Source organism: Triticum aestivum, chromosome 3A (assembly GCF_018294505.1).
Source record: "Triticum aestivum cultivar Chinese Spring chromosome 3A, IWGSC CS RefSeq v2.1, whole genome shotgun sequence".
Lineage (NCBI taxonomy): Eukaryota > Viridiplantae > Streptophyta > Magnoliopsida > Poales > Poaceae > Triticum > Triticum aestivum.
The window spans coordinates 382,944,863-383,089,041 of NC_057800.1; positions in this window are offsets into that span (position 1 = coordinate 382,944,863).

Genomic DNA, 144,179 nt, shown 5'->3' on the forward strand with positions numbered 1-144,179 from the left:
CGTCATCCGCCTCGTGAGGCTTGGCCCCTCGCGAGGGTCTTGGGTGTTTGCTGATGAAGATGGGCCGTACGGGGCCGCTGGAGGAGCCACGTTGCGGGCCGCAGGCAAGCAAGTCTGGGGACCCCCGTTCCCAGAACACCGACATTGTCAAGGAAGGCTTCTTCCAAGTCCTCCCAGCTGCCAATAGAATTTTCAGGCAGGCTGTTCTGCTAGTGTCGGGCTGGCCCCTTGAGCTTTAGGGGGAGGTATTTGATGGCATGAAGATCATCGCCGCGGGCCACATGAATATGGAGAATAAAGTCTTCAACCCATACCGCATGATCAGTGGTTCTATCATATGATTCGATATTCACGGGTTTGAACCCTTCTAGGAATTCATGTTCCATTACTTCATGAGTGAAGCAGAGGGGGTGTGCGTCTCCTCTATGTCGGGCCAGGTCGCGACGCAGTTCGGATGGAGTCCGTCTGCGGTTTTCGGCTCAGACATAATTGTGCTTGCCGTGTTCGGCTTGGTAGCCGTCGTCGCGCATCGAGGCACGCCCTTGTGATCCGTAGATCAATGTTGCCGGGCCTGCTTTATTCTTCAGGCCCTGCCGGAGATCATACGTGTATCCCTGAGTAGTTTTGTCTCTGCCTTGACGGCGAGGTACTATGGGCTGGTGTTCGGCTTGGGTTGCCGCTCTGTCCCGACCACGTGGTGGTCGGTTAGCCGCATTGTGCGCTGACGACACAGGCTCTCACGCCTCATCATCAAATTGAGCTAGTAATTTGCGCTTAGGGTAACTTTTGAGTGGTCATTTGAGGCCGTATTCCTCGGCTTCCAAGACGTTAGTCCATCTATCATTGAGCATACCTTGATCAGCTTGAAGGTGTTGCTGCTTCTTTTTCAGGCTCCTTGCAGTGGCTTTCAGCCGGCGCTGGAAGCGCTCCTGCTCGAGAGGCTCCTCGGGGATGATGAAATCCTCAGTGCCGAGGCTCGCGTCATCCTCTGAGAGTGGAAGGTAATTACTATCCTCCGAGTCTTCGTGCACGTCCTATTCATCAGGGCTGACTCGCCCATCTTCCCATTCGGCCTGTTCGGAAGCTGGCTCAACGGGGTCTTCATTGTCTCCTGCATCGTCTAGAGTATTGTTTTCTCCTGTGCCGGTATTGCTGTCTTTTTCACGGGGTGACTTAGAGCAGCGCTACTGTCATCGACGCTTTGGCTGTATCACAGGGGTTTTATCTTCCACTGGGTCTTCTTTGTCATCGTGATACGTCTCCAACGTATCTATAATTTTTGATTGTTCCATGCTATTATATTATCTGTTTTGGATGTTTAATGGGCTTTACTAAGCACTTTTATATTATTTTTGGGACTAACCTACTAACCCAAGGCCCAGTGCAAATTGCTGTTTTTTTGCCTATTTCAATGTTTCGCAGAAAAGGAATATCAAACGGAATCCAAACGGAATGAAACCTTCGGGAGAGTTACTTTTGGAACAAACGTGATCTGGATGACTTTGAGTGGACATCAAGAAATCAACGAGGAGGCCACGAGGCAGGGAGGCGCGCCCCACCCTCGTGGGCTCCTCGTGGCTCCACCGACCTACTTCTTCCTCCTATATATATCGATATACCCCAAAAACATTGAGGAGCACCATGAAACCCTATTTCCACCGCCGCAACCTTCTGTACCCAAGAGATCCCATCTTGGGGCCTTTTCCGGTGCTCCGCCAGAGGGGGAATCAATCACGGAGGGCTTCTACATCAACACCATAGCCTCTCCGATGATGTGTGAGTAGTTTATCTCAGACCTTCGGGTCCATAGTTATTAGCTAGATGGCTTCTTCTCTCTCTTTGGATCTCAATACAATGTTCTCCTCGATTTTCTTGGAGATCTATTCGATGTAACTCTTTTTGCGGTGTGTTTGTCGAGATCCGATGAATTGTGGGTTTATGATCAAGATTATCTATGAACAATATTTGGTTCTTCTCTGGATTCTTATATGTATGATTTAATTATCTTCGCAAGTCTCTTTGAATTATCAGTTTCGTTTGGCCTACTAGATTGATCTTTCTTGCAATGGGAGAAGTGCTTAGCTTTGGGTTCAATCTTGCGGCGTCCTTTCCTAGTGAAAGCAGGGGCAGTAAGGCACATATTGTATTGTTACCATCGAGGATAAAAAGATGGGGTTTATATCTTATTGCTTGAGTTTATCCCTCTACATCATGCCATCTTGCTTAATGCGTTACTCTGTTCTTATCAACTTAATACTCTAGATGCATGCTGGATAGCGGTCAATGTGTGGAGTAATAGTAGTAGATGCAGAATCGTTTCGGTCTACTTGTCATGGACGTGATGCCTATATACATGATCATGACTATATATTCTCATAATTATGCACTTTTCTATCAATTGCTCCACAGTAATTTGTTCACCCACCGTAATACTTATGCTATCTTGAGAGAAGCCACTAGTGAAACCTATGGCCCCCCCAGGTCTATCTTTTATCATATAAGTTTCCAATCTATTTTATTTCGCAATCTTTACTTTCAATCTTTATCATAAAAATACCAAAAATATTTATCTTATTATTATTATCTCCATCGGATCTCACTCTCGTAAGTGACCGTGAAGGGATTGACAACCCCTTTATCACGTTGGTTGCGAGGTTCTTATTTGTTTGTGCAGGTACGAGGGACTTTCATGTAGTCTCCTACTGGATTGATACCTTGGTTCTCATAAACTGAGGGAAATACTTACGCTACTTTGCTGCATCACCCTTTCCTCTTCAAGGGAAAACCAATGCAGTGCTCAAGAGGTAGCACATCGCCGTTTACTTCTTTGGGTGTATCCACCATGTACACGTCGTAGGAGGCAGTGGCCGTCCAGCGCCCGGTAAATGGCGGGTTTTGGGACTACTCCTCTTCGGCATCGTCGTCCATACCGTCGATGTCTCCGAAGTCGTAGTCGAGCATGTCGATTAGATCTTCGACAATGGCTATTAAGTGGGAGGTGGATGGGAAGCAAAATTCCCCGTCATCAGCCCCCAGTTCAAACCGGATACAATTCGGTTGTGAGTCCCCCTCTAAAGAGAGGGTTTTTAGTGAGTTTAGCATGTCGCCTAGAGGTGAGTGCCAGGAGATGTCTGCAGAGCTGAATTCGATGATCGGCGTTGGGTAAGGCTCGGCAGACGCGGATGCACACAGTTTGGGGCCAGTGACCGGAGATGGATCCGGGGGTCCGGTGATGCAGATCCCGCTCGAGGTGGGGTCTGTTTGTGGCTCCAACGCCGCTGAGTCTGCGGCTTCCGTGGCGGGGTCAAGCCTACCGTCTTCGAATGGCGCAAGCTGCTCCGGATCTAGGGCCAGATTGCTTACAGGCACAATCTCCTGGGTATATTCCGATGACAGATCTAGGTCATGTTCATCGCGATGGCAGGGAGCGGCTGCCATGGGCTCAAATCAATCGAAGATCAAGTCTCTGCGGATATCAGCGACATAGTTCAAGCTTCCGAACCTGACCTGACGGCCAGGGGCGTAGCTGTCGATCTTCTCTAGGTGGCCAAGCGAGTTGGTGCGCAGTGCGAAACTGCCGAATAGGAAGATCTGGCCAGGGAGAAAGACATCCCCCCGGGCAGTGTTGTTGTAGATGATGGATGGAGCCATCGAACATTTTAATGACGGCACCGCGGAACTCTCAATGAAAGCACCAATGTCGGTGTCAAAACCGGTGGATCTCGGGTAGGGGGTCCCGAACTGTGCATCTGCGGTTGATAGTAACAGGAGACAGGGGACACAATGTTTACCCAGGTTCGGGCCCTCTTGATGGAGGTAAAACCCAACGTCCTGCTTGATTAATATTGATGAGTATTGGGGGTTACAAGTGTTGATCTACCACGAGATCGTAATGGCTAAAACCCTAGAAGTCTAGCCTATGTGATTAGGATTGTCCCTATGAACTAAACCCTCCAGTTTATATAGACACCAGAGGGGACTAGGGTTGTACAAGGTTGGTTACATAGAAAGGAAATAGTACATCCGGCCGCCTAGCTTGCCATCCACTCAAAGGAGAGTCCTATCCGGACACAGGAGAAAGTCTTCTATCTTGTATCTTCATGTCCCAAGAGTCTGGCCCATGTCCAACAGGCCGGACGCCGGAGGACCCCTTAGTTTAGGACTCCCTCACCCACTATTTGGGAGAAGCAAAGTTACTCTACTATCCCCGACCCTCAGTACATAGACCCAAGACGAGAAGCCTAAAGGCAGGGGTAGAACTGTAACTCCTCCCCCCACATTTCAGACAAATGTGTCTGTAAGACATGATTCTACTCCCCTCCCAATTCCCCATTCATACCTCGTGCGCACCAAATCACCTTCTCCCCGGAAGCTCCCTTCTCCTGAGCCGCGAAACCTCAGCTCCTCCTCCATGGTGCCCCAGTGCACCAAATTCACATCTGCCCTCCTCCCTAATGCTGGTGACACTGTCCATTTGCCATCATGCACTGGGCCGTATGCCTCTTACTCTGTGTTACTAGAGCTGCCTCGACGACGGCCGCGTGAACCGCACCGGAGCCGATTCACCCCCGCCATTGTTCATGGCGCCGGAGCGGCTCCAACTTCGAATCCGTCCAAATCCTCGGCGCTGCTTCCTCATAGCCATCGACCATCACGACATATATGCTTCCCTGCCGCCGGTAGCCACCGCAACCGCGCCGGCCTCACCAACTCGGCAGCTGGAGCTGCCTACTTCACTGGGCCGCCAGATAGGTCTCACCCTCATCCCAAATCACTTTATTTAGGCGTTAGTTATCTTAATTTTATTCTGGGCCAATTGATTCCCAATGGGAAGCAGCACCCCTCGAGGCGGCGGAGCTCCTAGGTTGCCGGTTGGCTGGTGTCTAACGTAAGGGTGCGGAGGTGCAAGTTTGCCGCAGAAGCAGTGCTTAGATGTCTATCTTAGAGTTGTGTGGGTTGAAGGTACTATCTCTACCGGATCTGGATGACAGCGAGTCTTTGTGGATTGGCCCGGGGGCAGCACAACCGCGGAAGTGCGGTGGGGCGGGGAGCGGGGTTTTGGTCAGGGCCACAGACGGCGGAGGCAGGCTGCTCTGCTAGTGGTCGATGGCTCTTCAGGGAAGATTCCGAACAGTGTCAGCCGGGAGGCACAAGATGGCCATCAAGCCATCCATCGTAGATAGGACAATACCAAAATAAAATAAAATTGTGTGACACCAATTTATTCTTTAGTCAACAGACATATGACCATTCTCGTACCTTGCTATTGATCTCTTAGGGTATTTCTTCAGATCAGAGAGATGTGTCGTTCTTAACATTATGCGTTTTCTGCATCTTCAGCCACACCGTCTTCCGACTCACTGCAACTGCTCCAACAAGGGAAGCATACACCGGAAGGGAGCTATAGTCCCCACTCAATAGTTCCCTGCATCGAATGCACGTGCCCGACATGGGCAGCCACAACAACTGCAGGGCCATCGACAAGTCAGCACATGATGCTCACTCCTATGGATGGTGGCCAGATAGGTTGTGCCCTCATCTTACTTGTGTGCAACATTATGGCTTTGTTATTCATCTAAGCATGGAAAATAGATTATCACATTTCACTGTATATTCATGCTCATCTCTTACATATCTTGTTCAAGAGTTAACGTTGTTCCATAGTTATCCTCCATCAGCCAATGCTATCCCACAGGCTGGTGATTATAGTAGTATACCACTTCTAGTATTGCCTATGTTGTTCTTTAATACTTTTGTGTGCCATCTAGTTAATCTCGAGTACAAACAATACATATTCTGTAGCTTTCATCTGTGTTCTCCCTTTAGTTTTTGAGACCTATTTCTGCTAGTTAACCCCAGTCCTACTATTTATGTCGTCTACTACAGGCACTCATTACATAAATCTAACTACTATTTGTCTTCCTTGCATGTCAAATATAATTGCACACACTGATTTATCCAGAAAAATCTCACTAAGCAATGTAATGGCCAACAAACTTGACATCAATGATACCCAATATGATGGAACATGTAAAGGCAGTTCTTCACAAGATTTCAAAAAATATGATGAATCCTATTCACCCCACAAGGTCCTTGCTCTAACTTGGCCCTTGATATGGGTACAACATGCATATAATGTCCTGGAGTGCATCTACTCTATTGTAATGCCTTGTGCTTAGCCTGCTGATCATGCATGTAAATATGGCATGCCTTCCTATTTTTCAATACCTATTCCATTCATGATAACATGTTTTCAAATTCAAGTGCTGTCATTCTACTCTATCGCAATGCCATCTGCTTAGTTTGGACATCATGCTTCTGAATATCTTATGCATTGTTATTCATCAGTATGTACTTCATCTGTCTACCATACCATGTTCTTTTTTTACATTGAAGTGTTGTTCTAGTGGTCTCTTGCAATGCCATCTTAGTTTCGCAATCATACACACATATATTGCCTTAGTGTTTTTTTGTATGTATTCCGCTAGCATACAATTTGACATTCAAGTAGTGTTTTTTACACTATTGTTCTGTCGTATCCCTAACTATTACATCATACTCCCTCCGTTCAGATTACATGTCGCAGAAATGGATAAAACTGGATGTATCTAGAACTGAAATACGCCTAGACCCATCCATTTATTTCCGGATGGATGGAATACATGTCAATATGTCATGCCTTTCTATTCTTCAGTACCTATTCCATCTCTGATGTAGCATGTTTTATAATTGAAGCACCATTCTTCTATATAAGGCATGCAAGGGGAAGACAACTATGTTAGAATCTGAAGGGTTACAAACTAGGTCTTTGCAAAAGATCCAAACGCCCGAAGATAATAAACCAACTCCAGTTTTCATAGATACTGCTGCAGCACAGAGAAACTCAACTCCCACTGATAATAAGCAGATTCCAGTGGCCAAAGAACTAGTCCGCTCCAGTCCAGCAAAAATATGTCAACTCCATTCTAAGAAGCGTGTGCATATCCTCGCATCATGAAATTTTATAGCATTCTGATCATATTTTCTACATGTTTCTTACCATATCTCTTTTAGAAAATAAGGATAAACGATAGAAGACTTCCTCCATTGGGATCATCTTCGAGGAAAGTATCTTGCGAGAATCCTGTGTGCTCCAATGCTGATGTAAGTACCTGTTGTATATCACTATATATTTACATCAGCATGTATTTTGTTAATCGGCGTGAATCCAACCTTTATCTGATCTGAAATTAGTTGTAGCAGAATGTTAAAGGCGACAATGTTGATTTTTGTAAGGAAAACTGCATGGTAGTTTTGCATACTGAGCTACATGAGTGTACTATCTCATATCATGCACATTACTGAATTGTAGTGCTGCTCTGGTTACCCATTCATTCATTCATTCATTCATTGTGTCAATGTTGCTTTCGTATTACCTTACCTGGCTGATGGTAGCTCTGCCATATTGTGCAAATTTGGTGTAGGCTGGTGTGGTCTGGTTGCCCAAACGTTCATTGTGTCAATGTTGCTTTCCTATTATCTGACCTGGCCAATGATAGCAATGCTAGTGTGTTAATTTGGTGCAGGCTGCTAAAGATAAGAAGACAAACTCTGAAAACGGCAAGGCAACCCTATTGTTTCTTTCCAATAAATTTAGGACATGTAATATGGCAATAACTCTTGATTAATCTGTTCGGTTGGTTCCCCTCCTAATTTATGTTATGATGCAGTGGTCGAGACACTCTCCACTATCAATAATACAAGCTTGCCAAAATCGCCATCTGAATCTGCTCAGTTTCCTCTGTCTCGAATGCATCAGAAAAAGTGTATGTTTTGAACCAATTAATGGCTAAAGGAATGATGGAAATGGTGGAGGAATCAGAGGTGCACATTCGTGCGCAACAACAACTGATCAATGTTTTCTGAGACAGTGTAGCAAAGCAGCAATAACTTGCCCACATGCTTATCAGCGTCATCCGCGCTGAGGTTGCAGATTGTGATGTTGTAGATTGTTAGGTTCTATTCATTTATTTGCACTGGCATCAATCTTTGATTGCCTAGTGGATGTAATTTCTTGTAATATATGCTGGATGTGCAACATTTTTCCATGTATGTTGTACCTTTGCTTGATCGGTTTTGGTCCTGTGCATAACTGCTCATCATAATGGGCTCAAATTATCTAATTGGGTCTAAAGACATGTACGAACTTTAGTGGGCCCATTAAGTTAATGGGCCGTTACCAGGCTGAAAGTTAATGGTTGGCCCTCTTACCTCCAGGTCATTAACAGGCCGACATCGAACCAGGCAACAGGTGGGCCCATTTGATTTCACGGGCCGTTACCTGGCCGATACTAAGGTCAGGCTACATATGACCAAACTATACTATGGGCCTTTAGCAGTCCGAAAGAGACAACGGGCTCGTATTGGACCATGAAGAGCATGGGCTGCTAAGAGGCTGAAAGTCAGCTCGTACTGTAAATGGCCCATTTATGTTGTGGGCCTCTAGCAGGCCAAAAGAGAAACCGGGCTGGTATTGGACCATGAAGAGCATGGGCCGTTAAAAGGCCAAAACTCATGTCCGCCTGCAAATGGCCCAACTCACTTATGGGCCGTCAACAGGCTGAAAGACACACCAGGTCGGAAATTGGCCCAATACTTAAATGGGTCACTAAAAGGCCGAAAGATGTACATCCTGAAAATTGGCCCATCCTTGAATGGGCCTTTAACAGGCCGAAACCACATCAGGACGACATTGGGCCCAAATATATAGCGGGCTGTTAACGGGGTCGAACTGACGATGGGCTGCAATGGTGTCAAATCGTTAACGGGCCGTTGACGGGCCGAACTGGCACATCTCGTATGGGCCGTGGGCTTAAATGGACCTCACACAAGTAGGCCTTATATGGGCCGGCCTGCTAATTCTTACTGGGCTGGCCTTTTTCATCGGAATGGGCCATTGTTGGGTCGTGCCACGTGTCGATCTATCATAGGCGCCTCATGTACAATGAGTGGATGACATCTTTCCCAACGGTGAGCCGACACATGGTTCCTCCAGCCAATGAGAATTTTACACGTGGAAAATCCCCATTGGTCCAGGCTGCTAACGAGTTATCGGATCCAGAGCAAAACCTGATAGCTCAACGGCGACTCATTACGGTGGATGCCACGTGTCAGTCACCCTTGATGAAAGCACTTCTACGACGCGTGATTTACTGTCATGGAAGTGGACACTTCCATGATGATTATTTTGGTAATGTCATGGAACACTTCTACGACAGCACATGTTTGACTATCTTGATTCTGTCATAAAATCGTCATGGATGTACTTGCATGACAGAAAACGTGACCTAAAGTGACAAACACGTATCATCATGGAAGTGTATTTTTTGTAGTGTTGTCACTTCACTGTGAGGAGTAATTTGACCAACTAGTAGTATAGCACCACCATCTGGATTTAGTAGTACAACCACGTCCGGCTGGATTTAGTATTTGACTAGCAATATCTAGTAATGCATGTCACAAAACAATATACTACTCCCTCTGTAAATAAATACATGGAGTATTGTTTTATTCGGGTTTGAACATAGTTCTCGATGATATTATACACTCTCCCTTCCGGTAGATGGCTCAAATCTGAAGTCTCATCAATCAGACTACTATTGTACTCACCGAGCGCTTAGCTTGGTAAGCTACCAATGAAAAATTGCAATCAAAGACTACTATTGTACTCCCTCCGTATTGGTGCATTAGTCACGTTACGAAAACCAAATAATCCCAAAACTTTTAGGTGCAGTGTATTAACTACTCACCTCGTTCCCTATTTTTTGCCATGAAAAAGAAATCACCCAATAGGAGACATGGGGTGCGTATGCATTCAATGACTTGAGACTATAGCACAACATTTTTGGTTACATGCATTAACATTTTATTAGTTAAATCAAAGGTTAAGACTTGGCGCAAAATGCAAAGGGGACCAATAAACCAGTAAACATCAAAGTTATCTCGTTTTGCCCCAACTTGGTCTCGGTGAGATGACTATACTACACCGGCACAGAGGGAGGGCCGAGGAGTATATGGCCAACACACACGTGAATGCAAGTATGCAACACAGTCTGCACTTCTCATATAAAGGCTCCCCGCCAGTCCAATCTATATGAAATCCTATGCACCTACGCACCCTAACCAAGGCCAAGAGTGATCACTCCAATCACAAGATCAGTTGACTAGAAGCTAGACACATGGAGGCGATGAGCGCGAGCATCAGCCGGCTGTGCCAGATGGTCCACGACGCCGGCCTGCGGCCCGGCACTGAGGAACATCTCCATGTCGTGCTTGAGCCCGCTAGGGTAAGAGGCCTCTTGGACGACAACTTTGTCTCCTTGTTTGACGAGGTCCTCGTCGACTTCCTTCACAAGTTCACCGTCGTCAAGAAGCTCGTGCACGACCTTGACGTACGCCTCCAGCCCACGCGCCCAGGCTCTGCGATGCTCACCACCCTCAACGGCCTCTATGGTGACAACCTGTTCGATGCACTGGTGGCCCTGCGATTGCCCGCCGTCACGCCGGAGAATGTCCACCTCGAGGCCGCACTCGCTGCGCAGCGCCTAGCGCAGTAGGACACCATCGACATAATCACCCACGTCTACGCGCAAATCTTCCACAAGGACTACTATGTGCAAGAGGAGGACGATAGGACGCTGTCCTTCTTGGACTGCATGGCAACCTTGGACGACATTGTTCAGAAGCACGTTGAGCTCGCCGCCAACGTCGATGCTCCTCACACGTCGGTTGGTGACCCGACGCACTAGGGCGTGAGGATGTCATTGATGGATCCGTATGTATCTTTATCTTTCCATCAAATCCATGTAGTAGTATATTGTACTACTAGTAATTATCTAACCTCTCGCATCAACTTTATAATTTTCTTACGTACTCCATGCATGAACCGCGCCAGAACCAAACTTCACATTACTCTAGGGAAAATGGTTATTTCTATCTATCGATAGCGCCATGGAGCAGAACCAAATTTTACAAGTTACAAGCTCAAAAGGAAAAGCCTGCCGTGTTCGCGTTGCACCCCCACACTGTTGGTCCGGCACGTCGCTCAAGGGGGAATGCGTGCTGTGTTTCAATTTCACTTACAACTGGGACCGCAGTTGCGCAAACCGACTATCGGCAAACCCCCACCCCACCCACAGTGCGATGGCTCAGAAAATAGGAGGGAGAAGAGATGGTTGTAGCACGGATTCCAAGAAAATTGGTGTCAGATGGGACTCGTGTGGGTGGTGTGTGCCATACTGCTAGATGTGAATGCTTGTTATGGCCCATGCCACCATAGTATATCAAGGTGCTGGTTACGTAGAGCGAACACATTGTCTCTCCAGGAGTACAGTACACCACTAGTACTACTCACATTGTCGCGAAATTTCTTGGAGTCTGTGCTTAGTCCTCCTCCTCTCTCTCTCTCTCTCTCTCTCTCTCTTCCCAGCCAGCCAGCAGACGCGCGGAGCCCATCGACTGTTTGCTCACATGCGGTCGTACATGTCAGTGTAAAGCAAGACGACCCACCGAACCTACACATCTTTCACCTCGACGTGCTGGTGATGAAAAACAAATCCAATAAAGATCTTCGATGGCCACTTTTGGAGTTACTCAAGAGTAAGATTCTATTTACAATTTAACCCAAGATGCACATCACGTGGCTTTAACTAGCACTCCATTTTCTTGCATGACACAACTTGGATGTTGGATGTCCCACTTGTCGGCAAAAGGAGGAAGAACTCGACCAAATCTTCTCCACATTTAGACCGGAGGAGTAGGAAACACGGCAAGCCCTGTGCCTACATCATACTACGTACAAGCCCACCTCACGCAGTCACGCTATCACCCTATCAGCCTCCGTGCAACACCTAGCTATAGTTTATCTAAGTAGAATAACTATTATGCTAGCATACTCCGTGCCACACCGCTAGGGAAACGAGTGTTGTCTTGCATCTTCACTTAGGCCAACTCCAACGCGTGCAGCTCGGATGCGCGCTCGTCTAGCCCCCTTTCCCTTGACGCCCTCGAGCTACCCAACCACGACTACCTGTTTTGCACACCCGACAGCTGGATTTGGAGTAGATCCGGCCGGGCTTGAGCTCGCCCGGCTAAGGGAGGCCGCGCCACGCCATGGACTGGTCGGGCACCAGTCCGGAAGGCCCCGGCAAGGCTGCAAGGCCACATGCAGGTACTGACTCCTCTAGCCGCTCGGATCTACACCATCGGCGGTCCGATGGCAAATACATCAATGGCGGTCAGCCGGGCTCGATGCTGGCCCAAAAGCTCGTCGGCGCATTGTTTCCACTCATTATGTGCGACGACTACCCAAAGAAGGTCTTGCGCTGCGTGTCTACAATGCCGGAACATTCTGGATGGGTGTTCATCAAGTGCTCAACCGATGGGGTATGTGCTACTTTAGCTTCGGTTATGCTCTCGGATTTGACTAGTTGTGCTAACTTAAAATTTTATTGTGTAGACTGGATGCAAGTTTTGGTATTGGGAAGAAGAGTACATCGATATATTGATAGAGTGCAATTTAGTAGATGTTCGTTCACTTTTAGCTAGCATAGAGGCTAGAGATGAGACTTGTGCACTTGTTGATAGAATAGAGGCAAGACATGAGACTAGATGCGAGGAAGCAACGTCTTCTTCTTTACACTCGAAGAAGATAGAAGCACGCAAGATCGATCCTCCACAAATCAACAATGAATGCATCAAGAAGGCACTAATCCAACTTACAGGAGCAGTTATGGAAGTTGGATATCTTCTAAAATGTATTCTTGTGGTTCTTGTTTTCTTTGGTCTTGCTTTTCTTGTCAAAATTTGGTGATGTATTTCCATGTACCAAAAATCTATGGTGAAAAAAAGATATGTGTTTGCAAAGAAAAATGTACGCGGATAGGATACAACCAGGATGCGTCCACGCATTGGGTGCACGGCCACTGCATCCGAGAAATGGCCCGGACATGACCCCATTGCCCTACCCAAACGGACAGAATCTGGGCATGGACGTCCATTTGGGGTCATGTGCTGGAGTTGGCCTTACAAGTGGGACCATAGTTGAGGAAACTGACTATCAGCCAACCCCCACTTCGCCCGCCGTGCGATGGCTGAGTAAGAGAAACGAGGAGGTTGAAAAGATAGCTGTAGAAAAAACTCCAAGAAATATGGTGTCAGATGGAAGTCGTGCTGGAGGCGTGTGTCGTACTCCTGGATGTGAATGCTTGTTCTGGCCCATGCCACCCTTCTATATATCGAGGATTCGAGGTGTTGGTTATGTACATAGAACACATTAACATATGGCCCAACTCACACTGTGGCCAAATTTCCCGGAGTCTGTGCTACGTTAAAAAGTGTTCTTTGTGAGGGTGGATGTATGGTCTCAAGTTTGAAACTTGTTGTATTACGTATACGTAGACGTAGAGATAGTGTAGTAGTTTTGAAAGTTTGAACCCAAACATCAGAATGCAATTTCTACAGTTGATTGGACTCATCCAAGGACCTACATGATGGGATTCACAGCTACAGTAAAAACACCCGCCCGACGTGCGAAGCCTGTGAAGCTAGTAGTACAAATAGCAGTAGTACTATTGTTGATTGGACTCATTCAATAATCTATTGCAATGCACATAGAATTATGTATTCGGGATTTTTCCCTCGTCGCAACACCCACTCTGAGAAGAGACTCGAAAGCCATTCATAAATTTAGTAAGTTTATCACAGGCATATCATTTAGCATTACATACAACAGCTCATCAACCAACAACGACAATGAGGATACATTATAAATACTAAAGTTTTCCTCACACAACAAATAACAAAGCGATGAAATGAACTTCAGCTCAACCAATCCTTGGCGTTGGAAATGCTTGCTTTGAACCAGAAGTGATCCTCTGGGAAGGGCCACCTATTGTCAATCTCGAGACCAACCCAGGAGTGATCATCCAAGCTGAAGCGGCCTATATCAGGACGCATACTTTGATAGCCACGGTAGAGAACCATAGCAATGTCCAAGGTATAGATATAGTTGCTTCTCATAAATGGTAGTAATGTTGTGTCAACAGGAGCTGGATCACCTTTCACCATCATTGGATAGTTTTGTCCAAGGAAGAGCAAGTTTTCTCCAAGACTATCAATACTGAACCAGGGAGAAGGTGTTGGCGCTAGCACACTAGTATCCATCCCGAATACCCTGCAACGGATGTTGGAATAGGTCCGGAGAGTGCGAACATGGGAGACAACACCTGCTTCCTTGGTAACATCAGTAGTGCCCTGTATACAGACAAGATTAGGTGATCCATCGGAATAAGTTGCCAGGCGTCACTGAGTTATAGGTCCTGCTCGTCCTCATGCTCGTCATCATCACCATCGTCATCTCCCCCTTGGTTATAAATTTTTTCAAGTATAGGTGGTGGAATGTTCATAGGACCTTGGAAACACAAGAAGGTTAATTAGTAAAGGGAAACTAGCTAGCTAACCCGCATGCATGTGGGTGAAACAATTATAATTATGGTGGAAGACAAACGTACCGAAAGCATCAGGATTCCATGCAAAAACAATTCCATGAGCGGTGGCACCAAACACAAGACCCTCGTATTGAATTGCATCACAATACACATCCGTGTATAGAAACTAATTTTAAGCAATATCCATCGAGTTGAAGTATGAAGGACGGCAACAAGCTTGTTGAAGATAGCACCAACTTGATAGTTCATGTAATCCCAAGAGCGGTTGGGAACTCGACAAATTGCTTTCTTCCGTAGACGACAGTCATGATGATTGTATTTTAACGTACGTAGAATACCGGTGTGCTCAACTTCAGGAAAGTCTGAGATTTTTGGAAGTGGAACCCGATGACGAGTGTACACATTCACAAGTTCCCACTCGCAGTTGTACCCAATATAAATAACCCAATGTCCATTTGCGCTTGCCCAAGCCTTACGCTCAAGCGATGGCATCTTAACATCACGCGTATCATTATCAAGCGGCATCAACTTGCACAAGGCGAGGCTTCCGTCGCCCGTGCGCCAACAAGCAGGGTCATGGTGAAGAAGATAGGGGAGATCAAACCGCTCCTAGACCCTTGGGTTCTTTGTAATGATGTTATTAGTTGAGTCGAGAATGGTCTTGAATGAACCTGCCATGCTAGCCGAGGTGATGACGTCACACCGATCAACGAGTTCCTCCACCATGTCATCTTTCAGATCGGGGCAAGAATAACAAGGTAATTTCTGACCTGTTCCCTCCATGGAGAAGATGATCAAACAATGGTAGAAGGAAAGGGTGAAGGCAAATGGAGCAAGGAAGAGCATGCGACATGAGTTCCAAATCAAGAGGGAAAGGCGAAGAGGTGGTGGACAGTTTCCATGGTCCAAGAAGAGGCTAGTGGGGAGCGAACGGTTGCCACAAAGGTCACACACTGACGACAAGGCCGAGTGAACTGCATGTCGTATATCGCACACACCTTGATCTGGCTGATCATTTCTTTTATGTTGCCTAATCACAAACAGTTCATCCGAGTGAACTGTATGCTGTATATTGCACACACCTTCATGTGGCTGCCCGTTTCTTTTGTGTTGCCTCATTGCAAGCAGTTAATTGAACTGAACCGTATGCCTTACATCGCACATGCAACTAAAATCTGAACCGTGTTTGATGCATTCTTCATCGCAAATGTTTTGCACCTTTTTGACGGTTTTTTACACCATCGTTTGCGATTATTGCATCGCACGCAGTTTCGTTGAAGGGTCTCTGATCGTACTGTCACGTTAGCAGCATCTTGCAGTAGTGTATGGGTATCTGTGGGGGAGGCCCGTCGAGAAGGGGCATGGAGCGCCTGTAGTTTATGCAGCGGGGAAGGAAGATCCACCGAATTCTTATCGGTTCTTCGCCGCCTACTTCATCTGCGGCCTCTGTAACCCTTCTCCGAGTTCTTCGAGGCGATCATGAACATCTACGGGTTCCACCTCCTTGACTTCACGCCAAATGCAATGGCGACTGAGGGAGTCCTGGATTAGGGGGTCTTCGGACAGCCGGATTATATCCTTTGGCCGGACTGTTGGACTATGAAGATACAAGATTGAAGACTTTGTCTCGTGTTCGGATGGGACTCTACTTGGCGTGGAAGGCAAGCTTAGGCAATATGGATATGTATATCTCCTCCTTTGTAACCGACCTTGTGTAACCCTATCCCTTTCCGGTGTCTATATAAACCGGAGGGTTTTAGTCCGTAGGACAACATACAATCATACCATAGGCTAGCTTCTAGGGTTTAGCCTCTTCGATCTCGTGCTAGATCAACTCTTGTCATACTCGTATCATCAAGAATAAATCAAGCAGGACATAGGGTTTTACCTCCATCAAGAGGGCCCGAACCTGGGTAAAACATCGTGTTCCCTGCCTCCTGTTACCATCCGCCTTAGACGCACAGTTCGGGACCCCCTACCCAAGATCCGCTGATTTGACACCGACATTGGTGCTTTCATTGAGAGTTCCTCTGTGCCGTCGCCAGAAGGAAGGATGTCTCCCCTCGTCTTTAAAGACGGTACTACTCTTGGGGGAGCTTTGGCTGTCGGCCAAACTCTCCGGCTAGGCAGTTTCATCATGACCGCCTGTTCGGCCGCCGCGCCGATGATGACTTCTCGGGTCATCGAAAACAACCTCCACGTCAAATCGGCACTCGCCGAACAGATGGATCCAATGGAGCTCACCTCCTTAAACGAGCTCTTGGATCGCATCACCGCCTTGGGAGTCGCTATGGAGTATGATCGGATTAGGCTTAAACCCGATCAAAGGGAGATTAACTCTCCACCGGTCACCCATCATATTGCAGTGGTGGAGGAACAATGCGGCAACCTTTCCCCTATCTTGAGTACCAACTATGTTCGGACTCCCGAGCTCTCCGAGCCGGACGCCCGTTCGTGGGAGGACAACATCCAATCCCTGAACTTAGAGTTAGGCAGCGGGCCAGGATTATCGGGTAACACCCCAGAACCGGAACTTCCAAAATTTGAAACTCCTCGGCCCCTGGATCCCAGATCAGGTAAGGGTTCGGATTCAATTCCACCCACCCACCCAAACATAAGCGATCTTTCCCACATCAGGCAAGAGCCACAGGAAACAGTACATCACTATTGGGCCAGATTCCTCCTTGCGATGAACAAGGTTAAGGACTGTCGCAAGGAAGGCGCAATTCTATTTTTCTGCAATAATTGCACGGACAAGGGAATCCTTAACGCCATAAATCGCTGTGAGATAACACGCTTCGCTGACTTGGCGTCCATAGTACGAAAGTACTGTGCGATGGAAAGTGCCTGGAAAACCGATACAAACTTCTGGGATAATCCGTCCCTGAATACAAACCTAGTCTGAAATAAAAGGGTGCATTATTACAATACACCCGGGTCAACTACGAAAAAGCAAAAACCCTCTACAGGGCATGGAACCATACTAGAGGGATGGCTCAACGGACCCTGCAAAATTCATAGTACAGCGGATACAATACCAACGCATAGCCTTAGAGTATGTTGGATACTCCGGCAGGTGGCCAAAAGTGGTGAGGATATTCTTCTCCCAAATACCACAGAGCACCATCATGTGGATAACAATACGGTGTTAACAGTCTTTGAGACCTTCGCGTCAAATAATAGGCACAAGCGAACACTCCGTAGCATGGCCAAAATCTGCCACGTAGTAGCAATAAATCCATGGAGTGACACGGCTATTACCTTCAATGCCAGTGACGAACCTAAACTCCGAACAGCCCGAGCACCAGCCACACTGGTCCTTAGTCCAATCATGGACAGCTTTCGACTCACCAAAGTACTCATGGATAGCGGCGGCGGATTAAACCTCATCTATGAGGAAACTCTTCAAAAGATGGAAATAGACTGGAACCGCATTGAGCAAAGTAGCACAACCTTTAGAGGAATCATCCCCAGTCAGGAAGCACGTTGTGCCGGATAATTACAGGTCCGAAGAAATTACATTCCAAGTGGCCCCGTTTAGCAGTGGTTATCACGCTATTTTAGGACGGGAGGCGTTCACAATCTTCCAAGCCGTACCCCATTACGGGTACATGAAGCTCAAAATGCCCGGGCCCAACGGAATCATCACTCTCGCCAGCGATCCGGACATAGCACTCCGCGCCGAAAACAAAATAGCTGCATTGGCCCTCGAGGCATTATCCGAAGCCCTCTCGGCCGAGGAATTAATCACGCTACGCTCCAAAGTGGATAGGGACGATGTGATACTCGACAAGAGATCCAAGTCCACCTCTTTTAAACCAGCGGATGAAATAGTAAAATTCCAAGTCCACCCAACGGACCCTACAAAAAACAGCCTCCATCGGGGCATAGTTAAACCCTACTGTGGACGCCGCACTACGAGAGTTCTTGCGCGAGAAATGGGACACATTCACGTGGCATCCCTCAGACATGCCAGGAATCCCATGCAGGCTGGCCGAGCATAGCCTCAATATCCTAAAGGGATTCAAGCCGGTCAAGCAAGCTCTTTGGCGTTTCTCCAAACCTAAGAGACAGGCCATGGGAGAGGAACTAGCCAAGTTATTGGAGGCCGGATTCATCAGAGAAATAAAACACCCGGATTGGGTAGCAAACTTGGTGATGGTACCAAAGAAGGACAAATCCTGGCTCATTTGTGTCGATTTCAAAGACCTCAATAAAGCTTGCCCAAAGGATCCCTTCCCCCTCCCACGCATCGATCAAATCATTGATGCTACCGCAGGACACGAGTCATTGTGTTTCCTCGACGCATACTCCGGTTACCACCAAATCAAGATGGCGGAGTCCGACCAAGCCGCAACGGCATTCATCACACCATACGGTCCCTTATGTTTTAGCACAATGCCTTTTGGGCTCAAAAATGCCGGCGGAACATATCAGCGCATGATTCAGACATGTCTGGAGAAACAAATCGGCAAAACAGTGGAGGCATACGTAGACGATGTGGTTGTCAAAACCAAACACGTCGACTCTTTGATAGACGACTTGAGGCTCACATTCGACAACCTCCGAACGTACGACATCAAGCTCAATCCAGAAAAATGCGTTTTCGGCGTACCAGCCGGAAAGCTCCTGGGTTTCATTGTCTCTAGTAGAGGTATTGAAGCTAATCCGGCCAAAATCCAAGCTTTGTCACAGTTGGCTACCCCAACAGACCTCAAACAAATCCAGAAGTTAACTGGATGTGTGGCGGCTCTGAGCCGCTTTATCTCCCGTTTAGGAGAAAAAGGCTTTACCCCTTTATCGCCTCCTTCGGTGCACCGAACACTTTGAGTGGACGGACGCGACCACAGCCGGATTGGAAGAAATAAAGGCCATCTTGGCAACCAACCCAATCCTGGTCATGCCAAACATCAGCGAACCAATGCTGTTGTACATTGCGGCAACTCATCAAGTTGTAAGCGCGGTGCTCGTTGTCGAACGGGAAGCAGACGAACATAAATTCCCTCTTCAAAAGCTAGTATACTATGTATCCACTGTCCTCACTCCATGCAAATCACGGTACCCGCATTACCAAAAGATAGCCTATGCGGTATTCATGGCATCCCGGAAGCTACGACACTACTTTCAAGAGTGTTCGATTATAGTAGCCTCGGAAGTGCCACTTAATGATATTATAAACAACCGCAATGCTACGGTCCGGAGTGCCAAATGGGCCATTAAACTCCTCCTGTTCGACATAACATACAAACCTCGACGAGCCATTAAGTCGCAAGTATTGGCCGACTTCGTCGCTGAATGGACGGCGGCCGAACTCCCTAAAGAGTACGGCGCATACTCCAATTGGATCATGCACTTCGACGGTTCTAAAATGCTGGCTGGTCTAGGGGCTGGCGTCGTCCTGACGTCCCCAACCGGAGATATTGTTCAGTACATATTGCAAATATTGTATACAGACTCCAACAATGCAGCCGAATACGAAGCTCTGTAGCATGGAATTCGGATGGCAGTCTCCATGGGCATTCAACGCCTGGAGTTGCGTGGGGATTCAAACCTCGCAATACCCCAAATAAATGGAGACTGACGCCAAGGATCCGAAAATGGCGGCCTATCGAAACACCGTCCTAAAAATGTCAGCTCGGTTTGAGGGGCTCGAATTTCACCATGTGGCTCAGGAAAACAACCAGGCGGCGGATATCCTCGCCCGCATCAGCGCAAAACATGATGCGGTCCCCCCCAACATATTTTTGGAAAGGCTGTTCAAGCCATCCGTAGTATGGGAAGGGGACACCGGTAACAACAGTCCAGACCCGGCCAACATACCCGATACCGAACTCTCTAACACAATCGGAGGCTCCACCACCGAAATAACACCTTCAGCCCATGAAATAATGGCCATTATTACCCTGTGGACAGAACCATTCCTGGCCTACCTAACTAGACAGGAACTTCCGGAGGACCAAAATGAGACACACTGAATAGTACGGCGATCCAAGGCCTACAGGGTCCATGAGGGAGAATTGTACAAAAAAGCACTACCGGAGTCCTTCAAAGGTGCATCTCCGAAGAGGAAGGGCGGAATCATCAGGCAAAATATCACGCCAGACTCGGCGGTCATCACGCTGCAGCCTGGGCTCTTGTAAGCAAGGCCTTCCGTACAGGATTCTATTGGCCAACGGCCCGGGCAGATGCAGAGGACTTGGTCCAACGTTGTGCCGGTTGCCAGCTCTTTGCAAATCAAAGCCACATGCCACCCACCACCCTCCAAACAATCCCCATTACATGCCCCTTTGCAGTCTGGGGCTTGACATGGTTGGACCCCTTAAAGGGGGAACCCACAAGAAAAAATACTTATTGGTCATGGTGGATAAATTCACCAAATGGATAGAGGCCAAACTTGTTAAAATAGCCGAATCCGGACCGGTGATAGACTTCATATCCGGGGTTGTACACCGTTATGGCGTCCCCCACAACATCATCACTGATAATGGAACGAACTTCACGGCCGATGAGGTAAAACTCTGGTGCAGCAAAATGGGCATCAAGCTCGATTATGCTTCAGTCTATCACCCACAAACCAACAGTCAAGTCGAGCGAGCAAACTGTCCTATAATGAGCGGCATTAAACCCAGATTAGTGCGCTCCTTAACGGAGTCTAACACGCACTGGGTAGAGGATCTTGACTCCGTACTCTGGGGGCTGCGGACCACGGCGAATCGTAGTACCGGATACACACCCTTCTTTATGGTGTACGGCACAGAGGCAGTCTTGCCCTGTGACATAATTCATGACTCACCTCGAGTGCGCATGTACGAACAAAGAGAAGCCGAGCTCGATCGGCAGGACTGTCTGGACACCCTGGAGGAGGAGCGCGACGTAGCCAAAGCCCATTCGCATTTTATCAGCAACAGGCTCGCAGATACCAAAGCAGAGAAGTACGAGCCCAAACTTATAACGTTGGTGAACTACTTCTACGCCTGCCGGATAAGAAAAAGAACAAGCTCGAGCCCAAATGGGAACATCCGTTCATTATTGACAAAGTTCTGACCGGTGGAGCGTACCGACTGCGGGATGCATTGACTAGTCGGCTCGAGCCGAACCCATGGAACGCGGCTAGGCTCCGAAGATTCTACGCCTAGCACCGGACTCCATGTTAGTCCCCTCCCTTTTTCCATTTTTTGCATATACATTATATGTCTTGTTTCTCTTTCTTTCTTTCTTTTATTATTTCTCTAGGCCTTCAAGGGTCACCTTGTGCCTCGCTGGCACATTACAGATGCGCTAGCCGCACTCTTCATACCTGGGGGATTCTTTCGCAGTAGCTTAAATTATTTATCTGGGCCTCATGCCCAACACATGTGTTATACTTCCGCATGTACCTTTTTTCACCATTATATGCATCGATATGACTTCAGTTTTGGCCAAGCTGGGTTGCCTGGCTCTTGTATTTATGCCCTACGTTCCCGTTAATTCGGCTAGCTCATAAGGGGAGCACCTCTGCGATTGTTACTGCCGGGTCAGCCGGATGTGTACCTCAGACTGGGTGAAGCCGAAAGCTAGCATTCTTAAGGGAATATTCGGTCGGTGAACAAAAGATGAGTTTTATTTATTGTCCATATCTGTCGCAGATGTTTTTCCTGCGTTTCCTCTCGCAGTCCGGACATGCACTTTAGGGCATGCTTACCCAGGGAAAGGAACCCTTAACGGAACTATTTTCCCTGGAAGATGTTTCTTACTACCCATGTAATATAACATAACTAGTTGGGCACTTGTCTGATAAAGCACTAATGACCCCTACGCCTGGTCTCCACGCATACCCTGGTTCTTATATAACTGAGCGGGTATTCGGATACACTCCGGACTATTGGGCCCGGAGGTTGAAGCGAAAATGTTCGCAACGACAAATGATCTACAATCCGGCTAGAAGGCATTATACATGTCACTTTAATTACATAGTCATGCAGACTGACTAAATTCCTCTTCTATACCATCCAACAGGCGGTCTAGCTTACAATCCTGTTGAGAATACTTTGCGGCTAATTCTACTTGCCCATAAACTAAGCTAACGGGGATCTCTTTCCCGTCGGGCCCCATTGGTCCGACCTCGGCCATGTGATTTGGGTCTGCCTTGGTATACCGCGTCTTCACCATGGCCCAGGCTTCTCTGGCACCCTGTCGGCAGGCTGATATCTTCCATAATCGGAAGCGCCGCCGTGCTCCCTTGAGCTTCTCCGCAAGCTCGGCAACGCCCTCTGGCAGGGAGACGGATGGCCACAAGGCTTGGGCAACACCCTGCATCACCAGCCAAACTTGTTCGTGCAGATGTGACAGCTCGGACAGAAGATCACCCGTAGACCCGGGCATTTCCTCCACGGGACGACCCGTCAGCATACCTACAGACATAACGCTGTTAGTCGGCTTCTTCGCCGAACTCCTTTAAAAGGATTCGTTCAAGCACTTACTGAAAATGCCGCGCCGAAGCCGCTTATTCTGCTTCTCGGAGTCTGCAAGCTGGCCCCGAACGTCTTGTAGTTCCACGTTCAGCTTAATATTGGCATCTTGGAGATTGTTTTTCTCCCACCTAACCTCAGTTAGCACGCGTTTGCCAGCCTCTAGCTGTCGCATAACATGCTGGTCCTCCGGATTCTCTCCAGATTCATCTGCAACATCTGTTGTTAGATCTGCAGCCATGCCGCACGTTATATGGTAACCATAATTCTTTAAAATAAATGTTACCAGCAGGTGACTTTTTCGGTTCCTGCAAGGCGGCCACAGCAGCCCGTAGTTGGGTCTTGCATTCTTCTAGCTCCTGTGACAGCCTAGTATTCTTCTCTGTAAGAACCTGCACAATAAAGATGATCCTTAAATCAGTTCTGCTAACTGTTTCAAGTCTCAAGGGCTACTGATACATATAAATCGTCAGATTTACTCACCCGTACATCCTTTACATACTGATCCGTGGCTCTGGCTAGACCATCTTGAGCAGCACGGAGGTACGCCTCTCCAGAATTGAAGGCGTCAAACGCCTCTGGTGAGAAACAAGCGTCACGGAGTATGGCCCGGCGGCGCCTATGATTCATGGTGCTTTCCACTTCTGAGTTTGTAGCGGATAATCTATCCACATCCTCTGTAGGAGGATTATCCGGCACCTGCCCCATATCGGCTTCTGCCTCCATGTCCGGTCCTGGCGCCCGACTGGTGGAAGCGTGATTGGCAACATCGCCGGACATATTCCGGCGAGCGTTTTTTCTGTTAAAGAAACGCGGGCGTCATTACATTTTGAGAAAGACGACAACCACGGAGCGGGGTTTTTCTTATACCTTTGCGCCGGCGTCTCCGTCCTGACCGCCTTCCTTTTTGGCCTACCCAGCCTCGGTGCCTCTTGTTGGCGAGTTGCTGCGGGTTCGGCAGGGCGTCCCGAATGCCTTCCCTGTAAAAGATGCCATGTGTATATGGTGGGTGAAGTGCCTAAAATGGGATCCTAGTTTTGGAGTTGGGATTTTTGGTTTTTCTTACTTGCGATGCAGGGAGCAGTCCGGGATAGTCGGCCGTAATGGCCACCATGGCATCGTCGCAGCTTAACTGATAGAACTGCCGGTCTATCAGCTCCACAAATATAACCGAATCTTCTTCAAGTCCGGAGTCGAGGGCCCGGTCAGGGTCCTCTGGTTGTGGAGAAGGGCTGCTGACCTCCTTTATGGCTTTTCGCAGTTCCTGCCGCAAAGTGGCAAGGTGAATACTTACGACAAAGAATGCGGGAAAAATGGGAGCAGGGAGATATAACTTACCCATCTTGGAGGATTGTACATGGAGAATCCATCCCGTGGCTTGATGCGGGTGAACTCCTCTTCCTCACCCTTGAACAATTCAGACAGAATTTTCGCTAAAGCGGAAGCATTGTCCGGACCCTTACGCCCGCAGCGGGTGGCGTCATCCGCCTCGTTATAACACCACCAGGGGTGCCCACGATATTGAAGTGGTTGCACTCCCTGCATTATGCAAATCGACATAACTTCCATTATTGTCAATCCTGATTGAGCCAATGCTTTGATCCGGTTCATCAGATAGAGGACTTCTCTGTTGCCTTCCGCCTGGAGGCTCCGTGGGTTCCAACCTCGGCGCTTCTTCAGAGGAGCATTGTTGAACTCAGGAAGACCCCGCCGAACAGGCTCTGGAAGGGGAACGTCCTCCATATAAAACCATTTTGAAGGCCAGTCTTCGGATGACTTCTTCGGGGTACCGGACAGGTATCCGGTATCGGCGATGCGCCATATTTCGGCTCCGCCCACTTGATAAAGTGATCTCCTCTGTATGCGAGGGACGAGGCAAAATAGCCTTTTCCACAGCTCGAAGTGAGCCTCGCAGCCCAGGAACAACTCGCAGAGAGCAACATAGTCGACGATATGTAGAATGGAGGCAGGGGTGAGATTGTGTAATTGGAGGCCGTAGAACTCCAGGAGCCCGCGGAGGAATGGATGAATTGGAAATCCGAGTCCCCTTAGTAAATAAGGAACAAGGCAGACCCGTTCCCCCATGGAGGGACAGGGAAAGCTCTCTGCTTGCTCCCCGCCATTGTAGGTGTCAAGCCCGGCTCGAACGGGCACCATATACGCCGGAGGGAGAAATCCCTTAGTCTGAAGTTCGACTAATCGACTGTGCGGGACTGAACACCTCTCCCAATCACCGAGCTTAGGGCTACGGGGGCGGGAGGAGGAGCTGCGGAGGTCGGCCATGCTGGAATGGATCTTTCCGAAACGCGCTCTGATGGATTCTCGCTGGGGGATGACGGTATGGATGGGATCTAAGAATCCCCATCCCTTTAATAGACAATTTATTTATCTGGCTAGGGGGGCGAATGTAAAAATGCCCTAGCGCCTCGTATTCATTCGACGCGTGGGAGAAAGCCCTTATTGGGCACAGAAGCCAAGAGGTTCAACATTTATGGAGCCGGACACTGCTTACGAACACTTGAAAATTGGAGAAGAATCCGCCTTGCAATGCCAAAGACAACACTGCGCGCCGGACTCATCGTCATTGAAGCCTGGTTCGGGGGCTACTGAGGGAGTCCTGGATTAGGGGGTCTCCGGACTGCCGGATTATATCCTTTGGCCGGACTGTTGGACTATGAAGATACAAGGTTGAAGACTTCGTCTCGTGTCCGGATGGGACTATACTTGGCGTGGAAGGCAAGCTTAGGCAATACGGATATGTATATCTCCTCCTTTGTAACCGACCTTGTGTAATCCTAGCCCTTTCCGGTGTCTATATAAACCGGAGGGTTTTAGTCCGTAGGACAACATACAATCATACCATAGTCTAGCTTCTAGGGTTTAGCCTCTTCGATCTCGTGGTAGATCAACTCTTGTGATACTTGTATCATTAAGAATAAATCAAGCAGGATGTAGGGTTTTACCTCCATCAAGAGGGCCCGAACCTGGGTAAAACATCGTGTTCCCTGCCTCCTGTTACCATCCACCTTAGACACATAGTTCGGGACCCCCTACCCGAGATCCGCCGGTTTTGACGCCGACAGCGACCATGGTCATTTTCACACATTTGTGCGATAATTTTGCCGGAGTGAAACCCAATGTGGATCTGTTCTGGCATTACTTCGTCCCGCGGGTGGAGAGCATAGTCAACCGCTCTGGAATCATCTGCCCAATGTGAAGGCAAATGGAGGAGGGAGGAAGAGCGTGCGACAGTAGTTCCAAATCGACAGGGAAAGGCGAAGAGGCGGTGGACAGTTGCCACGGTACATGAAGAGGCGCCCCGGCCTACATAGACGTTCATTCGGAAATTGTACAAAAGGACTCGCCGTCGTCTCACTGACATGTTGGAACGGGACCACATGTCAATGAAACATGGTGTGTCATTTCTCGTGCAAAATGTCATCTGGCCTGGTTGGCCCAAGGTGCCGCATTATTTCTCGACTATATTTTTTTAATGGTGTGTCATTCAGTTTTGAAGCACGACTAACTGGTACTGTATGTAGAGAAAATATAAACTACTCAACCACTACTCCACCTCTAGTACTATTATCAAAAAAGATATATATGCTGGAGCTTCATCACTTGCTTGCTAAGCTCTGACCACTTGCTTCTCACACTATCACCCCCTCTCTAGATCTAAAAAAGACGACCTCTCTCTCCCTCCTCACTGGTGGTCACAGATCCGTCGGGGAAGAAAAGGATGTGCATCGTTGACGCACTCTTCGTCGGTGAGCGGGGTCACACACTGATGACAAGGCCGTCCTCTCAGACCTAGCCCCCGCGTGGGATGTCCTCCGTCCCCAAGCTCGTTGTCGTAGTGTGTGCGGAGGACGACAACCATGAGCGAAGCCACTTCCTGCCGACTCTCAGGTATGCTACCTCTTTTCGAACCATACCCTTGTTTTATTGCCCCATCTACCATGTCGCTGAATGTGGATCTTTTTCCACTCTACTGTCTTCCCAATTTGCTATCCTATGCTCTGCTAGTCACGCAGATGAAAATCTTAATTTGTACTATTAAAGGAAACCCTACTTCATGCAAACTAATCCATGTCCGGGTTGAATAAGGAAAGGAAGGGAGAAAGTATTGTCCAAGAGACTAGGCATCGAATTTGCATGTAGGTTGAACCGGAGAAAATCAGTAGCTAAGGAACGAGTTTCGTGTCTCTTAGTTGAAAAAGGGTTAAAAGGGTAGAAAGGCATGACAACGCAATAGAGAATGACCAGGTCGATTGGTTTGTTGTCCTCACATAGGAAAAAGGTAGCTAAAGAGAACAAAAATGTGATGTAATCCACATATGCTGCATGGATATTTGTTGCTCTGGGAAGCATACCTCCGTCACCACTCTATGCGTCCGTGGAGGTACATCATACCGGTGCGCCCCCTGTCCGAATGGGCCTCCCATGCTCTTATTGCCACTTTTTTGCCATTAGTATAATGCCAGCGGTAAAGTCAAGCAATGCTTCTGCTAAATTGATGCCACATTTAACTAATGCGGCACTTAGTCTAATGCCACCGATAAATTTAAGCAATGCCATTTAATGTCACTGGATTATTTCAGGGTTAGCTATTGATTGTGGATGTATTAAATATTTTTCAGCTTAGGCATTCTAATGTTGTTGCACAACCAGTATACCAACGATGAAGCTTGTTACTACCTTCAGATTTTTGCACTTTTAATGCTTATAGATTACATACCTCACTTTCATGAGATAAGTCAATTTTTTTGTACAGTGTCACGAAAATGCCAAGGCGCTGATGTCATTTTATTTTGGTTTAACCGCACAAAAAATTATGAAGACAAGAGGAAAGGTCAAGAGTGGGCCTCCTCCGGCTGTTCTCTTGATTCGTTCAACCAATTTTATGTTTGATCGATTATCAAGATTGGGAAAGCAATTTTGATATCCCCTCGAGTTCCAAATGATATTTACCTTGAGGGTACATGGTTTGCAATTTTTTATACTGTCATTAGTTAATAATGCTAGTTACCTTCTGTCGCGGGAAACCACGGCCACCTATGGGACCAGGAGGTCCCTTGCTGGTTCGGCAGGGGGGCGACGCATTGCACATAGAGTAGACCAGCATGGGGCAGCACGACAGATATCACACATGCAATTTACCCAGGGTCAGGCCGCCGTGAGGCATAAAACCCTACTCCTACTTTGGTGGATTGATGGTGGAAAAGAAGGTGGTGGTGCCCAGTACACTTGCCCGGCAGGGGTTGCCTCAGGAAGCAGCGACTACGCGCGTATGGGGGTGTGAGTTATACAATCTTCTAACCCTTTCTACGGTTGCCATGGGCCTCCTTTTTGTAGATCAAGGGGTAACCACAGTGGCAAAGTAGTCATTATGCACTAATAAGATAGCAAACAGTGCTATCATACCTAACTCTACGGGCTGATAGGGCGCATTAAATGCATCGCTTACCGTCACATCGTTGGTAGCCCGGCAAGGCTTGCCGGGTTATCTTGCCAGCTCCGCGCCTGCTCGCTTGACACATCGCAGGATGGGTGTCATCTGTGGGTTTCTCCTGTAGGAAATGGCTACCATGTGGCGAATGGCTGCCACTTAATCACCTTGCGGCTTAACACCGCACTGATTGACGACGTGGGTCATGTTGGAGCAGTTGGTGAGGTAGTTTTGCCTCCGTGTGCCCCGGCAGGCCCTGCCAGGGTGCCTTGGTTGTCTGATTTTGGGGGTGGCATCGCCCCTTGCAGGGCTCACCTGCCCGGCAAGGGAGGATTTTCTCTTGCCGATATCCTGCTTCCTTGGCTCATTCTCGGTCCTTCCGATTTGCATGTTGGTCCTTCGAATCTTTTGGGTTCTTTGTACATCTTGGATCGACCTCGGCTTGTCCGTGCATGAGTCAGGGGAAAACATGTACCCCTGTTTGCTTTCCCCGACATAAGCCCCCGGGCCTGAGGCACGCGTGTCGCGGGACACATTGGGTTAGGCCCGAAATGTCCACGGACACGTGGCAGGGGATCGTTGTGCATGCCGGTTTTGTTATGGCGACTAGTCAATCCAATGTCCACTTCGCGTAAATACCGCGCGTCATGGGGTCGCGGGACAGTTGCAGTTAAGGTAAAACGGTAACTTTCCGAAGCGTCGCACCCCCGTTCTGCTTTTCCACGTTAAGAGCGGGGGGGGGGGGGGGAATAGAGCGGCACGATTCACCTGTCTCCCGCTCCGCTCCCCTACCTTCTTCCTCCGCAAGCCAGGCGGCAGTTCCTCCCCTCATTCCTCCTCCTGCCGCCGTCCTCCCCATGGAATCCTTCTCCCTTCCATATTGCCGCAAGAATGGGGAAGAAACCCGCAGAGAAGAAGAAGCCGACAATCGCGGCGAAGGAGGCCGCCGCCGAGGGAAGTAAGAGGTCGGCGGAGCTGAACAAGAAACAGAGCGAAGACGTCGTGTATGTCCCATCTACTTTGAATGACCCTATTCTTCAGGTGAAGTATCACTTGTAAGCGTCGGTGCTATACAAATGGTTTTTAACCCCTTTCTGCGATGACATTTGGAACCGTCGTGTAGTGAGTGACAGCGATAGGGGGTCCTTCCCACACGACCCAGAAACCGTCGGAGACATTCCCTCCTGGCACACACGCTCAGCAAAATGAGGTCGTCTGCGACCGGCGAGCGCTCAAATATGGAAATATGTACAATAGAGCTAAAAAATACAATTATACAGGCGAAATTGTTTCCGATCGCAAGTACATCCCACACAGTCAGTCCCCGCTAAACATTTCCGTTCGTATGTACATCCCACATGGTAGCTCCAAGGAAAACATTTCCGTTCACTGGTACATCACACACAATTTTCCACGTTAAATCATTTGTGATAGCGTTGCCATTGCACACGATATTAACAATTTTATCGTTTGCGTTATTGAATGCATCACACATGGTGCGTAGAAGAAACTGTGTGGAAAAGGATGTCCATCGCACACAGTTTTTATGTGAAACATTTGCGCAAGGTAGCCTAACGCAAACAATTTTCAAGATAAGGTTGTGTGTGATTTTTCCTTGATCCAACATGGTTTATTCCTAGAAACTATGTGCGTTGCCCGATGTCATCGCCCATGGTATTTTCTGAATAACTGTTTGCAATAGCAAAACCCAATTAGCAGGCCAATTGCCCTATTATCAATAATACATTTATTAATCTAATTGATATTCATATTAAGCACATAATATATTTCATTACCATATTAAGGATGCAGGATTTCATAATTGAAATACATCAGAGTACAACATGATATAGCTTCAGCACTCAGCTACCCCATTACACAACTGCACCAGCACCAAGTTTCACATGCAACATGTAGAACCTTTCAAAATTAGCATCATAGACAGTATATAGACACATTCATCTCATCTGGAAATCTATTGAAGCGGAAGGCGAATATTGATCCTTCATTCATGTTGAAGGTCTTTGCAACTTTAGGCCAGTGCCTGTGGATGATTGACCGTCCGTCCTTCGTCCTATTCAGAAACACTTCAATATTGAACCGTGGGTGTTGTATGAAAACCTTCCTCGCCTCCTGACCAAAAGGTGCTTTGAGAGGTAATCATCAGTGAACTTCTTTGGAAAGGCCTGAAAACAAGGATGTGCATAAATATCTTCTCTATGTTGGAAATGGGGCAAAAGAATTATTCAGGGTTCGCTTGGAAATTTTACACATTAAATTGGTTTTCTAGCCATTTCAGGTGCACAATTCAAAATTAAAGCACATGCACATGCCACGGTGCACCAACATGGGTTGTAAAATCATACATGTGTCCATGGGTTTATGCTTATGTCCCATGCATGAAATAGGGATGAATTTCGAACACCACGGCACCGTGGCTCTCCGGTAAATGTTGAGGTACTTGCTTTTGTAATTCTAGTAAATCCAAAACCTGTCTGAAATTCATGAACCTTGGCATGTTATCATGGAATGGCATCAACATGCTGGGGTAAAAAATATTGTCCCATTTGGGGCACGTTGTGGTTTAAGCTTCTCACAAGAAAGCCTCATGGTTCCATTAGGGAAATGTGTCACCTTTGTGGACAAAACGATATTCGTCGCCTCTTCTTCCTTTCAATTTTTTCCCTGGTGTCAACATAGAACAACAGGAGTGTCGTGTTAAATTTTGGATTTTTTCGGGGATCGTTTGGACATTTTTATACGTTAATTAAGTTTTCTAGGCATTTATGTGCATAATTCCAAATTGAACTACATGCACATGCTCCGTCCATAAAAACGGGCTGCAAAATCAAATGTTTGTCCTTGGTTGCAAGATTAGGTCACATGCAAAAAGTGAGAACGAATGTCAAACACCTTGACCCTATCGCTTGGCAGCTAACACTGAGTCACATGGTTTTAAAATTCTAGTAAATCGAAAACTCGTCTGAAATTCATGAAACTTGACATGATATGATGGAATGGCAGCGACATGCCGTGGTAAAAATATCATCTCATTTGGGGCAGGTGTGGGTATAAGCTTCTCGCAAACCAGAGCTTCTCTCACAAGAAGCTTCATGGTTTCGGTAGGGTATGTGCCATCTTGGGGGAGGAAACGATATCTGTTGCCTCTTCTTACTTTCAAAATGTTTCTCGTGTCAACATATAACAACACGAGTGTTGTGTCGGTTTTTGGGATTTTCAGGGTTCACTTGGACATTTTTATGCATTAACTGAGTTTTCTATGCATTCATGTGCGTAATTCAAATTTGAACTATAGGCACATGCTCTAATGCATAATTAGTTGAAAATTCAAACTTGTGCCCTTGGTTGCATGCTTAGGTCCCATGCAAGAAATGGGAATGAATGTCAAACACCCTTCCACCGTCACTCGGCCGCAAACATTAAGATACATGGTTTTTAAATTCTAGTAAATCCAAGGCTCGTTTGAAATTTATGAAACTTGGAATGCTATCATGGAGCGGCATCAACATGCCGTGGTAAATTTTTTGTCCCATTTGGGGCAGGTTTGGGGATATGCTTCTCACAAACGAGAGCTTCTCACAAGAAGCCTAATGGTTTCGGTAGGGAACGTTCCACCTTTGGGGACGAAATGATATCCATTGCCTCTTATTGCTTTCAAAATTTTCTCATGTCAACATAGAACAATAGGAGTGTTGTGTCAATTTTTGGGATTTTTCGGGGTTCATTTGGACATTTTATGCATTAATTGAGTTTTCAATGCATTTATGTGCATAATTCAAATTTGAACTACATGCACATGCTCTAATGCATATAAATTGGTTCAAAATTCAAATTTGTTCCCTTGGTTGCATGCTTGGTCCCATGCAAGAAATGGGAATGAATGTCAAACACCCTGCCACCGCTACTCGGCCACAAACATTGAGATACCTGGTTTTTAAATTCTAGTAAATCCAAAGGTCGTCGGAAATTCATGAAATTTGGCTTGCTATCATAGAGCGACATCAACATGCCGAGGTAATTTTTTCCCTATTTGGGGCAGGTTTGGGGATATGCTTCTCACAAACTAGAGCTTCTCACAACAAGCTTGATGGTTTCGGGAGGGAACGTCCCACCTCTGGGGATGAAATGTATCCATTGCCTCTTATTGCTTTAAAAAAATTCTCGTGTCAACATAGAACAACAGAAGTGTTGTGTCATTTTTTGGGATTTTCGGGGTTCATTTGGACATTTTATGCATTAATTGAGTTCTCAATGCATTTATGTGCATAATTCAAATTTGAACTACATGCACATGCTCTAATGCATATAAATTTGTTGAAAAATCAAATATGTGTCCTTGGTTGCATGCTTAGGTCCTGTGCAAGAAACGGGAATGAGTGTCAAACAAGCTGCCACGGTCACTCGGTTGCAAACATTGAGATACCTGGTTTTTAAATTCTAGTAAATCCAAAACTCGTCTGAAATTCATGAAACTTGCTATTCTATCATGGAGGGGCATCAACATGCCGTGGTAAATTTTTTGTCCAAGTTGGGGCAGGTTTGCGTATAAGTTTCACACAAACCAGAGCTTCTCACAACAAGCCTGATGGTTTCGGTAGGGAACGTCCCACCTTTGGGGACAAAACGATATCCGCTGCCTCTTATTGCTTTCAAAATTTTTCTAGTGTCAACGTAGAACAACACTTAAATTTGGAATTTTTTGGGGTTCGTTTGGACATTTTTATACATTTACTGGGTTTTCTAGGCATTTTATGTGCATAATTCAAATTTGAACTACATGCAGATGCTCCAGTGCATATAAATAGGTCGAAAATGAAATCTGTGTCCTTAGGTGCATGCTTAGGTCCCATGCTAGAAATGGGAATGAATTTCAAACACTAGGGCACCGTTGATTGCCGGTAAAACGTTGAGATACTTTGTTTTTAAATTCTACTAGATCCAAAACTTGTGTGAAATTCATGAAACTTGGCATGCATCATGGTATGGCACCCGACATGCTGTGGTATTTTCCGTGTCCATTTTGAGAGAAGGCGCACTCGAATAACAGCCAACAAAGGAATTTTGAAAAAATAGTTGCCACTTTAGTATCTCAAACGTTTGTATAATTCAAATCATGTTAACCATTCACGTGACACCATCTGTCTTCATTTTAATGGCTATAGGAGGTGCCTGTGGACAACTGCTTGACTGAACGGGAGGCGTGCGAGCAGAGTCCGGTGCGGAGGCTGGCCGAGAGGCGTGCAAGCTGTCCTCCAATGCGTAGGCTCACCAGGAAGCGTGTGAGTTGTCCGCTACGCAAGCTCACCGGGAAGCGAGCCCTTTGACTTCCATGGCCGCCCGCCTTCCTCTCCATTAATGGCGCCCGAGCCGCTGTTTAATATGGGCGGCCTTACTGTTCGCCTCCCATTCCCCTCCCTCCCGCAGACCTCCACCAACGCCATGGTGCAGACCTCCACCAAGTTTAGTGAAGTTGACTCCGAGCCAGAGGAGATAGAAAATAAGGAGGAATGGGGCCTCATGGACATGGCCCTGAACGAGGTGGCCGCAGCGGTTGGTGCCCCCACTTTCGTCCCAGCTCCCATCCCCGCGCCCGTGCCAGCGACCATCCCCATAGCATTGACGGGCTGGTCGCCGAGCACTATCGCAGAGCTGGAAGCCACAGGCGTCAGTGAGGTCTCCGCAGACCAGAGCAAGTTCGTGTACATGCCAGCGCCAGCGCCCGTGCCCATGTGCGCCCCTCCACCCACCGTGGTGCCGACCCCTGTGCCTTTGGCTGCACCCGTCGCGCCCATGCCTGTGCGCGCCCCTCCACCCACCGCGACACCAGTCCCCATGCGTTTGGCTGCACCCGCCGCGCCCGTGCCTGTGCGCGCACCCCCCTAAGCGGCATGGGCGCCAGTTGTCGTCCTCCTGCGCCCTACCCGTCGATCCCGCGACGACATGATGTTTGATTTACATGTGAAGAACATTTTGTGCTGCCTTGAAGACTTCAACAACGGCGTCTCGGAGGACAACAACGAGAACAACGGCGCGGCACGCCGCCTCCGGCGCCGCCGAAAATAGTGTTTTGGGGGTTTAATACTGTATCTCGAATTCTCGATCATATGAATATAAATTCGTAGTGTAACTGAATGAAAGGCATGGTTTGAACGAACTTGCATTTTTCTCTCTTAATGTACAAACTTATCCAACGATTTTATTTTGAAAATAACGTCAATGGTTTTTAAATATAAAACACTCATCGCAAACATTTTAGTTAGAACACCCGTATGCAAACCGACAGCTTCCCCAGGAAGCCAAGGGAAAATGTGGCGAGTAGGATTTGTTTAGCTGTTGATCGCAAACGTTTTAGATAGAACACCCGTATGCAAAGTGAGAGCTATGGCCTTCCCCCTTAGGTCAAGGGAAAATTCGCAGTGCAGATTTGTGCATCCCTTCAACGCAAACGGTTGTTTTGGATGACCCGTGTGCAACCACGTAGAAACAATTAGGTAAGATTTGCATTTGTCATATTGGGTATGTTGCCATTTGTCAAAATGGAAAGATTGACATTTGTTTATCTAGTAACATTGCCATTTGTCAATCTCGTAACACTGCGATTTGTCAAAATATGTAGCTAAAAAAACTAGCACTATCTAATTTTTGCATCTAAAATCACTAGCACTGTTCATATGGACACCACTAGCGGGCATGAGTTGATGGACGCATATGCAAATGTACCATTACTTACATACAACAAGTCATCAACCCACAACGACAACAAGGATACATGTTGGATTATAGATCATTTCTAACAAAACATTCTAGTAAAGTAAAGTTTTTCTGACACAACAAATAAGAAAGCGATGAAATGAACTTCAGCTCAACACTCGTCGGCATTGGAAACGCTTGCTTTGAACCAGAAGTGATTCTCTGGGAAGGGCCAGCTACTGTCAATCTCGAGACCAATGCAGGACTGATTATCCAGGCTGAAGCGGCCTATTTCAATACCCATATTGTGATAACCACTGTAGGTAAGCATAGCAATGTCCGAGGTGTAGATACAGTTGCTTCTCATAAATGGTAGTAACGTTGTGTTAACTGCAGCTGGATCACCTTTCACCATCATTGGATAGTTTTGTCCAAGGAAGAGCGAATTTTCTCCAAGACTATCAATACTGAACCAAGGAGAAGGTGTTGGCGCTAGCACACTAGTATACATCCCGAATACCCTACAACGGATGTTGGAATAGGTCTGCAGAGTGCGACCATGCGAGACAAGACCTGCTTCCTTAGTAACATCAGTAGTGCCCTATATACAGACAAGAAGAGGTGATCCATCGGAATAAGTTGCCAGGCGCCACTGAGTACATGGGTCCTGCTCGTCCTCATCCTCATGATCATCACCATCATCATCTCCCTCTTGGTTATAAAGAATTTCAAGTATAGGTGGTGGAATGTTTACAGGATCTTGGAAACACAAGAAGGTTAATTAGTAAAGGGAAACTAGCTACCTAACCCGCATGCATGTGGATGAAACAATTATAATTACGCTGGAGGACAAACATACTGAAACCGTAAGGATTCGATGCAAAATAGTGCCACGAGTGGTGCCAGCAAACACAAGACCCTCGTATTGAATTGCATCACAATACTCATCCATGTACAAAAAATGTTTTTTATGCAATATCCATCGAGTCGTGGAATCAAGGATGGCAACAAGCTTGTCGAGGATACAACAACATCATAGTTCGTGTAATCCCAAGAGCTGTTGGGAACTCGACAAATTGCTATCTTCCGTAGACGACAATCACCATGATCGTATTTGAATGTATGTAGAATACCGATGTGCTGAACTTCAGGGCAGTCTGAGATTTTTGGAAGTGGAACCTAGTGACGAGTGTACACATTCACAAGTTCTCACTCGCAGTTGTACCCAATATAAACAACCCAATCTCCATTTGCGCCTGCCCAAGCCTTACGCTCAAGCGACGGCATCTTAACATCACACGTATCATTTTCAAGTGGCATCAACTTGCACAAGGCGAGGCTTCCGTCGTCCCCGCGCCAGTGATCAGGGTCACCGCGAATAAGATAAGGGAGATCAAACCGCTCCTGGACCCTTGGGTTTCTTGTAATGATGTTATTAGTTGAGTCGAGAATGGTCTTGAATGAACTTGCCATGCTAGCCGAGGTGATGATGTCGCACCGGTCAATGAGTTCCTCTACCACGTCATCTTTCAGATCGGGGCAAGAATAATGGGGTCATTTCCAGCCTGTTCCCTCCATGGAGAAGACGACCGAACAATGACTGAAGGAAATGGCGAAGGCAAATGGAGGGAGGAAGAGCATGCGTCAGGAGTTCCAAACCAAGAGGGAAAGGCGAAGAGGCGGTGGATAGTTGCCACGGTACAAGAAGAGGCTAGTGGGGAGCGAACGGTTGCCACAGAGGTCACACACTGACGACAAGGCCGAGTGAACTGCATGTCATATATCTAGCTGACCATTTCTGTTGTGTTGCCTAATCACAAACAGTTCATCTGAGTGAACCGTATGCTACATATCGCACACACCTTCATCTGGCTACCCATTTATTTTGTGTTGCCTCATCGCAAATAGTTAATTGAACTGAACCGTGTGCCCTGCATCTCACATGCAACTAAAATCTGAACCGTGTTTGATGCATCTGTCATCGCAAACGTTTTGCACCTTTGTTGACGGTTTTTTTACACCACCGTTTGTGATTATTGCATCGCAGACTATTTCGTCGAAGGGTCTCTGATCGTAGTGTCGCGTTAGCAGCATCCTACAATAGTGTATGGGTATCGGTGGGGGAGGCCCGTCGAGAAGGGGCATGGAGCGCCCGTAGTTTATGCAGCGAGGAAGGAAGATCCACCGGATTCTTATCGGTTCTTAATCGCCTACTTCATTTGCGGCCTCTGTCCCCCCATCTTCGAGTTCTTCGAGGCGATCATGAACATCTACGGGTTCCACCTCCTCGACTTCACGCCAAATGCATTGGCGACCATGGCCATTTTTGTGCATTTGTGCGAGAATTTTGTCGGAGTGAAGGCCAATGCAGATCTGTTCCGGCATTACTTCATCCCGCGGGTGGAGAGGAGAGTCAACTTCTCTGGAATCATCATCTGGATGCCATGCGTGGCAAGGAGGATCTGCGATTACCTCCCTGGGAACCAGCGCGAAAGGTGGGGCGAATGGAGAGGGGACTGATGCTGGATCCAGGACAAAGAAGCCCCCGAGTTCTGCGAAGCACGAAGGAGTGCGTTGAGCGCGGTAAGGATTGGAGCGCCAAGGGCCTTACCGAGGATAGGTTGCGCCCGGCAATCAACTGGATTACCCGTTTGGCGATTGTCGGGTTAACCATTGAGCATGTGGGGGCAGATTTTCTTCTTTGCCGCATCTCACTGCTGCAGGAAAGGGTCAGACCTACGTGGTTGTATGGCAATGCTGCAGATAGGATGGGGTTGCTCCAAGGGTTAGCAAATAACTTGTTAGTTTATCGCCATGGCTGGTTGTGCAATCAACTGTTTGGTCGCTTCGAATTGTTCAAGCTCCCGACAACTGTCATCCCTTTGAATGTCAATTCTGCCCGAGACTAGATATTGAAATGGATGCCATACTGCAATGCTCAAGGGTTGTCGGGCTCTTGGAAGCTCCCCACTCTAGATGAAGAGCTCCAGTGGTAAGCACCCTGGTGGAGAGGGCCACCAGGGCTGAAGATGGGATGTATAAACACACCTCCACTGTGGAGGTGGCATATATTATGAAGAGGGTCAGGGAAGACTAGGCGGCCCGCCGCGCAGAGATGGAGAAGGCCGCAAAGGCCGGGAAGGGCAAAGGGACGGCTTGAGACGGAAGTTCTTCCCAGGGCGGCAGTGAGGCGCAAGCCACAGAAGATGCTGCCGGGGAAGAGCTTGCCGGGGATGACTCTGCCGGGCTAGACGCCTTAGCCACGGCAGCAATAGAGCCCTAGGAGGGAGAGGAGGAGTGGAGGGAGGAGGACGTGGCATCAGCCCCCGAAGATGAGTGGCTTGCGGCTGGACAGCAAGCCCCTGCTCCGGACCCAGATCAGCGCACCCGCAGGTGCACCGCAGCCCGAGGGGCGGCAACCTTCAACCCTGCGCCAGCCACCAAGAGGGTGAAGAAGACCTCCACCGAATCTACCAAGGCCGAGGTGGCATGCCGCCAATCCCCTCGTCTGGCTCAGAGCAAGGCCTCCTGCGCCAAGAGGGCGGCGGCCGCGGAGGCAGAGTCCAGCCCCCGCTCCGGCTCGAGTTCCTCGCAGAGCTCGTCTTCCCCGGAGCTCCTGGTGCCACGACAAGCACCGAAGATGCTGGGGAGTTTCGCCCCCCCCCCCATCTTTGAAGAGAGGACGAGAGTCTCCTCCTCCCACGGAGTTCAACTTGAACTCCATGCTCATTGTGGAAGAGTAAGGAAGATTTCCCTTCGTGATAGGTATCTCTTAGGCCGGCTTGAATGCTTTTGCTGACTAACCTTGTGTTTTTTTGTTGCCGACAGGAAGTGGAGGAGAACATGGAGACCCTCGTCCATCACTCTCGGAAGAGACTCCGGCACTTCGGCCCGCTGGAGGGCGTGGAGAGCTCGGCCTTGGCGGGGAAAGATGCAGAGGCCCCAGTACCGACCCCCAATCCAGTCCTCGTCCTAGGAGCGGAGACTTGGCCCCGCCCGCCGGAGGTGATGGAGACAGCCTCCCTGTCCACCCAAGTGGAGGAGGATATGAGATGACGCAGGGCGAGCTCCTCCCTAAAGGGCTTGCTTCCTCTGCCGCTCGAGCCGAATAAATCGCCGCGAAACCCTCCGCAATTAAGACCGTGGAGAAGGCTGCCGAGTCTACCCCGGCAGAGGACGAAGCTCATGACCCAGCAACAGTTGTTGCCGGGAAAACAGGGACCCCTGCCCGGCAGACCTCCCCAGGTATCTTGCTTAATTCTTCTTTTCTTTCATGATCTGGTTGCTTCCACTGGTGTCGATGTCCTATGAATGGGGGTACCCAGACTTGCCTGCCTGCGGCCCAGGGCGTGGCTCCACCAACGGCTTGGTACGGCCCATCTTCACCAGCAACCACTCAAGACCCTCGCGAGGGGCCAAGCCTCGCGAGGCGGACGACTCCAAGACCACCTCTGGGGCGGCCTCCCTAGGCTGGCTCCCGAGGAGCGGAGATATCTATGCAAGGAGGCACCTCGCGAGGAGCGCGTGGCGTGAGCCATGACGACCAAGGCCAGACGGGCGCCAGCGGGTGCAGAGTGCCAGTTTCCTTTTTGGTGCTAAAGAGGCAAGTGCAGGCGAGGAGTCCTAAGGTATCAGGCAAAGGTTTCCATATCGGTGCAACGAGACCAAGGCCAGCAGGATGGAGGTCACCACGGAGCCCACGACGGCGTCACCGCCAGAGTCTTTGCCAGGCGAAGACCACCTTTTGTTAGGATAACTTGTACTAGTTGTACCCCTTCAAACTGGTCATTGTGGGATCCCTTCCCGCCTAATATTTGGGAAGAGGACCAGGGCCTCTATAAATAGGACTAGCCACCACCTTAGCAGGGGGTGGAACCAGACCATTCACACACACATAAGCTCGTCGAGCTCAAGAACACCTATCCTCAGGAGGCTGTTCTTCCCTTGTACTTGTTCATCCTCAGCCTACAAGGCAATCCCCCACACCACACTAGAGTAGGGTATTACACCATAATGGTGGCCCGAACCAGTATAAATCCTCGTGTCCCTTGTTCTTCGGGTTCGACGAGTTAGGCTTTAAGATCGTTGCGAGAGTGGGCTCGCAGGGGAGAGAGAGATCTTCGTGCGCACCCCAGGGTTTGAACCTCGAGAGTTTGTCGGAACCCGTAATCCAACATTTGGCGCACCAGGTAGGGGTGCGCTGAAGCCTCTCTTCCGTCAGCTGATCCGCTAACACCCCGTGGTCTCGATGTCCGGCGACCCAAGGACCAACGCCGACCAGTGGGCTGCTTGGCCCTTCAGGGCAGCACCGTCCACCCAAGGAGACCTCAACTCCACGCTCCAGGCGGCCCGCACACCGCGAACGTCATGGATGCGGGCGGCGCGGACCATCGCCTTCCACCCTCACACCGCGGCGTGCGTGGGCCGCCGCAAGATCCTAAAGCTACGCGGTAGTGACAACACCACACACCCGATGGGAACAGGCGAACATGCGAGCTGCGCTCGTGGTGGCGAGGGAGCTGCTACCATGCCGGCTGATGGAGAGCAGCCGCGAAGCGTTGCTAGAACGCGTCGCCAAGCTGTTGGATGCTGCAGCCAGGGGTACGCCATCTTTCTGCTCCCTACTTACATCTCAAGTTGTGGCCAGGTTGCACGACGGGCCTCGTCGAGCTTGCGTGCTCCCAGGTGCACCAGGAGGGCTCGCCAGCGCAAACACGACCAGAGGTGCCGGACATCCAGCCGCGCCCTTGCCTCCCCCGGGTGGCATAGGTGTGGGCGTTGCTCCTCACGGTCCCAATCAAGCGCCACCCTACAGCCACCAGGGAGGCGCACCAGGCCCGGCGGTGTGGGGCACAGGGCGCCTTAGTGGAGGTTCGGGAGAGGCAGCTCAGGAAGCCTATGTGCCCTGGATGGTGGATCAGGAGTACACGCTAGAGGACGAACCCTGCACGTTCCTCCAGTCAGGCTGGGAAGAAGAGATGTTGTAAGCCGAAGCCTTCCATGAGCCACCCAGGAGCCTCAACGACCCCGCCAACGACAATCACCGTAGGGTACCACTGATATCTTAGGAGCAGACTTACGCTAACCATGGGTCGCAGGTGGACCAGGCCTCAACGGTGGTTGGCGACCCAAGCGCGGTAGCCCCACTCCAGTCAGGGGCAGCACACTGGGGGCTGGATGGAAGGGGTCCAGAGCAAGGCCCTCCCTCATGTTGCGCGAGGCAAGGCGTCGCCTAGAGGTAGGTCCTCTGCCGGGGAGGCGCCGGCGAGCCCTCCCCCCGCCAGAGGGCCCGTGGGCGCCGAGGGCGCCGCTAGCGTCCCCTTTGCCCCTTGGCATCGTCCTGGTTTCCGGATGCCCCAACGGTGGTCGAGGGCGGCGCAAGGCGGGGCCCTTGTCTGGAAATATGAAGCAAGGCTCGCGCCTATGAAGGTCTCCACCCGTGACACTCTCACATAATAATGAGTGGGGCTGTACACACCCCGGAGTCTTCGGAGAGCCACCCTCGGGCCTTGGGGGTACCGCCCACGTCCTAGTGGAAGCACCATGCTCAGCGCTGGCCATCGACATTGTCCTCCAATGACTATGCTCACAGCCAGTGAAAGCACTAGGCTCCGCGCTGGTGAGAAGACAAGAAGACTAGCTAGGTGCCGGACGCAGCCATTTGCTTTCAACCCCTTTTCTGTAGCTCGATTTGCCTCCTTTTGGATTTGAACTCGAAGTCGTATTTTCATTGGCAAGCATGGGGGCATCTTTTCTCGTTCATGTTGATTTCTTGAGTTTTCTGGCTCTGTGCCTTGTTTCGAGGCCAGCGCCTACTGCCCCTCCCTTACAAGCGCCTCACGAGTAAGGGCTGGGCGTCGTATGCGCGTGCATCTCATCGTGATCTAACGCTCATCTTTCGCAAGGCCCTCTCGGGCGGACCAGCGGGCTCCTCAGAAACCCAAAACCTCACTAGCCCGCAGAGGACTCACCTCGGGAGAACTACACCTCGACAACTACAAGGCTAGTCTGAGGCTGCCTAGACTAAGGTAGCAGCAAGCTCGCGGAGGAACTTGAGAACACACAAAAGCACGCCTTAAGTCTGGCTCAGGGAATAAAACAATAGTCTGATTACATGAGGGGCTCCCCCTCCCCAAAATGCAGTTACATGTTCGGGGGCCATGCCCAAGCTTTTGCGCGCAGGTTCAAAACAAGGAGCACGGGCTCAATCAGACATGTCACTCGCAACATCTTCCGAATCGCTCCCGGACATGCTACTGGCGTCATCGCCAGCATCATTTTCACCATCATCGACCACGTCACCTTCATCCGCCATGACCACCACCGTGAAGTTGTCAGAAGCAAAAGCTCTGACCAGAGCATCCACGTTATCATCCACCCAGCACACCAGGTTGTCTTGGATAGCTCCGGGCACTAGGGCGACGGCGGCATCAAAGTCAATGTTGGGGTCGGCATTGTGAAGATGGCTGAAGATGCGGGAAAACGCGCGTCCAAGGAGGCCTCGGCTCTTTTCGTCCACAAGCTCGCAAGACCTCTCGCCCGGTCCTCCAAGCACGTCACGACGTCGGTGAAGAAGCAAAGATGGCCGACATAGTCCTGTAGATGGGTCGAGGGGCGTGTTCGTCGCAGATGGCACCCAGCGCCTAGTTGGCCCTCACCCTGAGGGCCCGGAGCATGGGAGCATGCTCGCACAGTAACATCTGCCGCCGGAGCGCTTCCCCCTGCTTTGCTACGCAAGGGACTCAGCATCAGCAACCCGCCACTGAAGAGGGAGCAGTTCGGCACGGGCGGAGGCCAGCTCGGCCTGGATGGAGACCAGGGCCGCCGCAACGGCCTTCTCACGCTGTTCCGCTTCATCCAACCTTGACCTGAGGGCGGTGGTTCTGCCCTCAGCTTCGGCTTCCACAAGCTTCAGCTTTAGGTCCTATCTGCTGGCAAGATCCGCCCGAGCCTCCGCCACCCTATGATCGATCTCCTCCTGGATCCTGACTTCGAGCGCACTGGCCTTTCAAGCTCGAGGCTGCGCTCTGTGGCCTCCAGCATCAACGCTTCCTCGCGCTTCAAGATCTCCTCTTCTTCAAAGGGCACCCCCTTCATCGACGGCAAGGCAGCCCTGCGCACCTCGACTTGCTGCTCCATGGAGGCGTTCAGCACCCGGAGCTCCCCTTCACGTTCCTCTATGGCCAAGACGGTGGTCAGGCTCCCCGATCTCCTCCAAGGCTCGAGTGTAGGCCTCGCGCGAGGTGGCAAGGGATGCCTCGCCCTTCGCATTAGCGTGCTCGCGCTGGAGACGTCCGAAGTCGATGGCCACCTTCAGCTGATGCCATTCGTCCGCCAGCCGAAGGCCTTTGGTTTCAAGGAGGGTGTCAACATCCACAAGCTCTTCCCCGAGCCGGCTCAGTGCGCCCATCGCCTCATAGAAGAGCTCATGGCGGACTGCTCCGCGCTCGCGTGCAAGCTCGAACGCGTGGCTGGGTCCGTCATCCGCGCCAGGATGTGTTGGAGAAGCTCGAAGCGGCTCGCCCGCTCTCAACAGGGGGCTGGGGGGCGGCGCCTTTCCGGTCGCCTTCCGGACCCCAGCGAAGGCCCGGTAGGCCGAGGCCTCGTCGCTCGGAGGTAAGGCCAGAGCTGAGGCCGCCCAGCCACGAGCGAGGACCATTGATGGGGCCCTCGGCATACTCCCCACACCCGAGGATGGACTACGAAGGAGGGATGACAAGAGAGCAGGGTCAAGACGCCAGGCAGACATGTGCGCCTTCCTAGCAGGCCTTGCGTTGTGTGTGGCGGGTCAACTGGAGGCACTCAGGGTCAGCAGAGAGCCCGAAGCAGGCGAAGGTTGCTTCTCGGGAGACTCCATCGCCTTGGCCGAAGGGGTCCTGTAGAACTATGGTCAAGAGGAAAGCGACGCTCGAGAAATTACAAAGATAAGGTACTCACTTATCAATAGCAATGTATTTCCTCTGCTTCAATTGAGGGAAGGCGTCACCACTGCAGCTTGGAGACCCCTTCCTCCTGCGGAGCACCGCGAAGTTCGGTCGGAGCCAGCCGAAGCCCTGGGCACGGTCACCAAGGCCGGGCACGGATGGTGTGACTCCTGAGGAGGCGACCTTAGGGGTGCTGGACTGCGCGGAGACCTCATTACTCGCCTCGTGGTGGTTCATCATGGCCTCGGGGGCTCCGGCCTCAGGAGCATCGGACTGCATCGTCCCCCAAGCCGCTTCCTCAGGACGGCTCTCTAGGGTCCCGGGGGACGGCACCTCAGGAGCCTCAAGTGGTGCCGCTTCCTCAGCAGTAGCGCTACCATCACTCGACAACGACCGCCCCCCTGTGCCCGCTCCTGGAGTGGGCATCGCGCTTGCGGCAGGCAGGGGGCTATGAAGACAGGGCTCTCGCAAGGGCCTTCAAGGCCAACTGGGCATGGTCCCCAATCGTCAAAGAGGGGCATCTGCTTCACGAACTACACCTTGTTCGAGCAATAGTACAAAAGACATCCCTCCTCCGGCAGGTTGGCTGGCATTAGGTCGCCCGTTAGGAGCTCGAGCACCATGCGCCGCGCCTCAGGAGGAAGAGCCGGAGCCTGAAGCCTCATGCGATCCCCGTCGCCAGAGAAGGTCCACATTTTCCGAGAGTGGCGTTGAAGCGGAGCGATGCGACACCAGATGAACTCCTTCACCACCATGGGAACCCTCACTCCAAGGTCCTTCAGCCTGGCAAGCTGGAGCCAGACATGGGCGAGCTGCCGATCGGTGAGCTTCGCGTGCCCCCAACCAGAGCTCGGAGCAGCTGGAATCCGAGGGAGCAGCAACAGGGGGCTGCGCACGCCAACGTCCACAGACACCCACCTCTTCCAGAAGCCTCTAACGACCGGCGAGAGCTCGAAGTCGATCCCTGAGCTGATGGCGCCGCAACGGCATGAAGGAATACACACTCTGAGCGCTGGAGAGGATCTGTCAGGTGCAGCGAGAATAAGTGGCGAAGCAGGGCCACGCAAGGGGCAATGCCCACCATGGCTTCGCAGTGGAAGGCAAAGACAACAAGGAGGAGGATGGATTGGGGATCGAGATGCAACACGTTGATCTGCTAATGCGTGAGCACCACATCAAAGAAATTGGAGAAGGGGGAATCAAGCCTACCCAGAGGGCGTGAAGATGGATGGGGACCTCGGTGGCCGTCCTGTCAACTTCGGCACGGGAAGTAGGCCAGGCCATTGTCGCCCCCACTCATTGAAATCGGCGGCAAGCGTCGGGCACACCTTTCCCATCGCCTCTTGATTGAGCACCACCGACCGCTCAATGGCGGGCTCAAAGAACGGCATCGCGGGGGCCGAGGTATGGGACTCCTTCTTTCCCTACTTCTTCCAGCTTGGTGCCATGGTGGCGGGGGCAGTTGGTGTCAGATTGGACTGGGGGAAGAGATCCGCTGCCTTCCGAAAGATGAGGGAGCGGCGGAGAGTGCTGCCTCTAAAGGAGGCGGGGCTATGAAGACAATAGTGGTTTCCTAGCTAGGCGGAAATCGAGGTTGCATGGGGAAGTGGAGGCACCCACGTCCCGTCAGTCACCACTCGTTGATCGAGGCCGCAGGCTATTGGGGCCCTTGCCGCACCGCACTTTACCCTTGGCTTCGTCGCGAAGCCAAATACGAGTGCGCCTTGGGCCCGGGGGCTACTGTCGGCGTCTTGGGAACGGGGGTACCAAGACTTGCCTGCCTGCAGCCCAGGGCATGGCTGCACCAGTGGCCTGGTACGACCCATCTTCACCAGCAACCGCTCAAGACCCTCGCGAGGCGGCGACACCAAGACCTCCTCTGGGGTGGCCTCCCTAGGCCGGCTCCCGAGGAGCGGAGATATCTATGCAAGAGGGCACCTCGCGAGGAGCGCATGACGTGAGCCATGACGACCAAGGCCAGGCGGGCGCCAGCGGGCGCAGAGTGCTAGTTTCCTCTTTGGTGCTAAAGAGGCAAGTGCAGGCGAGGAGTCCCGAGGCATTGGGCAAAGGTTTCCATATTGGTGCAATGAGACCAAGGCTAGCAGGACGGCAGGACGGAGGCCACCGCGGAGCCCACAACGGTGTCACCACCAGAGTCTTTGCCAGGCGAAGACCACCTTTTGTCTGGATAACTTGTACTAGTTGTCCCCCTTCAAACTGGCCGTTGTGGGATCCCTTCCCGCCTAATATTTGGCAAGAGGACTAGTGCCTCTATAAATAGGACTAGCCACCACCTTAGATGGGGGTGGAACCAGACCATCCACACACACACACACACAAGCTCATCGAGCTCAAGAACACCTCTCCTTAGAAGGTTGTTCTTCCCTTGTACTTGTTCATCGTCAGCCTACAAGGCAATCCACCAGACCACACTGGAGTAGGGTATTACACCACAACGGTGGCCCGAACCAGTATAACCCTCATGTCCCTTGTTCTTCGGGTTCGGCGAGTTAGGCTTTGAGATCGTTGCGAGAGTGGGCTCGTGGGGGGGGGGGAGAGTGATCTTCATGCGCACCCCAGTGTTCGAACCTCAAGGGTTTGCCGGAACCCGTAATCCGACAACTGGTTTCTTCATTTGCTCGCGACTTCCATTTCTTCGTCATTCATTGGGCCTTTCATATGCAGCCCCTCAAACCGAAGAACCAGATCTGCTGGAGGTGGTGGCCAGCATAGGGAGAGCTGCCACGGATGAACCCGTAGAGCTCGCAGCTACCGAGGGGCAGGATCTCACTACCAGGGATGTGCAGGGCTCCTTGGCAGTGATGGAGCATTCTTCGGGGGATGCCCCGATAGGGGAAGTGGTCGTTGAGGTGTAAATCCTGCTTCAGACCTTGGGCCCACTCCCCGCCATCGGGACAGTTGCCGATATTCCGCCACCCTCCTCGAGCGCACTGTCATTAGTGTTGTCGCCACCCGGAGCTGGAGCCCCCGATCTGTCGCCGACCATGGATGCAGAGCTTGATGTAGAGCTTCAACGCCTCCTGGCTCCGGTTTACCGGGGAGCAGGAGAGGCCGATGACTCAGCCGCCGTCACCATGGACTTATCCTTCATGGAGTCCATGGTGGTGGCTATGAAGGAGATGCAGGTCCGGCACAACCATAAGTGGCAGGCGCTCAAGGAGCGGCGTGAGTCTGCCAACAAGGTGGACCATAAGCTGAAGGATAGGTGCCTGGAGTTGCGCGAGTGGAACGACAAGCAGTTCAAGGTGCCCATGAGGCAGCAGGAGGCCCTCCTGATGACAAGGGAATATGTCATGGCTCGGGAGATACGCTTGGCGGATCGCAAGGCATCTCTGGATGCCAGAGAGCGAGAGATCTCCCTCAGGGAGGAGAAATTCGAAGCCACCCTCCGCTCCAAGGACGAAAGTTTAGAGGCCCTGGTGCAGCAACACACCAAGGAGTTGGAGGATAAGCATGGAGGTGCTCTAGACAGCCTTACCATTGACCATGATGCCCACCTGAAGAAGCTTACTGAAGCTCTGGACACCCTTGCCACTGACCATGTTGCCCACTGACCGTGCTACCTGTCTGCCGCCAAGACAGACCTTGACCGTTAGGTGGCTAAGCTGAATGAGGATCTTGCCAAAGGCGCCAAAGAGGTGGAGGCCCTCAAAGAAGAAGCACGATAGGCAGAGATCCACTTGGCTGATGTGTAGTCACAACTTTCCTCCAAGACCCAGAGCCTTGAGACCGCCAATGGCAGCATCACGGATATGAAGGCGAGGATCGGCTCGTTGGAGTGGTCGACGGAGTCCCTCGAGTCTAGAGAGCAGCTGCTGTGCAAGGATTTAGAAACCGCCAAGCGTCTCCGGCAAGATGCAGAGGACAAGTTGAAGAACCAGGTTAACATGAGAAACCACTGGATCAAGAGCCTGATTGATATTGCCAAACGTCCTGGTGCCCAAGCTGCGATGATGGGCATAGACGACCTGGACTTCTTAGTCAGCAAGCAGGAGGTCTCGAGTGTCAAGCTGGGGCTCTTTTTCAACGAGCTGATCGACAAGCTGAAGGGGCATGAAGAAGGGAGGACCAAACGTTTCGCGACCGAGTCCCAGAAGCTTGCCCACAATGCCCTCTTCATGGTCCGGAGCAATATCGCCTGCCGCCATCCAGAGCTCGACCTTGATGATGGATTCACGAAGCCACCAGCGGGTGCCGACATCACAACTGTCGAGAAGAAAGCCGCTCCCTGCGCCGACAGGGTTCTTCACGTTTAAGTTGTTTCCACCTGGCCACTGGATCAAGTATCGGGCCGCTGTCGTTTCTATGGGGCCCTGTAATGAAACATGATATGTATTTTGTGTTTAGTCATTTTATCTCTAGTGTTCGCGCGAAACTGATATCTCAACCTGGATTTTAAATGCACGTTTATCCCTTTGAGCCCTATATGCTTGCTTTCGTATGATCAATTCCTGTATATGCTCTGGATGTCTACCGATATCATATTTCCGTGATTGTCGTAAGGGTCCGACCCTTAACAGTCATCTTCGCGTGGATGCGTCTCGGAAGGTTTTTCCTAGGTAGTTCTCGATGCAGCCTCTTGACCTGCAAGCATGGCTCTGGACAGGACAATGGTGACATCAAAGAAACTAGCCAAGGTTCCATTGCATGAGGGCTTTCATGATACGAACACTCAGTAGGGCTAAGGGATAAACAACTGTAAGGACTTTGAAAGGAATCAATAAGGGGTGATAATGTAAACTTAGCTTTTGTTTCGAGCACCCTATTTCCTCTTACGGGCCGCGCTCCCGGGCGCGCCCGCGTCACTTGGAGGGGCAGAAGCCAATCATGTGGTTTCTTCGTTCCCGACAAGGATCGACATGCGTTTCTTGCGGCTGGTGAGCATCGGGGCATATTGTCGGGCTTCCCTGGTCCTCTTCCCTTTCGCTCCTCTCCCCTCGACACAGTGCAGCGGCTGCTGCTGCGTGGGTCATGCCAACGCAGGTAGCCTTGCTGAAGCATGCTTGCCGGGGCATCAATCGACGGACTCATACTAGTGCTTCGCTCGGGATTACCCAACACAGGGGAAATACTGGACCGAACGTCGCGCGGTAATCATTGACATCAACGACACCGAGGCTAGAGCAGTTCGACCGCTGATGAGGGGGAGGGACGGGAAGGAAGGAGCTCATGCCTGAACGTCTTGTGCCCCTTCCTCGAATAGCACCCAAATGGCGGGCACGCCGTACAGGCCGCCGGGATGGAGCCATCACCATCAGCGGCGGTTCTCACCGTAGTTGTGGCTACGACGAAGCATGTAGATCAACAACAACGGCGCAGGGATGGCCCCGCTTTGCTTCTGTGTCTTCGTGGGCGTCATGATCAGTGATGAAGATGATGCACTGCGCGCGCCTTTAGGTTTCCGCAAGCGAGCCCCCTACCTGGCACGCCAAAGATGTCGCGGGAAACCACGACCACCTATGGGACCAGGAGGTCCCTTGTTGGTTCGGTAGGGGGGCGACGCGTTGCACAAAGAGCAAACCAGCATGGGGCAGCGTGACAGAGATCACACATGCAGTTTACCCAAGTTCGGGCCGCCATGAGGCGTAAAACCCTACTCTACTTTGGTGGATTGATGGGGGACAAGATGGTGGTGGTGCACAGTACACTTGCCCGACAGGGGTTGCCTCAGGTAGCGGCGACAACGGGCGTATGGGGTGTGAGTTATCCAATCTTCTAACCCTTTCTACAGTTGCCATGGGCCTCCTTTTATAGATCAAGGGGTAACCACAGTGGCAAAGTAGTCATTATGCACTGATAAGATAGCAAACAGTTCTATCATACCTAACTCTACGGGCTGACAGGGTGCATTAAATGCATCGCTTAATGTCACATCGTTGGTTGCCCGGCAAGGCTTGCCGAGCTATCTTGCCAGCTCCGCGCCTACTCGCTTGACACGTCGCAGGACGAGTGTCATCTGTGGGTTTCTCCTGTAGGAAATGGCTGCCACGTAATCACCTTGTGGCTTGACACCGCACTGATTGACAACATGGGTCGTGTTGGAGTGTTTGGTGAGGTAGTTTTGCCTCCGTTGGCCCCGGCAGGCCCTACCGGGGCGCCTTGGTCGTCTGCTTTTGGGGTGGCCTCGCCCCTTGCCGGCCTCGCCTTCCCGGCAAGGGAGGCTTTTCTCTTGCTGATATCCTCTTCCTTGCCTCGTTCTCGGTCCTTCCGATCTCCATATTGGTCCTTCGATTCTCTTGGGTTCTTTGTACATCTTGGCTCGACCTCGGCTTGTCCATGCACGAGTCAGGGGAAAACACATACCCCGACACCTTCAGACTTTTGTATTTAGTTTAATGTTGTTGCACATCTAGTATACCAATGTTGAAAGTTGTTACCTTTACATTTTGTATTGTTAATGCTTATAGATATCTTCCAGTGCTAGCTTATGGAAATTTGTTCAGTAAAACCATTGTACTATACCCCGTAATAAGAAAAACTACTCTACTGTTGCACTAGGCACTGTATTAGTGTATATTTGTACTACTCGAATGGTGTTGCATTAGCGTATGGACATATATAAAGTGTGGCAAGCTTTCCCAGATATGTGCTCAAGAAAACTACTACCTGTTTTTCTAAATACTAGACGTTTGGGCACTTTAAATGGAACTGTGAAAACGTCTTATATTAAGGAATAGAGGGTGTAGAGTTCACTCAAATTATGTCGGCAAAGCTATTCACACCTTTGTTAAAATTAGTGTTCATTATGTTATCAGAGGAGGTTTGTATGTTTGTCTCTGATACCTATCGATTACATACCTGACATCATGATGTAATGTTAAGTAATTTCTTTTTGTACAGTGTCACTGAATTGTCAAGTCGGTGATGGCATTTTATTTTAGTTGAACTGCACAAAATATGCTTAAAAGAAGAGGAAAGGTAAGGAATGGTTCAGTTTTTAAGAAAATACTATGTATGCCTTCCTGACATCAGCTGCTGTTGCCTTATCTATTTCTTCAAACAGGTGGTTAGAAACAGTCTTGCTACCTTTTCCCATTAAGAAATTGGAATGCTTATATTTGTGAGTCTATGCTTCAACTAGTGCCACTTTTATAGTAATCACACTTTCAATACCTATGCAAACAGGGATGCTCGATTTTAGTGGAACTGCACAAAAAGTCCAAATAGTTCAACATTAGGAGCATGTTTTCTTCCAAACCTTTATATCCAATTGGTGGCACTATGAGCTGTTCATTATGATGGTATGTGGTTTGCTACTATCTTGCTACTATTTTTGTATCATTAGATAGTAATATTAGTGGTTTGCATGTGAATTTATTGGCAGGGTGGACCTACATTGGAGGTGCAGGACATGATTCAATGATTGGATGCTCAATTTCGGTTGTATCGATTTCACCTCTTCCAGCATTGCTAACATGGATATCCTTGGTCTGATGAAGAATAGGCACTATATTTTTGCTCTGTACCAGCAAATCAATTCAATACGCAATTGTCCAGGGCAAAACATGACAGTATCAACTTGTCAAGTGCAAAACATGACAGATGCTAAGTGGAAGAGACGTGTTTAAACCGAAAATACAAGGTGGGGTATATGTTTACTAGCTGCTTGATATTTGTGCAGACAGATGTATGCCTGTTGCTATTTGGCAAACAAACAAAGTGACCGCAATTTTGGTGGAACTGCACAAGAGAATAGTATAGTCACTGCATGTGGTGTCATTTGAAAATAGACACAGGAAGATTGGATAGTCACTTCATGGACTAGACAAAAGTAGTATTGTACTATTTATTGGCCAACACTAGGTGCTTCATTTCTTTGGTCTTATTATACAATGGTCATCATTTGGCCTAAGTTAAAGTTTGTATTCTGAAAATAGTCTCGCCATGCGATCGAGAGAAGACCAAATCATATTGCAGTGGATGTTCCTCCATCATGTGTGGTTCATTCTCATGGTTCCAGCTGTTGGTGAAACCACTTACGCTTGCAAGAGGAATTGTAGACTTCACAAATAAATTTGTATTTCACTCTATACTGAATGTTGGCCCAGAGAAGCATCCATGTTAGTAGGAAGAACAAATGTTTTTTCTAGATCTTTGCTTTTGGAGCTAGATATTTGTATATGATCTGTGAATCATTGAGATGCATTAACAAGTTGATCTTATGTATGGGAATCATACTAGTTGGTTGTGAATTTGGGCTACTAATGTGAACATATTACAATGCTAGGCCTGTGAGTCTCATGTGAACATTTCGGACGGATTGGCTCTTACTACAGTGCACAACATGATCCCTATTTCTATGTTCTCAGTGTTTACAAGTTACAAACAGTTCCTTATTTCTATTCGCTCAGTGTTTACAAGTTATTGATCGATCACTAGCTAGCCTACTAATGCGCTCCTGGCAGTTTTAGTTGCGACGCAAGATCCGAAGTGGCAGTTTTTTGAATAAAATGCCTACCTCTAAAGAAACTGACATGCTATTCTGAAGAAAATGCCATGCGAATATGAAGAAACTGCCAGCAAAAACGTTCGCAAATGCCTTATCTCCCAGCGAACCTTCATCCGCTATTGCGATCCTACATATACACTATCCGACCGACTCGATCCTACGCGAATAACTAGCGGATCACACACGTACCTCATCTAGATGAATCGAGTGCACTTATTTGACCATCATGCCGACGTGCGACCCAGCATGGACGGGATGCACCACTGACGGGACGACACAATCATCATTTCTGTTTTTCTAGTTTTCCACGGCAAGCTGGCGAACTAAGCCATGCCTGCTTATGCATCGAATTCCGATGAATGCGATGACCGTCGTGTTTCCCGTGACATGCTGGTTCACCTACCTTCTGCCTATAATTACTGGTTCCCGGTGTTCTTCGGTGGCACCATCACCCAACTCGCCCTAACCTCATAAGCCCCCACCGGCCCGACGTCAGTCGCCACTTATTCTCGCTCTCGCCACGTCCGTCATGACCCCGCCTATCCGCAATAGGCGACACCGGAGGCGGTCACCACCGGAACTAGTGTTCGGTTTTTCACCAGAAGGCAGACGGAGGGAGGAGGCATTCTATTGGTCTTTAGATGGCAATGCAGAGTATGAGGACTTGTTGGAGCACGACCGCCTGGCGGAGGAGCAGCGTAACACCGATTTGCATCACCAGCGGGGGCATGGAGCAGCAGCGCACCGATGCTTTGAGTCGCGAGCAGAGCGCCTGCAACTAGGCCGACTACATGGAGGCCGGCGCCCAACAAATAGCCATGGCGGCTGTTGGTCACGCAGGCATTCGCGACGCCGAGTTTTACTACCAGCTCGTCAAGTGGGTTTCTCGCTTAGAAGCCAAAGCTTCAGTGGACCATGCTGGCATGGAAAGGGCCAACGCACGCGAGCAACGCGCCCTATCGCACCTCTGGCAAGTCTGAGTCAAGGCGGAGGACATCGATCCTGGCGTTTAGCGTGTACCGCAGGTGGCGGCCGACATCGTCTAGTTAGCTAAGAGTAAGGTAGTACTTGCACACTACTGGAGTATTTGTGGGAGTAGATAGTTAACTTGGCTATGATGGTTGTCAACGTGGAAGTTCAATACTCTATATCTAGATCAGACCTCTTTACTTTGCTTTGAATGCTGAACTTTCCGTTTGAACATATGGAATGGGCTGTTATTTTTTCAATGGGTTGTATTTTTCCGTCATGGGTTTAGAGGCTGACTTGTGGGCCTACTAGGTTGAGCGTACACAATCAGGAGACGATTGTACGTGGAGAGGATGACAGCAAGGACCCACCAAGGTCATGGCAGGATGCAAGAAACTGCCTCCATATTTCAAGCCTAAAAAATGGTTCCTCCTAATGGATTTCAGACATCTGGGTCCTATGCCATTGTCAACGTAGTCAATAAACGAGAGAATTGCACAACGAGCGGCTGACACCAGGGACCTAGCAGCTCGCCTAGTTATTTTTGTTTTTGACACGGAAGCAGGTTGTCAACTAGGCTATGCGGGCCACACCGGCCTGTGTAGCCAGCCTTTTCTTTTATGTTTACCACAAGACCAGCCCAGTAGTTTTTTTCTTTCTGAAAATGGCTAGCCCAGTGTTTTTGTGTGCTTTTGCAGAATACCCAACCGAGGCCTACTTGCTTTGTCAGCCCTGCTGGGCTGCAAATCTTTCAAGACGAGGAGAGCTTCATTCCGCTTGCCTAGAAAATGGGCTATCAGTAATGAGAAATGGATTGTACATTTTTAAAACACATCAAACCGGTAATTAATTTCAATTTTTTCATTTCAAGACTTTAAATTCAATTGATTCTTATCATGGACAATTTGTTGGATTTTATATTGATATAAATATATTTTTAAAATTAGTTTGAATGTGTATTGAAATTTTGGGATTAAAAATAGTTCGGACCGCACCAAAATATGCAAATTATCGTAAATTTTTTTAACCATGGCCACAATATGGGTTGTAATGCTAACAAAAAAAATATGAGCTCAAAAAAACCTTAAGAATTAGCAAATGGGCTATAAATTATTGTAAATAATGGCAGATGGGTTGTATGTTGTTTTCCATAGATTTGAGGCTGACTTGTGCGCCTACTATAGGTTGACGCATATGCTTTCCTAAAAAAAGGTTGACGCACGCGCAATGCTATGTCAACAAAGTCAACACACGAGAGCAGGGACTGTTGGATGTCCATCCAATGGCCGTTGTGCTTCTTCAATCTCTGCTCTTCCTTCTCGAGCCGCTCAAACAAGCACCGACGGGACTGCCTGCTCCCTCGTCCCGTGGCCGGTTGTACTGCTGCGCAGGCCTCACCGCCCCACCCTTCTCCCATCGCTAGCCGAGCCATCCCTCTACTCACCCACACCTGCTGTTATTCTCCAGTGATGGTAGATGAACCAGTAAACCCTCGTACTCCCCTCCGCATGGGAAACAACTGCTGAGTCTTCCCTGGCTTTGTGTCGTTCCCTTCCTAGGCTTCGTCGTCGTCCACTGCCCTGGTGTTGTCGGCGCGGCGTGGTTAACATGGTCAACGAACGACATCCATCCGAAGAGAATTGTACGTGGAGAGGCTGACAGCTGGGTCCGCCACCACACACAAGGAAATGCCTCCTTATTACGCGCAAAAAAAATGATTCCTCCACCTGATAGCTGGGACGCATTAGAAGGGCCTCTGTATTTTGCGAAAAAACATTCCCCCGCTGGCAAGTCGGACCCACCGGCTATATCTTCGCATGCAAGGAAGTGCCTCCTTATTACACACAAAAAAATGAATACTCCCCCTGCTAGCTGGGGCCAACCATAATGGGAGGCCGACTTCTGGGCCTACTAATGCGGACGGAGGGCTTTGTCAACTTAGTCAATATGAACGATTCTAGCTCTAGTGACCGTACGATGTCCATCCAACGGCCGTAGTGCTTCTTCAACCTCTGGTCTTCTTGCTCCAGCCGCCAAAACCAGCACCGGTCATGCCGCCTGCTCCTGCCTCTCATGGCCAGCTCTGCTGCCGCCCAGGCCTGACCGCCCCAACCTACTCCAACCTCTGGCCAGGCCATCCCGCCACTCACCCACAAACCCTGTTATTCTGCGGCGACGGCAGCCTCACACCGCAGCCAAACCAGTCAACCCTCGTACTCCTCTCTGCGTGGGCATCCACTACCGCGTCTTCCCCGGCTCCGCGCCATCCCCTTCCTAGGCCTTGCTGTTGTCCACCGCCTTGGTACTCTCGGCGCGGCGTGGTCAATGTGGTCAAGGAACAACTTCCATCGGAAGAGTATTGTATGTGGAGAGGTTGACAATTGGGTCCACGACCGCAGCAAGGAAGTGCCTCCTTATTACGCGCAAAATAATGATTCCTCCACCTGATAGTAGGGATCCACCAAACGGGCCACCGTATTTCGCGAAAAAAACATTTCCTCCCTGACTGCTGGGACCCACCAGCTACATCTTCGCACGCAAGGAAGTGCGTCCATATTACAGGCTAAAAATATGAGTCTCCCCCTGATAGCTGGGACCCACCAGCTATATCTTCGCATGCAAGGAAGTGCCTCCATACCTCCCTGACAGCTGGGACCCACCCGGTCGTACCATGTGTAGGGTTGTCTATCTGGTTGTGAACCTGTACGTACATACTGGTCGATTGGTCTCTCCAGGCTGTAGTGATGAACCGTGGCCGAGTAAGGAAGGGCATGTGTTGTAGTAGAGGCGCGGACATAGCATGTCAGGCAGTCCCGTCAATATCGTGTACACGTACATATAGCCAGGGTGCAAGGAAGTAAATACGGCCATGTACGTACATACGGGCGGGGTCTCGAGCGCCTACTCGCACATATGTACGGCTAGGGCTCATGTACGTGGAGAGGCAGTGGAGAGCAGCGGCGACGTCCTATTCATCGATAGCCAACTGACTGGGCCGGAATGGAGAAACTACGTCGTGTTCATCAAGAGGCAACAGAATGTGTGTTGTTCATCGGGAGCCAACCGGCTTGGACGGAACAGCCAAAACGAAGCCTGGTGTACCGCAGAACGGACGAAACGGCCTTATGTTCAACCGAGGGGTCTGGCGTACCACAAAATGGAGGAAACGGACTTCTCTTTGACCTCCTATGGTCGAAATGGGTCCTGTTGATCGGGAGGGGTGTGGCGTACCGCAAAACGGAGGAAACAGACTTCTCTTCGACCCCCTACGGTCAAAACGGGGGCCCTGTTCATCGGGAGGGGTGTGGCGTACCGCAAAAAGGGACTCCATGAGCTACTATTCATCCACTGTCTACTACCTCACTCCAGCCTCCACGGGCTACTGTTCATCCACCGTCAACCTCCTCCAGCCTCCACCTACGACTGTTCATCCATGAGATCTCCCTCCTGCCTCCACCAGCTACTGTTCATCCATGGGCTCCTGTTCTTCCAGCATCCACCAGCTACTATTCAACCACCCTTCCATGGGCTACTATTCATCCAGCCCTCCACCGGCTACTGTTCAACCAGCCCTCCACGCGGTCCTGTTCATCCACCCCAACTAGCTCGATCGGGGTCCTGTTCATCCAATGGCAACAGCCTCTAGCTACTGCCATGGGGTCCTGTTCATCCAACCCCCACCAGGAACTATTCATCCAACCCCCAACAACGCTCACTTTTCATCAAGAGGCAGCATGTTTGATCAGTTTCAGTTAGCAGCAGTAGTGAAGGAATCGCTCGATCGGGTTCAGTTAACAGCCAGTGATCGATCGATTGCTCGGGTTCAGTAACACGTAGCTAGTGCAATCGCTCGGGTTCAGTACGCGAATGCCTCGCTCAGGTTCAATTAGAGCCCAACGCCTCGCACCCATGCGCGTATGTGTACGAGAGAAACGCGCAATCCCTCGTGCATCACTCGGCCCCGACCACCCACCGTAACTGGGAACTCCCTGATATTTTCCTCGCCCTCGCTTCTACCATGGTTTTTCCCGCCATGGACAACCCAAAGAATGTCATGCAGTTGTGTCTTCGGCCCGCCCAGGACGAAAAGCCCATTTTCTGTCATGCTTTTTTTGTCATAGAATTAGGAGCCCACCACATCTATGATGATACCAGGTTTTGTCACAATTATCATCATAGAAGTGTCATAAGCATGACAGAAAAAAATTCCGTCGACCCAAAATGTCACACATGTGTATTTTTTTGTAATGTCCCTACAAGGTCCAATGGCTTAGCGACTCTGGCACTATTCAAGTGGATCACATGGTTCAAGTTTCCTTCAAGATCGGAGCATATGAAGACACTTCGGAGTGTGATGTTGTTCCTATGTCCGTTTGCCACCTCCTACTTGGACGACCTTGGCAATTTGACCGTGGCTTCATCCACAATGGCCGAACCAATCACTATAGCTTCAAGATGAAAGGGAAGGAGTACGTGCTACGACCTATGTCACCAAGCCAAGTGATCGCCGACAAGGAAGCAACCACACATCATGGAGATAATAGTGAGAGAGTGAGCCACCCAAAAGGGAGTGAGAGCCACAAGCCCAAATTGAGTGCCTCCACGATGAGCGACAAGAAAAACTTAGTGTTATTCGCTACCAAAAGTGAGACAAGAGAAGTGTGTGATAACCCATCAAGTGTTATGCACTTTGTCCTATTGTACAAGTACAAGGCACCTAAAACTAACACCTTTCACAATCTACCTTCAGTGTTGTCTTCTCTATGGCAGGAATTCCAAGATGTATTCCCCGACGAACTACCTATGGGTCTACCTCCCCTACAAGGCATGGAACACCGCATCAACCTCATACCTGGAGCACCTCTTCCTAACAAGGCTCCCTACCGCGTCAACCCCGAGGTAACCAAGGAGATCCAATGGCAAGTACAACAACTAATCAACAACGTCCATGTACGAGAAAGCTTGAGCCCATGTGCCGTACCAGTAATCCTTGTTCCCAAGAAACATGGTACATATCGCATGTGTTCCGATTGTCGTCCTATGAATGCTATCACCGCTTGTTATCGCTACCCCATTCCACGCCTTGATGATGTGCTCGATGAGCTTAGCAGAGCCACCATTTTCTCTAAGATTGACCTTAAGAGTGGCTATTACCAAATTCGCATCCAAGAGGGTGATGAATGGAAAACCGCTTTCAAAACCAAGTTTGGCTTCTATGAATGGTTGGTCATGCCTATGGGCTTATCCGAAGTACCCGACACATTTATGTGTGTGATGCATTTTGTTATTCGCCCTTACATTGGCGTATTTGTTGTGCTCTATTTTGACGATATTCTCGTTTTTAGCAAATCTCTCAAAGATCATGTCACCCATCTTAGAACCGTTTTGCAAACTCTTCGAAAAGAGAGTCTTTTGATAATATGGACAAGTTCCTTTTTGGTGTTGATAAGCTAGTTTTCTTGGGGTTCGTTATCTCTTCTAAGGGTGTTCATGTAGATGAATCTAAGATTGACGCAATTAAAACATGGCCTCAACCAACAAACTTGCAAAAAGTGCATAGTTTTCTCGATTTAGCTAGATTTTATCGTCGTTTTGTGAAGGATTTTAGCCCCACTGCTTTAACTTTGCATATCTTGAGTAAGAAAAATGCACCATTTATTTGGGGACCATCTCAAGATACCGCATTCAATGAGCTTAAGAATTTGCTTATGCATGCACCTCTGCTTGCCCTACCCAACTTTCATAAACCATTTGAGATCCATTGCGATGCTAGCAGTTACGGCATAGGAGGTGTGCTAATGCAAGAGAAGCGCCCCATAGCTTACTTTAGTGAAAAACTTTCCGGAGCGCAACTTAACTACGCCATCTATGACAAAAACATGTACGCTTTAGTGAGAGTCTTGCATGTTTGGGAGCATTATCTCCGCCCTCATGAATTCATTCTTCACATGGATCATGAAACACTTAAATATCTTAAGTGTCAAAGTAAGTTGAACAAGCTTCATGCTAAGTGGAGTGAATACACTAAATCTTTTCCTTATGTCATCAAGTATATCAAAGGCAAAGAGAATGTTGTGGCGGATGCGCTTTCCTATAGATGCATGCTTGTTACCCAACTTGAATTGAATGTTATTGTCTTTTAGCACATAAAAGGCTTTTTTCACATGATCCTACTTTCACTATTCCTTATGCCAAATGTTTAACACATACATCTAGGGAACACTATTACATCAAATATGATTATCTTGTGAGAGCTAACCAGCTATGTATCCGCGAGTCTTCTCTTCGTTTGTTACTTTTGCAAGAATCTCATGTAGGACTTATGGGACACTTTGGACGTGACAAGACATTTGCTACGCTCTCAAAGAACTACTTTTGTGTGACGCCCCGAGACCGATGCGCCAGGTGTCTTCCAGTTGTTCGTTGTTGTTGCCATGTCATTCGCTTGCGTGTTGCATCTTGTCATGTCATCATGTGCATTGCATCATCTTGTTTTCAAAACTTGCATCTATCCCGGCCTCCCCATTCCTTCCGTTGTCCGTTCTGAGTCCAGACACATTTGCACGCGCCCGCGGCATGTCCGAAATAGTATTTTTATAAGTGGTCGAAAAATATTCTCGGAATGGGTTGAAAGTTGGCGTGCGGTCTTATTATAGTGTAGGTAGGCCGCCTGCCAAGTTTCATCGCATTCAGAGTTCGTTTGACGCCCCAACGACAAACTATAGCGACAGTATAGCCGGTCTTTTCGTTGGACGTTTTCGTTCTCCGGAAACCTTGCCGGGCTGCATCTCTCCCCTCTTCTCTCAGACCAACCCGCTCTCCACAATCCACCTAGCCCCATGCCTACCCCTCTTTGCACAGTGCATCGGACCTCCTCGTGCGGGCGTCCGAGACTTACCCGAACCCGAACCGGGCAGTCGTCACTGTTGGATCCGGATCATCCCCAAACATCTACAAAACATCTCCGTTTTTCTTTTTGGACTCCCTACCTATTTATTTTCTCGACCGTCCAATTCGATCGGAGGGACGAGATAGCCCTAAATCTAACCCACAATTATAAATAACAGTGCAATCGTCGGACCAATCCCTAATTTCTAGGGATCCTCCTAGCCTCCACCGTGGCCACCATCTTCCTCGGGATCCATCCTGAGCCAACCACCTCTCCACCTGCTTGATCCAATCCATCGATCCTGCCGATTTTCCCCATCCAACTACCTGCCCAATCTCCTCCTGTTTGCTCTCACCTCCTGGCGCCGTTGCTGCCGATGCTCCCAGCCACCTGGACCGCGCCCCATCTTCCCCGTTGGCCAGGACCGGCCTCGACCCTCTCCCTCTCTCTTCGCTCTCCTCCTCACGTCGTTCCTCTCTCTCAATCCGAAGCTCTCTTTTAAACAGAGGACATGCGTCGCCTCCTCCAGGTCCATCAGTCGTGCCACCCCACCGGAGAACGCCGCCACGCGTCCGGATCCACTCGTCTCCGCCGCCTCCCCAAGTTCCATCGCTACCTCTCCAGCGTCGTCCCGCCTTTGTGTGCTTCCTCGCGCTGGACCTCGCTCCCCTGCCGTCCGTCGCGCCACCGACAACCAGCTCGCCAGAGCAGAGCTCCTCCTACCGACGCCCACTGCTGTCTTCCCGGCGACCACCACGGCCACCTCGCCAGCATCTCAGAGCCCGAGCTCTGCCATGCCATGGCCCGGTTCTGCTGCCGAGCTCTGCTTCTGTCGAACCCCGGATGAGCACGCCGCCCCACGCCCGTAGGACCTCACCGCAGGTCAGATCGGCCCCAACCTCGCCGGATCCACGCCCGCCGGCCTCCACCGCAAGTTCTAGGCCACTGCTGCTCTGCTTTGTTTCTCCGCGAGCAGAGGAGCGCGCCTTTGCTCCTCCTGCATCGCTCCAGCGAACCGGCCCACCTTCCCCTATGGTTAGCACGCTCCCCTCGCCCGGCCTGCGAAGCCTCTCTGCAAATGGGTCGAAGCCCATGGGTGAGCCGCCCCTAGCGCCTGCCCTGTTTTAGATTCGGCCCATGTAGTTTTTTTTCCTCGGGACGAATTTAGCTATTATCCAGGAACTGCGGTTTTTCAGAAAAACCCTCCATGTTCATGCATTTAATATCTCACAAACCGTGCATCGGATTAAAATAAGTTATGTATGAAAAATGCTTAGAACCTTGTCTAGTTTCATAATATGCAATTTTCATCCATGTTTAAAATGCTGTTTCTTTAAATTTTCTTAAATAACTTGTTAAAATGCTTTATTTCATAACTAAATAACCGTAGCTCCAAACTTAACAAACTTTATATGTAAATGGGGCAGAAAAATGTCTAGTTTAACATGGTGTACTTGCTTTGCATGTTTAACAACTCTAAAATTGTGTTTAGGGCAGAACAGTACCAAACCTAAAATATGCACATGAGGAGTTTCTGGAATTGTTGTTTGTTGTTTCCGGCCTCATTTAAACTTGCCTAGATAGGTAGTTTACTTTACTCCAACCTTTGCCATGTTTAAGAACATTTAATATTGTTGGGTATATAAACGAGATTGAACTAAATAATCAAATGTGGTGTCCGGCAATATGCAACTCGTTGCATACTGAGGTCCATTTAACTTGTAGTATTGTTTGTGCACTTTGCCATGCCATGCCTCATTAAACCGGACATGCATCATTCTTTGTTGTGCATCATGCCATGTTTATGTGATGGTTGTTTACTATGTTGCTTGCTTCTTTCCGGGTTGCTTCTCTCGTTACCTTCGGTTTTGTTCCGGAGTTGTGAGGATTCGTTCGACTACGTCCGTTTGTCTTCTTCGTGGACTCGTTCTTCTTCCTTGCGGGATCTCAGGCAAGATGACCATACCCTCGAAATCACTTCTATCTTTGCTTCCTAGTTGCTCGCTCTTTTGCTTTGCCTATGCCGTGACACCTACCACATGCTTTATCATGCCTCCCATATTGCCATGTCAAGCATCTAACCCACCTTTCCTAGCAAACCGTTGTTCGGCTATGTTACCACTTTGCTCAGCCCCTCTTATAGCGTTGCTAGTTGCAGGTGAAGATGGAGTTTTTTTCATGTTGGAACATGGATATGTTGGGATATCACAATATCTCTTATTTTAATTAATGCATCTATATACTTGGAAAAGGGTGGAAGACTCGGCCTTATGCCTGGTGTTTTGTTCCACTCTTGCCGTCCTAGTTTCCGTCATACCGGTGTTATGTTCCTTGATTTTGCATTCCTTACACGGTTGGGGGAATGGGACCCCCTTGACAGTTCGCTTTGAATAAAGCTCCTCCAGCAAGGCCCAACCTTGGTTTTACCATTTGCCACCTAAGCCTTTTTCCCTTGGGTTCTGTAGACTCAAGGGTCATATTTATTTTAAAACCCTGGGCTAGTGCTCCTCTGAGTATTGGTCCAACATGTCAGCCGTCAGTGGCCACCAGGGGCAACTCTGGGCTGGCCTATCGGAAGTTTGGACAATCTGGTGTGCCCTGAGAATGAGATATGTGCAGCTCCTACCGGGATTTGTCGGCACATTCGGGCGGCTTTGCTGGTCTTGTTTTACCATTGTTGAAATGTCTTGTAACCCGGATTCTGTGTCTGATCGGGTCTTCCTGGGAGAAGGAATATCCTTCGTTGACCGTGAGAGCTTGTGATGGGCTAAGTTGGGACACCCCTGCAGGGTTTGAACTTTCGAAAGCCGTTCCCGCGGTTATGGGCAGATGGGAATTTGTTAATGTCCGGTTGTAGAGAACTTGATGCTTAACTTAATTAAAATGCATCAACCGTGTGTGTAGCCGTGATGGTCTCTTCTCGACGGGGTCCGGGAAGTGAACATGGTGTTGGAGTTATGCTTGAATGTAAGTGTTTCTATGATCACTTCTTGATCATAGATTCTCCAACATGCTTGCCTTCTCTTCTCGCTCTCATTTGCGTAAGTTAGCCACCATATATGCTAGTGCTTGCTGCAGCTCCACCTCATACCTTATCCTACCCATAAGCTTAAATAGTCTTGATCACGAGGGTGTGAGATTGCTGAGTCCCCGTGACTCACAGATTACTTCCAAAACCAGTTGCAGGTGCCGATGATACCAGTGCAGGTGATGCAGCCGAGCTTAAGGAGGAGCTTGATGAAGATGTTGTTCATTATGTTGTTTCGTTTCAGTTGATCAGTAGTGGAGCCCAGTTGGGGCGATCGGGGATCTAGCATTAGGGGTTGTCTTTCTTTATTTGGTTCCATAGTCGGACCTTGATTGTATTCTGGATGATGTAGTGCTACATTTATGTATTGTGTGAAGTGGCGATTGTAAGCCAACTCTTTATCCCTTTCTTATTCAGTACATGGGATGTGTAAAGATTACCCCTCTTACGACATGCCTACTATGCGGCTATGCCTCTAAGTCGTGCTCCGACACGTGGGAGATATAGCCGCATCGTGGGTGTTACAAGTTGGTAATCAGAGCCTTCCCCGACTTAGGAGCCCCTGCTTGATCGAATCGCTGACGTTGTTGAGTCTAGAAAAATGTTTTGAGTCTTATAGGATTATATTTATCGGAGAGTAGGATTCGTTTTACTCCTTAGTCCCTTCGTCGCTCTGGTGAGGCCTCCTGACGTAGAGTTTTGACTCTTCTCTCCTCAAATTTCACTAAAAAAATCTAGGATCACGCGGGTATCTTGGAATTGTTCCGATGGTTTTCTGATGAGAACATTGTTCTTGGTGCCTCCTGACATTTAGGGGTTGTGGCAGTGTCCCGGGGAGTTGAGCTCCGAGGTGTTGTCGTCACAATTTTATCGTTGTAGTTCTGGAATACCTGAGTTCGCCCACATGGAAAATCTCTTTTATGCAGTTGTTGGTGAGATAACCTCGACGCCACCTAGTACTGGGGCAGGAGTTCGGGAGTATTGCCATAACTCCTATAACGGATGCTTTTCGAAGGTTGAGGTAAATGATTTCCGAAGGTTTCTTGGTTATGTGTTGAAGGATGGATACAGCTGGATGTAGGATTTGCTAGTTTTGGGTGAGATATTATGCTTCCCCTGTATCCCCAACACCTGATTGCATAACCAAAAAAATTTCGGGAGTTTATAAGTGGGAATTCAAGTAGCCCTTAGGATATCTTTCCGATTGATGCATGATATGAGATTGGGGTTCGACGTCTAGTGGTCCGCCTATCCACGGTTGGTTTTACAGTGGTCTCATTGTGTCTTAAAGAGTCCTTCGCTATGCTGACTCGGGGATGCTTCGCATGTCATGTGCATTGCCTTGTACATGATGGTGTTGTACGATCGAGCCCGTGCGGGCCCCACCACGAAAACTTCGGACGAAATCTCTATCATATGTTTGTTCTGCAAGCCAATCCTTTGTTTTGTTTGTTGTGGTATTCGAGTTGCTTCAATGTCAAGTGTTGATTCCATACCTTTTCCTAAGCGGTATTCTCATATTTCTATGTGAATACTAATCCTTCATGATAATCGAGATTGTCATGTCAATTCTTTCCTACCGGCGTGTTTCTCGTCAAGTGGATCCGATCATTTTCAACATCCGCAAGATCAACTATAAGTCTTCTCAACGTTATTTGTTTTATTTGTCCCAAATTGTCTTTGTTTTCCCGCCCTCCCACCCATTTTCTTCAACGACTCATATATCTTAATCAAGTATCCATTTTATTCATGTGAATTCTCTTCATTCTTTTCTTTCAATGTTCATATCCGGTGATTCTCAGGAAGATACTAACGGAGCTTCATGCTCATCATTCTTTGTTCTTTTCCTTCTCCGGTGGACTCAACTCAAGCTTCCGTGTTGATCATATCCTTTTTCCTCGTTTCAAATATTTTTCTCTTGCCGGTGCACCTCTTTATATTTCACCTCTCGCTATTCAATTATTCCGGAGTGCTGAAGATATCTCAGAAGGCTCGTCTTGTCATTCAAGATCCTTTCAACCTATTTCGAGGTTGTTATCTTATTCAAGCCATTTAATTCAACCAGTGCAATCTCCTTTTCAAGTAATTGTTCAACGATGTTTTTCTCTTGAGTGGGCCCTAACCCACAGGTCTTTTCCCAGGATCTTACCTGACTCTTCTAATTTTCACCAGAGCTATTCCCTAATCTTTCCAAGTTTGACGTAAGAATGAGTTATCATCAGTCAAATGCCTTTCTCCAAGATCTTTCAAATTCTTTTCATCGTTGGCTCAACCTCTTCGCTTTTGATTCTTCCGGAGTGTCTAAATAATCCATGGTGGTGTTAATCGTCGTAATTCTCAGATTTTGAAGACCAAAGAAGAGTTCCTCTTGAATTCTTACCCGTTCGTCCAAAGATGTGAAGTTCAAGCTTGATGCCATCCTCTCATAATTTTTTTTCTCTTGTGAGAATGTTTTTCTCCCATCTGGAGCAATTCAGGAGTATTTTCAGTTTGATTCTCCGGAGCCCATCATCTCAGAATTATTCTTTCCAGCTTTCAACTCTCGTTCTCTAAATCATACCGGTGCATCACTCAAATATACTCTAATCAGTTCATGATCTCTCCTTTCTCATGTATTTATAATCTCTCAAGTATCTTCGTTCATTTTCAATTTTTACGGTGGTTCATTCAAGATTTATTTTCCTTTGTTATCATATAAATTTATTCGTTGTTTCAATCCTACCGGTGGATCGTTGAAGACCTTTCTCAAGTTTGCGCTATATCTATCTTAATCCTTTCTACGAGAGTAAGTAGTATGCCAAATCCATTGTTTGACATCAATTTAATTGGTGAAGGATAAGCATAATGTAATTCTTATTCTTGTGTCATCGAGGAAATTCAATTCCTGCTTTCCGGAGTGGTTCATCATATCACATTCTTGGTTGAAGATGCTTTATCTTTTCATTTCCAAGAGTTCCAAGCTCTCGCAATCATATCACCACGGAGATTCATCTAAATCACTGCAAGGATTCACCTTGTGTTTTCAACTTCTCTTTCCCTTCGTTTGATCATTCTTTTATTACCGGAGTTCTTCATGGAGGCTCTACATGGTGGTTCATCAAGGATTTAATTCCTTCTCGAAGCGTTCATCAAGATTCTTTTCAGAGGAGTTCAAGTATTCTTCATCTTGCACTCCGAAGTGCAATTCTTTCTATCTCATCTTTTGAGGTGGTGTTATGTCATTCGTGACAATTCGAGTTCATGTTTCATGATTCAAAAGTTGTCAGGAATGAGATATTTAAACCCATCACTTTCTTCCTTAGAGTTATCTTGGTATATTTTTCACCTAAAGCCTTCCATTGGGAATGTTGCTCTTTGTGTTGATTATCTATGATCCAAGTTTTATCCTTATCACCTCGTTGGAAGAAGATTTCAATCTTTTTTCTAGCTCCCAATCATATCTTTTCCGTGAGTGGCAAGTTGTCACCTCATAATTTTGAGATGTCTTCTATAAGTCCATATCAAGCTTATCCTTTCGTTGTTGATAATCTAACAACTCTGTTCTAGCATTTGTTGTAAGCGCGCTATCTCAAGATCTTGTTTCCCTCCGTTCATTCCATTCCACTCTTTCATTTCATTCCGGAGGCTTTGTATTGTTGCTATATTCACCCATCATCTTGTTTTGTCAAATATCATGTTCTTTTCGTGCTTGTCCATTTAACCGGAGTATCGTGCCCTCTTTTCAAGTTCTCTCATCTTATCAAGTTTTGCCTCCCATTTCAACCGGAGTGCTGTCTGAAATCTTTTTACCCATTGTGCCATTCTTTCAATAGTTCCGGAGTTAGTGTGTTGTTGATCTCATCAAGTATCCTCATCTTGTCAAGATCATGTTCGATTCCTTCCATTTACAGTCGGAGGGCTGTCCAAATTATATCATTCTTATTCCTTCTCTATCTTGTTCACCGGAGTGTTGTCGTAATTGATTCTTATCGTTCATTATACATCTCTTTTCAACCGGAGTGCTGTCCGAATTTGTTCTTCCTTGTTCCTCTTTTCTAACAGAGTATTTTCAACTTCGATCATCTCCGTTGTTTTCTTTTCTCAAAATGGTTTAACCTCTCATGGTTATTTGGTTTCACTCGTTTGTCAAAGAAGCAACTTAGTTTTACCTTTTCTCTTCCTCTTCCGTTTTCCCTCCGGTGCCATCCTAGATCTCGGGACGAGATCCTCTTGTAGTGGTGGAGTGTTGTGACGCCCCGAGACCGATGCGCCAGGTGTCTTCCAGTTATTCATTGTTGTTGCCATGTCATTCGCTTGTGTGTTGCATCTTGTCATGTCATCATGTGCATTGCATCATCATGTTTTCAAAACTTGCATCTGTCCCAGCCTCCCCATTCCTTCTGTTGTCCGTTCTGAGCCCAGACACATTTGCATACGCCCGCGGCATGTCCAAAATAGTATTTTTATTAGTGGGCGAAAAATGTTCTCGGAATGGGTTGAAAGTTGGCGTGCGGTCTTATTATAGTGTAGGTAGGTCGTCTGCCAAGTTTCATCGCATTCGGAGTTTGTTTGACACCCCAACGATTAGCTATAGCGGCAGTATAGCCGGTCTTTACGTCGGACGTTTTCGGTCTCCGGAAACCCTGCCGGACTGCATCTCTCCCCTCTTCTCTCAGACCAACCCGCTCTCCACAATCCACCTAGGCCCATGCCTACCCCTCTTTGCACAGTGCATCGGACCTCCTCGCGCGCGCGTCCGAGACTTACCCGAACCCGAACCGGGCAGGCGTCACCGTTGGATCCGGATCATCCCCAAACGTCTACAAAACATCTCCGTTTTTCTTTTTGGACTCCCTACCTATTTATTTTCTCGACCGTCCGATTTTGATCGGAGGGACGAGATAGCCCTAAATATAACCCACAACTATAAATAACAGTGCAATCGTCGGACCAATCCCTAATTTCTAGGGATCCTCCTAGCCTCCACCGCCACCACCATCTTCCTCGGGATCGATCCTGAGCCAACCACCTCTCCACCTACTCGATCCAATCCATCAATCCTGCCGATTTTCCCCATCCAACCACCTACTCGAGCTCCTCCCATTTGCTCTCACCTCCTGGCGCCGTCGCTGCCGATGCTCCCAGCCACCTGGACCGCGCCCCATCTTCCCCGTTGGCCAGGACCGGCCTCGACCCTCTCTCTCTCTTTGTTCTCCTCCTCCCGTCGTTCCTCTCTCTCAATCTGAAGCTCTCTATTGAACATGGACGTGCGTCGCCTCCTCCAGCTCCATCGGTCGCGCCACCCCGCTGGAGAACACCGCCACGCATCCGGATCTACTCGTCTCCGCCGCCTCCCCAAGTTCCATCGCTGCCGCTCCAGCGTCGTCCCACCTCCGTGTGCTTCCTCGCGCTGGACCTCGCTCCCCTGCCATCCATCGCGCCGCCGACAACCAGCTCGCCGGAGCAGAGCTCCTCCTGCCGACGCCCGCTGTCGTCTTCCCGGCGACCACCACGGCCACCTCGCGAGCGTCCCAGGGCCCGAGCTCCACCGCGCCATGGCCCCATTCTGCTGCCGAGCTCTGCTTCTGTCGAACCCCGGATGAGCACGCTGCCCCACACCCGTAGCACCTCACCGCCGGTCAGATCGGCCCCAACCTCGCCGGATCCATGCATGCCGGCCTCCACCGCAAGTTCTAGGCCACTGCTGCGCTGCTCTGTTTCTTCCCGAGCATAGGAGCGCACCTCTCCTCCTCCTGCATCGCTCCAGCGAACCGGTCCACCTTCCCCAACGGTCTGCACGCTCCCCTCGCAGGGCCTGCCAAGCCTCTCTGCAAACGGGCCGAAGCCCATGGGTGAGCCTCCCCCAGCGCCTGCCCTGTTTCAGATTTGGCACATGTAGTTTTTTTTCCTTGGGACGAATTTAGCTATTATCCAGGAACTACAGTTTTTCAGAAAAAACCTCCATGTTCATGCATTTAATATCTCACAAACCGTGCATCGGATTAAAATAAGTTATGTATGAAAAATACTTAGAATCTTGCCTAGTTTCATAATATGCAATTTTCATCCATGTATAAAATGTTTAAAATGCTGTTTGTTTAAATTTTCTTAAATAACTTGTTAAAATGCTTTATTTCATAACTAAATAACCGTAGCTCCAAACTTAACAAACTTCATATATAAATGGGGTAGAAAAATGTCTAGTTTGACATGGTGTACTTGCTTTGCATGTTTAACAACTCTAAAATTGTGTTTAGGGCAGAATAGAACCAAACCTAAAATATGCACACGAGGAGTTTCCGGACTTGTTGTTTGTTGTTCCGGCCTCATTTAAACTTGCCTAGATAGGTAGTTTTTACTTTGCTTCACCTCTTGCCATGTTTAACAACATTTAATATTGTTGCGTACATAAACGAGAGAGAACTAAATAAGTCATGTGGTGTTCTGTCAATATGCAACTCGTTGCATATTGAGCTCCACTTAACTTGTAGTTTTGTTTGTGCACTTTGCCATGCCATGCCTCTTTAAACCGTACATGCACCATACTTGGTTGTGCATCATGCCTTGTTTATGTGATGGTTGTTTACTATGTTGTTTGCTCCTTCCGGTGTTGCTTCTTCGGGTTAGTTCGATAACGTCGCATTTGTGAGGATCCGTTCGACTATGTCCGTTTGACTCCTTCATGGACTCGTTTTTCTTCCTTGCGGGATCTCAACAAGATGACCATACCCTCGAAATCACTTCTATCTTTGTTTGCTAGTTGCTCGCTCTTTTGCTTTGCCTGTGTCGCGATACCTACCACATGCTTTATCATGCCTCCCATATTGCCATGTCAAGCCTCTAACCCACCATTTCCTAGCAAACCGTTGTTTGGCTATGTTACCGCTTTGCTCAGCCCCTCTTATAGCATTTCTTGTTGCACGTGAAGATGGAGTTTGTTTCATGTTGGAACATGGATATGTTGGGATATCACAATATCTCTTATTTTAATTAATGCATCTATATACTTGGTAAAGGGTGGAAGGCTCGACCTTATGCCTAGTGTTTTGTTCTACTCTTGTCGTCCTAGTTTCCGTCATACCGGTGTTATGTTCCATGATTTTGCGTTCCTTACACGGTTGGGGGAATGGGACCCCCTTGACAGTTTGCTTTGAATAAAACTCCTCCAGCAAGGCCCAACCTTGGTTTTACCATTTGCCACCTAAGCCTTTTTCCCTTGGGTTCTGCAGACTCAAGGGTCTTCTTTATTTTAAACCCCCGGGCCAGTGCTCCTCTGAGTGTTGGTCCAACCTGTCAGCCGCCGGTGGCCACGAGGGGCAACTCTGGGCTGGACTACCGGAAGTTTGGACAATCCGGTGTGCCCTGAGAACGAGATATGTGAAGCTCCTATCGGGATTTGTCGGCACATTCGGGCGGCTTTGCTGGTCTTGTTTTACCATTGTCGAAATGTCTTGTAACCGGGATTCCGAGTCTGATCAGGGGTTCCTGGGAGAAGGAATATGCTTCGTTGACCGTGAGAGCTTGTGAGGGCTAAGTTGTGACACCCCTGCAGGGTTTGAACTTTCGAAAGCCGTGCCCACGGTTATGGGCAGATGGGAATTTGTTAATGTTCGGTTGTAGAGAACTTGACACGTAACTTAATTAAAATGCATCAACCGTGTGTGTAGCCGTGATGGTCTCTTCTCGGCGGAGTCCGGGAAGTGAACACGATGTTGGAGTTATGCTTGAACGTAAGTGTTTCTAGGATCACTTCTTGATCATAGATTCCCAAACGTGCTTGCCTTCTCTTCTCTCTCTCATTTGCGTAAGTTAGCCACCATATATGCTAGTGCTTGTTGCAGCTCCACCTCATACCTTATCCTACCCATAAGCTTAAATAGTCTTGATCATGAGGGTGTGAGATTGCTGAGTCCCCGTGACTCACAGATTACTTCCAAAACCAGTTGCAGGTGCCGATGATAACAGTGCAGGTGATGCAGCCGAGCTCAAGGAGGAGCTCGATGAAGATGTTGTTCATTGTGTTGTTTCGTTTCAGTTGATCAATAGTGGAGCCTAGTTGGGGCGATCGGAGATCTAGCATTAGGGGTTGTCTTTCTTTATTTGGTTCCGTAGTCGGACCTTGATTGTATTCTAGATGATGTAATGCTACATTTATGTATTGTGTGAAGTGGTGATTGTAAGCCAACTCTTTATCCCTTTCTTATTCAGTACATGGGATGTGTAAAGATTACCCCTCTTGCGACATGCCTACTATGCGGCTATGCCTCTAAGTCGTGCTCCGACACGTGGGAGATATAGCCGCATCGTGGGTGTTACATTTTGGCCCAAGATGTTCCATGATGGTTCATGCTTCACCAACCGATGCTCTACGTGTCGCAAAGCTAAGTCTAAAGCTTAATCCCATGGTCTATATATGGCACGTCCTATTCCGTATTACCCATGAGAAGATATCAGTATGGACTTTGTGCTTGGTTTGCCTAGAACTAGGAATGGCAAAGATTTCGTGTTTGTTGTTGTGGATCGATTCTCTAAAGTGGCACTCTTCACACCATGCAACAACATAGATGATGCTTCACCTGTTGCAAAAATTTTTTGTAGGGAAATATTGCGTCTACATGGAGTGCCAAAGATGACTGTCTCTGTCGGATTTCGGGTTCCGGCAGACCCTTGAGCTTCGAACACTGGGGTGCGCGCGGAGATTTTGCCTCCTACCTTCCTGCACCCCCCGCCACGCTAGGATCAAAGCTATGAAAAGAACAACACAAGGGACACAGGGTTTATACTGGTTCGGGCCACCGTTGTGGTGTAATACCCTACTCCAGTGTGTGGTGTGGTGGATTGCCTCTTGGGCTGATGATGATGAACAATACAAGGAAGAACAGCCTCGTGAGGGTCTGTTCTTGGCTGGGGCCATGAACTGCTGGGGGAGTTCAGCCACCTTTCTCTATCTCTCTCTCTCTCTGCTTACCACCTCTATGCTTGTCAAGCCCTTGGAGGAGACTGAGCCGAACCCCTTGCTACACAGGTGGCTGGTCCTATTTATAGTGGCCCTGGTCCTCTCCCCAAATATTGAGTGGGAAGGGATCCAACAATGGCGGGCTAATTTAAAGGGGGACAGCAAGTATCTACTATCCTGACAAAAGTAGTCTTCGCCTGCGCAAAGCTCTGGTGATGACGCCGTCTTGGGCTCCACGGTGACCTCCGTCTCGTAGTCCTCCTAGTCTTGGTCTCGTTACACCGAAACGGCAACCTTTGCCTGATGCCTCGGTACTCCACGGCTGCGCTTGCCCCCTTTGCACCAAAGAGGAAAGGAGGACGCTGCGCGGACTGGCACCCGCCTGGCGCCCTGAGTCCTCATGGCTTGCGTCACGGGCACCTCGCGAGGTACCCCGCCTTGATCTCTCCGCCTCCTCGTGAGCCAGCCTGACGAGGCCGTGCCTGAGGAAGCTCCGTGTCGTCCGCCCCGCGAGGCTTGGATTCTCGCGAGGGTCTTGAGCTTGTGTTGGTGAAGATGGGCCGTGTTGGGCCCCCCTTTGAGCCACGCCGCAGGCAGGCAAGTCTGGGGACCCCCGTTCCTAGAACACCGACAGTAGCCCCCGGGCCCAAGGCGCGCCCGGACTTGGCCGTGTAGGGAGGCGGAAGGGCAAGAGCGAAGCGTCGTGGGCCCTAACAGCCTGCGGCCTTGGGCGCCGCATGGTGGTTGATTGGACGTGGGCGTCTCCACTTCCCCATGATGCCTTGGCAACGGCACGGATTGGACAAGTCCCTGCATGCAAAGCGGGTCATAATTACCTACGATCGTGGGGGCTGTTGGTTGGCCATCGCCAGCCATAAGTATGGACCGGCGCGCGCCCTTCTAGTTCATCCCCCCTTGCTTCTCCTTTTTCTTCATGGCCCCGTCGAGGAGGTTCTCAGCCACCGAGAAGGGGAAGGCTTGCCGGGTTGAGCCTGCCTCTCCCCCACCCAAGCGCGGCCGAGGGTGCCCTCTCAAGCATCCTGTGGCCACCATGGTGGCTCCCCGTGGCCGTGGAGGCGATCTTCAGCACGGCAACGGGCGGATTGCTGCATCCGGGGGCGCGCTCCGGATGCGTGTCCCCCCAGGCCGCACGTTCGTGCTGCTGAAGTGCTGCCGGAGTTCATCGTGTGGTCAGCGGAGCCGGCTAGCACCCAGCTTCCGCTTCCTCGCTTCCTCCTCGGCGAGCTCCCGGCCGGCGCCCCGGGCGGCCTCTGGCTCCAGGCCGACGGCTGCTGCAGCCGGGCCTCATGGGTCTCTCTGGAGGTCTCCGTGGCCGGGAGCCTGTCCCTGGCCCGAGGTTGGCAGACGTTTGCCCGCGCGCGTGGCCTGAGCCGTTGGTGCACCCTACACTTCAAGTTCGACGGCGACGCCACCCTCTATGTGAGGGTGTTTGGGGAAGATGGTCGCCGCGCAGGGTGTTGCCCCAAGGGAGACGACCGCGGCTGGGAACCCAGCTCCGATGATGATGGAGAGAGCAGCGCTCGCATGGCTGGCGGCGTTCGGGGTTCCCCAAGCTTCTCCGGTTCTTCTTCAGGCGGCGACTCCTCTAGCGGTGGCCGCGATCAGCCTCCATGTCGTCGTATCTTCTTGGGGGGTGGCAACGTGTCCGCCCGCCGCCGCGCCCTGGTGAAGCGCGAGAGGGAGTCCGCCTGAGTTCCGGAGGCAGCTCGGGCCTTCCCTGCGGGCCGGTGTGAGGCGAGCCGCGCCGGATTTTTTCTTCCTTTTCCCTTTTTCCTGCGTAACAAAGACAATAGTGCGGAGCCCCGCGGGGGCGTGTTTGGGTTATTGCTTGTTAATCATCGTGTTACTTTCGTTACCATACCTTCCCGCTATGTGCCCGAGCGTGGATAGTTCCCGGCCCCGGCCGTGGGGGGCGACCGACCCAGGCCCTTTGTCTGTGTCGCGGTGCCCGTGGGGCATGGACTGGAGGGGTTCTCCTGTAAGGGGCCCAGGTCGCGAACTCTTTGAGTGACTAGGATAGGAACACTCGCGAGGGCGCTCGGCTCTCCCCCTTGCGAGGCCTTGCACAAGAAAAACCGAGCAGGAGAGCGAAAAGCCGAAGAACCGCAAGCCAAAGACGGCAACAACTTCAATAAAACTCCAAACGAAGAGGAACAAGCCAACTGCGGAAAGCAAATGAAAAGCCGCGTCCGGCACCTAGTCTAGTCTTCGACGTCTTCTCACCAGCGCGGAGCTAAGTGCTGCCACTGGGCATGGGAGGGAGCCCCAGGGCCTGAGGCCGGCGCTCCTGAGACTCCACGGCGTGTACAGCCCCAACTCATTATTACGTGAGAGTGTCACGGGCGGCGAGCTTCACAGGCGTTGGTCTTCTTCATAGGCTCCGGGCCTTTTCCAAAACACGATAGCTTCACAGCCACTCACCTTGCTTCACAGGCTCCGGGCCTTTTCCAAAACGCGATAGCTTCACAGGCACTCGCCTAGCTTCACAGGCTCCGGGCCTTTTCCAAAACGCGATAGCTTCACAGGCACTCGCCTAGCTTCACAGGCTCCGAGCCTTTTCCAAAACGTGATAGCTTCACAGGCACTCGCCTTGCTGCACAGGCTCCGGGCCTTTTCCAAAACACGATAGCTTCACAGGCAATCGCCTTGCTTCACAGGCTCTGGGCCTTTTCCAAAACGCGATAGCTTCACAGGGACTCGCCTTGCTTCACAGGCTCCAGGCCTTTTCCAAAACGCGATAGCTTCACAGGCACTCGCCTTGCTTCACAGGCTCCGGGCCTTTTCCAAAACGCGTTAGCTTCACAGGCACTCGCCTTGCTTCACAGGCTCTGGGCCTTTTTAGGGGTAGAACCTCCGAAGGTGCTGGATGTTCCATGCATTCTGGACTGGCACTCCCTCTTGAGTCTCCAGGCACGCGGAGCCGGGCCTGGAAACATGAACGACCTTGAACGAACCCTCCCACATGGGAGAGAGCTTGTGCAATCCCTCCCTGGAGAGAACCCGCCTGAGCACGAGGTCTCCTACCTCAAGAGTCCTGGGGCAGATGTTGCGGCAGTGATATCGCCGCAGTGCTTGTTGGTACCTCGCCGCTCGCAGCGCGGCTTCCCGGCGACGCTCCTCCCCCAGCACGAGGTCCGTCCCCCGCATGGCGTCCTGCTGCGCCTCGTCGAACGCCAGGACCCGCGCGGAGCGACGTCTGACCTCGTGAGGGAGGACTGCTTTTGCTCCGTAGACCAGGAAGAACGGGGTCTCTCCAGTCGGCTTGGTCGCGGTGGTGCGGATGGACCACAGCACGGACTGCAGTTCGTCGTACCAACCTCTGCCGCAAGCCTCCAGCTTCTTCTTGAACGTCCTGGTCTTGAGGCCCCTCAGGACCTCCGCGTTGGCTCGCTCGGCCTGGCCGTTGCTTCGGGTGTGTGCCACTGAAGCGTAGCATATCTGCGTTCCAAGGTTTGCACAGTATGTTTTGAAGAGGTTACTGGTGAACTGCGAACCGTTGTTCGTGATGATGCGATTCGGCACCCCGAACCGGCTCACGATGCCCTTGATGAACTTGACTGCGGAACCCGCGAGAATGGTGCGGATAGCCTCCACTTCAGCCCACTTGGTGAACTTGTCCACGGCAACGAAAAGGTAGCGATAGCCCCCTGGCGCCCGAGGAAACGGACCCAAGATGTCGAGCCCCCATACTGCGAATGGCCACGAAAGGGGGATAGTCTGCAAGCCCCCTGCCGGCTGATGGATCTACTTGGCGTGGAACTGGCAGGCCTCACAAGCCTTCACTAGTTCAACGGTGTCATTGAGCGCGGTGGGCCAGTAAAACCCACTACGGAACGCCTTGCCAACGAGGGTCCGTGATGATGAATGATGTCCGCAGTCTCCGTCGTGTATATCTTCCAGTAGTTCCTTCCCTTGCTCCTTGGAGATGCAGCGCAGGGATACGTCGTTTGGTCGCTTTCGGTAGAGCTCTCCATCTTTGATGCAGTATGCCATGGCCTGGCGCGCCACTCGCTCTGCTTCCTCCTCCTTCTCCAGCAGGGTCCCTTGCATTAGGTAGCTCCGGAGCTCCGTGATCCAACATCCCTCCTGAGGTTCCATCGTCAGGAGCAGGCGTGCTCCCGAGGCCGGGCCACAAGCCAGAGCTCCTGAGGCAGGTGGCTGAGGGAGCTCCTCCCTGGGCTGAGCCGTGTTTGATAATGACGGTAAGGCTCCTCGAAAATGCTAGGCTCCTGAGGTAACCGCCTGGACATGTGTTTGGCGATGTCATCGGCTTCCTGATTGGTGCCATGGGGCACATGCTGCAACTCCAACCCCCAGAACTGCTTCTCCATCCTGCGGACCTCTGCAAGGTAGGCCTCCATGTGCTCATCCTTTGGCTCGTACACCTTGTTGGAGAAATTGACAAGGAGCTGCGAATCGCCCTTGATGGTTAGGCGTTTCACCCCCAGGGCAGCTGCGGCCTTCATGCCCGCTATTAAACCTTCATACTCCGCTATGTTGTTGGAGACCTTTTCGCCTTGCTGGAAACAAAGCTGCACGGCATAATAGAGCTTGTCCTGGGTGGGCGATATAAGCACCGCCCCAGCCCCTGCGCCGTGTCTGGAGAACGCCCCATCGAAGTACATGACCCAGCCTTCTGGCGCCTCGCTTCCCGGGGACAGCGACCGATCCTCGTCGGCCTTGAGGCCTGGCGCCTCCGCCCATTCTGCCACCAAATCTGCCAACGCTGCTCCCTTGATGACTCTGGTCGTGCTGAATTCGAGCTGAAACGCTTGCAGCTCTATGTTCCACTCAGCGACCCTCCCAGCTAAATTGGGACTCCTGAGCACCCTCTCCAGGGGGTATGACGAGACAACCTTGATGGGGTGACCCTGGAAATAATGCCGCAGTTTGCGCGAAGCCACCAGTAGCGCGAGGAGGAGTTTTTGAGGCATGGGGTACCGTGCTCTTGCATCCCGCAGCACTGTGCTGACGAAGTACACTGGGTGCTCAACGAGGTGGCGTGCGTCAGTGCTGGTGGCTCCCTTCGGAGACCGTGGCGCCTCTTGAGGCAATGGGGCCTCCTGAGACTGGCCATCTGGAAGAGGGGCCTCTTCCGCCTCTATTGCGCCCCTCTGCGGCGGCTGATCCTCCTCAGTCGTGATGGCGGTTCCTGTGGGCCTTCCTTGTCCCTGTTCTGCCTTATCCCGGGCTGCTACCGTGGTTTTGATCCGGCGCTCCTCTCTGACTGCTACCAAGGCTGCGCTGGCGGAGTAGGGAGTGGCGGCGAGGTAGAGCACCAGGGGCTCCTGAGGGCGCGGGGCCACCATGACCGGTGGTCTGGTCAGGTATCTCTTGAGATCCTAGAATGCCTTGTTGGCCTCTTCAGTCCACTCGAAGGGCCCCTTTTTCTTCATTAGCTGGAAGAAGGGCAGGGCTCGTTCCCCCAACTTGGAGATGAAGCGCCCTAGCGCGGTCACGTGCCCCGTGAGCTTCTGCATTTCTCTGAGCGTCTTTGGAGGGCTCATGTATTCCACCGCCATCTTGATCTGGTGATACCCAGAGAAGGCATCCAGGAAGCACAACAGGTCGCATTCCGCAGTGGAATCAACGATCTGGTCGATGCGGGGGAGCGGGAACGGATCTTGCGGGCACGCTTTGTTGAGGTTGGTGAAGTCGACACACATGCGTTCCTTCCCTCCCTTCTTAGGCACAACGACAGGGTTGGCCAACCAATCTGGGTATCGGACCTCGCGAATGACCCCAGCGGCCTCTAATTTGCGGGTCCCTTGGACGATGAAGGCCTGCTTTTTTGTGGACTGCCGCCTGGCCTTCTGCTTCATAGGGTGCACGTTGGGGCACACGTTGAGGTGATGCTTGATTACGCTCCTGGGGATCCTGTTGGAAATATGCCCTAGAGGCAATAATAAATAGTTATTATTATATTTCCTTGTTCATGATAATCATTTATTATCCATGCTAGAATTGTATTGATAGGAAACTCAGATACATGTGTGGATACATAGACAACACCATGTCCCAAGTAAGCCTCTAGTTGACTAGCTCGTTGATCAATAGATGGTTACGGTTTCCTGACCATGGACATTGGATGTCATTGATAACGGGATCACATCATTAGGAGAATGATGTGATGGACAAGACCCAAACCTAAGCCTAGCACAAGATCATGTAGTTCGTATGCTAAAGCTTTTCTAATGTCAAGTATCATTTCCTTAGACCATGAGATTGTGCAACTCCCGGATACCGTAGGAGTGCTTTGGGTGTGCCAAACGTCACAACGTAACTGGGTGGCTATAAAGGTACACTATGGGTATATCCGAAAGTGTCTGTTGGGTTGGCACGAATCGAGACTGGGATTTGTCACTCCGTGTGATGGAGAGGTATCTCTGGGCCCACTCGGTAGGACATCATCATAATGTGCACAATGTGATCAAGGAGTTGATCACGGGATGATGTGTTATGGAACGAGTAAAGAGACTTGCCGGTAACGAGATTGAACAAGGTATCGGGATACCGACGATCGAATCTAGGGCAAGTATCGTACCGCTAGACAAAGGGAATTGCATACGGGATTGATTAAGTCCTTGACATCGTGGTTCATCCGATGAGATCATCGTGGAACATGTGGGAGCCAACATGGGTATCCAGATCCTGCTGTTGGTTATTGACCAGAGAGTCATCTCGGTCATGTCTGCATGTCTCCCGAACCCGTAGGGTCTACACACTTAAGGTTCGGTGATGCTAGGGTTATAGAGATATTAGTATGCGGTAACCCAAAAGTTGTTCGGAGTCCCGGATGAGATCCCGGACGTCACGAGGAGTTCCGGAATGGTCCGGAGGTAAAGAATTATATATAGGAAGTGCTATTTCGGCCATCGGGACAAGTTTCGGGGTCACCGGTATTGTACCGGGACCACCGGAAGGGTCCCGGGGGTCCACCGGGTGGGGCCACCTGCCCCGAGGGGCCACATGGGCTGTAGGGGGTGCGCCTTGGCCTACATGGGCCAAGGGCACCAGCCCCTAGAGGCACATGCGCCAAAGGGACAAGAGGAGGGGAGAGTCCTAAAGGGGGAAGGCACCTCCGAGGTGCCTTGGGGAGGATGGACTCCTCCCCCCCTTGGCTGCACCCTTCCTTGGAGGAAGGGGCAAGGCTATGCCCTCCCCCTCTCCCTTGGCCCTATATATAGTGGGGGGGAGGGAGGGCAACTATACCTAAGCCCTGGCGCCTCCCTCTCCCTCCCATGACACATCTCCCTCCTCCCGCAGCGCTTGGCGAAGCCCTGTTGGAATCCCGCTACTTCCACCACCACGCCGTCGTGCTGTTGGATCTCCATCAACCTCTCCTCCCCCCTTGCTGGATCAAGAAGGAGGAGACGTCGCTGCTCCGTAAGTGTGTTGAACGCGGAGGTGCCGTCCGTTCGGCGCTAGGATCATCGGTGATTTGGATCACGACGAGTACGACTCCATCAACCCCGTTCTCTTGAACGCTTCCGCGCGCGATCTACAAGGGTATGTAGATCCACTCCTCCCTCGTTGCTAGATGACTCCATAGATAGATCTTGGTGACACGTAGGAAAATTTTGGAATTTATGCTACGTTCCCCAACAGTGGTATCAGAGCTAGGTCTATGCGTAGTTTCTATGCACGAGTAGAACACAAAGTAGCTGTGGGCGTTGGTTTTGTTCAATATGCTTACCGTTACTAGTCCAATCTTGATTCGGCGGCATTGTGGGATGAAGAGGCCCGGACCGACCTTACACGTACTCTTACGTGAGACTGGTTCCACCGACTGACATGCACTAGTTGCATAAGGTGGCTAGCGGGTGTCTCTCTCTCCCACTTTAGTCGGATCGGATTCGATGAAAAGGGTCCTTATGAAGGGTAAATAGCAATTGGCATATCATGTTGTGGTTTTGCGTAGGTAAGAAACGTTCTTGCTAGAAACCCATAGCAACCACGTAAAACATGCAAACAACAATTAGAGGACGTCTAACTTGTTTTTGCAGGGGATGCTATGTGATGTGATATGGCCAAAAGGATGTGATGAATGATATATGTGATGTATGAGATTGATCATGTTCTTGTAATAGGAATCACGACTTGCATGTCGATGAGTATGACAACCGGCAGGAGCCATAGGAGTTGTCTTTATTTATTTATGACCTGCGTGTCAATATAAACGTCATGTAATTACTTTACTTTATTGCTAAAGCGTTAGCCATAGTAGTAGAAGTAATAGATGACGTGACAACTTCATGGAGACACGATGATGGAGATCATGATGATGGAGATCATGGTGTCATGCCGGTGACGATGATGATCATGGAGCCCCGAAGATGTAGATCAAAAGGAGCAATATGATATTGGCCATATCATGTCACTATTTGATTGCATGTGATGTTTTTCATGTTTATACATCCTATTTGCTTAGAACGACGGTAGTAAATAAGATGATCCCTCATTAAAATTTCAAGAAAGTGTTCCCCCTAACTGTGCACCGTTGTGAAAGTTCGTCGTTTCGAAGCACCACGTGATGATCGGGTGTGATAGATTCTTATGTTCACATACAACGGGTGTAAGACATATTTACACATGCGAAACACTTAGGTTGACTTGATGAGCCTAGCATGTGTACAGACATGGCCTCGGAACACAGAAGACCGAAAGGTCGAGCATGATTCGTATGGTAGATATGATCAACATGAAGATGTTCACCGATGTTGACTAGTCCATCTCACGTGATGATCGGACACGGCCTAGTTAACTCGGATCATGTAATCACTTAGATGACTGGAGGGATGTCTATCTGAGTGGGAGTTCATAAGATGAACTTAATTATCCTGAACATAGTCAAAAGGTCTTCCCAAATTATGTCATAGCTCACGCTTCAGTTCTACTGTTTAGATATGTTCCTAGAGAAAATTTAGTTGAAAGTTGATAGTAGCAATTATGCGGACTAGGTCCGTAAACTGAGGATTGTCTTCATTTGCTTCATAGAAGGCTTATGTCCTTAATGCACCGCTCAGTGTGCTGAACCTCGAACGTCGTCTGTGGATGTTGCGAACATCTGACATACACATTTTGATAAATACGTGATAGTTCAGTTAAACGGCTTAGAGTTGAGGCACCGAAGGCGTTTTGAAACGTCACGAAACATATGAGATGTTTCGAGGGCTGAAATTGGGATTTCAGGCTCGTGCCCACGTCAAGAGGTATGAGACCTCCGACGATTTTCTTAGCCTGCAAACTAAGGAGAAAAGCTCAATTATTGAGCTGGTGCTCAGATTGTCTGAGTACAACAATCATTTGAATCAAGTGGGAGTTGATCTTCCAGATGAAATAGTGATGTTTCTCCGTAGTCATTACCACCAAGCTGCTAGAGCTTCGTGATGAACTATAATATATCGGGGACATATATGATGATCCTTGAGATATTCGCGATGTTTGACACCACAAAAGTAGAAATCAAGAAGGAGCATCAGTTGTTGATGGTTGGTGAAACCACTAGTTTCAAGAAGGGCAAGGGCAAGAACGGATACTTCATGAAACGGCAAATCAGCTACTGCTCTAGTGAAGAAACCCAAGGTTGAACCCAAACCCGAGACTAAGTGCTTCTGTAATAAGGGGAACAGCCACTGGAGTAGAATTACCCTAGATACTTGGTAGATGAGAAGGCTGGCAAGGTCGATAGAAGTATATTGGATATACATTATGTTAATGTGTACTTTACTAGTACTCCTAGTAGCACCAGGGTATTAGATACTGGTTCAGTTACTAAGTGTTAGTAACTCGAAACAAAAAGCTACGGAATAAACGGAGACTAGCTAAAGGTGATTTGACGATATGTGTTGGAAGTGTTTCCAATGTTGATATGATTAAGCATCGCACGCTCACTCTACCATCGAGATTGGTGTTTGCATTGAGCATAGACATGATTGGATTATGTCTATCGCAATACGGTTATTCATTTAAGGAGAATAATGGTTACTCTGTTTATTTGAATAATACCTTCAATGGTCTTGCACCTAAAATGAATGGTTCATTGAATCTCGATCATAGTGATACACATGTTCATGCCAAAAGATATAAGATAGTAATGATAGTACCACCTACTTGTGGCACTGCCACTTAAGTCATATCGGTATAAAACGCATGAAGAAGCTCCATGTTGATGGATCTTTGGGCTCACTCATTTTTGAAAGGATTGAGACATGCGAACCATGTCTATTGGTCTATATGCATGAAGAAACTCCATGCAAATGGATCGTTTGGACTCACTTGATTTTGAATCACTTGAGACATGCAAATCATGCCACCTGGGCAAGATGACTGAAAGCCTCGTTTTCAGTAAAATGGAACTAGAAAGAAACTTGTTGGAAGTAATACATTTTGGTGAGTGCAGTCCAATGAGTGCTGAGGCGTGTAGTGGATATCGTTATGTTCTTACTTCACAGATGATTTGAGTAGATGTTGAGTATATTTACTTGATGAATCACGAGTCTGAATTATTGAAAGGTTCAAGTAATTTCAGGGTGAAGTTGAAAGATCGTCGTGACAAGAGGATAAAAGATCTATGATATGATCATAGAGATGAATATCTGAATTACGAGTTTGGCATAGAATTAAGACATTGTGGAAATTGTTTCACAACTAATACAGCCTGGAACACCATAGTGCGATGGTGTGTCCGAACATCATAACTCCACCCTATTGGATATGATGCATACCATGATGTCTGTTATCGAATTACCACGATAGTTTATGGGTTAGGCATTAAAGACAACCACATTCACTTTAAATAAGGCACCACGTAATTCCGATGAGATGACACCATATGAACTATGGTTTAGAGAAACCTAAGCTGTCATTTCTTAAAAGTTTGGGGCTGCGACGCTTATGTGAAAAAGTTTTAGGCTGATAAGCTCGAACCCAAAGTGGATAAATGCATCTTCATAGGACACCCAAAACAGTTGGGTATACCTCCTGTCTCAGATCCGAAAGCAATAAGGGATTGTTTCTAGAATCGGGTACTTTCTCGAGGAAAAGATTCTCTCGAAAGAATTGAGTGGGAGGATGGTGGAGACTTGATGAGGTTATTGAACCTTCACTTCAACTAGTGTGTAGCAGGGCACAGGAAGTTGTTCCTGTGGCACCTACACCAACTGAAGTGGAAGCTTATGATAGTGATCATAAAACTTCAGATCAAGTCACTACCAAACCTCGTGGGATGACAAGGATGCGTACTACTTCAGAGTGGTACGTAATCCTGTCTTGGAAGTCATGTTGCTAGATAACAATGAACCTACGAGCCATGGAGAAGCGATGGTGGGCCCGGATTCCGACAAATGGCTCGAGGCCATAAAATCCGAGAGAGGATCCATGTATGAAAACAAAGTGTAGACTTTGGCAGAATGGCTCGATGGTCGTAAGGCTATTGAGTACAGATGGATTTTAAAAGGAAGACGGACAATGATGGTAAGTATCACCATTAAGAAAGTTCGACTTGTCGTTAAGATGTTTTCCGACAAGTTCAAGGAGTTGACTACGATGAGACTTTCTCACTCGTAGCGATGCTAAGAGTCTGTTGGAATTATATTAGCGATTACTGCATTATTTATGAAATCTTGCAGATAGGATGTCAAAACATTGTTTCCTCGATGATTTTCTTGAGGAAAGGTTGTATGTGATACAACCGGAAGGTTTTGTCAATCCTGAAAGATGCTAATAAGTATGCAAAGCTCCAGCAATCCTTCTAAGGACTGGAGTAAGCATCTCGGAGTTGGAATGTATGCTTTGATGAGATGATCAAAGATTTTGGGTTTATACAAAGTTTATGAGAAACTTGTATTTCCAAAGAAGTGAGTGGGAGCACTATAGAATTTCCGATGAGTATATGTTGTTGACATATTATGGATCAGAAATGACGTAGAATTTCTGGAAAGCATATAGGGTTATTTGGAAAGTGTTTTCAATGGAAAGCCTGGATTAAGCTACTTGAACATTGAGCATCAAGATCTATAAGGATAGATCAAAACGCTTAATGGTACTTTCAAATGAGCACATACCTTGACATGATCTTGAAGGTGTTCAAGATGGATCAGTCAAAGAAGGAGTTCTTGCCTGAGTTGTAAGGTATGAAGTTAAGACTTAAAGCTCGACCACGGCAGAATAGAGAGAAAGGACGAAGGTCGTCCCCTATGCTTAAGACATAGGCCCTACAGTATGCTATGCTGTGTACCGCACCTGAAATGTGCCTTGCCATGAGTCAGTCAAGGGGTACAAGAGTGATCCAAGAATGGATCACAAGACAGCGGTCAAAGTTATCCTTCGTAACTAGTGGACTAAGGAATTTTCTCGATTATGGAGGTGGTAAAAGAGTTCGTCGTAAAGGGTTATGCTGATGCAAACTTTGACACTAATCCAGATTATTCTGAGTAGTAAACTGGATTCGTATAGTAGAACAGTTATTTGGAATAGCTCCAAATGTAGCGTAGTAGTTGCATCTACAAGATGACATAAGAAATTTGCGAAGTACATACGGATCTGAAAGATTCAGACCCGTTGACTAAAACCTCTCTCACAAGCATAACATGATCAAACCCAGAACTCATTGAATGTTGATCACATAGTGATGTGAACTAGATTATTGACTCTAGTAAACTCTTTGGATGTTGGTCACATGGCGATGTGACCTGTGAGTGTTAATCACATGGAGATGTGAACTAGATTATTGACTCTAGTGCAAGTGGGAGACTGTTGGAAATATGCCCTAGAGGCAATAATAAATAGTTATTATTATATTTCCTTGTTCATGATAATCGTTTATTATCCATGCTAGAATTGTATTGATAGGAAACTCAGATACATGTGTGGATACATAGACAACACCATGTCCCTAGTAAGCCTCTAGTTGACTAGCTCGTTGATCAATAGATGGTTACGGTTTCCTAACCATGGACATTGGATGTCATTGATAACGGGATCACATCATTAGGAGAATGATGTGATGGACAAGACCCAAACCTAAGCCTAGCACAAGATCATGTAGTTCGTATGCTAAAGCTTTTCTAATGTCAAGTATCATTTCCTTAGACCATGAGATTGTGCAACTCCCAGATACCGTAGGAGTGCTTTGGGTGTGCCAAACGTCACAACATAACTGGGTGGCTATAAAGGTACACTACGGGTATCTCCGAAAGTGTCCGTTGGGTTGGCACGAATCGAGACTGGGATTTGTCACTCTGTGTGACGGAGAGGTATCTCTGGGCCCACTCGGTAGGACATCATCATAATGTGCACAATGTGATCAAGGAGTTGATCACGGGATGATGTGTTACGGAACGAGTAAAGAGACTTGCCGGTAACGAGATTGAACAAGGTATCGGGATACCGATGATCGAATCTCGGGCAAGTATCGTACCGCTAGACAAAGGGAATTGCATACGGGATTGATTAAGTCCTTGACATCGTGGTTCATCCGATGAGATCATCGTGGAACATGTGGGAGCCAACATGGGTATCCAGATCCCGCTGTTGGTTATTGACCGGAGAGTCATCTCGGTCATGTCTACATGTCTCCCGAACCCGTAGGGTCTACACACTTAAGGTTCGGTGATGCTAGGGTTTTAGAGATATTAGTATGCGGTAACCCGAAAGTTGTTCGGAGTCCCGGATGAGATCCCGGACGTCACGAGGAGTTCCGGAATGGTCCGGAGGTAAAGAATTATATATAGGAAGTGCTATTTCGGCCATCGGGACAAGTTTCGGGGTCACCGGTATTGTACCGGGACCACCGGAAGGGTCCCGGGGGTCCACCGGGTGGGGCCACCTACCCCGGGGGGCCACATGGTCTGTAGGGGGTGCGCCTTGGCCTACATGGGCCAAGGGCACCAGCCCCTAGAGGCCCATGCGCCAAAGGGACAAGAGGAGGGGAGAGTCCTAAAGGGGGAAGGCACCTCCGAGGTGCCTTGGGGAGGCTGGACTCCTCCCCCCCTTGGCCGCACCCTTCCTTGGAGGAAGGGGCAAGTCTGCGCCCTCCCCCTCTCCCTTGGCCCTATATATAGTGGGGGGAGGGAGGGCAACTATACCTAAGCCCTGGCGCCTCCCTCTCCCTCCCATGACACATCTTCCTCCTCCCGCAGCGCTTGGCGAAGCCCTGTTGGAATCCCGCTACTTCCACCACCACGCCGTCGTGCTATTGGATCTCCATCAACCTCTCCTCCCCCCTTGCTGGATCAAGAAGGAGGAGACGTCACTGCTCCGTACATGTGTTGAACGCGGAGGTGCCGTCCGTTCGGCGCTAGGATCATCGGTGATTTGGATCACGACGAGTACGACTCCATCAACCCCGTTCTCTTGAACGCTTTCGCGCACGATCTACAAGGGTATGTAGATCCACTCCTCCCTCGTTGCTACATGACTCCATAGATAGATCTTGGTGACACGTAGGAAAATTTTGGAATTTATGCTACGTTCCCCAACAGATCCCTGCCAACTGGTCCGGCTCCCAAGCGAATACCTTCTTGTTTGCGCGCAGGAACACGACCAGGGCCTCCTCCTGCTCGGGTTTGAGGTGGGCGCCTATGGTGAAAGTGGCGTTGGTGGACCCATCCTCATCGACGGGTACCTGCTTGGTTTCTGCCTTGTCTTGGGTGAACAACTGCTTCTTCTTGGCGGGCTCAACCCCCTTGGGCTCGGGGGCCCCCAAGTCGGCAGGCTGTGCTGACGCTGATGTCCTGAAGACGAGCTTGAGCACCCGTAGAGCGTCACCGGTATCCCTGTGCACGGTGAGGACACCACTGCTCCCGGGCATCTTCATGAGGTTGTACGCCGGGTGCGTTGCGTCCATGAACTGGGCCAGCGCTGGGTAGCCTAGGATGGCGTTGTAGGGGAGGCCGATGGGGGCGATGTCGAAGTCGACCAGCTCCGTGCAGAAGTTGTCGTAGGTGCCGAATGTCACTGGGAGCCGGATCTACCCCAAGGAGCTGGACGACCTGCCCCCAACACCTGAGAAGGGCCGGCTGGGCTGCAACCGTTCCAAGGGCATGCAGAGGAGGTTGAAGGCCTCGACTGAGAGCATGCTGAGGCCCGCCCCGCCATCGATGAGGGTTCTAGTGACGGCCACCTGGCAGATGGTGGGGGTGCATAGCATGGGGAGCGTGCCCGAGCAGGCCAAGTCAGAGGGGTGGTCCTCCGGGCTGAAGCTCAGGCCGGTCTCGGGCACCGCCCGACCCAGGGCAGCCCCCTGCCGTGTGGAAGTGGCGCTGACCCGGCGGATGAACGGCTTGACGTGGTAACTTGTAGGCGGCGCCTGCGAGCCGCCCAAGAGGGCCACGACGGCTGGGGGTGTTGGTGCAGCACGATAGGCGGGGAAGAGGTTGCGGGGCTCCATGGGCGCGCGGAGCACGCGGGACGAAGAACCAACTGGGGTGAGCGAGTGAGTTGGGTGCGGCCGTCTTGCCACACGGGCGGATGCCGGGACGATGCTTGCTGCTCGTCCCCCGCCGGGCCGGTGGCAGCGTTGATGGCAGGCGACGAGGAACGGCGAGGACGCCCGCCGACAGGGGCTGTCTGGGCGACGCGGGAAGCGAGGGCGGCCCGGTGCTCCGCGCGGGCCCGACGTGCGTCAGACATGAGCGTGACGGTCGGAGGAGAGCGGAACGGTGGAAGACGAATTCCATAGCCCCCCTACCTGGCGCGCCAAATGTCGGATTTCGGGTTCCGGCAGACCCTTGAGGTTCGAACACTGGGGTGCACGCGGAGATTTTGCCTCCTACCTTCCTGCACCCCCGCCACGCTAGGATCAAAGCTATGAAAAGAACAACACAAGGGACACTGGGTTTATACTGGTTCGGGCCACCGTTGTGGTGTAATACCCTACTCCAGTGTGTGGTGTGGTGGATTGCCTCTTGGGCTGATGATGATGAACAGTACAAGGAAGAACAACCTCGCGAGGGTCTGTTCTTGGCTGGGGCGATGAACTGCTGGGGGGAGTTCAGCCACCTTTCTCTATCTCTCTCTCTCTCTCTCTCTCTCTCTCTCTCTCTCTCTCTGCTTACCACCTCTCTACTTGTCGAGCCCTTGGAGGAGACTGAGCCGAACCCCTTGCTACGCGGGTGGCTGGTCCTATTTATAGTGGCCCTGGTCCTCTCCCCAAATATTGAGCGGGAAGGGAGCCAACAATGGCGGGCTAATTTAAAGGGGGACAACAAGTATCAACTATCCTGACAAAAGTATTCTTCGCCTGCGCAAAGCTCTGGTGATGACGCCGTCTTGGGCTCCACGGTGACCTTCGTCTCGTAGTCCTCCTGGTCTTGGTCTCGTTGCACCGAAACGTCAACCTTTGCCTAATGCCTCAGTACTCCGCGGCTGCGCTTGCCCCCTTTGCACCAAAGAGGAAAGGAGGACGCTGCGCGGGCTGGCACCCGCCTGGCGCCCTGAGTCGTCATGGCTTGCATCACGGGCACCTCGCGAGGTACCCCGCCTTGATCTCTCCGCCTCCTCGTGAGCCAGCCTGACGAGGTCGTGCCTGAGGAAGCTCCGTGTCGTCCGCCCCGCGAGGCTTGGCTTCTCATGAGGGTCTTGAGTTTGTGTTGGTGAAGATGGGCCGTGCTGGGCCCCCCTTCGAGCCATGCCGCAGGCCGCAGGTAGGCAAGTCTGGGGACCCCCGTTCCTAGAACGCCGACAGTTTCCGACCACCACCTCAAGTTCCTAAGCTACTTTTGGAAGACCTTATGCGCCAAGCTTGGAATCAAGCTCTTGTTCTAGTTGGCATACCATCCCCAAATCAACGGCCAAGCAAAGGTCACAAACCAGACGCTATCCACTCTCCTATGCGTGTTGATCAAGAAGAGCATCAACGAGTGGGAGGAGTGTCTACCTATCGCCGAGTACGCCTACAACCGTGCAAGACATTGGACTATCGGCAAGTTCCCTTTTGAGGTCATCTATGGCTTCAACCCGTTGTCCCCATTATACATTCTACATGTACCACTCCAACAACGCATCAACATGGACGCAAGTGCACGAGTGAGCTACCTCAAGAAGATGCATGAAGATACAAGGCACACAATTGAGCGCCAAGTACAATGCCTCGCAAGCAATCTCAACATCAACAAGCAATCCATGATATTCAATATTGGAGATCTTGTGTGGCTACACCTTCGCAAGGACCGCTTCCCCAACGAACGCAAGTCCAAGCTTCTACCATGAGCCGATAGACCCTTCGAGGTGCGTGAACGCTACAACAATAACGCCTACAAGATCGACATCCCACATGACAAGTACTCTGTTAGCGACATCTTCAACGTCAAAGATCTCTCTCCCTACCATGGCGATGAGGGTTTCGATCCGAGGTTAGATCTTTCCCAAGGGGCAGGGGAGATGATGCGGAGCATCCCAAGGTCATCCCCATGGACCAATCATCGTCTCACCAAGTGCCGAGTGGACCTATGACTCGTGCACGTGCAAGAGCTCTCGAAACCGAGGTGACATCTCCCCTCTCACAATTCCCCTTTGAAGCACATGAGACATGGTTACTACCTCAAGCGGAGACACTTTGTATACTCAGGTACTAAGGAGTTGGCCATGGATAAGCTAAGGAGCAAGAAGGATCAGGAGAGGAAGACATGCGCAAAGACGGGGGAGAAGTCAACCAAGTCCTAGGCTGGCCGGACGATCAGAACGAGGTCCCAGACAATCCTGATGAAGCTCGGATGATCCGGACCACGGTCCGGATGATCCAGCTAGTGCGCCCGACGACACCCGAAGCTAAACTGCGAAGCCGGATCATCCAGACGGAGTCCCGGAATATTCAGACCCAGCCGGATATCCGGGGCATCGCCTACCTCTTCGCCATGTATAGATCATCCGGACACCGCCCTGGATCATCCGGGTCCCTGAAGCCCGGATCATCCGACTCCTCACCCGGGTCAATCAGACCCTGCCTGCGTGCATGATGTTGGGTCGAGGCCCATGTACCCTTTCGTCCCCTTCATGAAGGATATATGCCCTAGAGGCAATAATAAAGCTGTTATTTATATTTCCTTATATCATGATAAATGTTTATTATTCATGGTAGAATTGTATTAATCGAAAACTTAGTACATGTGTGAATACATAGACAAACAGAGTGTCACTAGTGTGCCTCTACTTGACTAGCTCGTTAATCAAAGATGGTTAAGTTTCCTATCGATGGACAAAGAGTTATCATTTGATGAAACAGGATCACATCATTAGAGAATGATGTGACTGACTTGACCCATCCGTTATCTTAGCACGATGATCCTTTAGGTTACTGCTATTGCTTTCACCATAACTTATACATGTTCCTATGACTATGAGATATTTAACTCCCGAATACCGGAGGAGCACTTACTGTGCTATGAAACGTCACAATGTAACTGAGTGACTATAAAGATGCTCTACAGGTCTCTCCGATGGTGTTTGTTGAGTTGGCATAGATCAAGATTAGGATTAGTCACTGCGTGTATCGGATAGGTATCTCTGGGCCCTCTCGGTAATGCACATCACTATAAGCCTTGCAAGCAATGTGACTAATGACTTAGTTACGGGATGTTGCATTACGGAACGAGTAAAGAGACTTGCCGGTAATGAGATTGAACTAGGTATTGAGATACCGACGATCGAATCTCGGGAAAGTAACATACCGATGACAAAGGGAACAACGTATGTTGTTATGCAGTTTGACCGATAAAGATCTTTGTAGAATATGTAGGAACTAATATGAGCATCAAGGTTCTGCTATTGGTTATTGGCCGTAGATGAGTCTCGGTCATTTCTACATAGTTCTCGAACCCATAGGGTACTCACGCTTAATGTTCGGTGACGATCAGTATTATGAGTTTATGTGTTTTGATGTACCGGAGGTTGTTCTGAGTCCCGGATGTGATCACGTACATGACGAGGAGTCTCGAAATGCTCGAGACATAAATATTAATATATTGGACGGCTATATTCAAACACCGGAAGTGTTCCGGGTGATTTCAGAGAAAACCGGAGTACCGAAGGGTTACCGGAACCCCCTCCCCCCCAGGGAACTAGTGGGCCTAGATGGGCCTTAGTGAAGAGAGAGGGGCTGCCAGGGCAAGCCGCATGCCCCCTCCCCCTTGGGTCTGAATTGGACTAGGAGGGGGGTGGTGCCCCCCTTTCCTTCCTCTCTCCCACTCCTTCCTTCCCCCTCCTAGTAGGACTAGGAAAGGAGGAATCCTACTCCTACTAGGAGGAGGAATCCTCCCCTCCTTGGCGCGCCCTTGGGCCGGCCGGCCTCCCCCCTTGCTCCTTTATATACGGGGCAAGGGGCACCCTAGAACATACAAGTTGACATTGTTTAGCCGTGTGCGGTACCCCCTCCACCATAATCCACCTCGGTCATATCATTGTAGTGCTTGGGCGAAGCCCTGTTCCGGTAGCTTCATCATCACCGCCATCATGCCGTCGTGCTGACGAAACTCTCCCTCGACACTCATCTGGATCTAGAGTTTGTGGGACGTTACCGAGCTGAACGTGTGCAGATCGCGGAGGTGTCATACCTTCGGTGCTAGGATCGGTCGGATTGTGTAGACGTTCGACTACATCAACCGCGTTGTCATAACGCTTCTGCTTGCGGTCTATGAGGGTACATGGACAATACTCTTCCCCTCTCGTTGCTATGCATCACCATGATAGATCTTGTGTGTGCGTAGGAATTTTTTTTAAATTACTGCGTTCCCCAACAGTGGTATCTGAACCAGGTCTATGCGTAGATGTTATATGCACGAGTAGAACACAAAGGAGTTGTGGGCGTGGGTATATAGATATTGCTTGCCATCACTAGTTGATTCTTGATTCAGCGATTGTTGGATAAAGCGGCTCAGACCGACATTACGCGTACGCTTACGCGAGACTGGTTCAACCGACGTGCTTCGCACACAGCTGGCTGGTGGGTGTCAGTTTCTCCAACTTTAGTTGAATCGGATTCAATGAACAGGGTTCTTTCTGAAGATCAAAAAGCAATCACTATAACGCGTTGTGGTTTTTGATGCATAGCTAAGAACGGTTCTTGCTCAGCCCGTAGCAGCCACGTAAAACTTGGAACAACAAAGTAGAGGACGTCTAACTTGTTTTTGCCAGGCATGTTGTGATGTGATATGGTCATGACATGATGCTAAATTTTATTGTATGAGATGATGATGTTTTGTAACAGAGTTATCGGCAACTGGCAGGAGCCATATAGTTGTCGCTTTATTTGTATGAAATCCAATTGCCATGTAATTGCTTTACTTTATCACTAAGCGGGAGAGATAGTTGTAGAAGCAATAGTTGGCGAGACGACAACGATGCTTCAATGGAGATCAAGGTGTCAAGATGGTGATGATGGTGATCATGACGGTGCTTTGGAAATGGAGATCAAAGGCACAAGAAGATGATGGCCATATCATATCACTTATGTTGATTGCATGTGATGTTTATCCTATATGCATCTTATTTTGCTTAGTTCGGCGGTAGCACTATAAGATGATCTCTCACTAAATTTCAAGGTACAAGTGTTCTCCCTGAGTATACATCGTTGCTACAGTTCATCGTGCCGAGACACAACGTGATGATCGGTGTGATAAGCTCTACATTCACATACAATGGGTGCAAGCCAGTTTTGCACATGCAGAATACTCGAGTTAAACTTGACGAGCCTAGCATATGCAGATATGGCCTCGGAACACTGAGACCGAAAGGTCGAGCGTGAATCATATAGTAGATATGATCAACATAGTGATGTTCACCATGGAAAACTACTCCATCTCACATGAAGATTCGACATGGTTTAGTTGATATGTATCACGTGATCACTTAGTTGATTAGAGGGATGTCTATCTAAGTGGGAGTTCTTAAGTAATTTGATTAATTGAACTTTAATTTATCATGAACTTAGTACCTGATAGTATTTTGCATGTCTATGTTGTTGTAGATAGATGGCCCGTGTTGTTGTTCCGTTGAATTTTAATGTGTTCCTTGAGAAAGCTAAGTTGAAATATGTAGGTGGCAACTACACGGACTGGGTCTGTAACTTGAGGATTATCCTCATTGTTGCATAGAAGAATTATGTCCTGGAAGCACCGCTAGGTGACAAACCCATTGCAGGAGCAACGCTAGATGTTGTGAACACCTGGCAGAGTAAAGCTGATGACTACTCGATAGTTCAGTGTGCCATGCTATACGGCTTAGAACCGGGACTTCAACGATGTTTTGAACGTTATGGAGCATATGAGATGTTCCAAGAGTTGAAGTTAATATTTCAAGCAAATGCCCGGATTGAGAGATATGAAGTCTCCAATAAGTTCTACAGCTGCAAAATGGAGGAGAATAGTTCTGTTAGTGAACATATACTCAGAATGTCTGGGTACCACAACCACTTGACTCAGCTGGGAGTTAATCTTCATGATAATAGTGTCATTCATAGAGTTCTTCAATAACTACCACCAAGCTACAAGAGCTTCGTGATGAACTATAATATGCAAGGGATGGATAAGACGATTCCCGAGCTCTTCGCAATGTTAAAGGCTGCCGAGGTAGAAATCAAGAAAGAGAATGAAGTGTTGATGGTCAACAAGACCACCAGTTTCAAGAAAAAGGGTAAAGGGAAGAAGGGGAACTTCAAGAAGAACGACAAGCAAGTTGCTGCTCAAGTGAAGAAGCCCAAGTCTCGACCTAAGCCTAAGACTGAGTGCTTCTACTGCAAAGGGAATGTTCACTGGAAGCGGAACTGCCCCAAGTATTTGGCGGAGAAGAAGGATGGCAAAGTGAAAGGTATATTTGATATACATGTTATTGATGTGTACCTTACAAATGCTCGCAGTAACGCCTGGGTATTTGATACTAGTTCAGTTGCTAACATTTGCAACTCGAAATAGGGGCTATGGATTAAGCGAAGATTGGCTAAGGACGAGGTGACGATGCACGTGGGAAATGGTTCCAAAGTCGATATGATCGCGTCGGCACACTACCTCTACATCTACCTTCGGGATTAGTATTAGACCTAAATAATTGTTATTTGGTGCCAGCGTTGAGCATGAACATTATATCTGGATCTTGTTTGATGCGAGATGGTTATTCATTTAAATCAGAGAATAATGGTTGTTCTATTTATATGAATAATATCTTTTATGGTCATGCACCCTTGATGAATGGTATGTTTTTACTAAATCTTGACAGTAGTGATACACATGTTCATAGTATTGAAGCCAAAAGATATAAGTTTAATAATGATAGTGCAACTTATTTGTGGCACTGCCGTTTAGGTCATATTGGTGTAAAGCGCATGAAGAATCTCCATGCTCATGGACTTTTGGAATCACTTGATTAGCAATCACTTGATGCTTGCGAACCATGCATCATGGGCAAGATGACTAAGACTCCATTCTCCAGAACAATGGAGTGAGCAACAGACTTGCTGGAAATAATACATACTGATGTATGCGGTCCAATGAGTGTTGATGCTCGCGGTAGGCATCGTTATTTTCTTACCTCCACAGATGATTTGAGCAGATATGGGTATATCTACTTGATGAAACATAAGTCTGAAACATTTGAAAAGTTCAAAGAATTTCATAATGAAGTGGAAAATCATCGTAACAAGAAAATAAAGTTTCTATGATCTGATCGTGGAGGAGAATATTTGAGTTACGAGTTTGGTCTTCATTTGAGACAATGCGGAATAGTTTCGCAACTCACGCCACCTAGAACACCACAGCATAATGGTGTGTTTGAACGTCGTAACCGCACTTTATTAGATATGGTGCGATTTATGATGTCTCTCACTGATTTACTACTATCGTTTTGGGGTTATGCTTTAGAGACAACTGCATTCACGTTAAATAGGGCACCATCAAAACCCGTTGAGATGACACCTTATGAATTGTGGTTTGGCAAGGAACCCAAGTTGTCGTCTCTTAAAGTTTGGGCTGCGATGCTTATGTGGAAAAGCTTCAACCTAAGAAGCTCAAACCCAAGTCGGAGAAATGTGTCCTCATAGGATACCCAAAGGAGACAGTTCGGTACACCTTCTATAACAAATCCGAAAGCAAGATATTCATTGCTAAGAATGGATCCTTTCTAGAGAAAGAGTTTCTCTCGAAAGAAGTTAGTGGGAGGAAACTAGAACTTGATGAGGTAATTGTACCTGCTCCCTTATTGGAAAGTAGTTCATCACCAAAATCAGTTCCAGTGATTCCTACACCAGTAAGTGAGGAAGCTAATGATGATGATCATGAAACTTCTGATCAAGTTACTACCGAACCTCATAGGTCAACCAGAGTAAGATCCGCACCAGAGTGGTACGGTAATCCTTTTCTGGAGGTCATGTTACTTGACCATGATGAACCTACAAACTATGAGGAAGCGATGATGATCCCAGATTCCACAAAATGGTTTGAGGCCATGAAATCTGAGATGGGGTCCATGTATGAGAACAAAGTGTGGACTTTGGTTGACTTGCCCGATGATCAGCAAGCGATTGAGAATAAATGGATCTTCAAGAAGAAGACTGACGCTGACGGTAATATTACTGTCTACAAAGCTCGAATTGTTGCGAAAGGTTTTTGACAAGTTCAAGAGTTGACTACGATGAGACCTTCTCATCCGTAGCGATGCTAAGTCCGTCTGAATCATGTTAGCAATTGCTGCATTTTATAATTATGAAATTTGGCAAATGGATGTCAAAACTGCATTCCTTAATGGATATCTTAAAGAAGAGTTGTATATGATGCAACCAGAAGGTTTTATCGATCCAAAAGGTGCTAACAAAGTGTGCAAGCTCCAGCGATCCTTTTATGGACTGGTGCAAGAATCTTGGAGTTGGAATATACGCTTTTATAGTGTGGTCAAAGCATATGGTTTTATACAGACTTTTGGAGAAGCCTGTATTTACAAGAAAGTGAGTGGGAGCTCTGTAGCATTTCTGATATTATATGTGGATGACATATTGTTGATCGGAAATGATACTGAATTTCTGAATAACATAAAAGGATACTTGAATAAGAATTTTTCAATGAAAGACCTCGATGAAGCTGCTTATATATTGGGCATCAAGATCTATAGAGATAGATCAAGACGCTTAATTGGACTTTCACAAAGCACATACCTTGATAAAGTTTTGAAGAAGTTCAAAATGGATTAAGAAAAGAAACGGTTCTTGCCTGTGTTACAATGTGTGAAGTTGAGTCAGAATCAATGCCCGACCACTACAGAAGATAGAGAGAAAATGAAAGTCATTCCCTATGCTTCGGCCATAGGTTCTATCATGTATGCAATGTTGTGTACCAGACCTGATGTGTGCCTTGCTATTAGTTTAGCAAGGAGGTACCAAAGTAATCAAGGAGTGGATCACTAGACAACGGTCAAGGACATCCTGAAATACCTGAAAAGGACTAAGGATATGTTTCTCGTTTATGGAGGTGACAAAGAGCTCGTCGTAAACGGTTACGTCGATGCAAGCTTTGACAGTGATCCGGATGACTCTAAGTCACAAACCGGATACGTATTTTTGTTGAATGGTGGAGCTGTCAGTTGGTGCAGTTCTAAGGAAAGCGTCGTGGCGGGATCTACGTGTGAAGCAGAATACATAGCTGCTTCGGAAGCAGTGAATGAAGGAGTCTGGATGAAGGAGTTCATATCCAATCTAGGTGTCATACCTAGTGCATCGGGTCCAATAAAAATCTTTTGTGACAATACTGGTGCAATTGCCTTGGCAAAGGAATCCAGATTTCACAAGAGAACCAAGCACATCAAGAGACACTTCAATTCCATCCGCGATCAAGTCAAGGAGGGAGACATAGAGATTTGCAAGATACATACGGATCTGAATGTTGCAGACCCGTAGACTAAGCCTCTCTCATGAGCAAAACATGATCAGCACCAAGACTCCATGGGTGTTAGAATCATTACAATGTAATCTATATTATTGAAGGAAATATTCCCTAGAGGCAATAATAAATTTTTATTTATATTTCCTTATATCATGATAAATGTTTATTATTCATGCTAGAATTGTATTAATCGGAAACTTAGTACATGTGTGAATACATAGACAAACAGAGTGTCACTAGTATGCCTCTACTTGACTAGCTCCTTGGTCAAAGATGGTTAAGTTTCCTAGCCATGGACAAAGAGTTGTCATTTGATGAAATGGGATCACATAATTAGAGAATGATGTGATTGACTTGACCCATCTATTAGCTTAGCACGATGATCGTTTAGTTTACTGCTATTGCTTTCTCCATAACTTATGCATGTTCCTATGACTATGCGATTATGCAACTCCTGAATACCGGAGGAACACTTAGTGTGCTGTCAAACATCACAACGTAACTGGGTGACTATAAAAATGCTCTACAGGTGTCTCCAATGGTGTTTGTTTAGTTGGCATAGATCAAAATTAGGATTTGTCACTCCGTGTATCGGAGAGGTATCTTTGGGCCCTCTCGGTAATGCACATCACTATAAGCATTGCAAGCAATGTGACTAATGACTTAGTTACGGGATGTTGCAGTACGGAACGAGTAAAGAGACTTGCCGGTAACGATATTGAAGTAGGTATTGAGATACCGACGAACGAATCTCGGGCAAGTAACATACTGATGACAAAGGGAACAACGTATGTTGTTATGCGGTTTGACCGATAAAGATCTTCATAGAATATGTAGGCACCAATATGAGCATCCAGGTTCCGCTATTGGTTATTGACTGGAGATGAGTCTCGGTCATGTCTACATAGTTCTCGAACCCGTAGGGTCCGCACGCTTAACGTCCGATGATGATCGGTATTATGAGTTTATGTGTTTTGATGTACAGAAGGTTGTTCGGAGTCCCGGACGTGATCACGGACATGACGAGGAGTCTCGAAATGGTCGAGACATAAGATTGATATATTGGATTGCTATATTCGGACACCATAAGTGTTCCGGGTGATTTCGAAGAAAACCGGAGTGTCGGAGGGTTCGGGAACCCCCCCCCCCCGGGGGGGGGACTAGTGGGCCTAGATGGGCCTTAGTGGAGAGAGAGAGGGACTGCCAGGGCAGGCCGTGTGCCCCCTCCCCCTTGGGTCTGAATTGGACTAGGAGGGGGTGGCGCCCCCCTTTCCTTCCTCTCTCCCACTCCTTCCTTCCTCTCTCCCACTCCTTCCTTGGCGCGCCCTAGGGCCGGCCGGCCTCCCCCCTTGCTCCTTTATATACGGGGGAAGGGGGCACCCTAGAACACACAAGTTGACATTGTTTAGCTGTGTGCGGTACCTCCCCCCCCCCTCCACCATAATCCACCTCGGTCATATCATTGTAGTGCTTAGGCGAAGCCCTGTTCCGGTAGCTTCATCATCAGCGCCATCACGCCGTCATGTTGACGAAACTCTCCACGACACTAAGCTGGATCTAGAGTTTACGGGACGTTACCGAGCTGAACGTGTGCAGATCGAGGAGGTGTCATACCTTCGGTGCTACGGTCGGTCGGATCATGAAGACGTTCGACTACATCAACCGCGTTGTCATAAAGCTTCCGCTTACGGTCTATGAGGGTACATGGACAACACTCTTCCCCTCTCATTGCTATGCATCACCATGATAGATCTTGCGTGTGCGTAGGAACATTTTGAAATTACTGCGTTCCCCAACACTTCGCCTATATAAATGACTCCACCTCCACTTTTCTAAAGTGGGCATTGGTTTATCTCACATTAGAGATAGAGCTTTGCTCATCCACTTGATACCTAATCCATTGGAGGCCAAGCCCTCTGAGGGAGTCCTGGATTAGGGGGTCTCCGGACAGCCGGACTATATCCTTTGGCCAGACTGTTGGACTATGAAGATACAAGATTGAAGACTTCGTCTCATGTCCGGATGGGACTTTACTTGGCATGGAAGGCAAGCTAGGCAATACGGATATGTATATCTCCTCCTTTGTAACCGACCTTGTCTAACCCTAGCCCCCTCCGGTGTCTATATAAACCAGAGGGTTTTAGTCCGTAGGACAACATACAATCATACCATAGACTAGCTTCTAGGGTTTAGCCTCCCTGATCTCGTGGTAGATCAACTCTTGTAATACTCATATCATCAAGAACAATCAAGCAGGACGTAGGGTTTTACCTCCTTCAAGAGGGCCCGAACCTGGGTAAACATCGTGTCCCCTACCTCATGTTACCATCTGCCTTAGACGCATAGTTCGGGACCCCCTACCCGAGATCCGCCGGTTTTGACACCGACATTGGTGCTTTCATTGAGAGTTCCACTGTGTTGTCATCATAAGGAAGATGGCTCGCCTCGTTGTCAAGGACAACATCACCTCTGGGGGAGCCCTGGCTATAGGCCAAACTCTCCGACTAGGCGGCTTCGTCATGACCGCCCACTCGGCCACTACGCCGACGATGACCTCTCGGGTCATCGAAAATAGCCTCCACATCGGCTCAAAATTTGCCGAGAAGATGGATCCAATGGAGCTCTCCTCTTTGAACGAGCTCTTGGATCGCATTGCCGCTCTGGGAGTCACTACGGACTACGATCGGATCGGGCTTAAACCCGACCAAAGGGAGATTAACTCTTCGCCGGTCACCCATCAGATAGCGGTGGTGGAGGAGCAATGCGGCGATTATCCCTCTATCCTGAGGATGAACTATGTCCGGATTCCCGAGCTCTCCGAACAGGATACACGCTCGCGGGAGGACGCCGCCCTAACCCTGAATCCAGAATCAGGCCGCATACCGAACCCGCAGGGCAACATCCCGGAGCCCGAACTTCCAAGATCGGAAACTCCCATGCCCCGGGATCACAGATTGGGTCAAGGTCTGGACTTAAATCCACCCACCCACCCAGATACAAACTATCTTTCCCACATTAGGCAAACGCCCCAAGACACAATACATCACTATTGGGCCAGATTCCTCCTTGTAATGAACAAGGTCAAGGATTGTCGCGAGGAAGATGCAATTTCATTCTTTTGCAACAATTGCACAGACAAGGGAGTCCTCAACGCCATAAGTCGCCGTGCCGTAGCACACTTCACTGACTTGGCGTACATAGTACGGATATACTGTGCGATTGAAAGTGCCTGGAAAACCCAAACACAATTTTGGGATAATCTGGCTTTGACAAAACCCCAGTCCAAACTAAAAGGGCGCACTCTCATAAGTCGCCCGACTCAATTACAAAGAAGCAAAAGCCCACTACAGGGCGTGGAACCGTATTGGAGGGATGGCTCAATGAGCCCTGCAAAATCCATAGTACAGCGGATACCATATCAACACACAACCTTAGAGAATGTTGGGTACTCCGGCAGGTGGCCAAAAGCGGTGAGGATCTTCTCACCCAAAATACCTCAGAGCACCTCCCCATGGATAACAACACAGTATTAACGGTCTTCGAGACCTTCGCCTCAAATAATAGGCGTAAGCGAGCACTCCGCGACCAGTCTGCCACATGGCAGCAATAAATCCATGGAGTGACACGGCTATCACCTTCAACGCCAGTGATGAACCTAAATTCCGAACGGCCCGAGCACCAACCACTTTGGTCCTCAGTCCAATTGTGGACGGCTTTTAGCTCACTAAGGTGCTCATGGATGGCGGCAACGGATTAAACCTCATCTATGAGGAAACTCTCCAAAAAATGGACATAGACAACAACCGTAGTGAGCAAAGCAGTACGACCTTCCGAGGAATCATCCCTAGTTGGGAGGCACGTTGAACTGGGAAAGTCACACTTGATGTGGTTGACGGCACTCCGAAGAATTACAGGTCCGAAGAAATTACATTCCAAGTGGCCCCGTTCAATAGCAGATACCATGCCCTTCTAGGGCGGGAGGCATTCACGATTTTTCAAGTCATACCCCATTACGGGTACATGAAGCTCAAAATGCCCGGACCCAAGGAAATTATCACTCTAGCTAGTGATCCGGACATAGAACTCCGCGCCGAGAACAAAACAGACGCACTAGCCCTCGAGGCATTATCAAAAGCCCTTGTGGCGGAGGAGTTAACCGCGCTGCGCTCCATGGTGGACAGGGATGACTTGATACTAGACAAAAGATCCAAGTCCACCTCCTTTAAACCAGTGGATGAAATAGTTAAATTCCAAGTCCATCCAACGGACCCTACAAAAACAGCATCCATTGGGGCACAGTTAGACCCCCGCTGTAGACGCCGCACTACGGGAGTTTCTGCACGAGAATTGGGACATATTCGCCTGGCATCCTTCAGACATGCCAGGAATCCCACGCAGATTGGCCGAGCATAGCCTTAACGTTCTAAAAGGATTCAAGCCGGTCTAGCAGACGCTTCGACGTTTCTCTGAACCTAAGCGACAAGCCATGGGAGGGGAGCTGGCCAAGTTACTGGAAGCTGGATTCATTAAAGAAGTAAAACATCCGGATTGGCTAGCAAACCTGGTGATTGTACAAAAGAAGGACAAATCCTGGCGCCTATGTGTCAACTTCAAAGACCTTAACAAGGCTTGCCCAAAGGATCCCTTCCCACTCCCTCGCATCGATCAAATCATCGACGCTACCACAGGACACGAATCATTGTGCTTCCTCGATGCATACTCCGGTTACCACCAGATTAAGATGGCGGAGTCTGATCAAGCCGCAACAGCATTTATAACACCATACGGCCCCTTCTGCTTTAACACAATGCCCTTTGGGCTCAAAAACGTCGGTGCAACATATCAGCGCATGAGCCAGACATGTCTGGATAAGCAGATCGGCAAGACTGTGGAGGCATATGTAGACGATGTGGTCATTAAAACTAGACACGTCGACTCTTTAATGGACGACTTGAGGCTCACGTTCACCAATCTCCGAACATACGACATTAAGCTCAATCCGGAAAAATTCATTTTCGGCGTCCCCGCCGGAAAGCTCCTCGGCTTCATCATCTCCAGTACAGGAATTGAAGCAAACCGGCTAAAATCTGAGCTCTGTCTCAGTTGGCTATCCCAATTGACCTCAAGCAAATCCAGAAATTGACTAGATGTGTGGCAGCTTTAAGCACCTTTATCTCCCGATTAGGAGAAAAGGCACTTCCCCTTTATCGCCTTCTTCGGCGCACCGAACACTTCGAGTGGACGGACATAGCCACGGCCGGACTGGAAGAAATAAAAGCCATCCGGGCCGCCAACCCAATCCTAGCCGCGCCAACGGTTGGCGAACCAATGCTATTATATATAGCGGCAACTCACCAAGTTGTAAGCGCAGTGCTCGTCATCGAATGAGACATGGACGGACATAAATTCCCACTTCAAAATCCGGTATACTATGTATCCACCGTCCTCACTCCATGCAAATCATGGTACCCGCATTACCAAAAGATAGCATACGTGGTATTTATGGCATCCCAGAAATTACGACACTACTTTCAAGAGTATTCGATTACGGTGGCCTCCGAAGTACCACTCAATGACATAATAAACAACCGTGATGTCACGGGCCGGATTGCCAAATGGGCCATCGAGCTCCTCCTGTTCGACATAATATCTAAGCCACGATGAGCCATTAAGTCGCAAGTACTGGCCGATTTCGTAGCCGAATGGACAGAAGCCGAACTCCCTAAAGAGTACGACGCATACTCCAATTGGATCATGCACTTCGACGACTCTAAAATGTTGGCTGGTCTAGGGGCTGGCGTCGTCCTGACGTCCCCCACTGGAGACACGGTGCAATACATGCTCCAAATACTATATACAGACTCCAATAACGCAGCCGAATACGAGGCCCTACTACACGGCCTCCAGATGGCAGTCTTCATGGGCATCCAACGCCTAGAGGTGCGTGGGGACTTGAACCTCGCAATATCCCAAATAAATGGAGACTTCGATGCCAAGGATCTGAAAATGGTGGCATATCACAATGCCGTCCTCAAAATGTCAGCCCGGTTCGAGGGGCTGGAATTCCACCACGTGGCTCGGGAAAACAACCAGGCGGCAGATGTCCTACCCCGTATCGGCGCTAAACGCGACCCTGTCCCACCGAACATCTTCCTGGAAAGATTGTTCAAACCATCCGTGGTATGGGAAGGGGACAATGGCAAAAATAGTCTGGACCCGGCCACAACCCCAGATATCGAGCACTCTGACACAATCGAAGGCTCTGCCACCGAAATAACACCTTCAACCCACGTGATAATGGCCGTCATCGCCCCGTGGACAGAACCATTCCTGGCCTACCTAACTAGACATGAATTACTCGAGGACCAAAATGAGGCTCGCTGCATAGTACGACGATCTAAAACCTACAAGGTCCATGAGGGAGAGCTTTATAAGAAAAGCACAACCGGAGTCCTTCAAAGGTGCATCTCCGAAGAGGAAGGGCGGAAGCTTCGGGCAGAAATCCATGCCAGACTCGGCGGCCACCACGCAGCAGCCTGGGCCCTTGTAAGTAAGGCCTTCCGTACAGGTTTTTATTGGCCAACAGCTCGGGCAGATGCACATCATCTGGTACAACATTGTGTCGGTTGCCGGCTTTTTGCAGACCAAAGCCACATGCTACCTACCGCCCTCCAAATAATCCCCATTACTTGGCTCTTTGCAGTCTGGAGGCTCGATATAGTCGGACCCCTCAAAGGGGGAACCCATAAGAGAAAATACTTACTGGTCATGGTGGACAAATTCACCAAATGGATAGAAGCCAAACCTGTCAAAACGGCTGAATCCGGACCGGTGATAGACTTCATATCCGGGGTTGTACACCGTTATGGTGTCCCCCACAGCATCATCACTGACAACGGCACGAACTTTACAGCCGACGAGGTGAAACTATGGTGCAACAACATGGGCATCAAGCTCGATTATGCTTCTGTCTATCATCCGCAAACTAACGGTCAAGTCGAACGAGCAAATGGTCTTATCATGAGTGGCATTAAACCCAGATTAGTCCTGTCCTTAAAGGAATCATACACCCATTGGGTAGAGGAGCTCGACTCCGTACTATGGGGGCTGCGGACGACGCCAAATCGCACTACCGGATACACACCGTTTTTTATGGTGTACGACACTGAGGCGGTGCTGCCTTGCGACATAATTCATGACTCACCTCGAGTGCACATGTACGAAGAAAGAGAGGCCGAGCTCGATCGGAAGGATAGTTTGGATGCTGTGGAGGAGGAGCGCGACGTGGTAAAATCCCGTTTCACATTCTATCAACAACAGGCTCGAAGGTATCAAAGCATAGACGTGCGGGCCAAAACCTACAACGTTGGTGAACTAGTTCTGTGCCTGCCGGAGAAGAAAAAGAACAAGCTCAAGCCCAAATGGGAAGGTCCCTTCATTATCAACCATGTTCTGACCAGTGGAGCGTACCGTCTGTGGGATGCATCGAATAATCGACTCGAGCCAAACCCATGGGACGCAGCCAGGCTCCGAAGATTCTACGCCTAGCGCCGGACTCTATGTTCATCTCCTTACCTCCATGTATTTTTTTCACATCTGTTTTTTCTCTCTTTCTTTCTCTCTTTTCTCTTCAAAGCCCTAAAGGGCTAAACCTGTGTATTGGTTACACAATCTTGATGCGCTAATCACGCTCAATATAGCTGGGGGGCTTCCTATATAGAAGCTTAATCTAATTATCTTTCCAGGCTTTATGCCCCGCACATGTGTTATTATTCCGCATGTACCTTTTTCGCCATTATATGCATCGATATGACTTAAGTTTTGGCGATGTTGGGTTGCCCGGCTCTTGTGTTTATGCCCTACGTTTCCGTTAATTCGGCTAGGGCATAAGGGGAGCACCTCTGCGATTGTTACTGCCAGGTCAGCCGGATGTGTACCTCAGACTGGGTGAAGCCGAAAGCTAGCGTTCTTAAGGGAATATTCAGTCGGTGAATAAAAGATGACTTTCATTTAAATTACTACACGCCCCTAGATGTTTTTAACCCGCGTCTCGCAGTTCGAACATGCACATTAGGGCATGCGTACCCAGGGAAAGGAACCCTTAACGGAACTATTCTCCCTGGAAGATGTTTCTTACTACCCATGTAATATAACATAGCTAGTTGGGTACTTGTCTGTTCAAGCACTTATGACCCCTATGCCTGGTTTCCATGCATACCCTGGTTTTTATACAACCGAGTGGGTATTCGGATACACTCCGGACTATCGGGTCCAGAGGTCGAAGCGAAAAGGTCTGCCATGACAAATGATTTACAATCCTGCTAGGGACATTACATATGTCACTTGAAGTACACAGTCACTAAGACTGATTAAATCTTCTTCTATACCATCCAACAGGTTGTCTAGCCTACAATCCTGTTGGGAATACTTTGTGGCTAATTCTACTTGATCATACACTAAACTGACGGGGATCTCTTTCCCATCGGGCCCCACAGGTCCGACCTCGGCCATGTGGTTTGGGTCAGCCTTGGTGTATCGTGTCTTCACCATAGCCCAGGCTTCCCGTGCACCTTGTCGGCAGGCTGATATATTCCATAACTGGAAGCGCCGCCGCGCTCCCTTCAGCTTCTCTATAAGCTCCCCCATGCCTCCTGGCGGGGACACGGACGGCCACAAGGCTTGGGCAATACTCTGCATCACCTGCCGAACTTGTTCGTGCAGTTGTGAGAGCTCTGCCAGAAGATCACCCGAGGACCCGGGCTTCTCCTCCGCGGGAGGACCCGTCAGCATACCTACAGACATAACGCTATTAGCAGGCTTCTTCGCCGAACTCCTTTAAAAAGTTCGTTCAAGCACTTACTAAAAATGCCGCGCTGAAGCCGTTTATTCTCCTTCACGGAGTCCGCAAGCTAGGCTCGGACATCCTTCAGTTCCACGCCCAGACGGATATTGGCATCTTGGAGATCATTTTTCTCCTGCCTGACTCGCATCAGCACGCGCTCGCCAGCATCTCGCTGTCGATCATCACATGCCGTATCCACCTCCACGGCCTCCGGATTCACTCCGGGGCCACCTGCAACATCTATTGTTAGGTGCGCATATACACTACATACTACCTGGTACTGATGTTCTTTGCAATAGACAAAAGAGTTACCAGGGGGACCCTTTTTGGACTCCTTCAATGCGGCAACAGCGGCTTCCAACTGGGCCTTGCACTCGTCCATCTCTTGAGACAGTTGGGAATTCTTCTCTGTAAGAACCTGCACAAATATTGATCCTTAAATCAGTTGCGTCAACTGTTTCAAGTCTCAGGGGCTACTGATACATATAATCGTCAGATTTACTTACCCGTACATCCCTTACATACTGGTCCATGGCTCTGGCTAGACCATTTTGATCAGCACAAAGGTACGCGTCTCCAGAATTGAAGGCATCAAATGCCTCTAGTGAGAAGCAAGCATCACGGAGTATGGCCCGGCGACGCCCATGATTCATGGTGCTCTCCACTTCTTAATTTTTAGCGGACAGTCTGTCCGCATCCTCTGTAGGAGGAGTATCCGGCGTCCGCCCCATGTCGGCTTCCGCCTCTATGTCCGGCCCTGGAGCCCGACTGGTGGAAGCGTGATTGGCAGCCTCCCCGGACATATTCCAGTGAGCATTTTTTCTAATAAAGAAACATGGACGTCATTACATTTTAAGAAAGACGACAACCACGGAGCGGGGTTTTTTTGTCATACCTCTGCGCCGGCGTCTTCGTCCTGACCTCCTTCCTTTTTGGCCTACCCGGCCTTGGTGCCTCTTGTTGGCGAGTGGCTACGGGTTCGGCACGGCGTCCCGAATGCCTTCCCTGTAAAACACCATATGTATATGGTAGGTGAAGTGTCTAAAAGGGGATCCTAGTTTTAGGAGTTGGGATTTTGGTTTTTCTTACGTGCGACGTAGGGAGCAGTCCGGGATAGTCGGCCGTAATGGCCACCATGGCGTCATCACAACTCAATTCATAGAACTACCTGTCTATCAGCTCCACGAATATGTCTGGATCTTCTTCGAGTCCGGGACCGAGGGCCCGGTCAGGGTCCTCTGGTTGTGGAGATGGGCTGTTGACCTCCCTTATAGCTTTTCGCAGTTCTTGCCGTAAAATGGCAAGGTGAGTACCTACGACAAAGAATGCGGGGAGAATGGGAGTAAGGAGATATAACTCACCCATCTTGGAGGGTTGTACATGGAGAATCCATCCCGCGGCTTGATGCAGATGAACTCCTCTTCCTCTCCCTTGAACAACTCGGTCAGAATTTTTGCTAAGGCAGCAGCGGAGTCCGGTCCCTTACGCCCACAACGGGTGGCATCATCTTCCCCATTAAAACACCACAGGGGGTGCCCTCGATATTGATGTGGCTGCACTCCCCGCATTATGCATATTGACATAACCTCGATTACTGCCAATCCTGATTGAGCCAGCGCTTTAATCCGGTTCACAGGTAAAGGACTTCTCCGTTGTCTTCCTCCTGGGGGCTCCATGGGCGCCAGCTTCAGCGTTTCTTCAGAGGAGCATTGTTGAACTCAGGAAGACCCCGCCGAACAGGGTCCGGAAGGGGGACGTCCTCCATATAAAACCATTTCGAAGGCCAGTCTTCGGATGTCTTCTTCGGAGTACCGGACAGGTATCCAGTTTTGGCGATGCACCATATTTCGGCTCCGCCCAATTGATAAAGTGACCCCTTCTGTGTGTGGGGGACGAGGCAAAATAACCTTTTCCACAGCTCGAAATGAGCCTCGCAGCCCAGGAATAACTCGCAAAGGGCAACATAGTCGGCAATGTGTAATATGGAAGCAGGGGTGAAATTATGCAGTTGGAGGCCATAAAACTCCAGGAGCCCGCAGAGGAACGGATGAATTGGATATCCGAGTCCCCTTAATAAGTAAGGAACGAGGCACACCCGCTCCCCCGTAGAGGGGCTAGGGAAGCTCTCCGCTTGCTCCCCGCCATTGTAGGTGGCGAGCCTGGCTCGGACGGGAACCATATATGCTGGAGGGAGAAATTCCTGAGTCTGCAGTTCGACTAATCGACTGTGTGGGACGGAACATCTCTCCCAATCACCGGGCTTAGGGCTACGGGGGCGAGAGGAGGAGCTGCGGTGGTCGGCCACATTGGAATGGATTTTTCTGAAGCGCGCTCCGATGGATTCTCGCTATGGGAGGATGGTATGGATTGGATCTAAGAATCCCCATCCCTTTGATAGACAATTTATTTATCTAGCTAGGGGGGCGAATGTAAAAATGCCCTGGCTCCTCATATTCATTCGACATGTGGAAGATAGCCCTTATTGGGCACAGAAGCCAAGAAGTCCAACATTTATGGGGCTAGACACTACTTAGAAAACATTCAAAATTCGGAGAAGAACACGCCTTGCAATGCCGAAGACAATACTGCATGCCAGACTTGACGTCATTGAAGCCTGGTTCGGGGGCTACTGAGGGAGTCCTAGATTAGGGGGTCTCCGGACAGCCGGACTATATCCTTTGGCCGGACTGTTGGACTATGAAGATACAAGATTGAAGACTTTGTCTCGTGTCCGGATGGGACTTTACTTGGGGTGGAAGGCAATCTAGGCAATACGGATATGTATATGTCCTCCTTTGTAACCAACCTTGTGTAACCCTAGCCCCCTCCGGTGTCTATATAAACCAGAGGGTTTTAGTCCGTAGGACAACATACAATCATACCATAGGATAGCTTCTAGGGTTTAGCCTCCATGATCTCCTGGTAGATCAACTCTTGTAATACTCATATCATCAAGAACAATCAAGCAGGATGTAGGGTTTTACCTCCAACAAGAGGGCCCGAACCTGGGTAAACATCGTGTCCCCTGCCTCCTGTTACCATCCGCCTTAGACGCACAGTTCGGCACCCCCTACCTGAGATCCGCCGGTTTTGACACCAACACCCTCCATCTAGGAGAAGATCCCCCAAGTGGACTAAAGCCCTCCACCTAGGAGAAGATCCCCTAGTGGATTCAAGACCTCCTCTTGGAGAAGAACTAGTTACTTGTATCCCCCTTTATTGTCTTTGAATCATGTACCTCTCTTTATGTTCATGGATCTAGCACATGTGTGATTGTTTCTCGTTCATTTCAGTGATTCCTCTCGTTTTCCCTCGTGTTTCCCCTTATATGTTCATCGTGTTATTCGTGGGATCCCCTCCAAATCATGAAATATTGGCCCCTAGGGTTCCACCCTACATCATCTTGGTATCATGAGCCTTGGTTGATCACGAATTTGGAGCCCCTACCCCTTGTTTTCTAGCCTAACTTTGTTGACTTTATCCCAATTTCAAAAAATTCCCCACAAAAATAGCCCCAAATTTTTTTTGTGATTTGTTGGTATGATGTAGTTTTGTTGATTTTGATCCATGGATTTGTTGTGGTGCAAGTGGATATAACCTTTTCCCTCAATCTCCACCATGAATTCCATCAAAAATCACCAAAATTGTAGAATTTTTTCCCGTTTTCGAGTTCATCCTACACCTCACCCGCGAGCAGCTGACCTGCCCGGACGATCTGGACCCTGACCCAGATCATGCGGACTCGCCCGGATCATCCGGCTCCTGGCCCAGATCATCCAGCTTCCTCTGCCGAAACTGCACCTTCTGTAGTTTTCCTCCGCCACCATTTCTGCCTCCACACTCCTACTTCCCCCACAACCTACCCACTTCCGCTACACCCTCGACACACCAAACCCTACCACCGCTTACCCGCTACCGACACCGACAAATTTTGACGCATTTGGTTTTGAAGATTTGCGTTGTGGTTCATTGTTTCCTAGAGTGTTTCGGCTAACTAGGAACCGTTCGACATCGACATCACCGCCGCTCATCTTCTACATGGACTCGTCCTCGACAACCACCATTCAACCATTTTGACACCCTCGACCGTAAGCAAGGACTGTAACTTCGACGACATCTTTGTGTAATCTGTGCCATTACATTGATAACCCCATAGCCCATTTTGCGTCACCTTGCTATTGAGACTAACCATTTGAGTATTGTCGGCTATGTTACTTGTGCACATTAGTTATAATAGTTTCCCATTGCATACATACCATATGATATTGGTACAAGTATCTTGATATCATCTCTTGTGTCACAAAGTTGTCACCGCACGTACACAATTGCTATCTTGGTTCATGAAGTTTTCCATAAGTGACAACCAAAAGAGCTCAAAAGAGAAAGAGCCAACAAGCTTTTAAGCAAAAGGAAAAGATAAGAAAAGAGCTTTTAAGCAATAACCATAGCATCATACTACATTAAGATTGTCATACTCGGTCATGTTGGATCATCTCACCTGAACATCATACATATAGCATACTTGAGGTAGAAGTCGTCTCATATCCGCCTATTGTGCAATCGTGCTAGCGTCTCTCTAGCATTGTGCAACAAGAGAATTTTCCGTGGATTCCACATTTTGGCTCATTCCTTGGTTGCACAACCCCATCTATCTATCCGTGTGTGTGTGTTTCCGTGTGCCACATATTGCTATTGGTCTACTTATTGCGTATGTGAATTTGCGAATATTTTTCAACATTATTGAGTCTTGCTAACATTCGCATCAAATTATATGCCCCCATCCTCACCAAACTCCACAAACGACATTATTTATGTAGGTGCGACAGATTGACGAGATATGGTACCAATTGATCTATTTCCTTGTTACATCATTGAGTGATCTTTGATCCATTTTCAACATCGGGTAAGGTACAATTGGTCTAGTTCTTTTCACTCTCCACTCACATTTTCTTCCAATGATGGATAGGAGAACAACTTCTTCGAACCCACTCTTCCTCGAGCAAGATGACGACCCGAACACCTACGTCACCAAGAACCATCTCTTTGGCGCACAAAGAGCTTTGCACCAAGAACAACAAGCATTGAGCGGCCGTATCGACAACCTCGCCACCGACTTGCAACAATCCGAGCAACGTACAAGTGACTACTTCGATAACAAGCTCGATGAACAAAAACAAGAGAGTAATGCAATAATGGACGAGATTCGAGCTTTGTTGGTCAACCGCTCTTCTACCTCTTCGTCCTACTCAAGACAGAGCCACTCAAGTCGGTATCCTTCGCATTCTTCTTCGGATGCAAGTCCTCCTCAAGCGCGTTCGTTCCATCACCAAGAACATGAAGAACATTAAGCTCCATGAAACCCATCCCATGCCAATGGTTTACAAGACCGTCTCCGAGCACGTGAACGACAACACCGACAAGATAATGATCCTATGGTCCAAGAGCGAGCTCCAATACGCCAAGATCACCAACAACACCAAGATGGAGATGGCCCTCGACAAGTGCAATAACATCGTGAGGAAGGAAACCCTGAAGCACAACATGCTCTTTGCAAAGCTACACGAGCCGTCGGCGAGCGCAACCGCCAAGATCGACTTCAAGAAGAGACCCTCCGCTGAGAGCGCCAAGAAGAAGCCGCACGCCTTGAGGAGCTTCAAGATATGAGGAATCATGCTAACCTTCCACGACCTCTACGCCAAGGTAACAACAAGGTGCAAGAGAACCAAGCGGTTCAAGACCCTCCTCCATGACAAGACCGTCAGCATCATCACCATCGACCTCAACACAATGACAAACAATGCTACAGCAAGCTCAATTTTACCATGCCGAAGTTCTCCGGAAGCAACGATCCCGAAGAGTACCTTTCATGGGCATTGAAGGTTGACAAGATCTTTCATTTGCACAAATATGAGGATGAGAAGAAGATTGCCATGGCATCCGTTGAGTTCCAAGACTATGTCCTTATTTGGTGGGAACAAGTCGTTGAGCGCCGAGAGGCAAGAGGTGAACCAGCCATAACAACATGGAATCAAATGAAGGATGTCATGCGAGCATGCTTTGTACCAACCTACTATAGCCGTGACCTCTTCAAGAAATTACAAATCCTCAAGCAATGAACAAAGAGCATTGAAGAGTACTACAAGGAAATGGAGATCGCCATAATCCGAGCTAATGTCACAGAAGATAATGAGCAAACTATGGCAGGTTTCTTGAATGGAATCAATCATCCTATCAAAAAGATCACCGACTTCCAACCTTACTCGAACCTCATTGAGCTAGTGCATCAAGCCACCAAAGCGGCACAACAAGTGCAAGATGACTTAAAGTATGCCAAGTTCTCTTCCAAGTCCTATGGCTCCTACATGCAAGCTTCAACGACTACACCAACTTCTACCTCAACCAAACCTGCTGCAAGCACTGGCCACAAGTCAAGTTACAAGAAAACTTAGACAACCTCAAGTCGTCCTCCTGCTACAAGCAACTTCAAGACGAGAGCTTCATCATCTACAAATCCACTAGATGAGACCACCAAGACAAGTTCCATCAAATGTTTCACATGCGGCGGCCGAGGCCACAAGTCCTTCGAGTGTACCAATAAGTGCACCATGATCCTCAACGACGACGACAGTTACGACTCCATGAGTGAAGGGGAAATGGAAGCCCTTGAGCTTGTGGTTATGCACTGGAAAGTGAATCACAATGAAGATGACCAAGCCTTTTGTGACAATGATTCGAGCCCCGCTCTCGTTGTCTCCAACGTCTTGACACTTCAACATCAACAAGACGAAGACCAAAGATGCCAATATCTTCCACACCAAGGCGGGCATCAATGGAAGGTTCGTGAAGGTCATCATCGATGGAGGAAGTTGCCATAAGTTGGCAAGTGAAGAGCTATGTTCCAAGCTACGATTGGTCAACATGAAGCACCCCATCCCTACAAGGTCCAATGGCTTAGCGACTCCGGCACTATTCAAGTGGAGAACATGGCTCATGTTTCCTTCAAGATCGAAGCATCTGAAGACACTTTGGAGTGTGTTGTCGTTCCTATGTCCATTTGCCACCTCCTACTTGGACGACCTTGGCAATTTGATCGTGGCATCATCCACAACGGCCGAACCAATCACTATAGCTTCAAGATGAAAGGGAAGGAGTACGTGCTACGACCTATGTCACCAAGCCAAGTGATCACTGACAACCAAGCAAACACACATCGTGTAGAGAATAGTGAGAGAGTGAGCCACCCAAAAGGGAGTGAGAGCCACAAGCCCAAATTGAGTGCCTCCACGATGAGCGATAAGAAAAACTTAGTGCTATTCGCCACCAAAAGTGAGACGAGAGAAGTGTGTGAGAACCCATCAAGTGTTATGCACTTTGTCCTATTGTTCAAGGACGAGGCACCTAAAACTAACATCTCTCACAATCTACCTTCAGTGTTGTCTTATCTATTGCAAGAATTCCAGGATGTATTCCCTAATGAACTACCTCCGGTTCTACCTCCACTATAAGGCATCGAACACCGCATCAACCTCATACCCAGAGCACCTCTTCCTAACAAGGCTCCCTACTGCGTTAACCCCAAGGAAACCAAGGAGATCCAACGGCAAGTACAACAACTAATCGACAACGGCCATGTACGAGAAAGCTTGATCCCATGTGCCGTACCGGTAATCGTTGTTCCCAAGAAAGATGGTACATATCACATGTGTTTCGATTGTCGTCCTATCAATGCTATCAACGTTTGTTATCGCTACCCCATTCCACGCCTTGATGATATGCTATATGAGCTTAGCAGAGCCACCATTTTCTCTAAGATTGACCTTAAGAGTGGCTATTATCAAATTCACATCCAAGAGGGTGATGAATGGAAACTCGCTTTCAAAACCAAGTTTGGCTACCTATGGATTCATAAGTAAATCTGACAGCAATTTTAGAATTTGCATTCCTCAGACCATATCCCTCTCTCCCTGGACCAATGGAAGTAATGACAGGGCGCAGAGCATGAAATATATAACTGTTAAGATGCTGATTAGGGACTGGATCTTTCGGTAGAATGGCCAGAAGCTCATCCACGGGTATCAACTTCTCACAAATACAGACTTTCAGTGCCATCCAGCCCATTTCCTCTTCGGTGGTCATTGAGGAGATAACTGAAGATGCAGAAAGGACAAGCCTTGGTGATCCTCAACACACCCCTGACTCCATGTAACCTGACAATGTGGCCCCTCCAACTCAACAGGTGGCTCAGGCCAGACGTCCCAGGGCAGCAGCTCCCACTTCCACCAATGAAGTCAGGCACGGTCAGCGCTCAACCAAGTTCAATGGTTTCAAAATCCATGCTATCAAGGACAACCGCTCGACCACATCCAAAGTGAAGCCTCGTTTTATGCTCTTGATTGGATCCTCAAGCAATGCTTCGCAGATAGAAGATGGCATTCGTCCTCCAATCCCAATCACTATGCTGCAAGTTATTGGTGTTAACACATGTGCTATTCCTGAAACCACGCTGACCTCTGAAGCCCTACTTGCTACATCCTTGGCTGCTCTATCATCTGTAGATCCTTCGTCTGAAGAAGCGCAAGGTGAAGCGACCTCTCCAAGCCTTGAGTGATTTCCTCTGCTGCAATGCCTCCTTTGAGCTACTGGAATGTGTTTTCATGGAACATCAGAGGTCTCAACTCCGAGAAGAAACATTTAGCTCTTAATAATGCAGTCATCTCGAGTGGCTCTGCGGTTGTTTGTCTGCAGGAGACCAAAATGACTGATGTTACTTTTGCTTTCATTAAAACCTGCTTTCCTAGACAATTTGATCGTTTTGCTTTTGTCCCTTCCCTGGCGCATCTGGAGGTCTTCTAACTGTGTGGAAAAGCTCTATATTTTCGGGTACAGTTGTGTCTTCTTATGTCTTTGCGTTAGTCATCAACTTCGTCAGTACACAGTCCTCTCAATCTTGGATGCTCGCGAATATTTATGGTCCTTGTGCGGGGGATGATCGGATTGCGTTTACCACCTGGCTTCATGATGTTCATATTCCCAACGGACAAGATTGGTTATTGGTCGGCGATTTCAATTATATGTGTGCTCCTGACAATCGCAACAAATAGGGGGAAACACGAATGACATGATCACCTTTAATGGCATTATACGCAAGCAGTAACTTATTGAGCTTTTGGTCCAAGGTAGATCTTATACATGGAGTAACATGCAACTTGACCCCCTCCTTGAACAAATTAATTGGTTTCTTACCTCCCTTCACTAGACCAATGCCTACCCAAAAATCCTAGTTAAACCCCTCGGCAAACCTGTCTCAGACCATATCCCATGCGTTGTAACCATTGAAACCAAAATCCCTCGTAGCAAGCTTTTCCACTTTGAATCCTATTGGATTTTGCAACCGAGTTTTATGGAAGTAGTGCAAGAGGTTTGGAACAAGCCAGTTCACAATAAAAATGCAGCAGCCACGCTTTCTCACAAGTTTAAAGCCCTTCAACATGCCTTGAAGAGATGGACAAGACACATCTCGCGGTTATCTATTGCGATCACTAATTGCAATGCTGTCCTAGCTGATTTGGACAAGTTGGAAAACAAAGGATGTCTTAAGCTTCCAGAAACAAACTTTAGAAACATCCTTAGGACACACCTTATCAAGCTTCTCAAATACCATAAATTTTGTTGGAAAAGGCATTGTACTATTCGATGGATCAAATTCGGGGATGAAAACGCCAAGTTTTTTCAAGCCATTGCCACAGAAAGATTTCGTAAGAATAACATTGATTCCTTTCGCACTGATCATGATCAACTGGTTGAGACACCCTGGAAAAGAAGCCCTTCTTCATCTGACATACAAAACCCGATTGGGCACCACAGCATAGTGTGATATGAAGTTTGATTTGCCCTCAATCATCCAACACACAAACAACCTTGACCAGTTCACAGATCCATTCACTTCGGGAGAAATTGATGGGGTAGTCAAGGAAATGCCCCCTGCTCGTGCTCCTGGGCCCGATGGTTTCAGCGGGCCTTCCCTCAAAGCATGCTGGCCGATTATCAAGCATGATTTCTATTCTCTTTGCTCACAATTCTATGAAGGCAATCTAGACATCACCAGCATCAATGATGGATTCATAACCCTTATGCCTAAGGTTAACTCACCTGAATCAGTTAACGATTACAGACCGATCACCCTGCTCAATTGTTGCTTGAAACTACTCACGAAGTTATTAGCTAATCGACTGCAATGCATCATCCTCAAGTTGGTACACTGCAACCAATACAGATTTCTCAAGGGGCGAACCATCCAAGATTTCGTTGCATGGGCTTACCACTATATTCATCAATGCCATGCATCTGGAAGGGAAATTATTTTACTCAAACTTGACTTTGCTAAAGCATTCGACACAATCGCGCATGATCCTATGATCAATATCATGCATCATATGGGGTTTAACGAAAGATGGATCTCTTGGATTAAATGCCTCTTTTCCATTGGCCAATCATCTATTCTTCTCAATTGCATACCCAGCCGACAATTTCAATGCCGATGCGGGGTTAGACAAGGGGACTCGCTCTCGCCTCTAATCTTTGTCCTTGCAGTGGAATTACTTCAGGAAACAATTAATGACACTTTCAAACAAGGCGGAATTAACCTCCCATTCCCATGCAATGGGCAGACTGAATACCCGGTCCTTCAATATGCGGACAACATGCTCATTGTCCTTCCTGCGTGCACTCGACAAGCCACTCTGGTTAAACAAATCTTATCAGGATATGCTTCCTCCATTGGACTCAAAATTAATTTCCACAAATAACCGCTGATCCCGATCAACCTTGACATGATAGCCACGACAATCTTGCTAGAGTTTTTGGTTGCACAGTTGGATCGATGCCTTTCACTTACCTTAGACTCCCGCTTGGTACTTGTAAGTGCATCTAGTGCCCCTTAGTGATTTTGGTGTATTGAAGACTTATAGGTTAAGGGACTAATGTGTTTGTGAGTGTACATAGGTCTATAAGTCTACGAGGAATTTGATATTTACAAAGAAAGTCGACCCCTAAAAATGAATGTCTTAGACTAAAGACTTTGGATTTCTGAAGACTTTGAAAGTGAAGAAATTGGTGTGACCGTGAAGACTTGATATTCAGGCGAGGAACATGAAGCGTGAAGACTTTTGTTTTCGTAGTTTCATTTTCTCTTTCTTGAGTCATAGGAAACACCATACTGTTAAAGTGGGTAGAGGTAAAACTAAGGAAAAGTTTCCATGTGATGCTCATCTCAAAATCCTACACCTACATTTCCCTTCGAGTGAAGCCATTGGAAATCTCATACAGTTCAGTCAATTTCTTCAGTGACAGAGATGATGTTCTTCTGGTCTCTGAGGAATTTATCCTGACTGAGGAGTTAGGAATTCACAAGTGCGGATTACCTACAAGTGAGGAACATGATAGTCCTCAGGAATTTGATAGTCAAATTTCCGACCGTTGTTGTGCTACGCGCCAGCTGTCCCAAAATATCTACCCACCTAACGGTCATTTCATTGTAGGGAATTTATGTCTTATCATGTCGGGCTGCTCCCTAGGCTATAAATAGCCGCCCCCTACAACCACTAGCTGGTTGGCTCCTCCGCGAGAAACTGACACTTGTCATTGAGAGCATCCCATCCTCCGAGGACTTTAAGCGAAAATCACCAAGTGAGGAAAAACCCAAAACCCCAAACCAAACACCTACAAACCCAAAGTGATTGAGCATCACTAAAGAGATTGTTCCTGTGTGGAAATGATGCTTGTTACCTTTGAGGAGTATGCACCCTCCAGACGGTTAGGCGTCATGGTCTAGAGCATCCAAGAGGAAATTGTGGATTGCCGGGTGACCAAGTTTGTGAAGGTTTGGAAGTCACCTGAAGACTTACCATGAATGATTGGATGACGTCTGTGTGACCTTAGTTCAACGAGAATACGATGAGGACTACGTGTCCGGGACTGTGTCTCCTCAGGTTTAAATACCTAGCCGCTCTAACCAGACGTACAACTGTCATAGCAGTTGGAACTGGTCTACCAAATCATTATCTTCACCAAGCTTACTGGTTCTATTTCCTCAACCCTTTCATTTCCTCATTACTTTGTTGTGTGCTTGTTCATATCTGTTTGAAGGCTTTGACTGAAGACTTTCTCAATTTCCTCAGTTCAATTTCTTAAGTCTGTTTGTCCTCATCCTGTTTTATCATGTGCTTACGCTTTTTGTACTATGTGCCTTGTTTTCAATTCATCATGATATCCATGCTTATGTAATGTCATGTCCGCATCTGAGTACTTATTCCACTATAAGTAGTTCTTCACTTAGGAATTTCATCACCCTGAAATTCCTCGGTGAAGAATTTATAAAAATCGCCTATTCACCCCCCTCTAGTTGACTTAACGCACTTTCAATTGGTATTAGAGCAAGGTACTCCCTTGTTCTATGTGATTTTGGTTTAACCGCCTGGAGTTTTAATTATGTCGACCGCGGGAATGAAGACTGTGACATGTCCCATATTTGATGGTCATGATTATCCCAAGTGGAAGGCCATGATGAAGAAGCGCCTCATGGCAATGAACAACAAACTCTGGACCGTCACTGAGATTGGTCTTACTGACCTATGCAAGATGGCGGAGGCTGATGATATTTGCAAGTATACGCTACTCAACCTCATGGCGAAGGACATCATCCGCTCCGACTTGTCACAAAATCAGTTCAGGAACGTTATGCATCTCTTCCATGCGAAGCTCATCTAGGGCCGACTTTCTGAGGTCTATGAAGGCCATCGATCTCACCACGAACCCTGGTTTGAGGATTTCAGGGAATCACGCAAGGCTATGACTTTCAATCCAGAATCATCATCCTCTACACCATGCCTTATGGCAAAAGGTGCCAAGGTAACTGAATGCTACTTATCTGAGTCCAGTGATGATGAATCTGGTGATGAATTTGGAACCAGTTATGTCCAACTTTCTTCCCTTGTCACTAAACAACAAAGAGCTTTGGAAAAAGTTCAAAACATGCTAGATGAGAGTGTTGATATGTTGGGTGAAGAAATGGATCATTCTAAGGCTTTGGCTGAAAGTCTTCAGGGACTCCAGTCCAAGTTTGATAACCTTCAGAGTCATCATAACACTCTCTTATCTGATCATGAGAAGCTTTCTTATGAATTTCTGAAAGCAAGATCTTGAGCAGTTAAGAGTGAGTTATGAAGATCCTCAGAAGGAGCATGATTCATTACTTGCTCAACAAATCAGCGCTACTCAGGAAGAATTTGTTCATCCATGTTAACATGAATCTGCTAATTCTTCACCTGAAAGTTCAAATAATTATATTGCTGCAAATTCTTCACCTGTCTCTGCTATCACTAATTCCTCATTTGTGGATGCTGCTAGTATCACTGACGATGCAGGGCTGAAGGAATTATATGTGACAGGCATGTACAAAAGCCTCAAAGGGCATCAGGCTCTTTGTGATGTGCTTAAGAAGCAGATCCTCAACAGGAACCTAGGAAAGAGGGTATTGTCTTTGAGAGGAAACTTAATGCTAATGGAACCTACTGGAAACTTGAGCAGTATCCCAAAACCTCATGGGTTGCTGCAAAGGGACCTTCAGTGGATCCATCTACTTTATCTGGATTTACATGTGAATCTTCATATTCTTTTGATGAGTCATTTGACTCCAATTACAAACTATTCAAAAATCAGAATGGTGAAGTATTTGCTAGATATGTTGGCACTAACTACAGGAATGGTCCTCCTATGAAGAAAATCTGGGTTCCCAAAAGGTGCCTTGAAAGTCTTCAGGTGAATGTCATCATGACACCACCTGTGAAGAATAGGAATCCCAGATCAAATTCTTCATATGGACCAAAGTCTTCATATGGATCCAAATCCTCATATGGATAAGGATGGCAATTTTACCCATGGACATGGAAATCCATGGATACCCGACCCGAATGGATAGGGTTTGGATATACTTTTGTGTCCATGGGCGGCGCCCAAACCCGACCCGATTACTCGTGGATAGGGCATGGATATAATCTTGTACCCGTGGGTATGCCCAAACCCGACCCGATAGTATGACTTAATGGGCAAAAATCTGATATCCCTACCCCACAGTCACATGTCCCACTGCAATTTTACACATTGTTATCCAAAACATGTAAAAGAAATCACACAATCCCCATCATAACTTTCATTATTTGACATTCAATTCCCACCGCAACATACTCCAAGGCCCCTTACCTTATTTTTATCTCCTTGCTAAATGACTTGTCATTCCCATCTGTTCGAAAAATACTAAATGATCTTAGGTTGTAAGTGGACATTGATGTACCATAAGTTGATGTTTACCATAAGTGAAGCCTAGCCTGCCACTAGGTTAAGAATGGAAGAGCTTATATTAACATTGTGTTATGTCTCATTTATATGTCTCGAGAGGACCCAATGGATATCCAATGGGTATGGATATCCATTGGGTTTGGACATGGACACAATTTTTCGCCCGTGGATATTTTCATGGGCGGGCAAAGATTGTCTTCATAAATATGGATATGGATTTGATATTGTTCAACCCGATCCAAACCCGACCAATTGTCATCCTTACATATGGATCACATTCCTCACATGGATCAAAGTCCTCACATGAACATCATCGTGCTAACACCTCTGTTTCGCAGGGAAAGGCTAAGGATTATGGATATGTGCACTATTCTTCAAATCACTATGTTCATGAATCCTCGAAGAATTTCTCTGCTTACTCATATGCTTACCATAACCCCTCTTATGTGAAACGAAGTGGATTGGCATCTTTGCCACTGTTCTCTTATGGAGCTCGCAGAATGATGAACTCTTTGCCACCCCTTCAGATGTGGGTGGTGAAGAAAAAGAACTAATCTCTTATGCATGGTCAGGTCTCCAGATGAACCTAAACGTCTGAAGAATTTGCTGGAGACCTAAAAATGCATGAAAGGAGGCAAGCTAATCATGAAGAAATGAATTTTCATTTCTCTTTTCCTCACATTGCTATATCTGTTCTATTGCTTGATGAAATTGATCTGATGAATTTGACGTCATATTCTTCACTAATGAAGTATATGAGTTCGTAAGCTGCACTAATTAATCTGCAAGATGATCAACCCTAAGCCACTGAGTGGGTCCTCAATAGTGGATGCACAAATCACATGACCAGTGACAAGAATTTATTGATGGACGCTCCCTTATCTCCATCGCATCTGAAGCATATCACCTACGCTGACAAAGGCAAAAGCAAGGGATTGGGTCTAGGTAAGGTCGCAACCTCAAAGGATCCGCACATGGACAAAGTCATGCTTGTCGAGTCCTTAGGGTTCAACCTCATGTCTGTCTCAATGCTTTGTGATCTTGATATGGTTGTTGTTTTTGGCAAGTATCGTGTGTTGTGATCATGGAAGCTGACAAATTCCAAAGTCTTTGAAGGCTTTAGGAGAGGAGATTTGTATATTGTTGATTTCTCTATAGGACTACAACCTGCTACATGTCTACTTGCAAAAGCCTCAGAAGGCTGGCTATGGCATCGACGACTTGGTCATGCTGGGATGAGGAACTTGCACATGCCCGCGAAGAAAAAGCATGTCATTGGCATCGAGGGTGTCAAATTCCTCAAGGACCATTTGTGTGGAGCTTGTGAAGCTGGAAAGATGACCAAGGCCAAGCATCCCTCAAAGACCATCATGACTACCACTCGTCCATTTGAATTGCTTCACATGGATCTCTTTGGCCCTACTCACTATGCCAAATTTACTAATGCTGCATCTTTATATGGCTTTGTCATTGTTGATGATTATTCTCATTATACATGGGTGCATATCATTACTTACAAAACTGAAGTGCGGGAAGTCTTCAAACGATTTTCCTCGAGGGCTTCAACCAACTTTGTTGTGAAGATCAAGCACACCAGAAGTGGAAATGGAACTGAGTTCAAGAACACTGGTCTTGATGACTATCTTGATGAACTTGGTATTACTCATGAGTTATCTGCTCCTTATGCTCCTCGGCAGAATGGCGTCGTGGAGCGCAAGAATAGGACTCTTATTGAGATGGCCCGCCCTATGCTTGATGAGTACAAGACGCCTCCTCGCTTCTAGCCTAAAGCAATTGATACCGTGTACCACATCATCAACAGAGTATATCTTCACAAATTCTTCCAGAAGACTGCATATGAACTCCTCACTGACAAGAAACCCAATGTGAGTTATTTCAAAGTCTTCGGTGCTAAATGCTGGATTGGAGATCATCATCACAGTTCTAAATTTGCACTGAAAGCACATGAAGGTTTTATGCTTGGTTATGGTAAGGACTCGCACACCTACAAAGTCTTCAACACCTATCACCACAAGGTTATTGAAACGGTAGATGTGCGGTTCGATGAGACTAATGGCTCGCAAAGACAACACCTACCTCCTATGACAGATGAAATACCTCCTGAGGAATCTATTAAGTTTAAGGCTACTGAGGATGTCATTCCTACCGAAGAATGTGCTGAAGAAGTCATTCCAGAATATGAAGAACATCATGTTGGTTCACCTGAAGAAAATGGCTCTGAAGAAAATGCTGATCAAATTCCTCATCGTCAACCAGCTCATCCTCACGTCGCTAATGAAGTGCAGATTGAGAAAATCATCAGCGACATCAACGCACCAGGTCCTCTCACACGCTCAAAAGCTTCACATTTATCTAACTTTTGTCGGCACTTTGCTTTTGTCTCTATAAAAGAGCCCACTAAGGTCGATGAAACATTTCTGGAGCCCGAGTGGATTCAAGCTATGCAAGAGGAATTACATCAGTTCGAGCTCAACAACGTCTAGGAACTTGTCAAGCGACCAGATCCTCGCAAGAAAAATATCATCGGCACAAAGTGGATCTACCGCAACAAGCAAGATGAAAATGGCCTTGTGGTGAGGAATAAGGCACGACTTGTAGCTCAAGGCTACACACAAGTTGAAGGAATTGATTTCGATGAAACTTTTGCACCTGTTGCTAGACTTGAGGCTATTCGCATATTACTTGCTTATGCTAACCATCATAATATATATTATATCAAATGGATGTGAAAAGTGCATTCCTGAATGGTAAGCTTGAGGAAGAAGTATATGTTGCTCAACCCCCAAGTTTTGAAGATCCAAAGCATCCTGATAAAGTCTTCAGACTCAATAAGGCCGTCTATGGCCTCAAGCAGGCCCTTCGGGCGTGGTATTATACTTTGAAGGAACTCTTCGTGAAGAAAGGCTTCAAAACTGGTTCACTCGACCCAACTCTTTTTACCAAAGCTTATGATGATGAATTATTTGTGTGCCAAATATATGTTGATAATATCATCTTTGGCTGTACTGACCAATGTTACAGTGATGAATTTTCCTACATGATGAATGAATAATATCAAATGTCTATGACGGGAGAATTGAAATTCTTCTTGGGTCTTCAGATTCGTCAATAACGCAATGGAATATTCATATCTCAGGAGAAATACCTCAAGGATGTATTGAGGAAATTCAGCATGCAAGATTGCAAATGTGTCAAAATCCCTATGCCCACAAATGGCCATCTATGCAATGATGAAAATGGTATTGACTTCGATCAAAAGGTATACCGCTCCATGATTGGTTCTTTATTGTATTTATGTGCATCTAGGCCAGATATTATGCTTAGTGTTTGCATGTGTGCCTGTTTTCAAGCTACACCGAAGGAATCACATCATAAGGCTGTGAAGCATATTCTTTGATATCTAGCTCACACTCCAACACTTGGACTATGGTATCCCAAGGGCTCGACTTTTGATCGCATTGGATATTCAGACTCTGACTATGCTGGTGATCATGTGGACCGCAAGTCAACATCAGGCACATGCCATTTCCTCAGACGATCCTTGGTCTGCTGGTCTTCAAAGAAACAGAACCGTGTATCACTTTCTACTGCTAAAGCTGAGTACGTTGCTACTGGATCGTGTTGTGCTCAATAGCTATGGATGAAGCAAGCTCTCAAGGACTACGACATCAATGTGAAGAATGTGCCGCTCTATTGTGACAATGAGAGTGCCATCAAAATTGCTCATAACCTAGTACAGCACTCAAAGACAAAGCACATTCAGAGCCATCATCATTTTTGTTCGTGATCATGTGTTGAAGGGTGACATCTCCATCGAGCACGTGAAGACTGAAGAATAGCTAGCCGATATCTTCACAAAGCCCTTGGATGAGAAGAGATTTAGCAAGTTGCGGTGTGAGCTAAATATCTTAGAATCTTCAAATGGCCTTTGAGAAGGAAACACATCCTAACACTTATGCAAAATTGATGACTTAGTTGTGCAACAAAATAAGTAATGTTGTTCTTCAATCAATGAAGACTAACCCTCTAAGTTTGAAGAAATTAACGAAGAATTTGATTCTCAGAGCCCTACGATAATTATACGCGGTGTCTGAAATCATCATTCTTATACGGTGGGTCACGCCACCAACAAAAGTTGAAAATCTTCAACTTGAGTTTTTCTTCATTTGAAATTCCTCGGTTGTTCAAAATTCTTCAACTTTTGCAATGTCTTCACTGTTTCCGTCATTTTTCTGTATTGACTATATATATATATATATATATATATGAGTTTATGTCCTCTACAGCATTCACTTATTGCTATTTCTTCAAGTTGCTTCTTCTGCTAAGTGAATGTGATCGGACCCTTCCCCCTTTATGCTAAACTCAACCCAGTCTGTTCACAAATTCTTCGTGTGTGTTCTATTTCAAATCCGTTCAAAATCTTCACTGTGTCCTTGTCAGCTGAAGAATTTGTGAACGAAACATTAAAATTTTCATATCTGAATTTTTGGCTTTTGCCGCTCAAACCGTTCCACATTCCATGTTAATACTTATCTATTCACCCACTATATCACACGATCTCCACCTCACAGTACGTGGGTGACACATGTTGCATAGATGAGAAAGGTCAGGGGCACTGACGGTGTCCTGGACTAGGGGGTACTCACCACGTTGTCTCCCGATCTATTAGATTGGGCCGAGGACCCCCGTGGCCGTATACTCATGGGCCAGTTCGGACGGCTACCGCATACAAGGAAGATTCCACAAGACTTGGCGATCAAGACAAGGACTTCTCCCCACCGGCGTATTCGGCTAGGACTCTTGTTATCCTAGGCCTCCGGTGCATTATATAAACCGAGGCCAGGCTAGTCGATAGATATACAATATATACAACAATCATACCATAGGCTAGCTTCTAGGGTTTAGCCTCCTTCATCTCGTGGTAGATCTACTCTTGTCTTACCCATATCATCAATATTAATCAAGCAGGACGTAGGGTTTTACCTCCATCAAGAGGGCCTGAACCTGGGTAAAACATTGTGTTCCCTGCCTCCTGTTACCATCCGGCCTTGACGCATAGTTCGGGACCCCCTACCCGAGATCCGCCAGTTTTGACACCGACATTGGTGCTTTCATTTAGAGTTCCGCTGTGTGGTCGACAAAAGGATCGATGGCTCGCCTGCAGTTCAACTGCGACTTTGGCATCTTCGTCACCAGCTCGACTGGTCACCTTGGTTCGACCAAGAATTGCGCCCCGTGTTCGGATCGCCATGTCCGGATGAGGGCTTTCATCAAACATCAACTCCGATCTCTATCAAGATCACGGAGGAATCATCTATGGAGCTCGGGGGCTCAACGTCAACATTGCCCTCAAGCGACTGTGCTATTTTTCTGGACAGCAAACTCATATCTGCCACCACCACCTCATCGAGTATCGCTTTGACGATCGCTTTGATGGAATTGTGCGGAATTGAGTCTACAACAACCCTGGAAAATTTCGTCGAGTTCCGATGGAGGAATCTCTGGCAATCCACGATATACCGGAGCACTGTCAAATCTGGACGGGAATTTGGATGAGTTTAAGGCGTGGTGTCCAGCTTCTAGCTTGGACGTCCTTTGGAAGATCCAACCGTTGATCGGCTGCGGAATTCCTATATCTACCACCTCTCAAAATTTCGGCTCGATCCGACCGTCCAAACTCCGGGAACCTTCCGATTAGTGCATCACTTTTCGGATCTGTTTTTTGCGCGAAAACGAATCCGACCCGAGTTCATCTTTTTTATGAACAGGATTTTGGACATCCCTTTTGAAGGGAGTTTTGTATGGGTATTGTGTTTTGTTCCCGAACACATCCCACTAACTGTAAGATTTTTTGAACATGATCTTCAACATCATGCTGGTGTCGAACCAGTCCGGCAATATTACTCCGCGGCTGCCGACCTGCGCTAGACACGTCGTCACTTTAGCCGAGCTCAACTTCTTCGGATCATCATCTCGGCAAGCCGAACAAGAGTCCGGCATCGCGAGGGATAAATCATCATCAACATCGCCGCCCCACGGATTACACGGAGCGGGCATACCGGCATCGCCGCACGGTCGCTTCATCAAGCCGGCATCAACCACGTCACGACCTGCATCGACAGGGCCGCACTATTGCTTCTTCAAGCTGGTGTCCGTCACGCCGACCTGCTTCGACTCATCGGCTGACGTCGAGGCTTCGACATCTCGGCTAGACCGGGAGCTTCACCATCTCTTCATCAACCTACTCCGGACACTTCGGCGTCACTAGCCGACTAGCTCCGTCACGTTAGCTGGGCCGAGGGCTTTGCATCGGCGAGTCAACCTTTACCAGCATTGCCATGCCGTCGTTTTATCGCCCATCAGGCAATGGGTGTGCAGAGCGAGTCCCAATTTTGGGAATCACCTTCCTTCGGATTGCTACAACAAATAAACCAGGTGCTATTAACCTCAATATTTTTTGCTTGTTTGGGTTCATTTTTTCCCAAGGAATTATTACTCTGGTTTGTCCATGATATGTACACAGGTCTATCAAATGGTGACCGCATTAACGACGGTCGCGTGGTGGTTCGATCAGTTTCCGTACATAGTCCGGCGAACGCCGCATCCGAAGCTCGGACCGACCTGTGAATTCAGGCTTTGCCTGGCCTATACTACATCACGCCGACACCCTGCATCGACATTGACTTCGGCGCCAGGCCATATTTCTTCTATTCCTCACTTTGCATAAATTATTTATTATGCAACATTTTTTTATCATTATTACTATTATCTCCGGTTTGCACTATTTTTTGTGCACAGGAAAATGATCCGGGGACTTCGGCGTCACTCTGCCGGTCTGCATTGACCGTGCTATGTCACCACTTCGGCGTGTCGAGCTCTCTGCTCCGCCACCTTAGGACAAGCTTGGGGGATGGAACCTTGCCCCGCATCAAGCTCGGACCGCTTCATCAATACCGAACACATTAATCAGCTAAGTTGCTTTCATGCTCAAAGCTTTAATTTCTAACTTGTGTTCGGTTCGACCAAGCATTATACTTTTTTGGAAAAAAGTTGCTTGTAAAAAATTTCCTTGTCCAAACTTTGTTTGTGACACACAAATTCAAGGACCCAATTCACTTGGGGGCTTCATTTATGAAGCTTTTCCTCTTGCATATGATTATACTTGTACGGCTTCGTTCCTTGTTCGTGTATTATGCCACAATATGCACCATATTGACTTAAGCGATTTGCAAGATGGGTTGCCTCGCTCCTGTGTTTACCCCTACGTTCCCGATTGTTCGACTAGGGAGTAAAGGGAGCACCTCTGCGATTGTCACGATCGGGTCAACCGAGCCGGACCTCAGACTGGGTGAAGCCGAAAGCTAGTGCTCTTATAGTTTTCAATGATGGTCGGCACACAACGGAACTCATGAGTACAAAAAATCTATTGCACAAGTCTCATAATAACAATGAGCACCGAAGAAAGGTATCAGTGGGGGTACTATTTTCTTCGAAGATGCTTCTTCCTCTTCGCAGTAATATAGCATAAGTTCCCTGAGCGCGCTTTGTCTGTTACAGCCTTTTGGCCTGATTGCCTAGTTATTGGAAACACCGACGATATTCTCGACCGATGGAGTACATAACACTTTTCGGTCCTTAACCAAAGAGGGAGAAGCCGACGGTCGGTTAAGACGCGTTTAAAGTTTGGTTGAACATAGATATGATATAAGTACTTCGGTACATGCAATCATTCTTCTACCCAAGTCACTTGGGGGCTCTTAAGTTTATTTGAGCCGTTTTATAATAAGTGTTCTTCTTCTCAGTCATTGCAAAGTTCTATTATTATTATTTATCACTCCTTTTTTCGACGCGAGTGTGCGGTCACTAGCCGGAGAGCCTAATTTCTCTCTCAAAGCCGCTAGAGTTTAGTTTGCTAAACTGGCCTAATGAGAAGTACTCCGCCCTCGGGATAGGAGGTTGAAGCCGTAGGCTGACCCGCTCGAAGTCTTGAGATAGGATGTGTCATGTTAAAGGACGACAGAAGCACTTCTTTTTTCTAAGACCAATTTTCGGATTGGCACCGAACACTTGATCTTGTTCGGACGTCATGTTTTTACTGACGTTTCTTGGTTTTCCAAGCTTTTTGGCACTTTTAAACTATTTGTGCTTTTCCAGCATTAGTCTCGCAGTGCAACGCCGGACACCTTTAGGGATACGGCAAAAACATTCTCAGATATTGCTATATATGCATCGGTTTCGAACTGTGTCTTCGGTCAATAGTTGGGTTGCCCGGCTCCTGCACTTGCTTCCTACGTTCCGTTTTGTTCGGCTAGGCGTGCAAAGGGAGAACCACTGCGATTGTGCTTCCAGCTCACATGGTTAAGCACCTTAGTGGAGAAAGCCGAAAACTGATTGCCACAATAAGCGTAAACTGGTCAGCGATCCGATGACTATGATGGGCCATTCATAACATTGGCCGAAGTGTTTACGGCTTGACCTCGACTATCGCCGAACACTACCAGAGGCTATTAACTGGCCTCCCAAACTAAATCCTTGATATTTTGCTCTTACATTCGAGCTGAGGTTTCATGATCATGCTTAGCATGACAACCCAAAGAAAGGAACCGATAGCGGGACTATTTTCTTTGGAATACATTTCTTCTGTTAAACAGTAATATAACATATCTCTCTGCGTACCTTTGTTTATAAAACCGTATGGCCAGATTGCCTTGTTTGTTGTAAATCTTTGCCCTCATAAAGGCTTTATAAAGTAGGACAAACACTCCTCGGCTACTGGCCAAGGAGGTGGAAGCCGATGGTCGGTCAACAAAGTTTTGTACAATGCGGATCTGAGCATTAATGACGTAAAGTACTTGGATACATAGAGTCATTACACATAATTTGTGATTTTACTATGGATATTGATCCTTAATTCGGCCACCCGTGCCCGCATTAAGGCTCGGGGGCTACTGGGCTTTGGGCTTATTATTTACAAATATTAAAGGGGCACATCGATCCCCTGATCTAGTGTTGCCACCCGACCAGTGTCTCGGGGGCAACTGCATTGCTTGTCCAATGCAGAAAATTTTATGTGCAATATAGTTTCCGAGGAGATTTTGATCCTCAGGTTGGTCGGCCGCACCCAACCTGAGTCTTGAGGACTGAGCACGCCGCTTTTGTGTCCCGAAGTATTCTGCCGAGCTAGGACTTGATCCTCAGGCCGATTTTGCAAATCAACCTGAGTCTCAGCGGCTACTGGGATCAGCGGTCTTATGTCATCCTTCATGTGCATCTTGGGTTTTAGACCGATACACACCTTGAGGGCTACTGGCTATATATCTCGGCAGAGAATAAATTGCACCAATAAAAAATATTGACAAAAAATCGGCCCATAGTCCGGGTGGTGCACCACCTCGGAAGCAGTCCGGCATAAAGCTCGAGCGCTAGTGGCTGGCTCCATAGAGGGCATTTCCGCCATTAAGCTCGGCTAAACTCCTTCAACTTTTTTGAACCAAGGTGATATGACACCTCGGATATAGTTCGGCATTGGAGCCTGGACACAGTCCAGCGTTGGAGCTCGGATATACAGTCCGGTGTTGGAGCTCGGATACATAGTCCGGCGTTGGAGCTCGGATACATTCCGGCGCTAGAGCTGGGAAGTGGTCCGGCGTTGGTGCTCGGCTGCAAAAGATACCTCGAATGCAGTCCGGCGTTGGAGCTCGGACGCAAGAGGACCCTGCCTCCCGGGAACAACTTCAAACCCGAGGTGTGGCATAAAAATAAACAAGGCATTGATAAAGGTCGGAAACTTAAAGGGGCTCCTCGGATACCCGACGTGTAAACTCGTCGAATGCATTTCGGCGATCCTCAAGATCGAAGATAAAGAAGATTTGTTGAACCAGTTTTCAAGACCGGCAACCGAAGATGAAGAATAGTTCGAAAGAATCGAGGAGCGTCCCTAACTTGAAGACTGGTTCAGGGGGCTACTGACGGTGTGCTGGACTAGGGGGTACTCACCACGTCATCTCCCGATCTATTAGATTGGGCCGAGGACCACCGTGGCCGTATACTCATGGGCAGTTCGGACGGCTACCGCATACAAGGAAGATTCCACAAGACTTGGCGATCAAGACAAGGACTTCTCCCCACCGGCGTATTCGGCTCGGACTCTTGTTATCCTAGGCCTCCGGTGCATTATATAAACCGAGGCCATGCTAGTCGATAGATATACAATATATACAACAATCATACCATAGGCTAGCTTCTAGGGTTTAGCCTCCTTCATCTCGTGGTAGATCTACTCTTGTACTACCCATATCATCAATATTAATCAAGCAGGACGTAGGGTTTTACCTCCATCAAGAGGGCCCGAACCTGGGTAAAACATCGTGTTCCCTGCCTCCTATTACCATCCGGCCTTGACGCACAGTTCGGGACCCCCTACCCGAGATCCGCCGGTTTTGACACCGACAGGCACGTTCGTCCATTTTCCTCGGACGAGCAGTTTTTCACCGTGCCTATAAATACCCCTTCCCTTCCTCAGTCTGTTTTTACTCCGCTCGACCTCACTCCCTCGCTCGAGCTCTCAAAACCTAGCGCCGCTGCTACTTCATCGTCGCCGGTGAGGAAGAGCTTTGCTTCCTTCACCTCGTCACTGTCGTACTCACGCCGGCCGCGAATTTCTTCACTTCGCCGCCACCGTAGTCGTCTTCCTCTACCAAGTTAGGGCATGGAAGATCTGCATTGACGAACTTCCAATCTACATTCCCAGTTCGTCGTGTTCTTTGTCAAGGGTAATTAAAAGTTACTTTTACTGCCCTTATTGATTCTAGTGATTTCGTCAAAATCTTCAAAAGGTGTTTATTCTTCAATCTTCACACTCTAAACACCTCACACAAACATCTCTTCTTGATCTGTTTCCTAAGGCATGTTTATTCTTAAAAAATCCTCAATTGTGTGGATTTTCAATCTATACAACTCTGGAAGCTAAGTCAAAGAATGCTTAGTGAAATTCCTCAAGACACATCTGGTCAAATTCCTCAAACTTGTTCTTTTTGCAAAAACTTCTGAGAACGCATGTGACCTCTCCAAATTCTTCGCACCTATACTCTGTTCACAGGTACACATGTCTACTGCTGAATCACTAGGTTCTCATCAACTTAACTCATTTGCAACGTTCCTCGAATAAAAACTTCATACCTCTTCAGAGAATTCAATTGTTCAAAACCCTCGGCTGAAGAAAATGGCTGATGGAAAGAAACCTCGGAAGGGAGGAAAGAAGCTGGAGGTCAACACAGTTTTTGAGATCCCTGATGACATTTATGAGGAATATTGCACTCCTGATGAGGCCAAACATGGAAAGGAGGACAAAAATCAGTGCAAGGTGCGCATACAAAGGATAAAGAGGAGATGGGCACAGGAATGGAGGGAGTAGAGGTATGTAACTCCAAAGTACATGAAGAAATTCGCTCTTCACCCTCCTTGCCCAAGACCTCCCTTGGCACCAGGCCAAGTTGCTGATCCCTCAAGCATCAGACGAGGTGAGGAATTTCCTGCTGAATGGGCCAAGTGTCAAGCTAAACTGGCCAAGATAGCAAAAGAAGCAGTGAAGGAATTCAATGAAGACTTTGTTGCTGCTGCTGCCACTTCTGAGGCCTCTGCTAGCAAGCCCAAAAAGGCCATGCCTAAGAATCCCGCTCACAAGCCCAATGCTTCTTCTTCTTCTTCAATGCCCTCACAGCCAAGCTCCTCAGCAGTGCCCTCAAGGCCCAGTTCTGCTAAGCGCTCATGGCCAATACGTCAAGCTTCCCCAGTTCCTCAAGCTCCAAAACCCTCAGCTCCTCCGGCAAAGTCCTCATCACATGTGCATATCGCCTCGTGTCAAAGGACCACTGGAAAATCAATTGCCTCAGGAGCCTCTGCAAGTTCTTCAGCTCCTCCGAATTCCTCAACTGGCCCCACTCTGCTGAAGACAAAGGCCACTGCGGGACGAGGCACTAGACCAAGTCCTCACAAGAAGCAAGTTGCCTTTCATGTGTCGTTCAGTGATGATGAAGCTGATGATGAAGAACTTGAAGAAATCATCAGGGATAGACAGTAGAGGTCCGCTAGAGCCCAAGGAAGTGAAGTTCCTCTTCTACTGGATCCAAAGTTGATCCTTGAATACATTGATCTTTGGCACAACGACCCCAACACTCCTATGCCAGACTTCAAGCTGACTTCTGGCCAAAGTCACATGCTGACCGCCTTCATAGGCGGAGAAAAATGGAAGTTTGAAAAGGCCAGGCAGCTGAAGAAAGCACGGTACAAGAAAGAGCGCTATCTGAAGAAGAACGTTGCAAAGATGACAACTGATGAACTTGTGGTTGTTCAAGCTGAGATCAAAAACCTTAGTGATGAATTTGATGCCTACCATGCTGACTGGAAGAGAGCCAAAGTCAGATTTGTGAAATTGGCAAAGACATTCACCCCCAATGTTGCTACTCAAACACACATTGAAATTCCTCAGACCGAAGCATCTGCTCAGCCGACTGAAAAACATGCCAGCGCTGCTGATGAAAATCAGGTTGCTAAAGAAAATGAGAGTACCAGGGTTGATGACTGCATTCCAGCCGCTGATGACATTGCCAGGGCAACCACTAGTGCTGCGCCTGAAGAACAAGCCAGGCTACCTGAGGCATCAACTGTTGAGCCTGAAGAATCTGAACCAACCAGGGCAACTGCATCAGCTGCGCCTGAAGAAACTGAACCTATTTCCTCTGCTCCTACTGCACCAACAACAAGCTCAGTTCTTCCTTCTGCATCAGAAGCAAAGAAAACCAAAGCTGCAGAGCGAGCAGTAGTGAAGAAAAGGAAAGCATCTACTTCATCTCCGTCTTCAGCACCAAAGAAGATGAAGAAATTGACAAGCTCATTTGAAAACCCGATTGATGATATTCCAGTTTCGAGCATGCCATCAAAGGAACTCGTTCCTTTTGGTGAAGATTATGTGATCCCAAGCAGATCAGATGAAGACGTTCCTTCTGCTGCTTCTATAGAGCAGATGGATGAAGAAATTGAAGCGGATGATATCGCTTCAACTCCAATCCTCTCATCGCCTATGCCTCAGTTCACAGCTGAAGAGGCAGGCGTTGAAGAACTAAATGAAGAAGATGAAGATGTGGATATTGGGTGCTCCACTCCAGTGCTAAATGATGACTATGGGGATAGTCAGCACCCCAACTCTCCGCTCTTCACCCCTCTACAACAAATCCCTCAGTCCCCTGTGCACACTGAAGTTATTATGGGCTCAGAAGAACCTCGTATTCCTGAAGCAATTCCATCCACTAGCGCTGATGAAAGTGTTCCTGAAGAAATTCCAGCCACTAGCGCTGATGAAAATGTTGCTGAAGCAATTCCAGTCACTAGCGCTGATGAAACTGCTACTCAAGAAATTCCAGCCACTAGTGCTGATGAAACTGCTACTCAAGAAATTCCAGCCACTAGTGCTGATGAAAAAGCTGCTGAAGAAAAGATGAACCAGGCTGCAACTGAAACTGATATTCCTCAGCCTGTGGTTCCTGAGAACATGATTCCTAAGGCTGTGATGACTTTGACTGACACTCCTAAGCTCAAGTCGAAGAATCCCTTCTCTAAGAAGAAAAAATTCAAGGCTGCTGACTTCTTCCATGAGCACGTATTCTTCACAGATTACAACCCGTATGACTCTGCTCGTCTTAGAAGGAAGCGTTCCTGGACTGCCAGCCAAGCCAACTTCTATTCTTCACTGCTTTTCAATAAGGACAAAGTATTTGATCATGCAAATATTCCTCATATGGACATGGAAGCACTACCTTGCTTCACGCCAGTCCTCAGTGTTCTTCACGATGCTGGACTTCTCAATTTCTGCACTAATATATGTGATTGGAATGAAGCACTAATTCTCCAGTTCTATGCAACGCTGCACATCACAGGAAATGCTGAAGATGTGAACTCTTGGGTATTGGACTGGATGACAGAGAAGACTCACTTCAAAGCACCGGCCTCTGAATTGCTTCATGCACTGCCTATCAGTCCTCCCCTTGAAGGTGCACGTTGTATATATCATGAACCTGAACTTACTGACCATTATATGCAAGTATTGATGAAGCCACTGAAGCCTGATCAAGCCTCAAGGACCAAATTCCTCGTGAAGGAATTGTTGTATGTACCACGGACTAGATATCGCATCTTGTCCAAGACTCTAAGTCCTATCAAGCGCCACGACTCTAATGAAGAAGAGGTCGTTGGTACCATGAAGAATCTGCTATTCAACATCAATCATGGCATCCCTGTCAACTACCATGATTTCTTCATGAGGACTCTGGCCAATGTTGCATTGTGTCCCTTTGAATTGAAGCCTTACACTCCCTGGATTATAAGATTCCTCATATCAAGGTCTTCAATCAACTACAAGGCCGATTTGCAGAATCACGTCAGTTACTTGCCCCCAATAGAAGTTCTCAAGCGGACATTTTCCTCAGCTGATGAAAAGGGCAAGGCTACTGCTATTATTGATGAAGGCATTCGTCCATTGGATGGTCAGTTTCGCAAAGCTGCATCTTATTCCACCAATGATGACTCTACCACTCATGACTCTGCCGCCAATTCCTCAAAGCAAAATCCTCAAGGCACAGATCCAAGGGTGATGACTGATCGTGAGCTTCTCCCCAATCTTCACCAGAAGGTCGATCGCAACCACAAATGGGTTAAGCATCAGTTTGGTTCTATTCTTCACAACATGACTGCTACACACAATGCAGTGAAGAAGAACCACTTTTACCTCCATGAAGTATTCAATCGCACCTGGGATGTTCTGTCTCATCTGTATGGTGAAGAAGATCTGAAGCAAATGGGTTTCAAGGAGGACTTTGAATGGTCTCAACCACCAGCGAAGAAATTCAAGAAGACCAAAGTTCCTTCCTTGGTAGCCAGCTCATATTCTTCATCCCGCGAGACTGATGAGCATGAAGATTCGGACGACACTGCGGCAGGCCCTACCTCAACAACCGACCCCAACAACGCTGGAGCTCCTTCATCGACTCAATGATGATATTCTTCAGGGGCGTTAGTCCTCACTTTTCATCCATTTTGGTCATTCGATGACAAATGGGGAGAAATTTGAGTTAGTCTTCAAGCGGGTCTCTTTATATGGGCGTTTTTTACTAAGTTACAACTCCTGTTCTTATGAAGTTTTATTGGATCGAGTTGTAAACTTAAACCCGATGGTGGTCTGATACTTTTGCTATGTTCTTCTACATGCTATTTCCTCATATATGCTAATGCACGCGTGCTGAATCATATAAGTCACCATATTTCATCATGCATTTCAAATTCTTCATATCTTATGTTAAATACGTGTATGAATTACAAGATATAGGGGAAGATCTCCATGATTCTACTCTTCAAATGTGCATTGCTTCAAAAGCAAATTTCTTACTATGCACATCTTCAGGGGAGTTCTTCTATATCTTTCAATCAAATTCCTCAATATCAGTATTTACACTTCATATGTTTATCCCCATTGAAAACTTAACCTATATTGTCATCAATCACCAAAAAGGGGGAGATTGTAAGTGCATCTAGTGCCCCTTAGTGATTTTGGTGTATTGAAGACTTATAGGTTAAGGGACTAATGCATTTGTGAGTGTACACAGGTCTATAAGTCTATGAGGAGTTTGATATTTATAGAGAAAGTCGGCCCCTAAAAATGAATGTCTTGGACTGAAGACTTTGGATTTTTGAAGAATTTCTAAAGACTTTGAAAGTGAAGAAATTGGTGTGACCGTGCAGACTTGATATTCAGGCGAGGAACATGAAGTGTGAAGACTTTTGTTTTAGTATTTTCATTTTCTATTTCTTGAGTCATAGGAAACACCGTACTGTTAAAGGGGGTCGAGGTAAAACTAAGTAAAAGTTTCCATGTGATGCTCAGCTCAAAATCCTACACCTACCAATCCCTTCGATTGAAGCCAGTGGAAATCTCATACTGCTCAGTCAATTTATTCAGTGAGAGAGACCAAGTTCGTCCGGTTTCTGAGGAATTTGTCCTGACTGAGGAGTTAGGAATTCACCAGTGTGGATTGCCTACAAGTGAGGAACATGATAGTCCTCTGGAATTTGATAGTCAAATTTCCGACCGTTGATGTGCTACGCGCCAGCTGTCCCAAAATATCTACCCACCTAACGGTCATGTCATGGAAGGGCATTTATGTCTTATCATGTTGGGTTGCTCCCTAGGCCATAAATAGCCGCCCCCTACAACCACTAGCTGGTTGGCTGCTCCGCAAGAAACTGACACTTGTCATTGAGAGCATCCCATCTTCCGAGGACTATGAGCAAAAATCATCAAGTGAGGAAAAACCCAAAACCCCAAAACAAACACCTACAAACCCAAAGTGATTGAGCATCACTGAAGAGATTGCTCCTGTGTGGAACCAACGCTTATTACCTTTGAGGAATGTGCATCCTCCAGAGGGTTAGGCGTCATGGTTTGGAGCATCCAAGAGGAAATTGTGGATTGCCGGGTGACCAAGTTTGTGAAGGTTTGGAAGTCACCTGAAGACTTACCACAAGTGATTGGACGAGGTCTGTGTGACCTTAGTTCAAGGAGAATACAGTGAGAACTGTGTGTCCAGGACTGTGTGTCCTGAGGTTTAAATACCTAGCCGATCTAACCAGAGGTACAAATATCACAGCAGTTGGAACTGGTCTACCAAATCGTTATCTTCACCAAGTTTACTGGTTCTATTTCCTCAACCGTTTCATTTCCTCATTATTGTGTTGTGTGCTTGTTCATATCTGTTTGAAGGCTTTGATTGAAGACTTCCTCAATTTCCTCAGTTCAATTTCTTCAGTCTGTTTGTCTTCATCCTGTTTTATCATGTGCTTACGCTTTCTGTACTCTGTGCCTTGTTTTCAATTCATCATGATATCCATGCTTATGTTATGTCATGTCCGCATCTGAGTACTTATTCCGCTGCAAGTAGTTCTTCGCTTAGAAATTTCCTCACCCTGAAATTCCTCAGTGAAGAATTTATAAAAATTGCCTATTCACCCCCCTCTAGTCGACTTAACGCACTTTTAGTACTACCAGACCTTCAGTCCAAGAGCTTATGCCTTTGGTTTGCCGAATGGAAAGGCAACTTACGTCCACCATAGCGATGATGTCATGCGGTGGTAGACTCTCGTGGTTAAACACTCCGGTTACATCCACCATCGTGATGATGTCATACGGTGGTAGACTCTTGTGGTTAAACGCTTTGGTTACATCCCTTCTGGTGTTTGCCATGTGCAAGCTTAAATTCCCACCCAAACTCATTGAGATACTGGATAAAATTAGACGCAGATGCCTTTGGACTAAGAAAAAGATCAAGTAGACAAATGTAACTCTCTTGCTGCATGGGACATGGTCTGTCGGCCCAAGAAAAAATGAGGATTAGGAGTGATCAACTTGAAAATACACAATGAGGCCCTGCTGCTAAAATTCTTACACAAGTTCTTCAACGGGTAGGATGTACCATGGGTTAACCTCATATGGGACAATCATTATGTTGGAAAAATCCTGCATGTTGTTGATCCTGTTGGATCATTTTGGTGGAAGTATATTCTCAAGTTTACTCACACCTACTGAGGGGTCTCTCGAGTGCAGGTGGTGGATGGGTCGACGACCCTCTTTTGGAAAGATCTTTGGAAGGAGGGGTTTTTACAGATCTCACACCCACGTGCTTTCTTGTTTTTCATGCATGAATATATATCTGTGGTAGATGCAATGACGTCCACCAAACTTCGTGAAAACTTTCACCTGCCAGTTTCACATCAAGCTTTGGATGAGATCCATGATATACAAACGTTGTCGTGATGGATTTCCCTCTCGACGTCACTCAATGATGTTTGGCACTATATTTGGGGTACTGCGCTCTATAAACCGAAGGATTATTACAACAATTACTTTAGGGATGGGGAGGCCCACCCCGCCTTCAGCCAACTTTGGAAATCTAAGTGCACTATGAAAATCAAGGTGTTTGGTTGGCTCCTATTCCACGACAAGCTCAATAGACGTAACATGCAGAAGAGGAGGCACTATAATATAGGAGACAATTTCAATTTCATCCTATGCGGCCAACACATTGAAGAAACAATGGACCATATGATCCTCACCTATCAATTTAGTCAGAGTTGTTGGGCTAAACTCCACATTAGCTGGCCATCCTTTGAGTGCCGATTGACTCTCCTTCAAGACACAAAAGACACTTGGCAAAATCCTTTCTTCTTTGAAACTTCTTGACCGCAGCTTGGAGCATATGGAAGGAGAGGAACAATAAACATTTCAGAGGACTGACTCCTAGTGTGGGTTGTTGGCTCAAATGCTTCAAAGAAGACCTGGTATTACTCCAGCATAGGGTTAAAGCAGCCCATAGAGTTGCTTTGATTAACTTATGTACATCTGTTGTCTAGATTACATTTAGCACACTTACTCTTACTGCTTGGTTGTTTACCCACACTTTGGGTGTGATTTTCACAATGTAAAGTAGCTGATATGTCTATGTAGACCCCCACCCCCCATTTATATAGATGTATGAAAAACAGTAGGGGTTTTCCCCCTACTGTCATTTTGTCAAAAAAACAAGTTTGGCTTGTATGAATGGTTGGTCATGCCTATGGGCTTATCCGAAGCACCCATCACCTTTATGTGTGTGATGCATTTTGTTCTTCACCCTTACATTAGCGTATTTGTTGTGGTCTATTTTGATGATATTCTCGTTTCTGGAAAATCTCTCAAAGATCATGTCACCCATCTTAGAACCATTTTGCAAACTCTTCAAAAAGAGCGCCTTTATGCTAATATGGATAAATTCCTTTTTGCTGTTGATAAGCTAGTTTTCTTGGGCTTCATTGTCTCTTCTAAGTGTGTTCATGTAGATGAATCTAAGATTGAAGCTATTAAAACTTGGGCTCAATTAACAAACTTGCAAAAGTGCGTAGTTTTCTCGGTTTAGCCGGATTTTATCGTTGTTTTGTGAGGGATTTTAGCAACATTGCTTTACCTTTGCATGCCTTGAGTAAGAAAAATGCACCATTTATTTGGGGATCATCTCAAGATACCGCATTCAATGAGCTCAATAATTTGCTTATGCATGCACCTTTGCTTGCTTTACCGAACTTTGGTAAACCATTTGAGATCAATTGCGATGCTAGCGATTACCGCATAGGAGGTGTGTTAATGGAAGAGAAGCGCCCCATAGCTTACTTTAGTGAAAAACTTTCCGGAGCACAACTTAACTACCCCATTTATGACAAAGAGATATATGCTTTAGTGAGAGTCTTGCATGTTTGGGATCATTATACCCGCCCTCATGAATTCATTCTCCACACGGATCATGAAACACTTAAATATCTTAAGGGTCAAACTAAGTTGAACAAGCGTCATGCTAAGTGGAGTGAATTCATTGAATTTTTTCCTTATGTCATCAAGTATATCAAAGGCAAAGAGAATGTTCTGGCGGATACGCTTTCCCATAGATGCATGCTTGTTACCCAACTTGAATTCAATGTCATTGGCTTTGAGCACATAAAAGACTTTTATGTGCATGATCCTACTTTCGCTATTACTTATGCCAAATGTTTAACGCATACATCTTGGGAACACTATTACATCAAAGATGATTATCTTATGAGAGCTAACAAGCTATGTATCCCCGAGTCTTCTCTTCGTTTGTTACTTTTGCAAGAATCTCCTGGAGGACTAATGGGACACTTTGGACGCAACAAGACATTTGCTACGCTCTCAAAGAACTACTTTTGGCCCAAGATGTTCTGTGACGTTTCACGCTTCACCAACCGATGCTCTACATGTTGCAAAGCTAAGTCTAAAGCTCAATCCTATGGTCTATATATGTCACTTCCTATTCCGTATCACCCATGGGAAGATATCAATACGGACTTTGTGCTTGGTTTGCCTAGAACTAGGAATGGCAAAGATTCTGTGTTTGTTGTTGTGGACCGATTCTCTAAAGTGGCACACTTAATACAATGCAACAAGATAGATGATGCTTCACCTATTGCAAATATTTTTTGTAGGGAAATATTGCGTCTACATGGAGTGCCAAAGACGATTGTATCGGACCGTGACATCAAGTTCCTAAGCTACTTTTTGAAGACCTTATGCGCCAAGCTTAGAATCAAGATCTTGTTCTCGTCGGCATACCATCCCCAAACCGATGGCCAAACGGAGGTCACAAACCAGACGTTATACACTCTCCTACGCGTGTTGGTCAAGAAGAACATCAAGGAGTGGGAGGAGTGTCTACCGATCGCCGAGTACGCCTACAACCGCGCAAGACATTCGACTGCCAGCAAGTCCCCTTTCGAGGTCGTCTACGGCTTCAACCCGTTGTCCCCATTGGACATTCTACATGTACCACTCCAAGAGTGGATCAACATAGATGCAAGTGGATGAGTGAGCTACCTCAAGAAGATGCACGAAGATACAAGGCACACCATAGAGCGCCAAGTACAACGCCTCGCAACCAAGCTCAACATTCACAAGCAACCCATGATATTCAACATTGGAGATCTTGTGTGGCTACACCTTTGCAAGGACTGCTTCCCCAACGAACGCAAGTCCAAGCTTCTACTATAAGCCTATGGACCCTTCAAGGTGCTTGAACGCTACAACAACAATGCCTACAAGATCGACATCTCACGCGGCAAGTACTCTGTTAGCAACATATTCAACGTCAAAGATCTCTCTCCCTACCATGGTGATGAGGGTTTCGATCCGAGGTCAGATCTTTCCCAAGGGGGGAGATGATGCGGAGCATCCCAAGGTCATCCCCATCAACCTATCATCATCTCACCAAGTGCCAAGTGGACCTATGACTCGTGCATGTGCAAGAGCTCTTGAAAACAATGTGACATCTCTCCTCTCACAATTACCCTTTGAAACACATGAGACATGGCTACTACCTCAAGCGGAGACACTCGGTATACTCAGGTGCCAAGGAGTAGGACATGGAGAAGTTAACGAGCAAGAAGGATTATGATAGGAAGACATGCGCGAAGATGGAGCAGAAATCAGCCAAGTCCTAGGCTGGCCGGACGATCCAGACAAGGTCCCGGATGATCCGGACCCTGGTCCGGACGATCCGGCTAATGCGCCAGACGACACCCAAAGCTGAACTGCGAAACCGGATCATCCGAATGCAGTCCGGATCATCTGAACCCAGTCGGACATCGGGACATCTGGGCCACCGCCTGCCTCCTCGCCACGTTTGGATCATCTGGATGCCGCCCCGGATCATCCGGTTCCCCGCCCGTGTCATCTGGACCCTGCCTGCATGCATGATGTTGGGTCGAGGCCCATTTACCATTTCGTCCCCTTCGCCAATATTAACGAATCCACCTCCACTTTTCTAGGATTGGCATTGGTTTAGCTCACATGAGAGATAGAGCTTTGCTCATGCACTTGATACCTACTCAATTGGAACCGGATGTGTAGATCTAGGACATGTGTGATTGTTTCTTGTTCATGGATCTCTTTGTGTTCATGGATCTAGGACATGTGTGATTGTTTCTTGTTGATTTGAGTGATTCCTCTTGTCTTCCCTCGTGTTTCCCCTCATATGTTTGTCGTGTTCTTCATGAGATCCCCTCCAAATCGTGAAAGATCGGCCCCTAGGGTTCCACCCTACATCAACTTGGTATCATGAGCCTTGGTTGATCACGAATTTGGAGCCCCTACCCCTTGTTTTCTAGCCTAACTTTGTTGATTTTATCCCAATTTCCAAAAATTCCCCGCAAAAATAGCCCAATTTTTTTGTGATTTGTTGGTATGATGAAGTTTTGTTGATTTTGATCCATGGATTTGTTGTGCTGCAAGTGGATCTAACCTTTTCCCTCCATCTGCACCACGAATTCCATCAAAAATCACCAAAGTCGTCAAAAAATTTCCCTGTTTTTGAGTTCATCCCGCACCTCACCCGCGAGCAGCTGACCTACCTGGACGATCCAGACCCTGACCCGGATCATCCGGACTCGCCCGGATCATCCGGCTCCTGGCCTGGATCATCCGGCTTCCTCTGCCAAAACTGCACCTTATGCAGCTTTTCTCCGCCGCCATTTCTGCCTCCGCACTCCTACTTCCCCCACTACCTACCCACTTACGCTACACCCTCGACACACCAAACCCTAGCACCGCTTACCCGCTACTGACACCGACAAATTTTGATACATTTGGTTTTGAAGATTTGTGTTGTGGTTCATTGTTTCCTAGAGTGTTTTGGCTAACTAGGAACAGTTCGACATCGACATCACTGCCGCTCATCTTCGACACGGACTCGTCCTCGACAACAACCATTCAACCATTTTGACACCCTCGACCATAAGCAAGGACGCTAACTTCGATGCCATCTTTGTCTACTCCTTACCATTACATTGATAAACCCATAGCGCATTTTGCGTCACCTTCCTATTGAGACTAGCCATGCATTTGAGTATTTCCGGCAACATTACTTGTGCACATTAGTGATCATAGTTTCCCCTTGCATACATACCATATGATATTGGTAAAAGAATCTTGATATCATCTCTTGTGTCACAAAGTTGTCACCGAACATACACAATTGCTATCTTGGTTCGTGAAGTTTTCCATAAGTGGCCACCAAAAGAGCTAAAAAGAGAAAGAGCCAACAAGCTTTTAAGCAAAAGGAAAAGATAAGCAAAGAGCTTTTAAGCAAGAACCATAGCATCATGCTACATTAAGATTGGCATACTCGATCATCTTGGATCATCTCATCGGAACATCATACATATATCATACTTGGGATAGAAGTTGTTGCATGTTGCTTAGTAGGTTGTGCACAAGTCTCGTATCCACCTATTGTGCAATCGTGCTAGCGTCTCTCTAGCATTGTGCAATAAGATAATTTTCCATGGATTCCAAATTTTGGCTCATTCCTTGGTTGCACAACCCCATCTATCTATCCGTGTGTGTGTTTCCGTGTTCCACATATTTCTATTGGTCTACTTGTTACGTTTGTGAATTTGTGAATATTTTTCAACATTATTGAGTCTTGATAACATTTGCATCAAATTATATGCCACCATCCTCACCAAACTCCACAAACGGCTTTCTTTGTGTAGGTGTGCGAGATTTACTAGATACGGTACCAATTGTGCAATTTCCTTGTTACATCATTGGGTGATATTTGATCCATTTTCAACATTGGGTAAGGTACATTTGGTCTAGTTCTTTTCATTCTCCACTCACAATTTCTTGCGATGATGGATAGGGCAACTACTTCTTAGAACCCACTCTTCCTCGAGCAAGATGACGACCCGGACACCTACGCCACCAAGAACCACCTCTTTGGCGCACAAAGAGCTTTGCACCAATAACCACAACCATTGAGTAGCCGCATCGACAACCTCGCCACCGACTTGCGACAATCTGAGCAACATTCAAGAGACTACTTCGACAACAAGCTCGATGTACAAAAACAAGAGAGCAATGGAAGAATGGACGAGATTCGAGCTTTCTTGGTCAACCGCTCTTGTACCTCTTCGTCCTACTCAAGACGGAGCCACTCAAGTCGACATCCTTCGGATTCTTCTTCGGATGCAAGTCCCCCTCGAGCTCGTTCGTACCGTCGCCAACAACATGAAGATCATCAAGCTCCATGAAAACCATTTGAAAGAATCGAGAAGAGGTGTCTAAAGGGGGGTGAATAGACTCTTAACAAGAAAAAGTTGCAGTTTTTATTTTCTTCAAGTTAAGGT